Below are 116,131 nucleotides of genomic sequence, written 5' to 3'. Positions count from 1 at the left end.
CTGCCAGGTTCCACCACTCCATCATGCCTGCTAGAGCACAGCCACTAGATCCCTCCTCTCAGGCTGGACCCAGGAGCTGCTTTCTCGGTCTCTGCATGCCAGGGCCTGTTGCAAACTCCTCCTCCCAGCCCTGGAGCCACCGGGAATTCTTTGCTCCAACAGATTCGGGGGGAATCCAGACTGAGTGGAGGCTCCTGACATGCCTCTGCTGGGCTCCTGTCACATTCCCCAAGCCCAGGGGAATCAGCTGGGCCCACTGATTCAGGCTTCCTCCACCCCTTGTGACTTCCTCCTTAAGTCCTCCCACCTCCCTCTCCAAAGCTTGAATCTGCCCTGGGACTCATCTCTGGCTTTGGATGCCTTCTGCTCCCAGCCCCTTGACAGCCCCATCTGAACAATAAGAATTATTCCCCCTGGTCCCCTGAAAAATAAGTCACCACTTCATGGAGTCTCTGGAATGCAGGCACATAGCTAAAAGGCCTTGGGCAAGTCACTTTACCTTTCTGGGTCTTCATTTCCTCACTTATGCAGTGGGGGTCATGATCAAAATATCTCGGGAGGTCATGGAGACAAGGAGGGTGCAGGCATGGTAAGTTCTGAAATATACCAGATATGCAAGGCGATGTGGTGACTTATTCCTTCACCTTGGCCATATCAATTTGGTGCTGAAAATGCCTCTTTCCCCACCCAACAAAATTCTCCTCTTACCACATAATGGTGAAAAGAGCACAGTTCCATCCCTAGAAACACAAGATAGCAAAGAGCCGGATGCCTGAGTTCAAGTCCAACTCTATGACCTTGGGCAAGTTTCCTAATCTCTCTGTACCTTACCTAACTCACCTGGAAAATGAAGATAATGATAGCATAGGTTTCACCAAGTTGTTGTGAAGACTAAATGAGTTAAAACACAAAAGGCACTATACAGTAAGGATTCAGCAAGGATTGGTTACTATTATTTTCTCCAACTGCCAAGCAAGAAAATTTTCTGTCCATGAGGGGCTTTGCCCAAGTACCCCTATTCCTCTGTTACTCAATACCTGAGAGCAGAACTCTAGTCTGGCTGTCTTCCCCCAGACACCCAACAGCATGAGTGGTGGGTTGGACAGAAGCTGCTCTGTGAAGAGGGGAGAAAGTTGTGCAGGACACTGGCTAAAGGGGGAGGGTGTCTGTGCTTCCAGGACAGCCTTCTGGGCACCCCGGGTGAGAAGTTGTCTGAAGAGGTGAGACCATCCAGCACCTGCTTGGGTCAGAGCTAATGCAAAGGCAAAGGAGGTCCCTGACTTCTTCATTCATGAAAAATCACCTCTCCTGTAACTCCTAGGCTAAAAAAGCAGAGATAAAACCATTTGTTTTTGTACTGATATTTGATTGAATATCTAGAAAACTCCAGAGACTCTAGGGGGGAAAAAACACTTCCAGAATTAAGAAAAAATTATTATAGTGGCTGGATACAAGATAAGACAGTAGCTATTCTCTAGTCTAGCAATAAATAAAAAATATTCCTATTATAATAATGGAAACATGAAATAATGAAATACTGTAGGTATTAGATGTGCAGGACAGTACTTTAGCTGATTAGCAACTAAAAGATATTGACCCTGTCACCTTCCCTTCTGCTGGTTCTAAGGCCCAGCACATGACCCTGTCCTGGGTAGCAGTCCTCTCATTACATCTGAAGCATAGCAGACTTAGGTTGGAATCAAAAAAGCACTTTCCCCGCATAAGAAGAAATTCTATATGAGACCTCCCCTCACAAGGAAGAAGGGTCAACTTTGGGCCCATTGAGGGTGCCTAGGATGCTCTAGGCCAGCTGAGGAGTTGCACACAGGCTGGTTTCATCTAAAACTGACAGTATATTTTGTTGAATCCCATCATGGTGCCAAGCTTTGTGTTCAGTACTTTATATATGTTATCTCATTTCATTTCCTCAGTGGCCCTGCAAGATAGATATGATTAGCTAGCTTTATTTTATAGAGGAAGGAAAGTGAGGCTCAGAGAGAGCAAGTGACTTTCCTTGAGTTACATCATAAGTAAATGTCAAAGCCGGGGTTTGAGCTCAGGTGCATAAGTGTGCCTGGTGTTTGGATATGTGTGTCCTGCTCTATGGAATGACAAACCTGGTGTCTCTAAAGGCACAGGCAGGTCTGGGAACAAGGGGAAAGATGGAGCATGGCCTCCTCCCATCCCCTCCATTTCAGTCTTGCAGGCCATGGGACGGTAAGAGGCCCACAGTCCAGGGATTCAGAAGTTTGGACTCTGCTTCAAATTCACTGGAGAACTTTAGGGGAAACTATTGAGCCTCTTTGAGCCTCAGTTATCTCATCTGTGAAACTGGATGCTCATGGGACCGACCTCGCCAGGCACTTGGGAGGACTGAACGAGAGTACCTGTGAAAGCTCCTGGCATAGGGCTTCGAGCACAGTAGGTTAGTGGCCTGTCCTCTGACAGCCTGTCCTGCCCACCCCCACCCCCCACCAGACTGTGTAGAATTTGCTCAACTGGGGCCCTCCCCCCTTTCAGTTAGCACCCTCCCTACGCAGATCTTGGGAGGATCTGAGTCTGAGCTTGGGAGCAATTTTCTCCAGCTTCCTTTCCTTACCAGCTGGCCTCCGGCTCCCTCTGGCCTCTTGCTTTCCTCAGTTTCCCCCTCCCCTCCCTTAGTCAAGGGCACGTCACCCCTTCTCCCCCTCTGGTGATTTCTGAGCTTAGGGCAGGCCTTACTGGCTCCAGGGGTGGGCGTGGGGCAGTGCCACACGCGTTGCATGACGTGGCCAGGCGCCTTCAGTGCTCAGGGAAGGGCGCATTGCTGCCACCGCCGCCGCTGTGGCTGCTGCTGCTGCTGTACCCGTTTGCCAGGTGCAAGGTGAACAGCCGGGGTGGGGGGGGCGTCCCCTCCCCCGCCCCAGCTAATCCTCCAGGGTGTGGAGTCTCCCTTCCCTGCTTACTCAGCAGACATTTCCAATCCTGCTCCATTCGCCCCAGGAGACAATCCAGGAATTTGGGCCTCGAGGCCCCGCCCCTGTCAGCCCCATCCCCTGGTCGGCCTTCTTCCAGGGTGTCTATCTTGGCTGCCCTGGGCCCCTAAGCCCTACGTTCTCTCAGGGAGCCCAGGCCAGCAGGCCAGCAGGCCAATTCCATTCTCCACCCCCTCAAGCCTCCTAAATTCACCCGCGGGCCAGTGGACTGGGCCAACTGAAGAACAGCAGTGTGTGTGTGTGTGTGTATGGGTGGGGGGGCCTCAAAGCTCAGATCATTAGGTCTGACCTGCTTGTCTTCCACAGGATAATCTTGGCTCTGCAGTCCAGAGGCCAGGGTTTGGGAGCCCACTCAGTTGTGCCTGTGCAGACGTGGCCTGGTGTGGGCAGAGGAGCACTGCCCCTCATTGGCTGTATGACCTTGGTCAAGTTACGCAGTCTCTCTGGCGCTGCTTCCCAATGCTTAGATGAGCTAATGCCCAGTGAGGGTACAGTCACTGTTAGTTGCTGCCTTTGCTCAAAAGCAGCGATTGAGTGCTGGGTACTCCTCTTGTGCTCTCATTTAACCACCAGAAGCAGAGGGCGGGGGGCGGAGGGAGGGACAGTCATCTCCCCTGAGCCTCACAGTCCCTCATCTGATGGGAGTGGAAGCTGGTGCTGAGGGGAGCTATATGAGGGGTCCCAAAAGTTCTCTGGAACCTCATTTATTCACTCAGTGATTTGATGTTCACTGAGCATCCTGCTGCTCTGGCCCGTGCGAGGTGTGGTGGGTGGGAAGGTGTTCCTCAAACATGCCAAGTCCCTGTCCTCATCTCTGGTACTCCCAGTTCAGATCCTCCCCAGCTCTCTCCCCAGGGACCTTGGTACAGGGACTTCCCAGACCCCTCAACTTCTAGCCCAGCAATCCGCCCCAGGGTGAACAAAAAGACTCCACGTGGTCCACGTCCAGTGCTATGAGCTGGGACTAGACGGTGAAGAAGGTGAGACGCCGGCTCTGCCCCTACCATACGGGGCCTGGGGGCTTGGGAAGAGTCACCCAGTAAGTAGTGACCAACAGGGGAAGTGACAAAGAAAAAAGACGAGGGGTATTGGGGATCCTGGCTGGAGGTCCAAAAGGGCCCCCCTAAGAGCTGGAGGCTGGCCTTCCTGCCACGCTGGTTGCGGCCTTCTCAACAGCGCCCCACCCGTGCCCACCGCCCCAGCCCCACCTGAGCCCCCATCAACACTGCCCTCTAGCCCCTCTTCCCAGGGCTGCCGAGGAAACTCGTCTCCAAGCACATTTTGGCTTCTCCGTCTCCCAGTCTCAAGCTGCTGGGTGGTTGGTAAACAGCTTATTAAGGTGATTAACGCTGCAATTAAAGCTGGAAAAACAGAGGCCAGGGTGCTGGCTGAAGGCTCCCCCTTCTCCCCCTCTTTTCTCCTTCTCCCCCCTCCCCTCCTCTTTCACCCCCTCAGGGTTTGGTTGATGCAACTCGGCCTGACTTAGCCACCCAGAACCCTCACCTGGGGACTGGAAAGCTGGGCATCAGGGGTCCTGTCTCAGCTGCCCAGAACCCCTTTCCCCATGGAGGTATGGGAGCTCTGCTGGACTGGGGAGCAAGTGGTAGTGACAGTGTGTTACTGAGGCAGATGGTGTATGGAGGCTGAATTGAGGTGATGTCTCTAAGATCCCCTGGTGCCTGAGACCCTTTAAAGGGAGGGGCCTCAGGGGCACAGGTAGAGATCACCTTTTTCATCTACTTCCCCAGGTGAGAGGGGCAGGGGATGTCTCCTCCCAGAAGTGGGGCTCATGGTGCCAGGGAGCTTTGACCCTGGCCGTTCTCTGAACCCAGCATCAAGGAAGGATTTAGGGGCCCTCTGGATCCACACCTCCCCTCCAGCATCAGCCCTAACAAATCATGAGGGCCCATGAGGCTACACCCTAAGGCTCTCCTCCACCTCCTTCCTCTACCCCCTGAGTCCTGGAAGGGGAGTTATTCTGTATGTGAGGTCTCCAGGGGTTATGTTCCCAGACCCCCAGCTCTGCCTGTCATGGCCACCATCCTTCCTTCAAGGCCTAATTCAAATGCCAACTCTCCCCAAAGGCTTTCCAGGTTTCCTTTGCACCCGCCACCACCTGCCCCTGCCTGGCCTCTGACAGCCCATTCTGCCCTCCCTCTCTGACTGTGTTGGGTTTGCCCAACTGGGGGTCTCTCCAGGGTGAGCCCTGCCTCTGGCCCTGGTGCACCTGGCACAGGTCTTGTCTTCCTTCCCCAGGCTTCCATCATCTATTGTACCAGCTCCTGGGACTGCCTGGGCTATGGCAGGTGCTCAATAAATATTAGTTGGCTTACTCTATTTTAGAGTGTCCCTAGAGATGGATGGGTCAGCCAACATGGCAAGTGCAGCCAGGGGCCTAGGTCTGCATCAAGGGGTATGTGAGGGGAGCATGGAGCAGGAAGTGAGGGCAGGAGTTGTGGGGAGTAAGCCCCGGCTCCCCTGTAACCATCATCACCAGCAACTTTCATTAGCCAAGCAGTACTCACCACGTGCTGGGTAACTCATTAAGCATTTTACTTACATTATCCTATTTAATCCTCTCAACAACCCTGCTACGTAGGCAGCATTATCCCTGTTACACATGAGGAAACTGAGGCTTAGAAAGGTTAAGTGACTTGCCCAAGATCACACAGCCAGTGAAGCGGTGGAGGCAGGATTCGGGGTCAGCTGACTCCAGCGTGCACATTCCTCACCACAGCATTAAGCTTTTTTTTTTAGGACCGGCCCTGGGGAAGAAGCCCAGCCCCTCCCCCCTCCACTTCCCCCGGGGATCTTCCCTGGGACGAGGGCTGGTGGGTTGGGGTGGGTGGAGCTGGGTGGCTCCAGCTCTCTGACACTCTGCCCTAGGGCAGCTTAGTAAACTGACTAGCAGAAAAACCCATTAAGAGGATCAATTGTTCAAACAGCCCTGGGTTCAAATCCCAGCATTGCTAAGCATTAGTTATATGACCGTGACTGAACCTCTCAGCCTCAGTTTCCCAATCTGGAAAAAGGGTATTATACCACCCATTTTCTGTGTCCCAGGTTGTTGTGAGAATCACACGCAAAGTGCCTGGCACAGAGCAGGCATTTAGCAAATGCCAGCTGTTACTGAGGTTTGGAGGACAGTGACCCTCAGGGCAGGCTAGGGTTCTCCAACCCCCTTCTCTCCCAAAGGTTTTCATAAGGTAAGGGGTGTAGTCAAAGAGCACCTGGCAGAAGGGGGGCCCAGCAGCCCCACCTAGGCATTCTGCCAGGTCCCCCGCCCAAGCCCCTGTCCTTGTGTCCCACCAGTGTGGTGAAGAGGGTGACCTGAGCAGCCTGGAGGTGAGGAGAGGAGGAAGGGGAGGTCAGGGGTGGGGCTGACCCTGAGGGAGGTCACCCGGGCAGTTAATCCAGCCTGACAGAGCAGGGATGAGCAGGGTGGAATTAGGGAGCTTACAACATCCTTTCATCCCGCAGCAGCCCGCCCCGCCAGCCTGCCCGCCCAGCCTCCCTCCTTCCTTCCTCTCTTTCTGCCCTTTTTTTCCCTCTCCCTCCCTTTGCTGGCAGCCCAGCCCTAATAAAATGCAGTGTCTCCAGCAAGTCTGCCCGGCTGCCGCCTCGCTGCTCCTGCCTGCACGCAGCCCTCAAACCAAACTGCTCAGCTCAGCCCCGCCTGGCAGCTGCCACTTAACCCTTGCCAACCCGGCTGGCGTCCTTGGGCTGAAGGCCCTCCTCCCTTCTGTCTCCCTCAGGCATGGGGGGAGGGGCAGGCCTACTCTCTGAGAAGAAGAAGGGTGAAGTGGGGGCCGGGGGTCCCCACTGTTCTGGAGCCCCTGCCTTGAACCCCCGCTGTCTAACAAGGACCTTCGTTGCGACCAGCTCCTTGTGCCTTCTTCGACTCACTGCTTTCTGCCTCACAACAGGGTGGAGACTGTTGTCCCCATTTGACAGATGAGGAAACTGAGGGCCTGACAGGCTGAGCTGGGTCACCTTGGCTGCTGGGTGGCGTTGCTGATTCTTCATCCAAGACGTTTTCCAGTATAGGGAGCTGCCTCCCCCACCCTATGTATGTGCGTGTATGTGTGGTGACTTGAGTGATGCGTGTCTGTGCATCTGGGGGGCCTCTATCTCCTGGAGTGTTCCAGCTTTGGCTTTGTACTTGTGTGATGCTAAGGGGTCTCAGGTGCTACGTATGTGCCTGTGGATGAAGTTTGCCTCAAGTGGGAGTCCATGTATGTATGAAGATGCAGAGATGTCACTGTGTATCTGGATACATGTGTGTGTATAAGAGAGGTAGTCTCACAAGCATGTGCGTGCATTCATGTTGTCTCCCATTTGCACCAAGATGTGTCGCTCACTCACACCTCCATTCATTCTATCACCTTCAGCTCTGTCTCCAAAGTCTTGGAGTCGGGCAGCTAGGAGAGTGGCGGCAGCAAGCAGGCACTGAGTCAGGGCACAAGCTTTCCCTGAGAGGTAAACACAGAACCCCTCATCTGTTGGCTTTCATCCCCCAGCCTAGATCCCAATGGCCTGGGGTCCCTGCCAACTGTGAGAGCAGTGGTATTCCCCTTGCCTGAGGCCCCAACCTCACCCCAAGCTGGAAAGGATAGACAGGAGGGTGAGGGGCCGGGGAGTGCCTGGGTGTGGAGACAGGGGGTGTACACACGTGTGTAAGCATGTCTGCGTGTGAGCCCAAGATCAAAGAGCAGCCCTGAGGTGACCCAGCAGCGGCAGTGACAGAGGGCATCTGGCTGGCAGGGAACGCCAAGCCACCAAACAGAGTGGAGTCAGGGAGGCCGTGGCACTGGGAGCCTCCCACCCACCCAGACCTGCCCACGTTGGGGACAGCCATGGAGTCAGGAGCACCTGCCACCTGGGGCCTGGCCCAGCCCAGCCCTTGAGCCCAGAGCCCCAGCAGAGCCTCTGGAGCCTCCGAGCTCTCTCCCCACCAAACACCTTCCCCAACTTCCAGGCCCTCTCCAAGAGCCCCGTCTGCCTCCAGCCTCCAGTTCAAAGAGCTCAGTGGTTATTTTCTTCTTTTTTATTAACATTATATATAAAGATGGGTCCAGTAAGAAAGCAGAAATGAGAAGCCTGGGAGGGAGAAGCCCGGCTCCGTTCCTGTCCCCTGGGTGGGACTGTTGGAGATCCACCACGTCTCTTCTCATTCTGTGCCTCCCACCAAACCCCAATCCAGCCGGAGCCCACATCCCTGTTTCTCTCAGCTCACAACACACAGGCAGGTACATCCAGGAGGAAAGGGCCACATAAATAGGAAACCACATAGGGAGGAGGCTGCTTCTTTCTGTTGCTCTTAAAAAAATACAGACTATATATATATATAGCTACGGTCTTCTACCTCTTCTTTTCTTCAATGTTTGACCACATCAGGGGAGGAGGAAAGTTAGCTCTAGGGGGATGTCTGGATCAGGGAGGAGCAGTGCCACCAGCCCTCCTGATAGCCACCCCCTCTCCCCTAAAGGCACCAAGCTGCGACCCTGCCCTCTCCCTGTGCACCTCACCCCATGCAATGTTTCCAAGGCCACCGGAAAGGGGGTGTTTTGGGGTTTGTCTTGCCTGCTATGTCTCCTTGGAGATTTGGGGTTTGGCGCCAAAACTGCCAGCTTACTGGAGGAGAGGAAGAGGTGGGGTGGGGGGAATGGAAGAGGCGGGCTGGGGGGGTGTAGAGGTGCCCATTAGGGGAGATTGATCCTATCTGTTAACAATGCCCTTTGTTTTCCTATTTTTCAACAGCTTTTAGAACCAAAGTTGTGCAAAGTCCTGTACATGGAAGAAGAATCGGGTCCTTAGGAAAGATATCTAAGACCCACCCCTCCTCTCTGACCAGCGCAAGGAGAGGAGAGAAACGGCTCCTTGAGTTCTTGCCTCTAAGGCCACAAATATTAAAATATTCCCCCCACTTTCTTTGGTTTAACCCTCAAATCTTAAATGAGGGCTACAAGTGTGGGGCGGGGACTGGTTGAGGTCCCCACCCTGAGTCCCAGTCACGATGTCCAATGTCTTTTTGGCAGAGGGGATGCTCAGGAAGAGGAAAGCCACAGGTGGCTTAGGAGGAACCAGGACTGGCAGGTCCCAGCATCCACAGTGCCTGGTGTCCCAGACCAGGCCTGACCTGCAAACACTCCACAGTCCCCCAGTCCCCAAAGTCTCCAGTCTGGGAAACAAGTACTAAGTTTCAGAGGCTGGAAGGTGACAAGCCACTTAAAGTCAATCCAGGCTCCTGGAACAGAAGGGAACAGCTGTCCCAGCTGGAGTGGAGTGCCCCGACATCTGGAAGGGTACCCCAGTGCCTAGGCAGGGGAGAGAGGTTCAGGGGACATCCTCGGTCCACGCAAATTTCATCTGGAGCTCTTGGGTCCCTGGAGGAAGGGACAAGGGAAGGGGAAGGGAGTTCCCTTTCCCCTGTGCTCCTCGATGATTCCTGAGTGTCAGCTAGGACAGAGATGCCTTCTGTCTGGTCCCGGGAGTCTTTCATGGGAGGTTCAGGCCAGGTGGGTGCTCAGTACACAGCCCCAGGGTTGGGCGGGGGCCCAGGGGAGGCATGGTGCAGGGTGGCCGGCTGAGGCGGCTGCTGCTGTAAGTGGGGTCCGCTCAGGTTCTGTGCATGGTACCAGGAGTTGGTGGGGTCGTCCAGGTAGCTGGGGGAGGCACTGTACGGGAGCGGTGGGGGCAGCTGACTTCGAGCAGGGGCTGGAGTGGAGTGGGAGGAGGTGTCCCAGAGGGCGGGTGAGGGTGGTGAGTTGCAGGCCATGGAATCACTGTTGTTGGGGCTGTGCTCCAGGGGCACCTCCCCGTTCTTGTAGAGCTTCTTGAATTTGGAGCGTCGGTTCTGAAACCAGATTTTCACCTGCAGCCGAGAAGAAAGGGGGAGCTAGTTAGTCTCTCAGAATACTGAGTGAAAACCCTCTGAGGAATCCAGACCCCAATGTCCCACGTCAGGACTGAGGCAAAACCCTGGCATCCTGACTCCCAGGCCACCAGCATTTTTCATCTGGGATAGGACTGTGGCAAGGAACTTCAACTGCTGGGGTCCAAATTCCACTCCGCCACTTACTATGTGTGTGACCTTTGGCAAGTTACTTAACCTCTCTGGTTCTTGCCTTCCTCATCTGCAAAAGGGGGATGGTCACAGCACTATTACCTACTCATGGGGTCATTATGATGCTCAAATAAGTTAAGGCAGATAAAGAACTTAGAGCAGCCTGGTATATAGTAAGCACCCAATAAAAGGCAGCCCAGGTGGGAGATGGGCAGTTTGTGGCCTTTTGTTCACACTGGAAACCCAGAGGCACACAGATACACAGAGACAAACACACACCCACACAAGCATCTCTATGTGCAGGAACATACCCACTCACCGCTTCACATACAGACACCAGGCCATAAAGATACACACACACACAGATACTACTCCCAGATAAACACCCACAAACGTGAGCATCCATGTTCACACATTCTAGCATGGAGGAGACCTCTGGGGCTGTCTAATGGGGGTGACCTGTGGACTCAAGAGCAGGTGAGCCACGGCACCCCAAATTTCCCCTGGGGTATCTCCCCCTCCCCCTGCCGCTCCCCACCCCATGACTGGTACAAACAATGAATCAGCTCCTCACCGGGTGACCCAGATTCCCGGCGGACTGGGCCCCACGCAGCCGCAGCCGCAACCCAGGCCAGCCTGTCAACACCTGCAGGGAGCCAGGCAGCCACTACTCCTCCCCTGAACAGGCTGCTGGGGGTTTTAGGAACAGGCTGAAGGTGAGGCTCCCACCGTTGAGGCCCTATCCCGGTTTGGTGGAAATCTCTCTTCTCTGCTCCAGGCAGAGGAAGGGGTAGAGAATTTGGGCGATGGGCAGCAATGTGGTGTTTCGAAGTAAGTACACGTTTTTGTACATGCACTCACCATGTGCACAGTCACGTCCATGTGCCCCTCTATCCACAAGCACACTGACCCCTGAAAGGTGGGGCTCCTTATGCGAGCACCCCCACGTGTACACAGCTACATTAGCATGTGTGCAAATATTGTACATGCATATGCATGTGTAGGTACACCTCCACACACACATGCCTAGCCGGAGGGGAAGACACATGTGGACTCCTATCAAGTGAGTGACCTGCACTGTCGGGGGAGGGGGTACTGTGGGAGCTGGGGACTCTGCAGTGGAGGGAGAGGGACACCTCTCCTGGCCAGGGGCGTACACAGTTGCACAGGGTCACAAATATGCATGCCTGTACACATGCTAATGCAGAAACTTCGGACAGAAGTTGAGATTTGAGGGGCCCCTCTACCCATAGGCTAGGGTCTCAAGGACCTGCAGGGAATTTAAAGGGCCGTTCAGGCTCGGTAGTGCCTGGGGAGTCCGGGGTCCCGCGCGGCCCCAGCGAAGCCCGGCAACCCTCGATCGCCCCAAACTGACCTGTGTCTGCGTGAGGCCCAGCTGCGCGGCCAGCTCGGCGCGCTCGGGCAGCGCCAGGTACTGGGCCTTCTGGAAGCGGCGCTGCAGGGCGGCCAGCTGGTAGCTGGAGTAGATGGTGCGCGGCTTTCGGACTTTCTTGGGCTTCCCGTTCACCATGCGCACCTCGGCTTCCGGCTCCTCTTTCACCGACACTGCGAGCGACACGCAGGGCGGGGGGTGGTTCAGTCTCCGTCTGCGACCCCGGCGACCTCCCGGGCCCCGCGGGAGGCCCCACCCTGCGGCCCACTGACTCCCCCGGGATTTCCCGGCTGCGCGCTCGGCCGCCTGCGCCCGGGCGGGGAGCGGCGGCGACGGAGCCGACCGGCGGCCGCCCACGACGCGGCGCTCCCAGCGCCCAGCGCCCAGCGCCCAGCGCCCAGCTCCGCGCCCGGCCCGAGCCCGGCCCGCGGCGCCAGCACAGCCCGGGCCAGGCCGCCCCGGGGCGCCCGAGGCTTCGCCCCCGACGCGGTCCCCGCTCGCCGCCCAGCTGGGAGCCCCTCGCCTCCCGCCCGCTGGCCAAGCCCTTCTCTCCTTATCTTACTGTCTGTCGCTTCTTTCCCCTGTCTCGTCCCCTCCGCCGCCGCCGCCTTCTTTTTAAAACCTTTTTATTTTAGAATAATTTTCGATTTTCTGAAAGTCACAAGCATAGTACAGACGACTTTCTCCCTTCATTCCCCCTTCCTTTCCTCCTCTCCTTTCTTCTGTCCTTTCTCTCACTTTGTCTCCCCCTTTCTCTTTGTCAGCCCCTCCACTTCGCAGCCGCTTCCCCCCATTCTGGGGCGTTCCTCTCCGTGCCCCTCTCCCCATTCCCCTCTCCCCAGCCCATATCCAGGCGGCCCTTGGAGCTTCCAGCCCCCGGTGCCTTCCCTCAAGCCCCCTGCAGCCAGGCGCGGGGCCGTCTGCTGAGGTTCCCTGCCAAGCGTCTCGACCAGGAGGCTCCCCGACAGTCTACAGTCCCCTTGGCTCTCCCCTAACTCCCCCCACCTCCCCCGAGACGGCGGCGCACAGCGAGCGGCGCGCAGCGTGGGGACTGGAAGGCCGTCGGTTTCCTCGGCGGCGTCTGTCCCGCTTCTCTAACCCCAGACAGTACACGTCTTGCCTCGACGCTTCCCTAGATTTCTATTTCAATCCCCCGCCTCTCCCCCCCTCCCCCCGGGAACCTTCAGCGTCTCCCACTCCCCGGCGACTCCGCGGTCCTCACCTGGGTCCTGCGCGGGCAGCGGCTGCTCCCGGTAGCCCCCGTACTGCCGGTAGGAGGTCCCGTAGGTATATTCCGACTTGGGCGAGTAGGCGCCCGCGCTCGCGAGCCCGTTGAGATTGAACTGGTGATGGTAGGTGTAGGGGTTCACGGTCTGGCCGTAGGGCTGGCCCGAGTAGTAGTCGTGCTGGGGAGCGCTGTAGTAGCCCAGGTCAGTGACGGAAGACTCGGGCAGGGTGGGTGAGTCCTTGGAGCCCGCATGGCAGCTCAGTGAGCTGGAGATGTCGGTGAGGATGCTGCTGAGCTTGCGATCGAAGGAGCCACTCATCCTGGCGGGAGCCTCGCCACTCTCGGGCCGGCCTCGGCCACCGGCGGGAGCGCGGGGGAGGCGGAGGAGCCGAGGCGGGGGCGTGGGCGCGCGTGTTCGCGGCGCGGGAGGAGGGTCCGGCGGCGTCTCGGGGGAGGGGAGGCCGAGGGGCGCTGAGACTGGCGCTGGCCTTCGGACGGTCGCCGCGCCTCCGGTCGCGTCCCGAGCCACAGTCAAATGCTGCCAGCTCCGCCCGACCAGCCGGTTATAGACTCCGAGGAGTCGCGGAGGGAGGCTCCAGCGCTCTGATTGGCTGCAAGTCTTGCCTTCGAGGCAAAACATGCTCCGGCGCTCTGCCCTCCGCTCGCTCTTTCCCCACCATTCTTTGTTGTTACCAAAACACACACACACACACACACACACACACACACACACACACACCCCCCGCTCCTCCTCTGGTGGCTCTCTCCCGCAGCCCCGATAAAACCCAGTATCTCTAAAGGAAGGAGTGAGGGGAGGGTGTCTATGAAGAAACCCCAGCATCCGTCAGTCTGTCTGTCTCCCTGGCTGGGGGGTGGAAGGTGGGCTCAGGGGTGATGAGGAAGGAGGGGAATTTGCCCATTGGGTGTTTGTGGAGGGAGGTGGTCCAAAGGGACATGTGTGTGTGCGCGCAAATGACAGGCAGACAAACGCGCCCTAATGGGAAAGGTCCAAGGCCCATGAAAACATTTTTTATTTCTTTTAAAATCAAAAGAAAGGTAAAAGGAATTTTAGGCTGAAGAAAATATTTGAATATGTGATTATTAATATATTGCCTTTTACAGCAATGCAGTCATAAAACGTAATTTTAAAACATTTTTTTTTTAGGGAGGAAGGGGTCCATCAGGCAAATGTTCCTTGGGCTAACAAAAGTCATAATTCAACCCAGGGAGGGCCCGCTTGGAGAGGGCCGAGGGGGTGGTGTGTGTGGATTTAGGGGCTTATGGGGAGGGTGGGGGTGCACAGCCTGTCTATAATGACAGTACAGCTATCTCTGAAACCGTGTGTGCAGTTTCAGAGATCACTCAGGAGTAGGGGACCTGGGGTCTGCATGAAGTTGGGTGAGACACAGGCTGGCTCTCTGTATGTTTCCATATGTTTAGGGGCACAGTCTATGCATTTGGGACAGTACTGGGGAGTGTGGGCATTTTTAGATCAGGTGTACTTGGGGCGTGTGATGTGAGGATTTCCTGTGTTCTGCAGTATGCTGAGGTGTGTGTGAGTGCAGGGATGTGTGCGAGAGAAAGTGTGAGAATGTGTGTGGGGGGATGTGTGTGTGAGCAGTGCAAGTAGAGGGCCCTGGGACGACATGTCTGTGTGTAAATGTGTGGTTGCATGCAGAGCTGTATAAAACTCTCAGCCCCTTCCCAAAGCCCAGCACCTGGGAACCATGATGCTTTATTGAACCCCATACCCACCCCAAAAGGCCCTAAAGAAGAGACTCCCCTGCCTAGGGAACACAGTCCCCCCCCCCCCCAATCTTAGTCTTGTTTGGCCTTTAGGTCATCCAAGTTGTTCCCGACGCCTAATCCATTTCTCCATTCCACCCCAAATCCTGCTCCCGCCTTTCTCTGGGAGAAGAAGGAGCTCCCCCAAGTCCCCCAACGCAACCTTCACACGGGGTTGCCCGGTCAGTTCTGTCGCCTTCCCCCGTCCGACCCATCTCAGGACAGGCAGTGCCGGCGCGCCACCTTGTGGTCAGACCTGGGATCTGCAGCCTCCCCGGCCCTCTCTAAGCCCGGGGAGGGGTCTCCCTTGTAGACTCTGTCAGGCAGAGAATTGTGCAGCGGGCTCTGTGCGCCTTTCCAAAGTCAGACTCCCGGGCAGGCTGCCGGGGGTTCCAAGGGCTTTGAGAGCTGCAGTTGGCAGAGACAGAGGGTCACAGTCCGCGTGCCGAGGGGCAGGAGTGCCCGCCAGGTCTGAGCGGCTCCGGGGAGGCCTCGGCATGGGAAAGGTGGGGGCGGGGGCCAGGAGAGCCGAGCGCTATCTGTCCGTCTATCTCCGCGTCCCCCCAGCGCCTATCGCCCGCCGCTCCGAGCCCGTGGCGGGGCGAGTTGCCACCCGCTCTGGATGCCCTCTGTTCTGTTGCCAAGAGGGCGCCAAGAGAGCCCACGGCGTCGGGGGCAGGAAGGGCACTGGGCAAGCCGGTTCCCCTCCCAGGATGGGAGCGGGGGAGGCGGGCAGGGCTTGTGTTGGAGCCCCAGCTCCCCACAGAGGAGGGACAGCCTTGGAAGAAGCCCCTTCTCTCTCGTTCATTCATTCAACAACTTACACGAAGAGGGCCAGGTGATTCAGAGATGGCAGGGGGTCTACCTTCCTCCTGAATTCCTCACAGAAGCTTCACCCCTTCTCCCTCCTCACTCCCACCTCTACCTGTGGCTCCAGCGTAAAATGAACGAATGAGCACTGGACGGAGAGTCCAGGAATCATGAAAAAGTCGTGATGTTGGTGGTGGGTTACATTACAGTAATTTCTATGCTCCATTTTGCTCTGAAAGTCTGAGTTCTAGAAGTGGATTAAAACTGCAGCATTAGAGACTTACATGAGCGATTGGCAATGTGAGGTTAACATCCGGTCCCCCACTGCACTGTGTGCCCTAAGGTAACAGGGACTGTATCTGTCCAGTTCACTGCTGCCTTCCAGATACCTAGGGCAGGTCCTGGCACACAACCTCAGTGCAAATAGATGTTTGTTGAATGAAAAAGTGAGACTCCCCAATACTGGAGAGCAGCCGAATCATGCCAGCTGGGTAAGCTTGTAAGGTCAGCAGAAACGGAGGCATGGAACAGGCGCTGCCACCGAACTGCCCACTCCAGGGTGCGAGCAGAAGCAGATTCCCAGGTGAAGTCACGATGGCCTGAAAGGGGCCTGTCGGGCCAGCAGTACTGGAGCCACAGGCCGCTGGGCGGGCACCTGCTGGCACCTGCTGGCTCGGTGGTGGTGAGGTTGCTGGAGGATGTAGTGGGGCCAGTGCCACCCACTGCGCCTTGTCTGGGCCAACAAGATGAGCAGGTGTCAGCCTGATGGGAGTGCTGCCCCTGGTGGCCGGGTGATGCAGGGCAGTCTGCTCAGCCGCCCGCAGGAGAGAGAAGGGGCAGTGCTGGGCATTACCCACCCTCTTCCTGGCATGAGAAAAAGTACCCCGTTGATGCAAGATGTTTCCTGGAGCCCAAGTATCATGCCACCTGGGCACAGCCACAATAACTGGGCTCACAGAATGCCAGGTCTGAGGGGAGGAACTCAGGAAAGGGGATGGGACTAGAGGGTGAAAGCACCAGCCCTGGCGCTCTCCGTTTTCTGGGGATCTGGCGCCATCTAGCGGTCAGTGTAAGTAGGCCGGAGTCCCCCTCCACTGGGGAGGCCTGGGAAGTGGGACTGCCTGGGGCTTCGCATTGGGGGAGGGGTGGTCAGGGGGAAAGCGGGAGGGGACCTGGAACCCGTGAGCAGGAGAATGGGCTTTGTCCAGAGGGTGTGGGGAAGCGCTGAAAGACCTCAAGCAGGGGAGACGACTGGATTTTCATTCTGGAAAGGTCCCTCTCTCTGCTGGGTGGGGATGAATCAGAGGGGACAAGGCTGGAGGCTGAGAGGCTACCGCAGAGAGGCCAAGCAAGAGGGGAATTGAGTCTGGCTTAAGGAAGAGGCGGTGGGGGTGGAGAGAAGTGGGTGGATTTGAGAAACAGAAGGCAGTCTAGCCATGGCACTTGGGAGTCAGTAATAGGGAGGGGAACAGCTGGGAAGAACCCTAACTTCTGATTTGGGCAACTGAGTGGAAGGCTGGAACCTTCTCTGAGAGAGAACACCAAGGCCAGGGGATGCTTGATGGGGACGAGGGTGTGTCCTGTTTTGGTTTTGTTGGTTTTTTAACTTTTCACTTGAGTATAACATACATGCAGAGAAGTGCAGAAATTATAGTCAGTGGATCTGCATAAGCCAAACACAGCTGTGTAACTAGCACCCAGGTGATGGCGGGTTGAGAAACATTAATCAGAAGCCCCCTCACTCTCCCTCTGCTAATCCCCCACAAGGGTAAACGCTGTCCTGACTCCTAGCTCTGTCGGCCAATGTTGCATATTTTTGACTTTTGTAAATGAAAGTACACAGTATGTACTCTTTCATGTCTAGTTTCTTTTGCTCAACATTACGTTTGTGAGACTTATCCATATTGTTGGATATATCTGTAGACTTCGCTTTCAGTACTGTATATGAGTATTCTATCATATGTATACACCACCACTTACTCATCTGTTCTACTGTTGATGGGCATTTGGGTAGTTTCCTGTTCGGGGCCATCAGAATGGCGTTGCTGTGAGCATCCTTGTATGTGTGTTCTGGTGCACATGTGTCCACACTGCTGTCGGGTACCTACGAGTGAGATTGTGGGCCACGGTGTGTGTGTTCAGCTTTAGAAGATGCTGCCAAATAGTTCTCCAAAGTGGTTGTGCCATGAGCTCAATCTTTATCATGTTTGCGTTTGAGTGTCTTTGAAATATCTAGAAGGAGCTGTCCAGCAGAAGCTGGCTACATGGATCCGGAAAAAATCAGTAAAGAAGCTGGGATTGGAGATGTAGCCTGGGGGTCATGGACATCTTGTGGTAAGTGAAGCCACAGGTGGGGGTGAGATGGCTTGGGAAGGGAGGCAGAGAACAGAGGGCCAGGGAGGGTCCCAGGGCAGCATCTGTGAGACAGTGGCCTGAGAGGTGTGAGGCAGTGCTCAGAGAGGTGGTCCTGTGGTGGGGAGGAGGCTGGAAGGGTATTTCAAGGAGGGAGTAGTCAGCAGGGTCAAACCCTGTTGTGGATGTGTGGTCCGAACAGAATGAAGACAGCTGTGCTCATTGGATGGCATCTCGGGGAGGCGTTTGGTAATGCCAGGAAGGCGTTTGGTAATGCCGGGTCGGGTGGAGGGGAAGCTGGAAGGCAGTGTACACTGGCCCAGGGGCGAGGGGAGGGGAGGAAATGAACCAGTGCAGGCTAGGCCGGAGGGAGCCGAGAGGCGGTTGCTGGAGGGCATTTGCATATCTAGGGGGGGGGTGTGTGTTTTCAATGGGAGCAAGCCTGGTTACAAGTCAATCACAGCAGCCCGAGGGGGGGAGGTTAATAAAGAGTACTCTCTGAGTAGGTGGGAGGGGAAGGATCTGTAACCCCACCCAAGGGATTGTTAGCCTTAGAGCAGATTCTTTCTTTTGTTCAGTCAGGAGGGGAGATGAAACAGTTAATATTGGCTTTCCTTGAGCACTCACTATGTGCCAGGCACCCTCGAGACATTCTGCACATCTCGGTTCATTCACTCCGAACACCACCCTATGGGATGGGCACTCTCATTTCTGTCTTCTGACAGAAAGGGAAACTGAGGCATGGAGAAAAGAAATACGTGGTAGATTTGAGATTTGAACCAGGCAATCTGACTGTTACCCTCTATGGCGTGGGCAGGTTTGCAGGTTTCGGGTCAGAAGGTAATTTGATAGAGTTGGGGTCTGGACACATGGGTGTTTGCTACACGATTCGCTGTATTTTTCAGGTATTTGAAACCTTTCAGAGTAAACAGAATTGTGCGAGATGTTTGGGGGTTTCTGTATGGGTGTGTATGCAAAGTAGATGTGAAGTTGATAGCTGAGGAGCAGGGAGGTGGTGGAACCAGAGGTGTAAGGAAAATGGAGAAAGGCAAGCGAGCCTAAAGTGTAGCTGCTGCCGTGGTGACCAGGAAGAGGCCTGACCCAGGGACATGGAAGGATTTCTGGGGGTGACAGCCCTTTCTGTGGTGGAAGACCCTGAGGTTGTAGTGACCTAAGGAGGCGTGGTGGAGGCCATGCCAGGTGGTGGGCTGCTCTCCAGCAGGGCTCAGTGGTCAGCTGTGGACGGACAGTTGGGTTGACTAGGGGTTTGCTTGGCAGGCAAGGGAGGAACAGACATTAGCAAAAGTCGCTCATGTGGTTTTTAGGGGAGTCTAAGCCAAGCAAGGAAGGGAGGGAAGAGTGGAGTGACAGGTGGAGGAATAGAGGAGAGGCCCAGGCCCAAGGTCCCCCTGAGGTCAGAGGCAGCCAGCGTGGCAGGCACCTCGGCTGCAGGCTCGATCCCGGCCCTGGTCGGGTGGGTGCCGGAGGCAACCAATCCGTGTGTGTCTCTCACACTGATGTTTCTCTCTCTTTCTCTCCCTCTCCCTCTCTCTCTCTCCCTTCCACTCTTTCTGAGAAGCAATGGAAAATATATCTTCAGGTAAGGATTAAAAATAAGTAAGTAAATAAATAAAATGTCCTGTGGAAGAACACGGGGGTAGTTTTGATAACACAAGCCATGGCCTCCGACAGTGGAGGGCTCATTTTGTCATTTCTTACCAACAATCATGCTACTCACAGTATGTCAAATCCAGATCACGGCAACCAAAAGATGTTCCCCTAGCTCTCAGGTACTTTGATTTGAAAACCAGAGTTTCAAATGGTCATCTTGGTTTCTATGAAGATTTGAACATATACACAGAAAACAACACAACACAGGTTGTTGAGCCCTGGCCTGGTAGCTCACTTGGTTAGAGCATTGTCCTGATACACCAAGGTTGTGGGTTTGAGCCCCGGTCAGGGAACATACAAGAATCAACCAATGAGTGTATAACTATGTGGAACAGCAAATGGATGCTTCACTCTCCCTCCCTAAAAATCAATAAAAAAAAACACACAAAAAAACACAGGCTGTTGATATCCAAATACGAACTAATCTTGCTCACCTATGGTGCAGATTCAGCAGGCAGGGCAGATGTGAATTTTAGCAAATTCCATTCAGCCTATAAACTTCTGATGAACAAATGGAAACGATCTTATCTGCTTGATGACCTGCACATCCTGTGCACGGTGCTGCTAAATGGAGACGCCTTACTTATCTGTGACACTGGGGCTTTCGTAATGAATGTTTTTAGTCACTTTCAGCTTCCTCAACATGTGCAGAAGCACTTAATGAGATGATTGACTTTCTATAAATGGAAGGAAATCGTCCACAGCCATGTGCCTACAAGATGACTCTCAGTGTTGCTGTCCCTGGCAGAGACGTAAAATATTGACCTGCTGTAAAATCATATTTTTAAGGGGTGAGATCAAACGGATGACCTTCTCTAATTTGGATGAGAATGGAGAAAGGGGTTATCATAAAACAGGAATTTATATGCTGTTTTCCCAAAGCTCTTTGATGATTTCTGGATAGGCCGCAAGGAGCCTAGAAAAGGGTGAGCTGACTGATCTGACTTGTTCAGTGTCATGTGCAGCCTGTGACAAAGACTCATGCAGAGCCAAAGGACATAGTTTGGAAACAAGACTGCTTCAGAACAAAAACAAACAAAAAAGTTACCAGAAAAGGACAGCCAAGTTAAATAAGACTTTCTCAATTTCTTTACTAAAACTGTATTTTATTTGAAATCTACATTAGCCTGGGTTTTCCAGAGAAAGAGAATCAATAAGATGGATATAGATAGATATAGATACAGATATATAAATATAAATATATAGATAGAGATAGAGATAGATGATATAGATATAGATATAGATGATATAGATATAGATATAGATATAGATGATATAGATATAGATATAGATATAGATATAGATATAGATATAGATATAGATATAGATATAGATATAGATATAGATATAGATATAGATATAGATATAGATATAGATGAGCCCCCCAAAATGTATATACACTTTAACAGCTGATAGCTCAATCGATGTTTCTTTCTTTTCAGAGTTAACCCATTGGAATTAATAATTATTCAAAGTGTGTGTACATTTTGGGGGAGAATATATATTACTATAAGGAATTGGCTCATGTGGTTACAGAGGCTGAGAAGTCCTGGCATCTGGAGTCAGCAAGCTGAAGACCCAAGAGCTCTGATGGTGTAGTTCCAGTCTGAGTGCCAAGACCTGAGATCCAGGAGAGCCCACAGCATAAGTTCTATTCCAAGTCCGATACTCAGGCCTTCACAGGACTGGATGAGCCCCGCACCCCCCCCCACGCACCCCCACATTAGGAGGGAAATCCGCTTTACTCAGTCTACGGATTCAAATGTTAATCTCATTCAGAAACACCTTCCAGACACACCCAGAATAATGTTTAAGCAATTATCTGGGTGCCCCATGACCCAATCCAGCGGACATAAAATTAACCCTCGCAGGTTCCAACTTCCATTTCACCAGTTCACGCTACCCCTGCGCTTTAAGACCATTTTCCCTGAGAAAGAAGTTAAACTTCCAGCGACATCCCAGTGTTGAAAATGATGGACGTTTAGATATCGACATTCTACACGATGAATTTCTAGATGCAAAGGACCCGATGGATAAGCAGCTGGTCTGTAGCTACAAAGTGGCCAGACTTTTTTTTTTTTTAAATATATCTTTATTGATTTCAGAGAGAGGAAGGGAGAGGGAGGGAGAGAGAAACATCAATGATGAGAGTCACTGATCCGCTGCCCCCTGCACGCCCCCAACTGGGGATCGAGCCCGCAGCCTGGGCCTGTGCCCTGCCCGGGAATCGAACCCCGATCGCCTGGATCCTAGGAGATGCTCAACCGCTGAGCCACGCCCGGCCGGGCTGGCCAGACATTTTTGAAGAGCTATAATTTCCACAAGTCTGAAGACCTGCTGGTGCTGTAAGTAAACTCCTAAGAACTCCATGCTCACATGTTTTTGTCGAGAGGCTATTGGGTTCGATGTCATCGCACTGGACGGACACAAGAATCAGTGTCACTGGGCCTGACGAGAGCAGAGCTGTGGGTCAGAATGAGTGTTAGGTTCCACTGTCTGCGTCAAAGGGAAAGGCCATTCTAAGGCAAGGCTGCCCGCAGTTCAGAGAGCATTCCTGGGAAAGAAAACTGAGAGTCAAATTATCCCACCCTGTCACGGGGCAGAAAGAAGCGGCTCATTGCTCTTTTTAAAAATTAAATATGGATAATATCTGTTCGATTTGTCCTATTATATTTATGTTGTCTTTTTTGAACAGTCTTACATTTATGTACCTTAAGAATACAAAATAATATAGCCCACAGAATTTAAATATCCAATAAAGAATTTTAAGGAGTTAAAATATGTAGGATCACTATGTAGTACATCTAAAACTAATATAATGTTGTAAGTCAGCTATAATTAAAAGTAAATTTTAAAAGAGAGTTAAATAAATTTATAAAATCATATCAGAGGACAAAGAGATGTTACAAAGATATTGTTATGTTTTTCTCACACATAAATTTGTTTAATTAGTCCTACTTTCCATTAGTGCTAATTGCCTCTTTTAACTAGTCCTATTGTGTGTTTTTTTGTTTAAACAGCAGCATTTATGGACCAGAAAAGTAATAGAGAATAGCATATAATTTAAAATAAGTGCCTATTTTCATATTTTTATGTTAAAGTCATAAAACAGCTATATTATTTGTGTGTGTGTGTGTGTCTGGTAAGGCTGTGTCCCAGGCTGGCCCTCTAAAAGTTCATGGCAGTGGGTGAGGGGTTTCGCTGCCTAATGAAATCCAGGGCCCCGGCTTGCTTCACAGAATTCAAATGATGTCACCAGGTCCACTCTGTCTCTGTCTGCTTCCTGTGGTTCCCCCCTCCCAGCCTGTGCTGACATGCTCCTCACCCAGAGGCCTTAGCCAGGAAAGCACTTCCCCAGACACAGGCCTGGGTGTGAGCCTCGGCCGGTGCCCTTGGGTCACCTGCCCATCCCTGAACTACTGCGGTGTCTAAAGGGAGGGGCTAAGCCTGGGTCCCGCACTCACCCCAGAGTGGGAGGGAGGCTGGAGTGAGCCAGCTCCCTTCAGCACAGGTTGAGAGAGTGGAGAAGTGGCTCCCTAAAGAGGGGCTCTTACCAGAAGAGGGAAGAGATGCTGTGCAGGCGAAAGCATCCTCAGCTGTCCATTACTCCCTTGGCGGGGAGCCAAAGTGCTTTCCGCTAAATTGTTTTTGGCCAGATCCCTGGAGCCAAACAAACATGCATCCATTTTATCACTTACCAGATTACATTGAGATGATCTATTGACATGTTTCTCTTACCAGTGGGTTGAACAGGGAGTTTCTCAAAGACAAGGGACCATGTCTGATTCCTGCTCCTTCCCCAGCACTTGCCCCCAGCCCGGCCTTCCCGGGATGCCCTGGGACCCTGCTCTCAGTTCACGTGTTTTCTACACAATTCTTTCCACTCCTATGGCCTTTAAACCTATAGCTCCGGCACAGACCTTCCACTGGGCCTAGGCTTGGCAATCCTAGTGTTTTCTGGAGGCTCTAACTCAGACGTTCAACAGGCAGCTCAAAGACCATCTGTTGGAAATAAAACTCGGCGTCTCCATCCCTAAACATTTTCCTCCACTGCTCCCTTTCTCAGCAACAGCACCATCAGTTACTCAATTCACTACCCTCTCATGGCCATAATCAGTCAATACCCCAAGTGTTATTGATCCCGCCTCCCAAATACCTCTCAATCCCCATCCCTCCCACCTCACTGCCCTTCCCTGCCCAGGCCTCAGCGTCCCTCTCCTGACATGCAGCAGGCCTCCTGCGCCAGGCCTCCCTCAGCCTGTCCTGCCTCTGTAGCTGTGCCCCAGCTCAAAGACCTTCCATGCTTCCCATCACCTTCACCTTCACCTTCACCTTCACCTTCACCTTCACCTTCACCGAGACCACACCAGCAGCACTTTGGCCTGCAGGCTCTGGCCCTGCTGCTCTGCCCATACCCTGGGTCTCCACCCCTGCACGAGCCTCGCATTCCCCAGGGGCCTGCCTTGAGTACACTGTGCTGGGTCTCTGGTCCCCCCTTTCTAGATGCTAACTCCTTCTTGTCCTTGGGGACCAAGCTCACCTCCAAGCTTCTGAGCTCACTGCAGGCTCTTATGGGTCCCCACAGTGTCCTGCTCTGTGGGGTGAAAGGCAGAGCATGTCTCTGCATCCCTGGTGCCCAGCGGGGCTGTCCCGGCCCCTCGGGGCGGCCTGGAATCTGCCCTCCTTCCTCTTAGGAGAAAGAGGCCAAGTTTCCTCACATTAATTGAGAGGCAGGCATGGACGGCCCATCCTGGCACAGCAACCAACTTAATATATATATAAGTGGGGCAAGAGGCAGACAGACAGACAGAATTCCTGCCAGGCCAGGGCCTGGCCCCTCCTCCAGCTGACCTTCCTGTCTGAGTGAGGGGAGGGAGTCCTTTTATTTCCTCTTTGCCTTGAGGACAAGAAAGAAGAGGAAGACACATGAAGGTGAGACCACAGGTAGGGTTTTCCAGGGAGCAAAGGTGAGGGAGGTAGCTCTTTCCTTGGAGGCTTTAAAAAATAAGAAATCTGCCTGAATGTGCTACAAAATAAGGTGGGATGGCCTGGAGGCAGGAGGAGGCAAAGGGGGCGCCTCCTGACCAGTCTTTTTTTTTAAACATTCAATATTATTTTGTATTAATTTCAGGTGTATAGCATAGTGGTTAGACAGCCATATACTTTACCAAGTGATTCCCTCAATATTTCAAGTACCTGCCTGGCACCATACACAGTTACTACAATGTTATTGACTATATTCCCTATGCTGTACTTTACATCCCCATGGCTATTTGGTAACTACCAAGAAGTATTTCTGACTCTCTTCACCTTTCTCCCCCGACCCCCTAATATCCCTCCCCTCTGGCAACTGTTAGTCTGTTCTCTGTACCTACGAGTCTGTTTCTATTTTGTTTGTTTGCTTATTTTGTTCTTTAGATTCCACATATAAGTGAAATCATGTGGTATTTGTCTTTCTCTGTCTGACTTACTTTACTAGCATAATACCCTCTGGGTTCTTCCATGCTGTTGCAAATGGTAAGGCTTTATTCTTTTTTATGGCCGAGCAACATTCCATTGTATATATGCACCACTACTTTTTTTGAACGGGTCTTAAGGGTTGCAATCCAGGGGATGGGCCCTGGGGAGCAGGGTGATGCTGGGCCCGGAGCGTGGGCTGCGGTTGTCTCCATCGCCAGCAGGGGGCGGGGCTGCCTGTTTCCAACAGATGGGAACTCCGGCTGCTGGGAACTCAGACTGGCTGATGAATTTGTTTATTTATCCATCATTTATTCATTCATGGTTTTTAATCCCCAAGCACTTTGGGCTCCTTATGTGTGCCAGCAGGCATTGTGCTGGGTGTGAGGAGGAAACAAAAGTGGCCAATACGAGGTCTCTGATTGAGGCCCTTAGCACAACTCCTCTCTACCCAGCAGCAGGTCATATACCCAGGCCAGGGTCCATAACCACTGACTGGCATCTGTGGGGCAGGCCTGCAGCCTGGGTCTGTTCCCACTGCAGCCACGTGGGCTGGTGCCCCTTGCCCTCTGTTCCGGAGCGAGAGCCAATGGGCAGCAGGCCCTGAGCAAGGTTTGGATCTCCTCCCACCCTGTCTCAGGTCACAGCAGTTAACCCGCGGCAGGGTCACAAGTGTAGCTGCATAGTAGTCCCTAGGGCTGAGGTTTTCTCTAGCTCTGTTCCTCCTCCAAACAGGCCCAATCTCAAGCCACCAGCCCCTCCCCTCCCTTTCTTCTTTCCGCTTGCTCTATTGTGGCAACCTGTCTTAGAAATATCCACCCAGGGAGCAGAAAGTGGGCACCTGGAGCAGGCCCAGGTCCCAGGGGCCTTGAGGCTGCTGTGCCCCTTCTGCCTTCCTCAAGCCTTGCTCCTACCCCCTCCCAGTGCTGGTGTTCACCGTCAGAACGTGTGCTGGAAGCATCCATGCCTTGGCTGATATAACCTCAGGAGGGCAGGAATGCCCCTTGTTCATCATAAAAGCCCCAGGACCTGGCACAGTGCCTGGTATGTAGTAGGTCTCAAACGGGCTGAAGCACTCATGGAGGTGAGGCAGGATAGGAAGGGGTGAGCTTTGATGCTAAGGACACATCTGAGAGGGTCCATGTGCCCAAGTAACTGCCTTGGATTGAACCAGTGGACCCCCTGGACCTACTTCAAGGAGGACTGCAGGAGCCCTAGTCTGCTTCTCATGCACTGGGACTCCAGATCCAGCAGGGGGGCAGCACCCACGGGGGTCGCTCTTTGGAGGGTCCCCCCAGATGCTGCTTCAGTGGCCAGCAGCCATGGAGCCCTGTCTTCAGGAAAGGTGCCAGCCACTGCCCTGCCTTCCTTCCCCTTTCCCTTCTCCTCCTGCCCCAGCTCCCCTGTTAACCAGGAACCCCTTCTCTCAACCCGGCCCCATATCTTCTGACTCAGGTCCCCCCCCCCACGCGCTGGAAAGCATCTGGCCATGACCATGATCTTGGCAGCTAGCCTGCTGGCCCTGCAAGAGGGGCACCTCTCCTTCAGACCTTCCCTGAAGTCCTCCATTAGGATATGGCCACTGAAAACTTCCTCGCTGCCCACCTCCCAAACCCACCGCCAGAGCTCTGTGCCAGGTGGAGTAGGAGTCCCGATCTTATCAGCTCATCACATTCCGAACATTCCCCATGAGTGGGGGGAGGGGTGGCCAGAGAGGAGAATGCTGCTTGACTTGGATATCCTGTGTCTCAATTTGCCTGTTTCTCTCCAACCCAGACCCAAGGCACAGGCTCAGTTCCCTCCGTAGACCTCCCAGGCCTTTGCACCTTGGACTCATGTCTAAATCCCCACTCTTTCCTTTCTGGTCTGTTCTGTTCTTCTTTTACCTCCATTTTCTCTTTCCTCTGAGCCCTCTCCTCTCTGTCACCCATAGAATTTGTGGTAGGAAGTGGGGGGACCAGCCCAGGGTTCTCTGCTGGGACTTTGTCTCTATTCTAGGCATCTAAGAACTCTGGGTTTGGTCTGCCCCCCAGTTTGGCACCACCTCCCTGTGTGTCATGGGTCTAAAACTTGCCCTCTCTGGCCATGGGCTCCTCCCACCCCCTGGAGCCCTGAGGTCCTGGGGTCCAAGTTCTTGACCTCTAAGGTCCTTACGGGCTGATGGTCTGGGTCCTCCAAGGAGAAAGTTCCCCAAAGCCGCCTTCTACATGGCACAGGATGATAAATGGTGTGAACTCCTCCACCCGCCTCCCACCCCCATGAGCCCTGAGCCCCCTTCCTCTCGGGCTGAAGGAGAGGCTGCCTGCCACGTTCTTTACACAGAAACTGCGGGTCTTGGGCCCAGTACTTGGACAAAGTTGTCCTGCTCCTAAAACACTTACGTGCACATTGCTTTGCCTTCTGGCCACCTCCCAAATCCTGACCATGGGCTCCTGGAATCTTGAGTTCTAGTTCTGACTCTGCCACTAACTCGCTGTGTGACCTGAGGCTATGCCTTATCCTGCTCTAAGTCTCTGTGTCCCTGAGAAATGACACAAATAGACTGCTGGCCTCATGTTCCAGAGCCAAAGGGAAATATCCAGTGATTCCCTAGACTAGATTGAAGTTTTGACCAGGTTTTGATGGAGGATGTGGAGGGGAGTCATCATGGAGGTGTCCCCCTTTGGAGACAAGGCTGTTTTGTTTTCTGAGTGAGGAGCGGGCCACTCCTAGGGCTTCCCTTCCCCCCAGTGCTCCTCAGGCCATTGTCTTATCAGAAAAGTGTGTCCAAAAAAGTAATACTATGAAGAGTAGCTCTAAACACACACATACGCACAGAGTCAACACGTTTAGTGGTGAAATACAGAAAGCTTTTCTACCGAGATCAGGAGCTGGACAAGGGTCTCTCTATCACATCTGTCCAACACTACAGTGGAAGCCCAGGCAGAGCACTGAGGCAAGAAAAAAAAATTGAGGGAATTGTACAAGAAGAAATAAAACTGTCAATATTTAAATGGCATAATGGTACATGGAGAAAATCCAAATCTCTCTATAAACTATTAGAATAAATGAGTGGATTTTTGGCACTGGGCTGGTCTGGGTGGGGTAGGGTGGGTGGCAGTTAGGTGAGGGGGTATCAGGAGCGTCTCTATTTCCGATCGTGAGCGAGCTGTCGGCACGCTGGCGACTTGGCACGGCGCTCCGACTATAGCTGTGTCAGCGTGTTATGATGCCATCTCAGACCAACCTGGCTACCGGAATCCCCAGCGATAAAGTGAAATACTCAAGGCTCTCCAGCGCAGATGGTGGCTACATTGACCTTCAGTTTAAGAAAAACCCTCCGAAGGTCCCATAAGGCCATTGTGTTTGCTATAGTGTTGTGTTGTAGTTTTTTAAAATGTTTTGACTGATTTTTTTTTTTTTAGTTGTTTGACTTTTGAGAGGGAGGGAGAGAAAGAAAGAGACACGGGGGAGGGAGAAACATCCGTTGGCTGCCTTCTGCACCTTCCCTACTGGGGACTGAGCCTGCAACCCAGGCATGTGCCCTGACCAGAATCTAACCGGTAACCTTTTGGTCCATGGAACAACACTCAACCAACTGTGCAACACTGGCCAGGGCTACAGTGCTGTTTTTCATATTTTTAAAATTTTTGTTGTTGTTGTGTTTTAGAGAGAAAGAAGAAGGAAGAGGGAACGAGAGAGAGAGATCGATGAGAGAGACATCAACTGTTTTCCTTTGATTTTCAGAGAGAGTGGAAGGGAGAGAGGGAGAGAGAAAAAAAGAGAGATACATCAACTGGTTGCCTGAACCTGCAACCCAGGTACGTGCCCTTGATGGGGGGGGGGGGTTGAACCCAGTACCCTTCTATCCTCAGGCCTATGCTTTATCCACTGAGCCAAACCAGCCAGGGTTCTAGTGCTGTTTTTTATTGGCATCTTTCTCATTGTCATAGGCTCCCTTCTGCTGGCCGGCTATACCTGCAAAGGCTTTTGCCTCCAGCCATGTGACCTGAGCCCTTGCTGCAGTCGCCTAGGGAGGTGTCTGCAACGAGCTCACTATTCTGGACCCACTATTCTCAGGCCAGAGAGTGGGCAGCCAAAGACATCAGGACCTGAATCATCTAGTTTAACCCAGGACCAGGCAAGTACTTCATCCTGGGGCTCCACCCTGGGAGCACCCCATTGGCTGCTACAAGAAGCTAATTGAGTACTATAAGAATGCAGACCTGTCCTTCAAATATGTGAAGACCTTCAACGTGGATGAGTATGTGGGTCTTCCTTGGGGCCATGCAATGGAAGAATGCAGTCACCGCTCCTTTATGTGTAACAACTTCAAGCCCACTGATATCCACCCACCCAGAAAACACCCACATTCTGGATGGGAATGCAGTTGCCCTACAGGCTAAGAGCGATGCCCTTGAGGAGAAGATCAAGGCTGCGGGCAGGACTGAGCTGTTCGTTGGAGGCATCAGACCCGGTGGACATACTGCCTTCACTGAACTGGGCTCCAGTCTGGTGTTTAGGACCCGTGCGAAGGCGCTGGATATGGACACCATCCTGACCAATGCTAGGCTCTTCAATGGAGATCTCGCCAAGGTACCCACAATGGCCCTGTGATGAGCATAGCCACTGTCATGGATGCTAGAGAGGTGATAATCCTCATCACAGGTGCTCACACGTTTGCTCTGTACAGAGCCATCGAGGAGGGAGTGAACCATATGTGGATCGTGCCAAAAAGCAACTATCACAGGCAATTGAATAGGAAAAATTGTTGTTGATTTGGATAAACAAAAAGCAGTTAGCTGGTGATAGCATTTTGGAGGCAGTAATATATGAAAAATTCATTTAAGGCTAGTGGGGTGTTTCGATAAATTTAAGAAAAGGAGTGTCTATTTTTAGATTAAGCAATACATTAGACATGTATATAAGAAAGATTAAAACAAGGAATCATTTGGGAGTCTGCAATGGATTAATTCCATTTACATTATTTTTAATGGGAAAAAATGGTTCCATTTTCAAACAAATCACTTCTCGAACAGCCTTCCGTGATGAATTAAGTTCGAGCACTGAGGTTGCACTGTATTTCTAAGGGAGCAGACTAGTTGGTCCTGTCCTGATCATTAGCATCCTGGTGTTCCTGCCAAGATTTTACCACCTGCGCATTGCCTACTAAGCGTCCAAATGTTACCAGGGTTACTCCAACAATGACATTCCAGACCTTGATGACTAGCTCTCAACTCAGCCCTGAGGAGCAGTCAGATGGTTCTGAACTCAACTTCAAGATATTGAGCAGAAACTGTTGGCTAAAGGCTAAGGAATTCTGCGGTTTGCCGATGCTTAACAGAACAATGGCCAGGTTTTATGATTCCATCCTAAAGATGTTAACTGAGCTTACAATCAGCTAATTAGGGCACACTGTTTTTCATCTCCTGGCCCTGACAAAAAGCTGACAAATTTTCCCACAACCCGTATCAAGGAAGAAGAGCAATGTTAATTGAAAAAAGCAGGAGGTTATTCTGTAGTGGGAAGTGTTGCTGCCACCACCCTTTTTAGAGTTGAGCATTTCTTTTAAATTGTCTTTATTGTGAGTTCGTTCTTGTGGCAAATGGAAGAATGCAGTATGTCAGATTTCTTATTACTAAATAATTTATTTGGAAAATATTTAAGTATCTTATCCCCTATACTCTAGCTTAATGCTCTAGTGGAAGACCTTGGCAAAATCAAATATTAGTGTGGATACATCTGTAATATTTTTTACTTGCTTTCTTATCAAGAGCAATCAGGAATTTTTTAAATCTCAGAGAAAGTTTTCAAAATATAAACACTTTCTCTGTTCACCACTCCTTGGCCAGCTCTGATCTGGTTGACCAATAGGTTGGCACCATATAATCTGGGTAATTCTATCCTTTATAGATTAAGATGTTCTGTATATCATGCTGTTAAGGACTGGACTGTTGGCTGTTTTCTAAAGAAAAAATGTAGATAAGTGGCTGCTATTTAGAGTTTATAACCCCATTGTTAGCACCTTGTATTATGTCATTCTGCTGAAGATCAAAAGATTTGGCCTGGATCCCCAGGGGACTAGACTGCCTTAGTTTGATTCTCTTTCTTAGCTTGCAAAAAGTGATTTATGTTCAAAAGAAATTAAAATGTCAAAATATTTTTTAAAAGAATAAATAAGTGAATTTAGCAAAGCCACTAGACACAAGATCAGCAAAAGAAGTCAAGTGTTCTTCAACAAACTACCAGTGCACAATTAGGGAAAGGAATTAAAAAGACAACATCATTTATACACCATAAAAATATCAAATACCTACCTAGAAATAACTTTAGCCAAAAAAAAGTGAAAGATCACGCAATACACAGAAAACTACAAAACATTATTGGGAGATCATTTTAAATACCTAAATAATAAAGGGAATATACCATGTTCATGGATTGGAAGACTCAATATTGTAAAAGTTTTAATCCTCCCAAAAGCAATTTATAGATTTAATGCAATCCCAGTCAAAATCCTAGCAGAAACCTGTGTGTGTGTTTGTGTATGTATGTGTGTGTACTGAAGTTGACAAATTCTAAATTTTGACAAATTTGTCAAAATTTGTAGTGATAATTGACAAATTCTAAAATTGATATGGAAGTTCTAAAGACCAAGAATAGCCAAGATACTCTTGAAGAAGAACAAGGCTGGAGGTTTTCTAGCATTAAGTATTAAGACAGTATAGTATTAGTGCAAGGAGAGGCCAGTAGAACAAAATAGAGAGCCCCGAAACAGATCCACACAAATACGCCTGCTTGATTTTTGACACAGATGATACTGCTGTGCTATACTGGGAAAAGAATGTTCTCTTCTACAAATGATGCGAGGTCAATTGAATATTCATATGGAAAAAAGTTATCTTGATTCCCTACTTTATACCATACCAAAAATAAATTTCAGATCAATTTAGAACTAAATATAAATGATAAAACAATTAGAAGAAAACATAGAATATCTTCATGGCCTTGAGGTAGGCAAAGATTTCTTAACACAAAAAGTACTAACCATAAAGAAAAAAAAGTGATAAATTATTCTCCATTAAAATTAAGAACTTCTGGCCCTGGCCAGGTAGCTCAGTTGGTTAGAGCATCATCTCAATACGCCAAGGTTTTGGGTTCAGTCCCTGGTTAGGGCACAGATAAGAAAGCAACCAATAAGTGCATAAATCAATGGAACAACAAATCTCCTCTCTCTCTCTCTCTCCCTTCCTCTCTGTGTCTAAAAATCAATAAAAAAATTAAGAACTTCTGCTTTTCAAAAGTCACCATTAAGAAAGTAAAAGGCACCCAGCCAGGTGTGGCTTAGCTGTTGAGCATCGACCTAGGATCCAGGAGATCAGGGTTAGATTCCCGGTCAGGGCACATGCCAGGGTTGCGGGCTAGGCAGCTGATCAATGACTCTCTCATCGTTGATGTTTCTATCTCTCTCTCTCCTCCTCCTTTCCTCTTTCTGAAATCAATAAAGATATGTTTAAAAAAAAAAAAAAAGAAAGTAAAAGGCAAAATATACAGTTGGAGAAAATGTTTGCAACACAAAGGGCTTGTATCCAGAATACATAAAGAACTCTTACAGATCAATAGGATGGACAGGATGGACAACCCAATAGAAAACGGGGGAGGGACTTGAACAGGCACTTCACAAATAAGACTTTCCAAATGACCTGCAAACATATGGGAAGGTGTATGATATCATCACTCACCATGGAAATGCAAAACCTGCAATGAGCTAAAATGAAAAAGACTGACTACTAAATATTGGCAAGGATGTGAAGCATGTAGCACTCTTATACCCAGCTGGTGGGAGTGTAAGTTGGCACAACTTACTTTGGAAAACTTTATGACAACATCAACTAAAGCTGAACATATTCGATCCCCATGCCCCAGCAACCCCCACATCTGGGCATGTATCCAACAGGAAAGCAGACATTATGCTCCTAAGACACACACGAGCATGTTCACCACAGCACTATTGTCAGCAGCCCCAGACTGAAAAAACCAGATGTCCCTCAGCTGAACAGATAAAGGGTGGTACATTCATATGTTGGTATACTCTACAGCAATGGGAAAGAGCAGGCAGCAACTATAAAAAGACGAAGCTCACAAGCTTAACGTTGAACGTACGAAAGAACACATATTGTATGATTCTGTTGCTAGGAAGTTCAAAAACAGTCAAAACTATGGTGGTAGAAGTCAGGATGGTATTACCTTTTGGGGAAAATAGCTATTGGGAGGAGGCACGAGGGGGTTAGTGGGTACTGGAAATGTTTTATTTTTCAATCTGGGTCTGGTTGGTTACACAAATGTGCTCATTTTGTGAAAACCCCACTTTCTGTCTTTATGTGACTTTCCAGTAAAACGTGCACATTACAACAAAATTAATTGGTGATCCAGAGAGACTCATTAACTTGCCAGAGTCACACAGCTCTTGCACTGGCAGTTAAATGTCCTAGGGTCTTATTCCTGCTTTGTCGCTCACCGTAAGGCCCTCGGCAAGTCATTTTTTCTTTGGGGGCTGGCTCAGTTTTCCCATCTAAGTGGAATGGGAAGAAAAGACTCGCACTTGGTATTGTAAGAGCTGGTGGCAGAACTCCTCTGAGGGAGAGAGCTCTGCCTGGGAAAATGCTTTGCTGGGCTCTCTCTGAAAGGAAGATGTGGGACAGGGAGGGGGGTGGAGGAGAGAGAGAGAGAGAGAGAGTCTGAGAACCAACAAGATGGCAAGATGGCAGGCAACTAGGATGAGATAAAAACATGGCTGTGACCTGGCCGGTGTTGCTCAGTGGTTAGAGCATCAGCCCGCACACCAGAAGGGTTGCAGGTTCTATTCCTGGTCAAGGGCATGTACCTGTGTTATAGGTTCAATCCCTGGCCCCGGTAGGTTGGGACGCATGCGGGAGGCAACCAGTAGATGTGTCTCTCTCACATCGATGTTTCTCTCTCTCTCTCTCTCTCTCTCTCCCCCTGCCTCCCTCCCTCCCTTCCACTCTCTCTAAAAACTATCCTCAGGTGAAGATTAACAAAACAAAACCTGGCTGTGAGAGGACAGGGCCCCATGGTGCTTGAAGATCTGTGGTATCTCATACTCAGGAGGCTCCTCCCCCCTGCATCCCTCCACATTTCAGGAATGATCCTCCAGGCTCACTGCCCTGGGTGAATAGTATTTAGGGAGGAATTAAAGGAGGGGGGCTGCATTCCACACCTGGCTGACACAGTGAAGGGCCAACAGCCCACAGGTGAGAGGCAGAGACTTGGAGAATTCAGCAAAAGCTGAAATCCAAAATCTGAGGGAGAGGTCAGCACCCAGGCCCCTCAGGGTGGGGAGCTCAGGCTTAAAACCCTGGTATGATTTGAATGTGAGAGGGGAAGAGGGAGCCTGAAAGTGTGGAGAATTCAAGGTGCTGGGTGACTGACTCTTGGGTTTCATGTAAAGTGAGCAGGGAGATTAGACACTGTAGGCCGGGCCCTCTCAGTGAACTCCCTGGAGCCCCTTCCTGTGCTGGTGCAGGGCTGGGGAGCCTCAGCCTCTCTCAGCCAGACAGGACAATCACATGGACATGGGCCAAAGGCCAAGGCGTTTGGAGGCAACCATGGAGATTTATCTCAGTCATATTCAAAGGCTGGAAAGAGAGACCCTTCTCAACCCCCACCCCAGGCCTCTCCTTGGGTGGAGGACTCTGATCCCCAAAGAAGCAAGGGGCTCAATGCAGGTTGCAGGTCCCAAGGAGAGAGTCAGCTCTGAGGACCTGGGGACAATGACCTGCCGCCTTGAGAACAGGGGAGAGATGGGGGAGCTGAGACTGAAGGCCAGGGGTCTTCAGCTCCCCCAGGGCCAGTGGGGGAGAAGGACATTTACCTGCAATATCTCATTTCCCTCTCACGGATTGGAATCCCCAACCCTCTACTGTCTTTGTTGCTTCCAGCAACAAAGTGATGGAGGGGTCACATTATGTGGGGCCTCGCCTCTCATGGAGCTGTCAGTGGCAGGACCCCAGTCCATCACTAGGAAAACTGTGAGAGGCAGGGTTTCAGTCTATTTCCCAGATGAGGTTCAGGAGGTTCCATGGCACACCCCAGGGGCACAGCTGGGGAGCAGGTGGAGGAGGTGGGACCTGTGGAGAAGAGGCAGTGCCCTGGGTGAGGTGGCAGGAGGGCAAGGAGCAGGCTTTGCCCCTGGTGGTCAAGGAGGCTTCAGGTTGGTGTGGGAGTGAGGGGCCACCAGGGTGGACAGAGATGCCAAGAGAGATAGGTCCCTCTTCATCAAGCCCCACCTCCTGCAGCAAGCCATCCCAGGAGCCTTCATCCCAGAGGCTGTCCCCATCTTCATGTCCACCCCTGCCTCCCAGAACACAGACCACACCAGCCCCACCTTGAGTGCAGGGTCTATTCTGCCTGTGTCCCCCTTAATACTGACTGACATCTGACCCGCAGGGGTGGGAGCTCCTCTGGGTTTCTCCCAGCTCCCCCTAGAAGACCTCCTAAGGGAGGGCCGGAACAGAAACGGGAAATGAAGGCGGAGTAGGGGGGGGCCTTCGTGCCAGGAATAAGTGCTCTGCAGTTTCCCACCACACACCCTGCTTCTAGGGCGGACCTGCCCTTTCTGCCCTGGCTGGGAGCCCCTGAAGGCGTGGAAGGACCAGCCCACTCCCCTGACGAGTCTGAGCCAGGGACGCCCAGGTCTGGGAGAGGAGAGGCCATAACTGGGCAGAAGGTCTATCCTTTACTGGAGCCGTTTACACCCCCACCCACCCCTACTCAACCTGTAGTCTCTCAGGCCCACAGCCCCTTCCCACATTGGCCCTGAGCAGAAGGGAGGCGCTGCAGGAGGTAGGTGGGGCAGCTTCCCCCACTGTCCTCGGGGGTTGTGGGGAAAGGGCGGCCTGGTGGGGGGGGGAAGGGGAGCAGATGTTTACCTGGTTGGGAGAGGCTTGGCCGAAGTTCAAGCTTAGCTACTTAAACCACACCAAGAGGGGGAGAGATGCGGTTTGTTCTAGGGCACGGTGGGGACTGGACGGGACAGAGAAGGGCGATGGTCTGGGGTCTCAACCCTCTAGGAGGACCACGACCGCTTCTCCTGGCCTAGACCCCTTCTCCCACCAAACCCATTCTAAGTGAGCAGCACCTGGATTCCCTCCTGTCCAGAGATGAAAGATAAGGAGAAGGGGGACAGACACAGAGGGAGACAGGACAGGGGGGCAGGAGGGAGGTGATGGGGGCAGAAAGGGGGCCAGGGAGGAAGCTCCAGAAGGGCCCTGGGAGTGAAGCAGGCTGCCCGCTGTCCAGGCCTAGAGGGAGGCAGCTACACAGGGCGGCCTCTACCCGGCCCGGAGCGGTATCTTAACTTTCTGGGCCCAGCCTCTCCGCACCCTGATAGTTCTGGGTGTGTGTCTAAGGGTTGCTGTGCGTGTGATGCCCCGACGGTGTGTTCTGGGGGGTGGCTGCTTGACAAGCAAGCCAGTGACAGGCCCAGGAGAACCCCCACCCCTGTCAAGCTCCTTGGTTATTTTTTCCTGTCGGCTCTGCCTCCAGGGACCGCTTCCCGCCCAGGATGTAAGACAGGCCGCAGCTTGTCTGACCCAGCCTGGCCCTGGGGGAGTCCAGCTCTTGGGGGGCTGGATAATCTGAGCCAGGGGAGGGCAGACGAGAGCGACGGCTCCCACCCCCATCCTGGGAGCCTGGGAGCCTGGGAGGCCCCCTTCCTGCCCCCAGCTTCCCAACCTCTCTTCCGAGAGCAGGCTTGAGCCTTTGGGATGGTGCCAGGTTCCTGCCAGGCGGGTGGGCTGTGGGAGGGATCCGCAGGCCCCGGCTACTGTTCCGCACTGCCCATCCCCCACGCAGGGTGAGCCAGGCTCCTGCTTCCTCCCGCCTCCCCTCCCGGGTCCAGGGCCTGCTTGCCTGAGTGAGACAAGAGTAATGGACGCAGCCAGGGCCTGACCCGAGGGCCTTGGCTCCAGGCCCAGCGCTAGGAACACAGTCCGTAAATATTTGGGGAGTGAATGGTGCCCACCCCTCTGCGTACAGCCGACTCTTTCCTGCGTCCACAGAGGCTTTTGGGGGATGAGGGGAAGGAGGCCATGTCCATCCCTCTGCTTCCGAGCTGGGATCAGCATCAAAGACCTTGGGGTCCAGCCTGCTGGGCCCTCGGCCAGGTCTGGCCACAGACAGGAACACCATCTCTTCATTACCCAGGGCAGCAGCCACCCCCTGCCTCTAATGTCAGCGCAGCCCGGGGACCCCAAGCCTTGCCTTTTGGATACAGAACCCTTCCTGAGGGAAGTTCTTTCTGCAGTCTAGCTCTGCCTTTCCAGGACCCCTTTACTTGGTATTGGGATGGAAACAAACCCTGTCTGGCTTTTGGAAAGTTAACAGTGGCCCTAGACCTGCTCTTCTGGGCCCTTCCTGGAGCCTGTCTACCCACTGTCACCCAGTTTGAGAGGGCTCAGCTCTGGGTGGGTGCCCTGAAACTCCTTGGGGGTTCCCTTCCTTGATCCGCCAGGACCCTAGAAGGGAACACACAGCCCTTAACCTTCCCCGATTTTTCCACTCTCCTGTAGCCTCAGATTGAGACAACAAGGTTTCTTTTGAAGGAAGTCTGAACAGCTCCCACAAAGAGAAGCTGGTAATTTGAAGGACCCTCCAGTCACCTGCTGCAGTGGGATGGCTGGAGGGGCCTCCTGCCCCTACTCCTGGGGCCTTGGGAGAGACCGTAGAGAAGGGAAGTTAGAGTTGGGGCTGGGAAGAAGGCAACTGGAGCCACTTTTCCAACCCCACTCCCTAGTCTACAACTGGATATCTAACCTCATTTCATGAGAATCTTGTGGCTCATTGTCTTGTTGTGTAATATCAGAGCAAGTTATTACAATCCTCTGGGGCTCAGTTTCCTCATCTGTAAAGTGGGACTAATAATGGTACCTGCTTCATAGGATTGTTTTAAGGATCAGATGAGACGATACATGCATGGAACTTAGTTAGCAGGGGATATAGCAGAGAGTAAGTACTCAATAGATGTTAACCATTATGACTAAGACTTTTAAGACTTAAAAGTCAAGTTCCCCAGGTTCTCTCAGACCTGAACTCTGGGTGTGTTTCTCATGAACCGGGAGAATGAAGGGTGTGTGGGAATTAATGTGCTTTGAGGCCGGACAGACCCCTGCGTCAACCTGCCTGGCCCTGATCAGGCCAACCTGCTCCCACGCACTGTTACCCTCCCCACTGGGTTCTCATGGGTTCCAGGTCTGGTGCCAACCCCCCTCTCGCCTGGCCAGGCTGGTGCCCATCCCACATCCAGGAAGAGAGACATAAACACAGCTTGGATGGATGAAAGCCCACCTCCCCCAACATCCTCTGCGGAAGCTCAAGGGTGATCAGAGCTCCTGTCCCCGTCAGGGATAGAGGCTGGGAGTTCCTGGGCCTTAGGTCATGGAGCTCAGGGAGTGGGGGAAGTACCCCTTCCAAAAAATATGGAGAGAAGGGGCAGGGTGGTTCCCCCAAAGTCCATGTCCAGACCCCTGCCAACACTGTCTGCACACCTAGTGGGTATTAAGTGATCTCACTGTGGTTTTGATTGACATTTCCCTGATGACTAATGATGTTGATCTTTTTAAGTGCTTATTGACCATTAGTATAACTTCTTTGGAGAAATGTCTATTCAAGTGCTTTTTAACCACCTTGCTGGCACCAAGCCCCTAGGCTGTCTTCCCCCTTTCATTCTCTCTACTGCAGCCTGACTTTCTTCTAAGTGCAGCTCTAGCCAGGCCCTTCTTCTGCTTAAACCTTCAATGGCTCCCCATGGCTTGCAGCCAAACTTGCCAAATTATGCTCGGTGAAAAACATTTTGTGAGAGGTTAGGAGAGTCTCCTCTGAAGAAGATTCCATGGTCAAACTATGGTCAAAGTTTTGGGAAATACTGCATATTCTAACCCACTCCAGGAGTTTGCCAATGCATGTTGGCCCAGAGGAGTCCCAAAACAATCCCCTCCGTAACTCAGCATTTTCCAAGTGAATTTGTTGGTAATTCTACATTTCTCCCTGTATTTTCTTTTTCACAGCTTTATTGAGATATAATTCATATCTCATAGAACTCACTCGTTTACAGTGTACAATTCAATCTTTTTTTTTAAAGTATATTCAGAGTTATGGAAGCATCACTACAATTAATTTTAGAATATTTTCATCACCCCCAAGCCTCACACCCTTTAACTTCCAACCTGTGTCCCCTCATTTCTCTCTTTCAACCCTAGGCAACTGCTAATCTACTTTCTGCTTATATTTGCCTGTCCTGGACATTTTCTATAAATGGAATCATACTATAGCAGCATTTTGTGAATGGGTTCTTGCACTCAGCAAAATGTTTTCACAGTGCATCCATATCTTAATGTTTATCAGCACTTCATTCCTTTTTATGGCCAAATAATTGATTCATTGCGTGAATCCACTACATTTGTTCATCCATTCACCAGTTAACTGACATCTGGGTTGGTTTTACTTTTGAGCTATTATAATTAATGTTGCTATAAATATTCATGTACAAGTTTCTGTGTGGTCATATGTTTTCATTCTTTTGAGTATATAACTGTGAGCAGAATTGCTGGGTCAAACGGTAACTCTATGTTTAACTATTTGAGGAAATTCCAGCCTATTTTTTTGAAACAACTGCATCATTTTACATTCTCACCAACAGTGAATGAGGGCTTCAATTTCCCCACATCTTCACCAACATGTATCTGATTTTTTGTTTCTAGCCATCCTTGTGGGTGTGAAGAGGTATCTCACTGTGATTTTGATTTGCATTTCCCTAATGATTAGCTGAGCATTTTTGATGTACTTATTGGCCACTTGTATGTCTTCTTTGGAAAAATATCAGTTCAGATCCTTTGCCCATTTTTAAACTATGTTGTTTGTCTTTTTATTATTGAATTATATATTTTATTTTTTAAAAATATATCTTTTTAAAAATTGATTTCAGAGAGGGAGAGAGAGAAGCATCAATGATGAGAGTGTTGTCATTGATCAGCTGCCTCTTGCACACCCCTGACTGGGGATCGAGCCCACAACCCCGGCATGTGCCCTGACCGGGAACCGAATCTCTATCTCCTGGATCCTAGGTCGATGCTCAACCGCTGAGCCATGCCCACTGGGCTGAGTTATATATTTTAGATATAAATCCATTATAAGATATAGGATCTATAAGTATTTTATTCCTTTCTATGGGTTATCTTTGAGCTTTTTTTGAAGGTGTCCTTTGAAGCACAAAGGTTTTAAATTTTGATGAATTTCAGTGTCTTAATTTATTCAGACTGCTATAAAAAATATAGCTTATAGACAACAGAAATTTATATCTCACAGTTCTGGAGGCTGGAAGTCCAAGATCAGGCTGCCTGCATGGTTAGGTGAGAGCCTTCTTCTGGGCCCCAGGCTTCTAATGTAACAAAGGGGCTAAGGAGTTCTGTGGGACCTTTTCTGTAACAACACTAATCCCAGTCATGAGAACCTTGCCCTCATGACCCAGTAACCTCCCAAAGGCCCCACTTCTTAAAACCATTACCTTGGGGATTAGGATTTCATCATACGAATTTGGGGTTGACACAAACAATCAGACCATAGCATTCAGTTAATCTATTTTTCTTTTGTTGCTATGTTTTTGGTGTTATATCTAAGATTCCTTGCCAAATCCACGACCACAAAGATTTAACCTTATGTTTTCTTCTAAGAGTTTTATAGGTTTAGCTCTTGTATTTAGATCCATTTTGAGTTAATCTTTGCCTATATGATCTGAGGTAGGGATCCAACTTTATTGTTTTACATATGGACATTCAGTCCTCCCCCTCCCCTCCCCTTATATGTTTACAAAACATCCAGTAGCATCTCATGGACCAATTGGGAAATGCCAACCAAGATCAGGCCCAACTTTTTAGCTTGGTCAAGGCCGCTCAGCATCTACCCCCAACTTGCCTCTTGCTGCTCCTTAACTTGCACCACCCCCACCTGCCACTGCCCACACCCCCCATTTTTGCCTGATGAAATCCACTGTTTTCTAAGGAATAATAACAGCTTTCTATGTACCAAACATTTTCCTAAGCACTGTATTTGTATTATCTCATTTAAATTCTTACACTAACCCATGTGTTATATACTCCTGTTATCCCCATGAAGAAGTCAAAGTTCAACACGATTAAGTAAATTGCCCAAGGTTACACAGTTAGCAAGTATTGAAGGGAGCAATTGAACTGAGGCCATCTGACGCCAGAGTCCCTGCTCTTAAAAAAAAATCACTACCTCCCATCAGCCTTTGCTTTTCACCGCCACTCTGCTCACCACTTAATTGGTACCAAAATATATTTACTGAGCTCTACCATGTATTTCGCTGAAATAACAAGTTAGCAAGTGAGTAAAGAATTAATAGAACTGCATTGTTGGAGCTGGCAGGGACCCAAGCGGTGGCGTACATTCCAGGATAACAACTCGATCCGATGGATGGGGAGGCTCTGTGACTCCTCCAGGGTCACAAGGTGGCCCAGAGATCATATCAGGACCAGATCTCTCCACCTCCTGCCTGGCAGTTTTTGACACCATGCCTGCTGCATCTCCATTCAACACACGTTTGTTAAGTACCTTCTTGTGCCAGGCCCCAGTCTGAGCTCCGTCTGAGCCAAACAGAACAAGAACCCTGGAACCCTGCCCTGTCTCTTTCCTCAGGGACAGGGTCTTAGGCCTGGCAGGGTCCTCCTGGCCTTTGAGACCCTCCCGGTTTCTCCTCTACGCAGAGCCATCTTCTGAGCTCCAGGGATGTCTCTGTTCCTTCGGAGGGAGCCCTGGGAATGGGAGGCGGCCAGCTGCTGGCCAGGGGCACAGGGCGGGCCGGGAGGAAGGGCCCTGGGTAGGGTTCATTTCCTGGCACCCTTGTTTGCCGTGTGCCCTGGCTTCTGGTGGCCGTTTCCGCCCCGCCCACAGCCTCCCTGGATGAGTGGGCAGCCAGCCTAGGACTGGAATTCCTCACCATCCTCAGTTTTAACTGCCTCTCAGCTGGGTCCTCTCCCTGGAGGCCAACAGACCTGGATGAGAATCCTGCTGCCCCCACCAGCTGTGTGACCTCGGGCATGTCTGGGCCTTTGTTTCCTCTTCTGGAAAAGGGGAGAATAGGTTGACCTCAGAGGCTTGTCATGAAGAATAAAGGAATAATTTACATAAAAGGCCTGGCACAGTGAGACTCCCAGTATAAACTGTTACCCGTGTTGTCAGCCTCGCTCTCCCATTTTCCTCCTTCAGGAAATCTTCCAGGATGCCCACTTCCCCCTGTCTCCCCATTCTTGTGCTGGGTCCCAGTCTGAAGCTTCGGGGAGGTCTGTGATGGGGGTGATATGATGGGATTCCCCAGGTGCTGATACCACCCCCAACTAGTTCTTGGGTGTCCATTTCCCATGTCCCACAGTGAATGGGACTGAAGGGGACCCTTGGGGAGCCTCATCAGTTTTCTATGAACCAGATTCAATTTGATGCATAACACTGACCACTCCAAGCAGAGCACTGTAGTGGGAGCTATTGGCAGGTGGAAAGAGGGGGTCTGAGCTTGCTTTGCCTGGAGAACAAGGCTGTGGGGGCTGTCTCTATAGCCACTGCTGCTCCCACCCCCATTCCTATAAAAACGTAATATTTCTTGAGCAATTGCTATGTGGCAAGCACTGTGCCACTCTCCTTTACTCTCCACAAAGGTTCTATGGTCAGGGTACAATTTTAAACTCAATTTTACAGGTAGATAAACTGAGGCACCAAGAGCTTAAGCAACTCTGTAGAGCTAATAAGTAACATCTGGCCAAATGTGACAAATGCTCTATCTGAGGGAGAAACAGGGTTATGCTGGAGCAGAAAGCATGGGTCAAGACCCAGGGAGCCTGGGAAGATGGTGGTCAGTTGGCTTTGAAGGACGGGAAGCGGTTAATGGGCAGGAGGAAGCTAGAGCATTTGCTTGTAGGCAAAGGCCTCGGAAAAGGGACCAGCAGGCGTTTGGGGGATGAGGGCCCGCCCAGTGGTTGTATGGGGAGGATGGGAGTGTGGAGAGCAAGGGCCGAAGATAACCAGGCAGTCACAGAGGACCACAAGCCTTGGGCTAAGGAGCTGGCCGAGGCATCCACGGTTGGGTTTTGGGTGGGGTCAGATCAGAGGGAAGTAGGAGGACCTCTTGGGGCCAGGTGGCAACTGTCTAAGGGAAGAGGGGGAAGGGCACGGTGTGCAGCCTGGTACCTGATGTCCCCTTGTGTGACCTCAGTCAATCTTTCAATAGTTCTCAGAGTTGCGCACCATCATTGCTGCTTTACAAATAAAGAAATTGAGGCTCAGGGGTGGGGGTGCCTCATTGTCCAAGGTAGGGGTCAGGGCCCAAGCCATGTTTGCACACTGGCAGCGAGAGTGTGCATACAGTGCTATGAGATCCTCTCAATGCACCCGTGGCTACAGAGAGGAGGGTAGGCATGGGGTGAAGGAAGTGGGTGTTATATCCGGGTCACCAAGAAAGCTAGGGCAACAGTGGTGCTGAAAGAAAGGAAGGGAAGAAATAAGGGAGGGAGGGAGGGAGGGAGGGAGGGAGGGAGGGAGGGAGGGAGGGAGGGAGGGAGGGAGGGCAGAGTTAAGTGGCCGAAACCTACGTTCAGGTGGTGAGTGGCCTCTGGGAGTTGAGGCCCCAGGTGGCTATCTTGGGCAAGCCAGCCGTGGGCCCAGCCTGATCTCGTGGAGCCAGGCTGGTGTGCTCTGGTTGACATCAAAGCCAAGGCTGGTGCTCCCAGGGAAACGCCTCTAAGAACTTCCCTCTGCCAGTGGGTTTGGGGTGCACCACCTTGGGGTCCTTCCTGGGCTCTAGCTTCCTTATTTATCTCCACCCTTGTCCTGGGGCTTTGAGCAGTTACCAGCCAGACCTGCCCCTCCACCCTGGAGGCCCTAGAGGTCCCCAGATTCACCGGCTGTCCTTGATGCTGACCTGTTCCCTGCATCCCACAGCCATCAGCTCCTGTGCCCACCCCTTGCCCAAACACCTCTCAAGTCTGCATGTCTATATCAGCGCAGCCCCCTCTCCTTGTTTCCATCCCTGGATCAGTCCCCAGATGGGTCTCTTTGACTCCCAACCAGAGAAAGCTTTTGACTCCACAAAGGCTATCAGCTCACTCTTAGGAGTGAACCCATCAGTTCCCTCAGTTTCAAGGCCATCAAGCTGAAGCCCTACTCCTGGCCCTAGTGCTTTCCTAGTGTGTCCCATGTCCTATACAGCCAGTTGTGCTGTGACTGCTACTCTTACATCTCACTGCCCCTTTGTGCCCTCAAAGTACCTGGCTGTTCCCTCTCCCTCCCATCCCTGAAGGGGCTGCACCCTCACTCTGCCTCACTACTATGCCTTCCTGAGCTGCTACTGCAGGGGTGGCCTACATCCCCCAAGCCCCATCTGACTCCTTCTCGCAGAGGAACCCCTGATGTCCAAGACAGGGTGGGGAAGGGACCCCCAGAGGGAGAAGGCCAAGACCCTGGGGGTTTGTTTTTCAGGGAAGTGAAATCTTCATCATGGCACCCATTGTGCTAATAGTTAACTGGAGAGGGCAGCGCCAGAGGCAGGTCTGGAACCCCTGCCCGCCCCACCCACCTCCACTAAGTCATTCTTTATACCTGCTCTTCTCTCAGCACCCTTTCCCTCCCGCCCTCACCTGAGTCATTTATACCCCGGGGCCCTGGTTTCTGTGGGTGATGCTGTAATATTCTCCCCGCCCCTCCCAGGGAGACCACGTGCTCCCCTGCCAGGTAGGGCTGCCTGAGTTTTAATTGGAAGCCTTAAGCTTTGGAGGGCTGGCCAACCAGTAGAGTTGCTGTGATCCCCGCAGGAAAGGAGAGGGGGATCTTCTGCTGTTCTCCAGATCAAATTCCAGAAGGGGGCATTGTCTTGCCCGTCAGAGAGCGGGGCTGGTGCCTCCCCATGCCCTGTAATCTACTCCTCAGCTCGAGAATCAGCTCGAGAAATCAGCAGTAACTGGCTCCACTCCCCTTCCACTGCTGGACACTCAGAGGTGAGGTCCACAGCGAGGGGGGCTGGAGGGTGCCCGGATGAGGGGCGAAGCCTGGGCGGAAGCTACAACCTGTGTTACTCAGGGCCCTGGCCCGTCCGGAGCGGGTGGGGAGGAGGAAGTGAGTCAGTGGGCACAACGATTCATGCCTCAGAGCTCTGACTTTCTTTTTCAACCCACTGAGCCAAGACATTTGTCCCAACAGGATCCCACGGTGGGGGAGGGGAGGGGAGCAAGAGGCTATTTACAAGACAGAGCTGGCCTTTCACTCACCTCCACTGAGTTTCCTTTTTTAGGGCCGTAAAGAGCATGTGGCCAACTGAATTGGGCTGGACGCACAGTGGTTGAAGACCTACGGGGAGGGGGACTGTCAGAGGTGCTGGCAATACAGGTATAATCAGCAATGAACATAACTACAGGCTCCCAGTTCTACTCTTTTTCAACAGGCCTGTGAGTCTGGTATATTTCTGTCCAATTTACATGAGGAAACTGAAGCTATGAGAGGTGAAGAGACTTGTTCAAGGTCACAGCTCTGCAGTCTATAATCACACCATAAGCCCAGGCTACAAATCAGCTCAAGGCCTGGACGATTCAACAGGGATTACATGCACGGGCAGGGTGGGAGCGCGGGTGATAGAGGGTCCAGGGGTGAGGGAGGAAAGTGAAAACTCATGAAAGAGTTTGAAGAACACGTAGATAGAGTGGTACCTCGGTTTTTGAACGTCTCTGTTGACGAACATTTCAGTTTACCAATGCTGTAAACCTGGAAGTAAATGCTTCGCTTTTCGAACAGGCCTCAGAAGCCGAACATGCCACACGGCTTCCCCTAAGGGCAAGACCCTGAGGCCTAGCTGTCGGCTGCTGATCCCTCGGTTTTCAAACGTTTCAGAACTCGAACGGTATCCAGAACAGAGCACATTCGAAAACTGAGGTACCACTGTATTTTCCAAGTGGACAAGGTGTATTCGTGGAATCCTGCTGGAGACAAGGCGCTGAGACAGGCTGTTCCAGGACAGTAGGCTGTGGGGGCAAGGATGGGATGCTGAGCCCATTCTGGATGCTCAGAGTCTGAGGGGACTGTGGGTAGCCAACTAAGTGGCTGCCGAGAGTTGAATGTCAAGGCTGGAGCCTGGAGGAGCTTGGTGGGTGTCATCAGCAGATAGGAGGATGCTGGCGTACAAGGAGTGGTCAGACAGACCGAGGGATGAGGTCTGGGAACAGAAACCCAGGGTGGGCTGGGGAGTCCCCCAAGGGGGCAGTGCGTTAGGAAGGAGCAGTCAGGGAGGAGGGCCGGGAGAGGGGACAGAAGAGTTTAAATACAGAGGGCATCAATACAGTCATTGCTGCAGCCCTATGAAGATCAGGGGCAAAGAACCGAAGTTTCTTGGTTTCGCCCATCAGAGGAAGCTGGTGCCAAAGAGAAGGTTTCTGTGAGACGGAGGGGGCTAAAGCCAGGTTGGGGAGCTGGAAAGGGCAGCAGTAAACCAAGAACAGGATTCCTCCTCCAGTGAGAGACACAGGTGACTCCACTCAGAGAATGTGACTTCTAAGCTGGGGTGTCCTAGAAGAATAGAAAATAACCAAGAGAACTGGGGTAAGGGGGGCGGTATCTGGTGGAGATCCTCACACCTCTTGCACCATGGGCACCTCAGTACTTTTAGCTGTAAAGCAGGAGTCATCTCTACCTCATAGGGTTTTGGAATATAATATACATAAAGGGCCCACAGTAGGTGCTCAATAGATATCAGCTCCCTTTCAGCATTCAAATGTACATAAAGCATTCAGAGACATGAAGTCACATAGGCAAACACATGTGACTGCTTAAGGAACCATGTGCACAGATATGTTCCAGTCAACACATATGTAGCGGCATTCCACTGAAAACCACACGTGGTCCTCCATGCCCAGGAGAGTTGTTAGGGAGTTAGTAGGAGTAGGGGGCATAGATGAGGCCCCCACCTGCTCAAATTTCCCACTTGAGTACAGAACCCTGCAAGTAAGAAGGCATCTCCCCCAGAAATGACAAGGTCCCAGGAGCTGGTGACTCAGCTCAGCTGGGGTGACTACATGGGCCCCCATGGCCTCCCAACCTTGAAGGGTCCACCTTGGCATGAGATAGAGAATGCTGGAGAGCCCAGCAGAATTCCAATCTTCAGCTAGGGCAGGGCATGTGCAGCAAAGCCAGACAATGGGTGGCAGTGAGGGGACCATGAGAGGGCTGGAGAAACTAGAAAGACAGGTGTGTGTGGGGGGTGTTGGCTGGCAGGGAAGTTTAGTGATATTTGGGGCCTGCACACCAGGGCCCTCTGGAGGACACTGCCTGTTTATTCTCAGAACCCCTCTGCTTTTCCCCTCCCCCATGCCCTGCCACACCTGTGCCTGAAGTCCAAGTCAAATCTGTGACCTGGGCCTTCTCACTCACACTCTCTCCCTCACCCCTTGCCCAAATTATTACAGCAGCCCTTTCCTGCTCTCTCAGTCTCTCTTGGCAATGCCAACTTCATGCTGTAGCCCAAATGTTCTAACACCATCCACTGTCCCATAAGCACCAGCCCTAAAATATAATGTAATGTGGGTTTAGCTGTTTGAATTTGAGAGCTTTCAGAATGTGAGGCCAGGATGAAACCCCAGCCTCTGGAACACGCTCTGTTCATCTCTGACACCTCTGGGGGTTCCCAGCTCTGTGCAGGTACATAGTAGGTTGTCAATGAATGTTTGAGGCTGACGGATTCTGAACCAGAGAAGTTGCCAGGACTAGGCACCTGCCCCACCCACCCCAGGCCTGTATCTGGGTCACTGGAGAAAGGAAATCTGATAAAACCATTCAAGCTTGTCAGCTCCTCCCTCTCTCCTCAGTTATTTGCATTTTCAATTCAAGTCAGAGATAGAGACCTGAGTTTTAGTTCAATAACAGTTATTTGGTCCACTTTGTTCAACAAATATTAGGAGCCTTGGGACACAAAGGATACCAGTAGAAAATTAATGAAAATTTTTCTCCAGCCCTTTCCTTTCATAGATGGGGAAATCAAGGCTTAGAGGAGGAAGGTAACTTGCCCAAGGAGAGAAAGCAGAAGGTAGCCTGCATTCAACCCCAGTGGCACCGCAATTTTACTCCATCACTATCTGTCCACCAAATGCCTGTGTACATCACACCAACCCCCCGGCCTTCTCGTGAGAAGTGAGTGGGCTAGTGGTGCAGTCTGGGAGTCTCCAGAGACAAGTGGACAAGGGGAGAGTGAGAAGGGAGAGTGAGGTGAATAAAAAAGGTGCTTTTGTAGAATTTTGACATCATTTTTGCAACTGGGAAAACTTCACCCCAAACAAGGCACCAACTCTTCTGTTTTCTCCACTCCCGAGGCTCCCTCTTGCTAGTCCTTTCCTTATCCCTTGTCCAGATACTCCTCCTCCAGGAAGCCTCCCTGACCCTACAGCAGAATCCACAGTTGCATGTTGTCATGGTCATTTGCAGAGGTAGATGGACCCCATTCAAGATTTGGTTCAATGTCAGGACTGATGACGTCACACACACACACACCAAGAGGGTATGAGAAGTTTTATTTACATAATTGAGGTCTCCGGGGAGCAGGGCTGGCCTCTCAAGCAGGTCTTATATGGCTTGAGAGAGCCAAGAAAGGAGATTGGCCCAGGATTTTTATTGTGGTTAGGGAGTGAGGTCAGGGTGAGCATTTGTGTGGGAAGGGCTTGCATGGTTCGAACATCCCACGGATGCCAAAGGAGGGAGCACAGCACCCAGGCTTTCTCATCAGCTTACCTAGGTGTGGGGCACAAGGGGAAGGGGGAGAAGGGACAGCTTAAGAGCTGTCAGCCATCAAACATCAAAAACTGGACCCAGATTCCTCATTACACGTGTTATTCATACCCCTTTGTTTCTCTCTCTCTGCCTACATTTCTATCTGAGTCCCATCTCCATGGGAAGAGTTGACATGATGAAGTCAACTGAGGGGTGAGATGAGGCTGTAGATGATGCCACCGAAACCAGAGCATTTCGGGTGCTTAGCATGAACTCTCCAGCTCAGAGACCCTTCCAGTCTCCAAGTCTCCCTTCGCCATCCCATCTCCCCCAGACCTGTCCAACACTCCCCCACATTCCTTAGCTTGGGCCCTCCCCCTACCAGGCACCCCTGCTCCCGCTCCCACATTCCCTCTGGACACTCCCCTGGAGTGGAAAAACCATCCGTCATCCCTTTCCTGCTTCCAGCCCTGGGATCGGACATGCTGGTCATTCCTGCTGGGGATGGCCAAAAAGATAACGCTTGGCATGGAGCCCCTCGGTGTCATCAGAGGACTCTCAAAGCTATTTCAGGCAGGACCCCTGCCCACACTGAGTGTCCACCCTGATCCCTGAGCTCCTGGAACAAGGTGGAGGACCCAGCAGCCAGCCAGGAGAGCAAGATAATGGTTCCACTTCCAGCCAAGTCAGCTTCCTGCTCCTTGACCTCCAATATCTCCTAACCCCGGGAGACTCTGGGCCATAGGTGGACCATGAAGAGAGGCCAAGTGGCTCTGGGAACAAATGCCATCCTAAGGGCAGACAGAGACGAGTGTCCACTCCCCAAAACTACAGAGAGCGCTGTTATCGCAGCTGCTTTTGTTTAGGCATATCTGGCTGGCTGACCAACATCTGCCTGGAGTTTGTCTCTTAAAGACACAGCTGTGGTCAGTGGCGTCCAGTCCTAACTGCCTCCCATGAGTCGCGTGATCTTGGACATTCAAGTTCCCTTATAAATCAGATGAGGATGATAACCCTGACCTCACAGGGAGGCCGGGAGGCTGAGATGAGAGTCTTCGTGTGAAATGATTCCTTAGCTGTGAAGTTAGGCTCCAGCCCTTCCCAGGCTCTGAATCTAATTCTGTACTCCTAATTCTTTATTGTTTTCCTTAAAGAGGGCTCCAAATTGTACAAGCTTCAGGCCTCACCAAAACTAGGTCTGCCCTGAGTATTATATAAGTGTTAATCATTAGCTTATGTGGTTAAGAAAGGCTCTGGGGCCAGGAAACACGGGATTAAAATCTGAGCTGTGTGGCCTTCACCAAGTTGCTTAACCTCCCTGAGCCTCAGTTTTCTTATCCTGAAGCAGAAACAACACCTCGCCAGTTGTTGTGAGGATTAAATTTAGTAATATTTGCAAAGCACTTGGCATAGTTCTGGCTGCATAAAGACTTACCACGTGGTAGTTTTCTTATTCTAAATCCTCAGAGATAGGAGTACTAAACCGAACTTTAAGGGAATGAGAGCTGAGGGCTGAACTTCTGGACCAAAGTGAGAAAGCTCCTTTAGCTCAGTGAAAAGAATGCTCAGGGGAAATGGGTCTCTTTGTGCTGCAATAAGGGAAATCTGAGTGAGACTCAAGAGAGTACATAGGGAACCTCTGCAAGTTCCCTTTCAGAAGTTCCCCACACACCTGTGGGGGCTGGCATCCCCGCCTAGTCTCCAAACACTCAGTCTGAACCTGGATGGGAGAAGGGGAACTTTGGGGTTCTACTGGGCTAGTCTCTGAAGACAGGGATGGGTGAGAAATGGTGCAGTCTGGGTCCAGCTCCCTGACCCTGGAGGGCATTCTTAGGAGAAGGGGATCATTTCCACATCGATGGGCTTACAAGGGATACCAGAAGGCGCAGCCCTTTGGGGGAAGCCCTGTCTTGTTGCTAACTACTACGGATGCTTGGTTATTTACTACTGTGAAATATCTGTCTGGCTTTGCTGAGGGAACATTCCCAGCTGGGCTCAGGGTGGATGGGGGCGGGTGGGCAAGAGAGAAAAAAAAATCTCCACCAGGACAGCGAAGGGGCTGCGTGCGAGGAAGAACGCCCAGAGACCGCCAGCCGCCTCTCAGGGACTCACAGCACAGCAGAGGCGAGCCGGGCTCTCCCGCCCGCGGCGCGCGGAGCTCAGCGCGCCGGGGCTCTCCAGCCGGGCTGGCGGAGGTGGCCACGCCTGGAACCGCCTTTGCAGCGCCGGTAGCTGCGGCCGCAAACCGCCGGGACAAATCCCACCCCTGGCCCCGCCCGTCCGACCCATCTTGCTCAAAAGGCGACGCTTCTCCGGAGAAGCAAGGGGCGGGGAGGGGAAATCCAAGCCTTTGGGGGTTCTCGACAGGTGTTTTGGGGAGAGGGCGGAGCCATATCGGGGAGGATGAGGAGGGAGGGGCGGTTCTGCCCCTTTAAGAGGCGGTGGCGGAGCCGGGACCTTTTCCCTTTCCCCGGAAGGAGAGCGGAGCCGCGGCTGGGCGCGCAAGGTGGGGAGGTGCGGGGCTGGGCGTGGGAAGGCGGGGCGCGCGGAGCACCCCTCCCTTGCGTCCTCCCTGCGGTCTAACAGTCTGCCTGCCCAGATCCGTCACGCAGCCGGGATCGAAGTCGACAGCGCGGCCAAGGGGGCGCGGCCGGGACGTGCTGTGGTGCAGGGTGTCCGGGGCGGGGGCGCGGTGACCAGACGCAGGGCTGGCGGGAGAATAGACCGGCGGACCTCGGAGGGGAATCTGAGAGTTGCAGACCCTGAGCCGACGTGAAACCGACCGGGGCTGGCGGCCAGAAACTGATCGGCGCTGCGGGGCTGAAAGGACGCGGCGGGCCGAGGTTTTCCAGCGGTGAGGAAAGCAGGTGAACAGGTCCTCCCTCCCAGCTCCAGGTCCTCACGCACTCTCACCCGGGCTCCGGCTCCCGCTGGCATCCATGGGCCCCAGCCCCCGCCTCGCCGCCCGGATCCTGCGCCCAGCGCTCTGCGCGCTCGCCTTGATTGTGGCCGCTGGCGTTCGCGTCGCCTACGCCTTCAACCTGGACACCCGATTCCTGGTGGTGAAGGAAGCCGGGAACCCGGGCAGCCTCTTCGGCTACTCGGTCGCCCTCCATCGGCAGACGGAGCGGCAGCAGCGCTACCTGTGAGTGAGGCTGGCGGGGGTGGGGTGGGAGAGGGAGAGTGTGTGCGGCGTGCAGACCTCGCGCGGAGTCCGAGTCCTGGCCCGCGGGCCGCCGGCTCCTGTGAGCCAGGATTCAGGGGGTGGCGACCTGGGCCGCGCTCCTGCTGCCGAGGTTTGGCGGGAAGTGAAGGGATTAGGCGTGGGGTGGTGGGGGCGGGCAATAATCATTGGCAAGTGCTGACCCAGCCAGAACCTGTCTAGACGCAGCCCCTCAGTCCTTTAAACCTTTCTGGAGAGCAGCAGTGGGGTCCCGCTTTCCTGAGCCTCCTTCCCTTCTGTGAATTGAGTACCTTGTATACTGCATGCCTCTTATTCTCCAGGGATGGGAGCCGGGGAAAACCGCAAGATAAACACCTAGTGGATCTCCCGTATCCATTTCCCGGGAAGAACCTATAGGCACATGCTTTTAAGCCCTCTCCCTTTACACCTCGCATTTAGTCTGCGGCCACGTCAGCCACACCCTCTGCAGAGCCAGACTGGAGAGGTTCTCGACCTCTTGGGAGTTGAAGGGTGAGGCCTGAGTGTTTGGAGCTGTCCAGGGGCTCCCTCTGATCCTTTGAGAGTGGGGGAGTAGAAGTGAGAGGAGGGGCTGTCCCAAATCCTGCTTGGTCTCCTGCCTCCCCACCCCCAGCCCAGCAGTGACACCCTCCCACCAGACATCTTTCCTGCATTCCACAGATTCATGTTGAATCTTCAACCCTGAGTGTGTTTGTTTGGTTTGAAGAGGGAAATGGTGTTTTTCTCTTTCTTCTGTTCTCCTTCCCCAACAGCTGCAAGAAGGAGGGGAAGAGCTAGGCATAGGGGAGAGAGGGGAAGGAGATTGCATCCAGCTGCTTGTGTGCCCCCTCCTCCGCTTTCACCAATGCACTCATGCCCAGAGGGGTATGTCCAGGTTTCAGACCTTTCTCTGCCTTGAAAGAGAACAGCTGGGGGAGGTGAGGCTGCTCCAGGAGAGAAGATGGTTAGGACAGGTCAGGCAGGCCCCGTCACTTTGAGCTGAGTGACCTACCAGACATCTGTCCCCACCTGGTGTCTGACCCTGCTGAACAAGAGGGCATGGTCAGAAAAAAAGGTGTGTTGAAACCTCTCCCAACTCTGGCTGAGGCCTGTAGAAACTTGAGGAAGCTTGGAATGCCCAAAGTCCAAACTTGGCTCCTGCCTTGCTGGCCCAGCCCCTGCCCAGTCTACCTACCTGAACTGGCCTCAATTCCATTTAGCCTCTGCAGAAGCTAGAGCCACCACACCCTTCCCAGCCCGGCCCCAGCAGCTGCAGTCTGGCCTTGGCCACTCCTCCATCTTTTGGAGACTCTAAGTGACCATCAACACAAGTTTCTATATTGCTGCTCTTTCTGCCCCCGTCCAGAAAGAGATTTTCCATGCTAAGGCAACATAGTGTAAAGAGAAGATCAGAAAAGCAAGAGGAAATAGTGGAAAGCTGGAGTCAATAAAGGATTCTGTAAACTGCCTCCCTCCCCTTGCTATGTGACCTTGAGCAAGCTATTTCCCTTCTCTGGGCCAGTTTTCCCCAAAGAAGGGTTGGACCCGGATCTATATGCTCCTTCCTGTCTCTGTTGCCCTGTAAGAGGCCACTAGGTGTTGTGGAGAGAGAAGAAGCTTCAGAGTTCCATTGCTAATTTCCTGTCTTGGATCTGTCACTAATACATGAACCTTCATTTCCTCGCATGTTAGGGGAAGGGGAAGGGAAAGGGGAACAGCACACTTTCTTTTTTAAATAACCTTTGAGTGCTCACTATCTTCAGACCACATATACGCTTTGGATATATCATCTTGTTTGTTTTTTCTGAAATATGTTTTAATTGATTTAATTTCTATCTCTCTAGATAGAAATGTCAATGAGAGAGAAACATCAATTGGCTGCCTCCTGCATGCCCCCCACTGGGGATCGAGCCCTCAACCTGGGCACATGTCCTGACCGGGAATCAAACCGGTGACTTCTTGTTTCATGGGCTGACCCTCCACCACTGAACCACACCAGCTGGGCATAACATACTTTCTTCATGGGGTGATAGTGGGGCTTCAATGAGATAATGTGTGTAAAATGCTCTGCCTATTCCAAGGTGCAGCAGAGGGCTCTTGTACCAAAGCCAGGACCTGGATACACCCGCACTACCAGTGGGCCTCACCCAAGATGGCTGAGCAGAGAAGTTCTACTTTTCTTCCTGGGCAGCTAGAGATGGCATTAGGCCTGACAAGAGCCCAGAGGTTCTAGAACTAATGAACCTCAGAGAGGCAGGTGGTTCTAGATAGACTTCTGGGTCACTTTCTTGGATTTCCTCAGTCTTTCCCAAGGATGGTTCTAGATCTTGGCTCATCTCTTCGTCTCACTGAATTCTGCTCCTTGGTCCTTTGGGAGAGCCAACTGGCCCAGCTGGGCTTAGCTGCAGCCAGCTGTATAGCCAAATGTGAACAGCTGCCTGACTGCACAGCTCAGGGGAACCAGCAATTCAAGTCACAGTCTTATATTCTGTTAGCCTCAAAGTCCCTTTAGAAAAGGGGAAGGGCTCATGGTCCTGAACAAACTCTTAGCCTGGGGTTCATAGGTGGTTTTCCAGAGGTGCAGGGACCGCTGAAACTATAAGTAAAATCATGTGCGTTTGTGCATTGTTCTGGGGGCAGGAGCGGGGAGAGTGTAGCTTTCACCATGTTCTCACAGGCCTTATACCAGAAATGGTTAAAAACCCAGGTGTGGACCCTCTTTGTTCCCCATCACCTCCATCTCTGGACTGGGGTTCTCTGCCCACAACATCAGACACTCACCCCAACCCAGGCCCCAGTTTCTCAGTCTCCCCACCTGAGGGGTGAGGAGTATGGCAGAGGACCAAGTTGCTTTGGGCTCCTTGGTGAGATGCATGAGGACCCCTGGGGAAGCAGAGGGACTAGTCCTCAGGGAGATGGCCACTGACTCCCCAGCCCCCAGCACCCGCTCTTCATTTCCTCCTGGGAATCCAGGTGTCCTAGTCTGGCCTGCCCTTGTGGGCTATGGGAAATACCTCTGGGGCCCTCTCCCCCTTTTGCCCTTGCCTGGCAATGAGGGTTTCTGGGAAGCCTGGGGTGGGGGTGGCTGGGGCTCCTGGAAGATGAGGTCATACCTGAGGGAGGCAGGAACCAGGATTACCTGCTACGCTCTCCTAAAACATGTTACCCTGGGCACAGCAGCTACCTGGCAGCCTCCAAAGCTTGTGCCAAAGGCATAGCAGCTGCCGCTGCAGGCAGAACGCCTGCGTGTATAGTGTCGCTTTCCTCTGGCTGTCTCCAGTGACCAGTCCAGGCCAAGGAGCTTTAAATTGGGAAGGAGGCAGGGGAAGCCTGATCTTGTAGAAAAAGAAAGGGGCTTGGTCAGAGCTACACAAAGGAGAAAGAGGATGTCTCGCTGCAGCGAGAGGAATTGAGGTTAGATGACACATAGAGTGCCCTGAGGGATCAAATATGGAAAAAACACTAAGGAGCAAGGGAGAGGGAGCAGAAATGAGAACGGCCTTGTTTCTTTTAATCAGAGGCTCGGGCCAAGGCCTCTTTCTCCTGTTCTTTCTCATTCTATCTCTTCCTCCAGCTTGTTGCTCTGGTTCTAGGGCTGAGTCACCAGAGACGAGAGGGGGCTGGATGGGCAGCATAAGAGGTAAGGGAAGGACAGAGAGGGCTGCAGTTTCAACTACCAAGGGAGCAGCCTCTGGGAGATGGCTAATTCAGGCAGCAGAGTTGGCACAGAGCTGGGATCCAGGCATCTGAGAACTGCTGCCACCCCACCCCCAGGCTCAGAGCTGGGGCAGCCCCCTCCCTGACCAGCTTCTAGTCCTGAGGTGGAAGGGAACCCTGAGGAGTAAGGCATGGGGCCCACTGGCCTGAGTGCTGGACCCTCTGGCCCTCTCTTGGTTAACCGAAATCTTCCCGCTGGAGGCCCCCCAACTCCTCCCCCTGAGGTGAGGAGCCTGGGAAGTTGACTCACACAGGTTGTTTCTCTGAGCATTACCCCACCCCAGTGCCCCAGGGGGGCCTTCTTCTTTTTGGGATGAGCCAGCCTGGTGCCCTGACACCCATGGGCCTCATACCCCAGCTCTTTCCTATTCTACTGCTTTCTATTTGGCTGTTCCATTAGCCTTGAACTGTCAAAGAGTGATGGGGCAGGGGCGAGGAAGTGCTTTTCCAGAACTTGGAGGCCAGGGAGCTCACCAGAGGCCAGGAGGGCCTTTCTGGGTGGGCCACAGGAGGTAGTGAAGAGGCAGATGCTTAAAAACCTTTAAGAGTCCACTTTACCCATTCTCCTACCTCCCAGAGGGGCTCCCTGCCTCCCCCCAGCCTCGTCTGACTCCAGGAGAGGTTCGGTCTCATCTCCTTTCATCCTTGCTCCAAGAGCTGGGCAAAGCCTCCCATCTAGCCTCCTTCCTTCTTACTGCGGCTGGGAGGGTGGACTCAGAGGTGGTCTAGAAGGGGTCAGCTTTTGGATTCTTTGATCTGGACCAGATCCAACAGAGGGCAGCAGTGTGTTCATTTGCATATTAATTTGCAATACACTGGCATATCTGTAAGGTCTGTTCCATGCTCTGGCTTCTCCCACACCTGGCTGTGGCTGGAGGCAGCTGGACCTGACCCTCTGCACACCCACCTTCCCCCATCCATTCAAAGTCCTCTGGCTGTAGACCCATTGGATCCTGGGCTGGCAGCCAGAGGGCCTTAAAGGGCCTCTGAACAGGCCAAGTTGGAGCTAAAAATACTCCAGGGGGGGTGGAGGTGGGGGCTCCCTGTGGAATCTCTAGGGAGGGAGGGGCTTGGGATGTGGGCCTGGGATTAAGGCACTGGCCCTGCCCTACCGCCCGTCAGTAGGTACAAGTCTGGTTCCCAGCAATGGCAGGGAGGGCATAGATGGTAAGGGGATTTACTTCAATTCAATTGCTGTTTGTGCCCAGCGCTGCCTGCTTGGTTCTCCAGGAGGCTAAGAGGAGGGGTCCCGCAGCCCACTCCCTCAGACATCTTGGGCAGGCAGCAGCATGACCAGTAGCACTTCCATTGCATTGCACACCCTAGGAGGCAGCCTGGGCTCCCCTTGCCACTGAGGCCTGGACTTGCCCCTTTAGGTTAACTGTAGCAAGCCTCCAGCTTCTACTAGGGAACTCTGAGCTCCCACCCTAGAATGACTCTAGCTTCCAGGGCCCCACCCCACTGTAGTGATTGCCTGGTCTCCTGAGGTCTCCTGAGGCATTGAAAGTGCTACTATGTGCCATCTTCTGCTCCCTCTAAATAACTGGACTAGATTGCTCTTTGTCCTCTGCTCCAGGCTCCCTAACCTGGTGGAACAGAAATTCTTGGTGCCTGGAGGGAGACCTGGGGTGTGCTAGGGCCAGTCCTGGCATCTCAAGAATCAGAATGACAGGACTCACATTGACCATGGCTTCATAGTCAGAGAGCCCTTTTATTTTATTATTTTTTAAATATATATATTTAAATATATATTTTTATTGATTTCAGAGAGAGGAAGGGAGAGGGAGAGAGAGAGAAACATCAATGATGAGAGGGTCATTGATTGGCTGCCTCCTGCACGCCCCTGACTGGGGATCAAGCCCCACAACCTGGGCATGTGCCCTGACCGGGAATCGAACCTCGATCTCCTAGATCTTAGGTTGATGCTCGACTGCTGACCCACACCCAGCCGGGCAGAGAGCCCTTTTAAAGAAAGAACCCATTTGTTCCCCCAACAACCCTGAAGATTGTCAGGACAGCTGTTCTCCCCATTTTACAGATGAGGTATTCAAGGCTCAGAAAGGGAAAGGAAATTGCCCCTTGAAACAGAACAAACCTTATAACCAGTCCCTTAGGCTCCCAAGCTGGAATGTTTCTTTTCTAAGGCTTCCTCTCTCACCTGTCAGGTTCCTCAGGGGTGGATGTCCATAGGTGGTCAGGCAACAACTCGCCACGCGCCCTTCCGAGGCTAGACAGAGGGTGACTAACTGCCTCACTGCCACACTGGCCCCCTGCCAGCCTTTCTGCCTAGCACTGCCTAACACTCCCCCAGGGTGAGGTCTTAGCTGAGGTGTAAGGTGCAGGCAGAGGTCCCACCCCCTTCCCAGCACCCCCCAGGCAGTGCATTCCTGACACCCAGTAGGCGGGTGCACTCAGGCCCTGGCATGCCTAGGCCCCGCCCCACCCACTCCTGCAACCTTCACTCAGGTCCCAGGCAGGAGCTGCAGGCGGGGTTTGGGGTTTCGCTTGGCACTCCCAGTCTCTGACAGGCCCAGAGCCCGAGTTCTGAGCTGGGAGCCTCAGGGTGATAGCATTGCTGGGGCCAGATGGAGAGGCCTGCCACCCAGGAGACTGGGTCCATCAGGATCAAGGAGACTGTCCTGGCAGAAGGTCCAGAGGCTACAGAGAGATGATGAGATGATACTGGGATAGCAAGGAGTGGTAGAGCTGGGTTCTCAAACTGGGTGTACAATATTTGGGGTGCATACTAAATATGCAGGTTCCAGAACTCCATCCATATTCAGTTCAGATGGTCTGTGATGGGCTGAGGAATTTGCCTTTGTAACACATAGCCCAGGGATTTCTGATGCTGGTGGTCCAAGGACTCTTCTGAGATATTATTCCCAGGCTGATCCCCTGCCTTTCTGTCTTCTAGTCACCTCCCTGGTAGGGATGGGTTGCCAGGACACTAAGTACCCTTGTAGGAACCAGTAATCAATGTCCCTAAAGATGGGCAGGCTGGGTACAAGGTGACAGTCCTCACCCATCCCCCCTCCCATACCCACTTACCAAGAACACTGCCCTGGGGCCACATTGTCGAAAATGTCAGGCACCCAGTCCCACACAGTACCTGTGTGCCTTTCTTAAGGTGACAGTGGGGGGTAAACATCACCCAGATCACTTAGGGGTCCACTCCTCCTACACCTGAGTCCTCAGGTTCCCAACAACCAGTCCCACCCCACCCTCACACATTCTCTCCTCGGGCCCCCTGGAAGTCGAACCCTGTGCCAGGATTCCTCCAGTCTTGCCCTCTTTCAGTTTACCTTTATCTCAGAGGTCAAAGCATTCCTTCCCAAACCCAGGTCTGGCCATCTCACTCCCTTGCTTAATATCCCTCCATGGCTCCCCAAGGCCCTTTGCACCCTGCACTCGTGTCTCTCCCCAGGTTCCTGGATTCCAGCTGTATGAGGCCCCTGCAGATACCTGAGTCACCCGCTTGCTCACTCTTCTTGGCCCTTGCACATGCCGCACATGGGCCTGAAGTGCCCTTCCTCCTCTTCCTCCCCTGGTGACCCCTGGTCCTCATCCTCAGGCTCAGACCAGGTCCCCTGTTCCCTGACTGCCCCTCATGCAGAATTGGGCCTGGTTTGCTGCCTGCTTTCCTCTCGTGAGGCGCTGACTGCAGAGGTCTGCTTCCTTGCCTACTTCTTCTACATGGGTGCTCCTGGAGGGCAGGGGCTGGGATCCATTTATCTCCCAACCCCAGAGCCTGGCACACAGCCTGGCAGAGCAGATGCTCAGTAAATGCATGTTAAACAACAAGTTATTTGAAGTGGGCTTTGGGGAGTCTGAGCCCAGGCCCCCCTACCTTCTTGCCTTCCAGGCTCCTGGTTGGTGCTCCCCAGGACCTCGCCGTGCCTGATGGCTACACCAACCGGACCGGTGCTGTGTACCTGTGCCCACTCACTGCCCACAAGGACGACTGCGAGAGGATGGACATCACAGAGAAAAGTGAGAAGGGACTGGGGATCAGTGCCGGGTCGGGAACCTGGTGGAGGGATGGCAAAGAGAGAAATGACTTGGAGGAGGCAGAAGGCTCACCTGGGAAGTTTCTAGTCACTTCTTGTCCAGCTGGGAAGAGAGAGTCCTAGACGAGCATGGGACCATATGGGATTGGGGGAGCTCAGACTGTGGGTGGACTGGAGAAGGGGAGTAGGGGTGGCTGTACTGCTGGAGTGGGGGATCCAGGAGGGACATACCCCTGCACTCTGGAGGCTCTAGGCACTGGGAGGATGGGATGCCCTGGCCCATGATCATTCCCATGTCCACAGGTGACCCTGTCCATCACATAATTGAGAACATGTGGCTTGGGGTGACTGTGGCCAGCCAGGGCCCTGCAGGCAGAGTCCTGGTAAGTGGACACACAAGTTGGCTCCCCCGCTCTAGCCCTCTCTTTCATCTCCCAGGAGTTGGGGAGAAAAGCAGAGGACAGAGGGGGGGTCCTTGGTGCATGAGCTGGGGTTTTGCAAATGTCCATTTCTGTGGCTATCTGTGTCTCTCAGTCCTGCATTTATGGCGGGGCGGGGGAGGGGGGCTGGCACTCTCCCAAGACCCAGCAAGGCCTGGGTCCTGTCTGAATCACACTTCCTCCCTGCCCCACCCCTGCCACCCCCTGAGTTGCTCACCCTTCGTGGGAACAAGTTGGGCTACTGGAACTGCAAGAGAAAAGGGCAGATAGGGCCTCAGGCAGTGTAGCCCGGTCTTGCTCCTTCCTGGGAGGCTGGCTGAAGAGGGACAACCCTGCTGACCCCTGTTCACTTGGATTGGGTCTGAGGGCCACTTCCTGTTATCGATTGTGACCTCCTGTCCACATTCTTCAGTGCTGGCCCCTAGAGCTCTCAATTTCTGAGCCCCAGAGAGATCTTTTGTTGTTGTTGTTTGTTTTTTGTGTTTTATTGTTGTCATTGTTAAACCTCACCTGAGGATATTTTTTCCATTGAGTTTTAGAGAGTGGAAGGGGGGTGGGAGAAGCTACAAGAGAGGCAGCTCAGCCTAGTGCTTAACAGCTTAGACTTCAGAGCTGGACAGCCTCTCTCTAGATGTGAGACCTTAGGCAGAGACTTATTCTCTGTGCCTCAGTTTCTTTATCTATAATGGAGAAAGTAATGTCCCTACTCTATAGTGCTATTATGAGGCTTAAAAGGCTTAATATGTGAAGAGCTTAGAATTGTGTCTGGCATATAGTAAGCACTCAGTTTTAGCTGCTATTATTATTGTTGTTGTCAGTGGTCCTTTCATTAAGAGGAAAGGGTCATTTGGGGACAGCAGAAAAGCAAGTTTCTTAATCTGCTGGTGATCTAGCTCCTTTAAGACACGAGAGCCTGAACCCACATTCCCTCATCCTTTCCCCTTTTTGTTTTGCCAAGATCTCTGAGCCACTCTCAAATCCAGTACCTTCTGGCCTTCCAAAAAGTGTTTCCAACCTTCAGAGCAGATTTCCGAATTCTGGAAAGGAGACGTAGGTCTGGGCATCACTGTGGGAAGAAAGAAAAGCTAGGAGGCCCCTTTCAGCTCCTCTTCCACAAAGCCAGAGGTGCACAGGGCCAAGGAGACAGCTGGCCCTGGGTCCCTGCTTCAGGCTCAGGCTGTGTGCTGGGGTGGGGTCCCCAGGTCTGTGCCCACCGCTACACCCAGGTGCTGTGGTCGGGGTCGGAGGACCAGCGGCGCATGGTGGGCAAGTGCTATGTGCGGGGCAACAACCTCGAGCTGGACCCCACCGATGACTGGCAGACCTACCACAACGAGATGTGCAACAGCAACACTGACTACCTGGAGACAGGCATGTGCCAGCTGGGCACCAGCGGCGGCTTCACCAAGAACACTGTGTACTTTGGTGCTCCCGGTGCCTACAACTGGAAAGGTAAGGACCTAGGGGGAAGAGGAGGGGCAGCCACCACCCACCCTTGTTAGCCACCGGGACAGCTGGCCGAGACCCTCCACACTAGAGGGCTCAAGAGACAGGACCCCTTTGCCAATATCAGCAACCACGACCTCTACTATTTTAAAGCACTTTCTATATGCCAGAGGCTCTACACATATTATCGTAATTAATCCTCAAATACTCTATGATGCAGGTATTATTATACCCATTTTACAGAAAACTGAGCCTCAGAGAAGTGAAGTAAATTGCTTAAGCCAACAGCAAGTTATGAAACCTAAATTAGAACGCAGGTCCATCTGACTCCAGTTTAACCATTTAAAACCTGATTTAAAGAGTAAAACATGCTCCTGGTAAAACTACTAAATGGTACAGCAGGGTTTGCTAAAATAAAGAGTAAAAGTGCCCCTCCCCTCTTCTCTGCCATCTCCACCCATCTCCCTCATCCCATTTTCCAGTTGATCTTGTAGATCAACCATACTTATTTTAGAATATACAGGTACCTTCAAGACACACATGAACAGAATCACACTAAACAGGCTGTTCTGCTACTTTCTTTTTCTTTTTTAAAATATATTTTTATTGATTTTAGAGAGAGAGGAAGGGAGAGGAAGAGAGAGATAGAAACATCGATAAGAGAAACATCAACATCGATTGGCTGCCTCCTGCATGCCCCCTGCTGGGGACTGATTCCCCAACCAGGCATGTGCCCTGACCAGGAATCAACCTAGTGGCCTCTTGGTGCATGGGTCAATGCTCAACCACTGAGCCACGCCGGCTGGTGTGTTCTGCTACTTTCTTTTTTCACTTTTCAATAAACTGTGGGCATTTTTTCATGTCAATACATATAGGACAATCTTTTGGGGGCTGCAGAGTATTTCCTTGTACCAAGATCCATGCTTGCAACTACCACAGTAGACATCTGATGGCTCATTTCCCAACCCCCATCTCTACCTCTCCACCACACAGGTTGTAGCAACACACCCCTCTCCCCTTACTGCACCCTATTGTTGTAGAATCAAAGGCAGAGGAGCCTAGGACCTTGTCCCCTTGACCCGGGTCTTAGTCACAGCTCTGGCCTCATCTGAACTGAGGCCTCTGCTTGCTCCTGTGCTCCTGTCTCCCATCCCCTGGTCCCTTAGAACCTTGGCAGAAGTGAAGGTACTCTCCAGCAGCAGGAGCCAGGTAGGCAGCCAGAGTTTGGGGGCAGGACCAGGAGGAGATAATGGTGCCAAGTCTGGCCTCAGTGTCCAGAGTGAGAGAAGTGTCAACTAGTATCCAGGAACTTGGATGACCACATTCCAGCCATGTGTCTGCAGCTAGCTCCCCACCCCTGAGCCTCACTTTTCTCATCTGTAAAATGGGGGTCATCATTCTACTTCACAGAATTGTTAAAATAAAGAGAAGTGATTTGCACATGGCAAAGCTATCACAAACAAATATTTTTAAAGGTTTCTATTATCCTTCTCTGGGGAGAGGGCCTGGATGTGGCAGAGGAAAGGGGTGGTGACTTATACTCCCTCTCCCCAAATCCTTGTGAAGGAAACAGCTACATGATTCAGCGGAAGGAATGGGATTTATCCGAATACAGTTACAAGGACCCAGAGGACCAAGGAAACCTCTATATTGGTGAGTCCAGTTGTGGTGGCCCAGTGGGTGGAAGAGGAGGGGAGGGGCTCAGTCCCTGGCAACCTGGCCCTCTCACCTTTGGTGCCCGGTGGGAGAGTGAGGCCCGGGTACGGGTGCTGCTAGTGGCATTTAGTTCAACTAGCACTTATTGAGCGCCAAGATGCAAAGTCCCTACCCTCATGGAGCTCACAGTCCAGTGTGCAGACAGGACTAGGGGTGGGCATCCAGAAGCCAATTTCTTGCCCAACTTAGAATAGAGGAATAGAAGATAATGGAATAGAAGATAATGGGAGGTGACCTCAGGGTGGGTCCGGAGTAGAAGGGGACAAAGTTTACTGGGGCCTTGATTGACCACCTTCCCCCATCCCAGGGTACACTGTGCAGGTGGGCAGTGCCATCCTGCACCCCACAAACATCACTGTTGTGACGGGTGCCCCGCGGCACCGACATATGGGTGCTGTCTTCTTGCTGAGCCAGGAGGTAGGCGGAGACCTGCGGAGGAGGCAGGTGCTGGAGGGCACACAGGTGGGCGCCTATTTTGGCAGTGCCATCGCCCTGGCAGACCTGAACAACGATGGGTGAGAATCCAGGGACATTCTCTGGGGCCAGGGAGAATGGTGAGGGGGGCAGGCTTGCCAACGCAGAGAAACGGAGGCTTGCATTTGTTCATTTGTTTGCATGCTATTGCAGGGATTTGCAAATCAATTTGGCCTGTTGATTTGCAATCAGACTTTATGGGATTCTGGGTATTTGCATGTCAATTGCATGACACCTGCCTCTCCTTGTCTAGGCCTGTCATTTCTATGACTCTAGTGGATGTGGGCTGTTTGGGTGTGATCTGTGCGTATATGGCTTCCCCACATGCATTTTCCATTAGACGGGTCGTGTTAGCATTTCCATGGCTTTCTCTCGACCTATGGCCAGAAGTGTCATTTGTACAGTCATGTGCCCTGGCACAGTTGTGCCTGCTAAATAGAGTTATGCTGCAAAATGGTGGCTGACCTCTCACTCCCATTTCCCCCTACTTCTCTCCTGTGCAGGTGGCAGGACCTCCTGGTGGGTGCCCCCTACTACTTTGAGCGGAAGGAAGAGGTAGGGGGTGCCATCTATGTCTTCATGAACCAGGCAGGCACCTCCTTCCCTGCCCAGCCCTCTCTCCTTCTTCATGGCCCCAGTCGCTCTGCCTTTGGTTTCTCTGTGGCCAGCATTGGTGACATCAACCAGGATGGATTCCAAGGTATGAGCCAGCACTCCCGCCCCAGCACCCTCACTGACTGGGTGCCAGCTGCATACCAGGCTTGACAGGGCCCGAAGAAGAGATGGGATGGGGCCCAGGCCTGGGGAGCTCACAGCAGTACTAGGGAGAAGACGTGAAGAGGGAGCCACACGTGAGGAGTGAATGTGCTGCTGGGCATTGAAGGCTGGGCTGAGCGTGCACAGTGGAGGGGAACAGAAGGGGTACAATATGAGGGGGGGATAATCGCTTGAGGTACCCAAATCTAGCCGGTGTGGGGTGCTCACTTCAGAGATGAGGCTAGAGAGGTAGTGTAGGGGTGGGGTGGATGTTGTTGAAAGGTAGGCAGGGGACCTGGGGCTTTATTTTGGGTAATGTTAGAGGGGTGTCCAGTTCTAAGGTTTGGGGGCAGGGATATGGTATGATAGCTTGGTGCCTTGGAACCTTGAAAGATCATTCTGAAAGATGTGGCATGGATGAGGGGAGCAAAGCTGGGGTGTTAAAATCAAGACTATAGTGTATCAGGTGGGGGATGTTAAGAGCTGGGACAGGGTAGGAGCGCTGGATATAGAGGATATCACCAAACTCTGTAGCACTTAGGGACTGATCAGACCTGGGTGTCAGGGAGAGGGACAGATTGAGGGTAAAGGAGCCTCTGAAGAGTCCAAATAGGTGCGAGAGTTCAGTTAATGAAGCCCAAAGCACTTACTGATAAAGGAATCATCCAGTTTCCTCTTAGGACCTACTTATTCATCTTTTACATACTTTCCTGGCATGCTTGGCATTCTGTGTACTTAGGCCTTATCAGATCAAAAGCAGCAAAGTAAGAGTTGAGTAATGTTTAAGAAACTAAAGCATTTTGGACTTATGCGTGGAAATACAGTGGTACCTCGGTTTTCGAATGTAATCCGTTCTGGAAGATTGTTCGGGTTCTGAAACGTTTGAAAACCGAGGGATCCACAGCCGACAGCGAGGCCTCAGGATCTTGCCCTCGGCGGAAGTCGCGTGGCATGTTCAACTCCCGAGGCGTGTTCGAAAACCGAAGCATTGACTTCCAGGTTTACAGCGTTGGTAACCGAAATGTTCGTCAACGGAGACGTTCAAAAACCGAGGCACCACTGTAATGGTTAGAATTTTATAAGTCTGGACACTCTAACAAGTAAAGCTCGCTTGTGATTAGAATCCCAGCCCCCCATGTTAGAGAGACATGGCCTCCTGTATCCTCCTCTCTACTCATTAGCTGTGTGACTTTGGGTTTCCGAGTCTGTTTCCTCATCTATAAAGTGGGGACAGTAGTACCTACAGCCAGCACTTTTGTGAGGATTAAACGAGATGGGTGCTTGATAACTACCTGGCAAAGTCACCAATGGGGAACACCTGCTTTTGTGACCCTGCAGGTAAATGACATTAGAGAAAATGTCCCTGGAGGGGAGGTTGGCGGGGGAGATGGAAGGCACCGTAATAAGGGGAAATAAACAGCAGCCAGTGGTCAGGAACCTGGAGTGTAGGCCTGCCTGAGACATTAACTTGCTGTCTGACTTTGGGTAAGTCACTTCCCTCTATTGGACCTACTTTCCCACATATAAAAGGAGGCAATTGGATGCCCGGCAGTTCCAGTTTTAATCCTGAGCCACAGAGCTCTGTTTCCTGATGATTTGAATACTGCCTGGCAGAGTGAGGTCAAGGCCATGCTGGGCTCTGTGGCTGGAGCACAGGGCTGGGGACCCATGGGGCGCACAGTCCCCAGGATGACCCCATTCTGCCTCTCTTCCCCAGACATTGCTGTGGGAGCTCCATTTGAGGGCTTGGGCGCAGTGTACATCTACCACAGCAGCTCCAGGGGGCTCCTCCAACAGCCCCAGCAGGTAGGAACGGACAGAGACTGGGGGCCTCCGCTCCTTTGGCTCACCCACCCCTTCATTCCCCCTGGGCCCCACTCTCTGGAGCCCACCCTAGAGCCTGTCTTCAGTGCTTCCCCCTGCCCCCAGGTAATCCACGGAGAACAGCTGGGACTATACGGCTTGGCCGCCTTTGGCTACTCCCTGAGTGGAAAGTTGGACGTCGATGAAAACTTCTACCCAGACCTGCTGGTGGGGAGCCTGTCAGACCGCATCGTGCTGCTGCGGTGAGCCAAGGCGACGGTGAATAGGGGGTGTTCTCTCCTCCAACCCTGTTGGCATGGAGGCCCACCTCTGTCCACCTTCATCACCAGGCCACCCAAGCTTGAGCCCCAGCCTGGCCTGGCCTGGGGCGGGCAGGAGGTGCTGATTTCTGTGTGCTTTCTTTACATGCAGGGCCAGGCCTGTCATCAACATCCTCCATAAGACCTTGGTGGCCAGGCCATCTGTGTTGGACCCCGCACTCTGCACAGCCACCTCCTGGTGAGACTCTCGGTCCCTGCTCTGCCCACCCGTTCCTCTTTATGTATGGGCAAGCCAGGAGGGTCCCTGGCTCCCAACCCCTTCCCTGGCAACTCCTGATATCCTACCATCAGAGGGTTGATTCTTGGGGTAAGCATTGCCCAGCCTACCCAACCTCATTAAAAAGCAAAATTCTTTGCATTGGAGGGGTTGAGGGGTATAGAGTGGAGCATGGTGGTTAGGAGCGGGAGCTCTGGACTGCCTACTTCAAATTCTAGCTATGCCCACTGCAGTGGTATGGTTGGGCTCTGGGGAGTAAGATCCCCAGGGAGGAGGGACAAGGGAGACAGTTGGGTGGATGTGGGGAAGGGAAGAAGAGAGTCACCTTGAGCAAATTATTAATCTTTCTGAGTCTCAGATTCCTTGCCTATAAAAGAAAGTTAATAATAACCAATTCACAGGATTGTTGTGGTAATTAAATGAGATAATGTACAAAGAGCCCTTAGCATGGCACCCTGTACATCCTAAATGCTCAAAATATGTTAGTGACTAAGATGGTAATGACCCCAAGGCCGTTGTGTGAATGAGGGTATTGGGTCAGAAGGCAGAGGGAGACAGAGCAGGGAGATGGGAGCATAGAAGGAGATCTGAACTGGGGATCCTGAACAAGACTGGCTGAGCCACAACTTCAGGCAACTCATTCCACTCTCAGGGCCTCAGTTTCCCCATTGGTGACCTCTATCCCTGTTTTCTAAGGCTCTAATGGGAGTGGCCAGGGAAGGAGCCAGGGGCACCCCAGACCAGCTCTGTGGACTCCCCAGGTTTGCCACTGCCTTTCCCTAGAAGGGCCCTGTTTCCCCTTGCCCAGTAAAGGGAGTAAGAGCTAGGGCCTGGATATCTGGGTCCCACCATGACCAGGCCCTCCTGTATGTCCCCCACCCTCCCAACAGTGTGCAAGTGGAGCTGTGCTTTGCTTACCAGAGTGCCGGGAACCCCAACTACAGGCGAAACATCAGTGAGTGCTGGGGTGCAGGGTGAGGGGGGGCATGCTCATCTGCTCATTTGCTGACCACCCGTCTTCCACTTGCAGCCCTGGCCTACACGCTGGAGGCCGACCGGGACCGCCGCCCACCCCGGCTTCGCTTTGCGCAGAGCCAGTCAGCTGTCTTCCATGGCTTCTTCTCCATGCCTGAGATGCGCTGCCAGAACCTAGAACTGCTTCTGATGGTGAGAGAGGCGTCAGGGGAGGGCCATGGGTTCCACATCCCTCAAAGAGGTAGCCAACATCCCCCCAGGTCAAGGGTGATGGGCTGGGGTCTCCCCAGAGATAGAGGTGGGAGAGGTTGCTTGGAAGTCCGTAGGTCTTCAGGGGGTACAGTGCACAGCACCCAGCGTGTGGTAAAGGAGAGACAGAGACTTTCAGAGTGGGGAGGGGGCTAAAGGGCCACCCACCTCTGAGAAGAGTGAGGGTTGTGAGACTCTTGGCCCAGCTCAGCTCTGGGGAAAGGGGTCTACGAGTGGGAGGCTAGCTCAGCCACTCCCTGGAACATTAGGGTGGAAAGGAGAGTTCAACCTATGGATCCTGGGGTGAAGGGATGCTCAAAACCTCCCCAGAGAGATCTCTGGGAAGGATGAGCCCCATTTCCTCACTCTGGATCAAGGTGGTACGAAGGGAGTCAGTTTGGTTATAGAATGAGGGGATGTTCAGCCTCACTGGGGGGCTTTCAAGGTGGAGGGGGGCCTAAGCTCCTCCCTGGGGGCTCAGGGTGGTGTGAGGATTCAGCTCAGCAGGGAGGGCAGTGCAGAGCTGGGCTCAGATCGCCCTCTTTCCCAGGACAACATCCGCGACAAACTCCGCCCCATCGTCATCTCCATGAACTACTCTTTACCTCTGCGCTTGCCTGAGCGGCCCCGGCTGGGGCTGCGGTCCTTGGACACCTACCCGGTCCTCAACCAGGCACAGGTTCTGGAGAACCACACTGAGGTGGGTGAGGCTGGGCGGGCGGGGCGGGGCCGGGAGGGCCGTGGGAGGAGAGGTGCTGTGGTGGCGCGCTCCTCACACTGCTGGCACCCCCAGATCCAGTTCCAGAAGGAGTGCGGACAGGACAACAAGTGCGACAGCAACTTACAGATGCAGGCAGCCTTCGTGTCCGAGCAAGGGCAGCGGCTGAGCAGGTGCACTGCGGACCGCACCTATTGGCCAAGGGTGGGGCGGCCTTCATTGGCTAAGAGGAACTGAGGGGCGGAGATTGAGGGGTGGGGCCTCACCGGCCATGGGCGGGGCCTCAGAGATGGGGCCTGAGAGGGTGCACTTTGATTGGCCAGGTAGGATGTGTAAGGCTGGCCTTCACTGGCTAGAAAAGGGGCTTTTTTCACCAGGTGAGACTAGAGGGCGGGGCCTGGCTGTCCTGAAAAGGGGCTTTTTAGACCTAGTAGACTCAAGGGGTGGGGCCTAATTATCTGGGGCGGGTCCGGGGCGGGGCTTTGGGCTCAGTCCAAGGTTCCTCCCTTTTCAGGCTCCAGTACAGCAAAGACCTCCGGAAACTGCTCCTGAGCATCAATGTGACCAACATCCCAAGCAGGGAGCGGGCTGGGGAAGATGCCCACGAGGCACTGCTCACCCTGGCAATGCTTCCTGCCCTGCTGCTGTCCTCAGTGCGCCCTGTGAGTGCCCAACCCAGGCTCTACCACGCATTTGCATCCTTATATGCATGTTTACATGTGTTGTCATTTGTCATGTGTCCCCTCTCCCCTGAGCTGGGCCTCGTCAGGTGCCCACAGCATCTCTGTTGCTAAGGGAACCCTGTTCTCAAGCCTCAGACCCTGTGCCACTCTGACCCAAGCCCCACTCTGACCACCCAGACCTGGTTATCTTCTTTTCTCAGTCTGGAACCTGCCAGGCCAATGAGACCACGGCCATACTTTGCGAGCTGGGGAACCCCTTCAAACGGAACCAGAGGGTAAGCCCTGGCCACATTCTCCCAGACTACTACTTTTCTTCTTGCTTCTGCCTGCCTGCCTCCTGGCCTTCCTAGAAGCAAAGAGCCAGAGTGGGGGTGGAGGAGGTAAAGTAAGGGGAGGAGAGATCCAGAGACTGAGAAAAATGGAGTCACTAGGGAGCTATGCACAAAGTGAGAGCAGATGGAAGGGAAGAAACCAATTTGGCTGAGCACCTACTATGTGCCAAGCCCAACACTTTGCTTCTTTTATATGACATGATTCTTACAATCTTCTGAGGTGGTAGATGCTCTTTTATAGAAAGGAAATATAGGCTTAGAAAGTTTTAGTAACTTGCTTAAGGTCATGTAGCTCAAAAGTAGCAGAGATGTCACTGACAGAGAAAGGGACAAGGGAAGCAAAGATGTGACTGGGAAGGTAAAAGAGTGGGAATGGGTGGAGAGGTGGAGACCCCTGACTCAGAATGGGGGGGGGGGAGAAGAGGCCAGAGAACGAACTCTCTAGCATAGCATTCAGTCCCCCCCACACCACATGGCATCATCCCTGCCTGGCGCCAAATGCCCCTCTCTGCCTCTCTGGCCCTCATGGCAGATGGAGCTGCTCATCACCTTCGAGGTCACTGGAGTGACCTTGCACACAAGGGAACTCCAGGCACAGCTGCAACTTTCCACGTAAGTGACCTTGCAAAGCCAGTCTTTGTCCAGGTTAAGGTGTCCTCCCCCAAGCCCAGCCTCAGCTGACACATCTCCTTACCTACTCCTTGCTTTTCCTTCCCAGGTCAAGTCACCAGGACAATCTCTGGCCCATTACCCTGACTCTGCTGGTGGACTATACTCTCCAGGCCTCATTCAGCATGTGGGTAGCCGCCCCCAGGCTGCTGTTCCTGAGCTAGGGCCTCCCTGTCCTCAAGGTGTCTCCCAAGCTTCTCTGACACACCTCTCTCGGCCTGGTATCCTTAGGCCTTTACTTCTCCTGGGTCACCCCTCCCCTTAACAGCATCACTATCATTATTGTTGTTACTGCTATCCCCCTGCAAAGCCAGCAGGAATGGAGGAATCAGCAACTCTGGTGAATAAGGTGTTGGTGTGGCCCCACCATCTCTTGACGGCTCATTGTGCTGAGGATTTTATATCCATCATCTCACTGACTTTTTACAACAGCTCACGATACAGCAGCAATCATTAACTCCACTTTACAGATGAGGAAACTGAGGCTCAAAAAGGATAATTTGCTTGAGGCCACACAGTTGTGGTAGGGCAGGAATTTATCTCAGGTCTGCCTGATGTCAGAGGTAGTTAACCAACCTTGGTGCCCACCCCCTCTGCCAGAGCCCCTCCTGTCTCTTATGACTCCAGCATCTTTCTTACTACTAGGGTGAGTCAACGACTACAAAGCTACTTTGGAGGAATGGTGATGGGCGAGTCTGGCATGAAAACTGTGGAGGATGTGGGAAGTCCTCTCAAATATGAATTCCAGGTAAGGGGACCTGTGGAACTTTGGGCTGGAGACTCCTGGGAAGAGTAATGGGCATTTCTTTCTGGGTCTGGGGCCTCAGGTTGTAAGCCTTGGGGTTGCTGAGATGGAGGTGGTTTTCTAGGAAACTTGATACCCCTTGTATCCACAGGTGGGCCCAGTGGGAGAAGGGCTAGCAGCCCTGGGGACCCTGGTCCTAGGGCTGGAATGGCCCTATGAAGTCGCCAATGGCAAGTGGCTGCTGTATCCCACAGAGATCACCATCCAAGGCAATGGGTCCTGGCCCTGCCAACCACCAGGAGGTCTTATCAACCCTCTCAACCTCACTCTCTCTGTAAGGACACCACAGGGACCTTTCATTTGCATTGCACCTCCTTTGCATGCTGCAGGGCAGAAAGGCCAGTGTCTTCCCATCCCTCCCCTCACACCCTTAGGGAGCCTGCCTCTCCTCCTGCCCTTTCTACCTCTCCTCACCTCTGCTCTCATTCCCTCCTTCCAGCAAAGCTCCTCTTCCCTTTTCAGGTCCCTGGGGACACACCACTATCTCCACAGCGCAGGCGGCGACAGCTGGACCCAGGGGGAGGCCAGGGCCCCGCGCCTGTTACTCTAGCTGCTGCCAAAAAAGCCAAGTCTGAGACCCTCCTGGTGAGTGGCCAGGGTTGGAGAGGATTGTGGCCACACACCCAGGGGGCACGCAAAGCAAGGGGAATAGGGGCTCTTCACCAGGAGACCCCAATCTGATGAGGTGATGTGGCCCCTGCCCTCAGGAGCCCCTAGTCAGGGCAGGCAGACTCATCTGCCCTCAGAGGGCACCTCACTGCCCTTGCCCTTGGGGAGCAGCCAATACAATGGTCCAAAGGAAGAGACACTGGCTCTATTCCCAGGAGCTATATAGCTGCTCAAAGCCTTAGACATTAGGGCTAGGGAATGGGGAAGGGCAGGACAAAGGTGGGGTAAGGTACCCTCTGTCCAAAGAGGAAGAGGAAGAGGCCTGGGAAGCAAGCTGAGGCCTAGCTGGGTGGAGAGGTAGGAGGTAGTATCCCAGGTGGAGGGAGTGGCATGAACAAAGGCTCAGTGTGGGAGAAGGCTGGGAAGGGGATGTCGTGGGTTGGGCCCCATTTCCATGAGCAGAGATCAGATTTCATGTTTGCCTCTTGGCATCTGTATGTGCTTGGCCCAAAGAATGTGCCTTAAACATATAAGTATTGGGGGTGGGAGGGTGGGGGGTGTGCATGAGTGAAGGGATGAGGTCAGGGCCCTTTGGGTCAGCCATGGGTTGGACAAAGCCAGGGGAGGGGTCAAAGGTAAGGGGTGAAGAATGAAGAATCTGGAGACCCAACCTGTCTCGTGTCCTGTGTTCCCCGCCTATTTCAGAGCTGTGGCAGTGTCCACACCCGCTGTGTGTGGCTGGAGTGCCCCATTCCTGATTCCCCCATCATCACCAATGTGACAGTACAGGCTCGAGTGTGGAACAGCACCTTCATTGAGGTCAGTGCCTGGGTCTGGAGGTCTCTCCTGCCAACCACCTGGCTGGAGAGCAACAGGGAGAGGGGTGAGGCCAGGGTCACAGCAAGGCCTTGTGTGTGTGTGTGTATGTGTGAGGGACAGCATCGTGCTTTATGTGTGACAGGTTGTATACCTGTTACTGTGTGCTGTGTCAGTGTTAGCTTGTGTGCCTGTGTGTGGATATGACATGTTTGTCTCCAGCCAAAGTGACCTTCTCTCAAGTATTCATTGTTTTGTCACGTGTCCAAGACTTTCCTACCTCCATGCCTTCAACATGCTACCCCTTGCCTCTAGAATGCCAGCTCCCCCCCTTTTATCTCTGCATGTAAACTCCTATTCAGCCGTAAAGTCCCCCTCTGATGCTTCACCACCAGTGAGGTCTTTTCCACCCAAAAATGATCTCTCCTCCTGGGTTATAAATCTTTTCAGCTTTGTGGGCCACACAGTTTCTGTTGCAACTACTCAGTTCTTCCATGTAGTACAGAGTTGCCATAGACCATAGTAAATGATTGGCTATGGCTGTGTGCCCAAAATACTTTATTTACAAAAGCAGGTGGCAGGCCAGATTTAGCCCACAGACCTGACCTAGACTGTGCTCTTCATTGTCTTTGTTGTCCTCAGCATCCAGCACAGGATCCAATGTGCAAATGAATGAGTGACGTGCATTTGTGTGTGGGGAGGCCTGGCTGTCAGATCCTTTGGGGTGCTGTTGAAGGATGCTGTGTGGTGGGAGGGTACCCTGGGGGAGGGGAAGCTTAGGGTCCGGAGGGAGGCTCAATTGATTCTTTTAACCCACCCCTTTTCCCTTCAGGACTACAAAGACTTTGACCGAGTCAGGGTAGCTAGCTGGGCTACCCTGTTCCTCCAAACTAGCGTCCCCACCATCAACATGGAAAATAAGACTGTGGCGGTGAGTGAGCATATTAACTGGCCAGGGCGTGGTTGTGCAGGGCATCTTTTCAAAGCACTTTCACACACTTTGGCTATGTGGTTCTCAATCTTGGCAGCACATTGGAATCCTCTGGAGGACTTCTGAATCTGGACCACAACCCTGAGCAATGAAATCCGAGTTTGTGGAGGTGGGATCTGGTATTGGTTTGTTTCAAAGCCCCACCTCCCCGTGATTTTAATGTGCAGCCATGGTTGAGAACCTCTGCTTGACCTTATTTGATCCACACAATATTTCCATGAAGATGTTCCATCTCCAAACAAACTTGAGAAAAAAATTCTCAAACTTGATTCTGAGTTACATCTGGAAGAATAAATATGACAAAGTTGCTAATAATTTGTTGTGAAAAGGATATAAATGGAGATATGTAGGAAATACATATAGGAGACGAATGGAGGGTTGGTTAAATATGTTATGATACATTTCCTAAAATAAATAAGGTACTGAAGGAAGGGCCAGAAAGATCAATGGAACAGCATAGAAATTTATTTTATTATACAGATAGCATTTTTGATCAGTAGAGAAAGGCAGATTATTAAGTCATGTTGTAAGAACATATTTGGAAGGCAAAGGCAAACCCCTGCCTCACATCATAAACAAAAATATGTTTGAGTTAGATTAAACACTTATAATAGGAAATAAAACCTAATATACCAGAGAAAACAACTTAATGATAATCTTTAATTATGTGGAGAGGGAGTTCTTGTATTAAACCCAGAAGTCACAAAGGAAAATTAGACAAATTGGACTCTATGAAATTTTAAATCTATATACAGGCATACCTTGGAGATATTGCAGGTTTGGTTCCAGACCACCTCAATAAAGCAAATATCACCATAAGGCGAGTCACACGAATTTTTTGGTTTCCTACTACATATAAAAGTTATGTTTATACTATACTGTAGTCTATTAAGTGTGCAATAGCATTATATCTAAAAACACAAGATACACACCTTAATTAAAAAATACTTTATTGCTAAAAAATGCTAATCATCTTCTGAGTCTGTTAGAAAAATGGTGCCGATAGACTTGATTGATGCAGGGTAGCCACAGGCCTTCAATTTGTAAAAAATGCAATATCCTCGAAGTACAGTAACACGAAGCACATTCAAATGAAGTATGCCTGTCCAGCACAAAGGATGGCAAGGAAACTGAAAGGGCAAGCGATATATTGCCTTTCAAAAAGTCTAGAGTGTATATGACAAAGTATTGATATACATTTACTATATAAAGGGCAACATAGAAATAAACAGGCAGTGTACATACTGTAAAATGCGAAGGTTTAACTCAATAGTAAAGAAATAAAAATAACAGCAACAAGACTTTTATCCTATCAGATCGGGAAATATGAGAAAGAGTAATGTTGTCTGGTGCTGATGAGGTGGAAGGAAATGCTTTTGATTGCAGTATAAATTGATGGGTCCTTTTTGGAGATGAATACATCAATATCTATTACAATTTAAAATAAATATTTCCTTTGACCAGCACATGATAATATATCTTAAGGAGAGAATAGGACAAGTATGTGAACATAAATATATGGAGATATTTTAAAGCATTGTTTATAATAACATAAAATTGGAAACAATCTAAGTGTCTTTCAGTGGATTGGCTCAATAAATTATGGTACATTTCTACAATGACCATGCAGTTATCAGAAGAGAGGAGGTTGATCTTTATTAATGGCATCAAAAGATGATGATATTAAGTGAGAAGGGAAGCAGGTTGCGGAAGAGTGTGTGCATTACCCATAGATCCCATTTATGTGGAAGAAAAAAGTATATATATTTAACATATGCATTAAAAATATGGAAAGAGATTCACTAAAATGTTGAAGATAGTTGTTTCTCAGGAGTAAAATTACTAGGAACCTTTGATTTTTCTTTACAGCATCTGTATTTAAAAAAAAAAAAATCAGCCCCATCTGGTGTGGCTCAGTTGGTTGGGCCATGTCCTGTGCACCAAAAGGTTGTCAGTTTGATTCCCGGTCAGGGCACATGCCCATGCCTGGGTTGCAGGCTCCATCCCTGGTAGGGGGCATGCAGGAGGCAGCCGATCGATGTTCCACTCTCACATCAATGTTTCTCTCTCTCTAAGCTCTCCCTTCCTCTCACTCTAAAAATCAAATTAAAAAATCTTTAAAGAAGAAATTTAAAAAATAATAATTTTAAGAGAAATAATCATGTATAGCCAGCAAAGCTTTCTAGATATATGTAAAATATAATATATAATGCAATTTTGTATAAAACATGTAATATATTATAATAATATAATATATAAATATATATTTCATATATATATCTCCATCGTAGGGCAAGAAAAAGAATGGTACTATATGCTATGCATTCTTTGTTTTTTTGTAAATATTTATGGAGTGCTTGCTATGTACTCATATTAAATGCATTTAATCCTCCCAGCAACCTATTAGGTAGGTATTATTTTCCTAATCCTCATTTTACAGATGAACAGAGAGGTTAAGCAACTTACTCAAGGCCACACAGCTAGAGAATAGCACAGCAAGGACTTGAACCCAGGCAGTCTAGCTCCAGAACACATGCTTTTGGCCACTCGGCTATATACTACGAGGCAAGCATGATCCCTTGATCAGAGACCATGAAATGGAGATTCAGAGAGGTGAAATTACTTGTCCAAGGTCACACAGCTCATAAGGGATGGAGCTGGGACCTAAGTCTAGATGTGTGAACTGCAAACCCAGGCCCTAGGCTGCTTCCTAGGTCTGAGGCTTGCTCCTTTAGAGAAACACGATGATGGACTAATCTGCTGCTGCCATTGGACAGGCAGGGGCTTTTTCCAGTCCCTGAGTGCCCCCTGCTGGCAGTAGGTGAAACAGCAGGGTCAGGGACCCAGCTGGGACGGGATGAGCGCGGGGCCTGGGGGGCAGCGGACACAGGGCTGAGCCCCTTCTCGCCCTCCCCAGTTCTCCGTGGATATCGACTCCGAGCTGGTGGAGGAGCTGCCGGCCGAGATCGAGCTGTGGCTGGTGCTTGTGTCCGTGGGGGCCGGGCTGCTGCTGCTGGGGCTCATCATCCTCCTGCTGTGGAAGGTTAGGACCCCAGCCGGCCACCTGGACCCCTGCTCGGGGACCTCCTGCCAGCAGGCCCTCAGCACCTCTCCCTTCATCCCATCCCTCACTTCCACCGCAGCCCCACCCTTCTCCCATGTCCTCCCGCCTTCCCCCCAGCTTTCAGCCTCATCCGATACCCTTCCTCACCTCACCCACTGGGGTGCTTCTGCCTGGGTTAGTGGGGGGACCTGCAAGCTGCAGAGGGGAACCCAGGAACTCTGGCTTCTGGCCGCACCACTCAGCCGGGGCTGGAACCCAGGCCTCCAGGCTCCCCAGCCCTTAGCCCCAGCCCATGAGTGCTGCTGGCAAGGCCCCCCAGCTCTCCCTGATGGCCCCCCGCCCCTCCTCCCCTCCTCAGTGCGGCTTCTTCAAGCGAGCCCGCACTCGCGCCCTGTACGAAGCTAAGAGGCAGAAGGCAGAGATGAAGAGCCAGCCGTCAGAGACGGAGAGGCTGACCGAGGACTACTGAGGGGGCAGCCCCGCCCCCGCCCGCCCGGGTAACTCGGCCTCGGGCCCTCTTCCCGAGCTCCCCAGCTGGCTGGGGCCTCTGACTCTGTCCTATCTGCTCCTCTTCCTTCATGGGACCTCTCTGTACCTCGCTCCGCTCCGTCCCTGGTACCACCCCAAAGGGCAGGCCTCTCTGTCTGCCTCCCCTCCCTGCCCGGGAGAGCGCATGGTGTCTTCTCTCACCAGCCTCCCCACTGAGCCCTTCGAGGACTTGGGACCCCAAGAAGTAGCCATAAAACCCTCCCCATGCTTTCCGGGGGTTGAGAAAGGGTCAAGACCAAGGCTAGGCCCCATTTCCATAGTTCACAAGGCAGATTTCTAGATGCTTCTACAGCCCCATTCCCATCTCCAGAGAAGGAGGGGACTAGTAGAGTCCTTGCTTCTGGGAACCCCCACCAGGGTGACAAACTGACCCCTCCCCACACTGTGGTCAGGATAGATCACCACCCTTCCTAGCCATCCCATCAGCAACCTCGGTGGCTGTCCCCTACCTCCATCTGCCTCTCCCTCCTCTCTGCCTTCCTCAGCTCCTGCTTCCTGGGGACTGGGGTGGGGAACCTCGCCCTTCCTGTCTCGGCGCAGAGAGATGGAGTGTGTTTGGATCAGGGGTCCTGGCTTTGAGGACCTCTGGGTGGGAGAAGAAGGGGCTGGGCACATCTTCCCACTGGCTGGAGAGCCAGATGCTGATGTCCTTCCTCTTCTCCCTCCAACTCCAGTGTGACTTCTTTAAGCGGACCCGCTATTACCAGATCATGCCCAAGTACCACGCGGTGCGGATCCGGGAAGAGGAACGCTACCCACCTCCAGGGGGGACCCTGCCCACCAAGAAGCACTGGGTGACCAGCTGGCAGACATGGGATCAATACTACTGATGTCCTTCCTGATCCCGTCCCTGCGCCCCTGGTGTCCCCTTCTTCTGTTTATCATAACTTATGCCTCGACAGTCCACAGGGGCTGCTGCCTTTGGCTGGCACCAGTAGGTTCAGGCACACACCTCGGAGCACGTGCACATGCCATCTGGCCGTGGGCTTCTCCCTGCAGGAGGGCTGGGGCCGTGGACCTTGCTATGCCGAGCACACCGCAGCCCTGTGCCCTAGACACATGCGGACACGTGGGTCCCACTGCTTGTGGACTGCGCTTGTGCACCACAGATGGTGCATGGACATGCATGTCCCAGCCTTTGCCTATGCCAAAACCAAGCCAAAGGGCCTCTGCCAGAGCCAGGAGGGAAAGGCCCCCAAAGTGGTGACACCTCCCCATTCACACTGGACCCATCTTGAGCCATAGTCACTGGATGGACACTGCTCTTGAGATTAAAACTACTGACAGGGAACAGCCCACAGGCTTCCAGCTGTAGTTCCCAGCACCCACACCAGAGAACATGGTGGGGGTGGGAGCCTGCCCGAGGTTGTCTAAGGGGGCATTTGCAGGACCTGGCATGCTCAGACACGAGAGCAGAAGGAACTAGAAAGAAGGTCCCAGGATGGCTTTCTTTCGTGGATCACTACAAAGCCTCTTTCCTCAGCCACGGCATGCACTAGTGGGGAATGCAGCCTAAAGGAACAGGGATGGACAGACCGCTAGACAGCCTGGATGTGCTGCACTGGGACGCCCTGGGAGCGCAGTGGAGTCCTCAACAAAGGAGTGGACTGGTCCTGGGCCAAGGAGATGTTGGAAGGACACAGAGGAAATACCACTTCTCACCCGCCACTACCATCCTGGCCTCTGAAGGGCCTGGAGAGACCTCCCACGAGATCACAGAGGGAGCGACACTTGAATGTAGGACAGGGAGGGAGCCCTGTCCCTGCCCCATTGGCCAAACTCCACTCTGTCCCCACCAACCGTGGGTTGGGAGCCTGGAAGTGGAGTACTTGGCTGCCCTTGGCTTTCATCACCAATCGGCTCTGCCTTCTCCCCCTTGGGCTGAGTCCTGAGTCCCATTCTAGAAGTTGAAGCTGGTTCCGGAAACCCTGTCCTGCCCCCTGCCTGTTGGCAGGCCCCAACCCCTTCCACGGTACTGTAGCAGGGGAGCTCCCTCCCCCTCCTTGTGCCTTCTTTGTATATAGGCTTCTCTCACCAACCAATAAACAGCTCCCAGTTTGTACACTATGTCCTGCACTCTCTACCCCTCACCAACCTCATTCATTCTGGTGGATAATGATATCTAGCTGGTCCCCAGGTGGACCAAGAGCAATGCAGGGGTCTTAGAGGCTGGGAGGGTGAAGATCTATGGAGGAGGTACCTGCCCCTGCTCTCAGGGATGCCCCAGTCCAAGGGCTGGTCATAGATAGGAACTGAAATGCAGAAGATTGGGGGAAAGACAAATAGATTGGTTGGAATCAAAAGTGGCTTCTTGGTGGCCAGTGAGCTGGCTCTGGAGAGGGTGGAGGAGGGAGGGTGATATGCAGGGTTTGGAAGAGGCAGGAAGCCACTCGCTGTAGACACAGGTAGTCCTAGATAACAGTGGAGGTTAGATGGTGCAAGGGCGGGAGCCGAGAGCTCTCCCTGCTCCCCTGGCTTCATTCAGATAAGAACCAGCTTTTCTGCCTCAATTTTTCCACCCCCACCCCCAGGTATCATGATGAGTAGATTATCAGAAGGTGAACCAGACCCAAGGCCTCCAGACAGGAGTTCCTAGAGCCCTAGTTTCATGGAAACTCCCCAGGAGTGCTTCAGTACTGAGCTAACAAAGCCCCCCCCCCCCCAGCTCCTCCTCCCCCCAGCACTGGACAAAGCCCTCGCTTCCTCCTCTGCACTGTCTGTCCCCTCCACACAGGCCTAGGGAATGGAGAAAGGCTATTTTCCCCATGACTTCTTCATCCTAAATTGTGGCACAGATCCTTCTATTAACTTTCCCCGAGGCTGTGACCTTTGGCAAGACTTAACCGAAGGCTAGATTTTATTACCCAGAGAGGTCCAGAGGCAGTTCCTCCGAGAGCCCACAGACCCAGGCTGTTCTCATTCTCAGGGGAGCTGCTCCTGACGCCTGCCTGGGTATCTCCCAGCCTGCCTCCATGTGGCAGCTGCTTGCCCTCAGCCCCTACACTCGTGGGCCCAGCACCCCATGCCCCTTTTTGTGGTGGGATTTGCCCCATTGCCCCAGGTTGATTGACAGTGGAATGTCCAGTTCCTCTAGGGAAAAAACCAAAACCTCGGCCCCTACCCAGAGCTCTCAAAACCAGTCACTGGAGGCCTCAGTTTGTTTTCCAGAATCTGTAATTCACTAGGTCAGCAATAACACTACATGTAGGTTATCAAAGTCCAGCTCTGGTTGAGCTTGCTCAGTCCAGTCCTTTGCAGCCACCTCCTGCTTAAGAAAAAGGTGGGACCTATATACATGCTTCTAGCCAGCTTTGGAGGGCCAGCCCCCAGTCTCCTGTGAGCAGCTGCTTGGGTGAGCCACACACACACACACACACACACACACAAAGTGGTCATTTTCAGGACTGGTACAGCTATGCTTTTATGCAAGAAACAATGGCAGAGATGCAACAATGCCCACTTTGTATAAAAGGACCTTTTATAACACCAAGTTTGAGCTCCTTGGGACTACAGCACCTTCCAACTGTTCCAGAAGAGGGTCTTGGCTCTTGTATCACTAAAAGGACCCATAAAGTGATTCTCCCCTTTTGGGCATGTGGCGAGGTTTCACTTCCTGGGCCCTACTGATTATATGAGACCATGTCACTAATTCTGGCCAGTGAGCTGTGAGCAGGAGGAAGGCGGATCAATTCTGGGCTGAGACAGTGAATTGCTGGGTGAGACTCCCCCAGTTCTGCTTGCCCTGCCTCTGCTGCTGTGGAAGCCTGTGTTGAGATACAGTTTCTATTGGTCTGAGTCCCAACCCATGCTGTACATGTAGTAAGGAATTTGGGGTCTTGGGGATGGGGGTTATCTCAGCATTACCTAACCTACCTGACTGATCCACCACATGACGCCACTCCCGTTATTACCCTGAAGCAATCTGCAGAAGGAATTGTAATCCAAGCACAGAGCCCACATTATGGAAGTCCAGCTCTAAGGGGAGGATCATGGGAAATCTCTTTCCCTCTCCTACGCCTAGCCTCAGAGATTACTGCCTCTTTCTTGTTTCTTTAATTTTAACAATCACAGTATTAGCTGCCATTTATTGATTGTTTACTATGAGCCAGGCACGGGGCTAGGCTTTTTACATATAGTATCCCATATACTCTTCTGGGCAACTTCAAGACTGCACTCACCAACATCATTAATGACCTAATTGCTAGCTGGCTGGGTGTTTGGTGGTCCTTCCTGATACCTCTGTGGCATGTCTCCCTGGTGATCCCGACATCTTTTGTTCACCCTCTTTGCCCTTCCATGTCCTAGGTGCTGTGCCTGGTGCTGGAGACAGAGCAGTAAATAGGACAGACACAACCCTGCCCTCATAGAGCTTAAAGTTTAGTGGGGTAGACAGATGAATCAGCAGCTGATTACAACTCAGTGTGATGAGAACTAAAATGGTGCTAAGATCAAGAGGTATTAGGAACCCTTGGGGGGACCCCATAACGCAGGCCGGTAGGGTCAGGGACCTGAAGCATAAGAGGTGAAGGTGAGAGAGAGAATGACCCAGGCAGAAGAGACAGCATTTGCAACGCTTGGAGATTGGAGGCTGACCCAAGGCAGTAGAGAAGTATGGCTTGGCGTAGAGCAGCGGAATGTGGAGAAATGAGGCTAGAGAGTTAAGCCAAAGCAGGTCATGTGAGAACTTGAAAGGCTCCAGTAAAAAGTGGGGAGTAAAAAAAGAGAAGGAGAATGAAGTCTTTGAAAGGCTGTGAGCAAGGGAAGTAAGAAGTTTAGATTTGCGGTTGAATGAGCCTCAGTTTCCTCATCTATAAAAGAGATACTAATAGCACAATAGAGCTGTCTGGAGAATTAAATGAGAAAATGCATGCAAACAGTGCCTGGCATATACATTATGATTCATCAGCTAAGAGTCCCTGCCTTGTGAAGCCTTGCACATAGCTCTGTGTTGACTATAATCACATTCTGTTATAATTATTCATTTAATCCTTTATTTACGCAGCTAGCTCCCAAACTGAGAAATGACATGATCAAGGGAAAAGACCGTGTCTGAATTCTGTCTCTGTGTTTACTGTTCCTGGCACGAAGTTTAGCCCAGGACTGAACAATGAAAAAGCAGAAACGTCAAAAGGGCGAGTCAGAGGGCAGGACATACCATGTTCAACCACAAGAGGGCGCGCTACGTTCCTAACCAGAGAGCCGGGGGCTGCCGAAGAAACGAGGGCTGTCCTTCTAGGACCGTTCTCCAAGGAAACCCAGGGCGGAGGAGGTTGCTTTCTTAGGTCAAATGAGCTAGAGAATAATAAAAAGCGTTTTGAAAACGGAACTCGTAGCACCGATGGTAGGGGCTGCCTTCGCCTCCGTTTGTGGATGGATCCTTGTGCAGTAGGTGGGCTGGGCGACTATATGAGAGGTTACTTGGACTTGCATCCTGATCCCCAAGTTTGCAAACATTCACAGTCACTGTCATCCGGACTCGGAACCCACTGAGGGAGAGCTGGTAGGGATCACGGCAGGTGACACAAGACCCTCTGGGAGCACAGGCATTGGCTGACAGCTACCAGGGCAATTTCGGGGAAGGCAAGAGATGGAGATTCGGGGAGGGAGCGGGGAAAGGAAGAAGTGGAAAAGAGGAATAATAATGGGCGTCTGGAAAGGGGGCGTTAACCCAGTTTGGGCCGGGAGGGGAACCGGGCGGAGGGAGCCGAGGGGGGCGGGCTCTCGGCGCCGCTGGAACAAAACAACAAGCCGGCCAGAGCCCACCTGGGTTAAGGGGGCGGGCCCTGGGGGGAAGCCACGTGCCGGAGCCGGAAGCTATTGGCTGTCCCGGGGTTGTTTGTGAGCGGCCATTGGCGGCGTCGAGGAGCCGCCTCTAGCCGATTGGCGGGTCTCGGAGGACGGCCAGGGCAGGGGCGGGGCGGAGGCTGTGGAACCGCTAGGCCGGGCCGGGCTGGGCCGAGCCGAGCCGAGCCGAGCGCGAGAGCTCCCGGCGCCGACACCGAGCCCGAGCCCCGGGTCCGCCGCCATGCGCTGGATCCGCGCGCTGCTGAAGAACGCGTCCCTGGCTGGGGCGCCCAAGTACATCGAGCACTTCAGCAAGTTCTCCCCGTCCCCGCTGTCCATGAAGCAGTTTCTGGACTTCGGTACGGAGAGGGCGGGGGGCGGCTGGCCGCCGGGCCTCGCGGGTGCCTGGGTGGGGGGAATGTAGGGGTCCCGGCCAAGAAGGATGGACGCTGAGGAGAGAGGCCCAGACTGGCAAGGAAGGGTTGCTCGGAGGGCAGCGGGCAGGAAAGGGTTAATGGGGAGGCAGGGACCCCCGGGGCTGCGAGGGTTCTGCGTACCCCGGCTGGAGAGTCCCTGGACTGGGCTGTGAATGGGACGTGAGGGGTATTGAGTAGGAGGGGCCCAAGGGGTCCTCCTGCGCTTTGTTAGGGGTCTTGGAGAATTAGGAGCAGTGAAATGGTGATACGAGGGCAGGAAGGGAGTAGGGTGTATCCAGGCGTAAAGGGTCCTGTTTGAGAGTGGGAGACAGAGAGAAAATAGGGGGGATGCTGATGGGAGTAACAAGGCAGCACTAGGAGGTGCAGCCATCTGGAAGGAGACCAGCTGGGCACCAAAGGGTCAGTTGGGGAAGGGGCTCTTTCAAAAGATGCCCACAGGAGAGAGGACCTGATCAGGATACCTCCACCCACTGAGGGAGCTGGCCCCCCAGCTGGCACAGTGGGCAAGGACACTTGAAGATCAAATCCCCTCAGGCCTGACTGCCTGTCTCCAGCTGGGCAGGGGCCCAGGGCACCACGAGATGGAATCAGGCGGCTTGTACCCACCCTTGCCTGCCCCTGGGCTCCTAGGCTAGGATCACCCACCATCAGCGTCCTGGGGGTGGCTCTGGAGCAGGAGCAACGCTGTGCCAGCATGGTGACCGAAACAGACATTGTGTGGGCCCTGTCTGTCTATATGGTATTTCCATGGTGACACCTGGGGATTAGGAGAGGGTGCCCAGGACTTTCAAGAGTTGAAGAGACAGTGCCTGGCTCAGGTTACAGCTGCGTCATTGTTGGGAGGGGGCAGGGAGTGGGCAGCCAGGACACAGAGCACCTGTTTCCTTGGACTTGGCCGCCTGCCCTCTGCCCTGTTTGAGCTGCCCCCATGTAGGAAAGCCTCCTGTGCCCACTCCAGCCCTGAGCAGCTAGTTAGTCCAGACTGGATGAACCCCAATTACGCAGTGTCACAGCTGGGAGGGGCTCACAGTAGAGTTTGGCCCACTTGTAGTACAGTGGGGAAACAGACCTTTAGAAGGATAGTGGCGTGCCCTGGGTGACAGAGTCGGAAGCAGAACCTGTACTAGAACCTAGGTCCTCTGACTCTAGCCTGTGGCCTCATTCTATCGTTCACCCTCTTCTCATCTTGAAGCTGAGCCAAGGACCAAGGTATCTGGGTTACCATCCTTTGGCCCTATCTGCCTCACAGGTGGTGGGTATTAATGCAGGGGCAGCTCTACAGTGGTCATTAGGAACAGCCTGGGTGCAGATGGGTTGGGCCAGAGACGATGCTGGGAGCCTGCAGCTGCGGTGGTCCAGGGATAGCTTGTGTCAGCCAGGGCCCAGCCCTGGGAAGGGATGGATTTCCCAGGCTGCTCTGCCCACCTGGATCAGCTCTCCCAAAGTGAATGCCTGGGAGAAGGGAAAGAAAGAGAAGAAGTGAGGTAACTTAGGCCAGAGGCAGCTCCCGGTGCGCCTGGGAGTGGACCTGCCCCCTGTTGTTGAAGGGAAGCAGGGTTCAGTTGGGGGTGAGGAGAGGATGCAATTCCCCAAAGGGTTAGACAGGGTGGTGGGGAGGTCAGAACACTGCAGGGCTTTGGGAGAGCTGCCTGCTCTGTGCCACGGATCACTTCTCCTCTGAACCCTCAGGAAATGAAGGATTTAATCAGCCTGCCCCCTGAGATGTCCTCTGGCTTTGATGGTTTGCAGCTATGTGTGCTCACCTCTTTTTCTCTCCCCCTCCAGGGTCCAGTAATGCCTGTGAGAAAACCTCATTCACCTTCCTCAGGCAGGAGCTGCCTGTGCGCCTGGCCAACATCATGAAAGAGATCAACCTGCTTCCTGACCGGGTGCTGAGCACACCCTCGGTGCAGCTGGTACAGAGCTGGTGAGACCCCTGGCCAGGTCCCCACACCTTCCACTCCATCGTCAGATGCCCTGGGCTTAGAGATGGAGTCTCCATGCTCCCAGCAGCCTTGTTGGAGGCAGGGACAGAGGGGAGGCACAGGGCTCCAGGAGCCTGGGGAGTTACTCAAAGTCAAGCAAAATTCTAGGCTATTGCAGGGACTAAGATCAGGCTCTTAGCCTCGTGTTTGTGGGACAGCCCTATACTTTCCACCCTCCTTTCTCTGGAAAGCCCAGGTCCACCTAGGAAATCCTTTTCATAGCCAAAACCCCAACTCAGGCTAATGTCAGCATTCGTCTCCAGCCCTGGTCCTGAAAACCCAGCTCCTGCAGGATAATATTTATTTGAGGCAACATCGTGGGAAACAGAAACAGGAAGAAGCAAATCTTCAAATCATATAATCCTAGCTACAAGTCAGACTGTTTTGGATGTTGGAAAACATTCAAATAGATACAGGACCTACACCCAAAGAGCTTTTGAGGGCAAAGATCAAAAGTTTCCTGCACAAAGCGGCAGCACCAGAGGAGAATTCTCAGTAAAGCTCACTGAGGAACTCTGTCCAGGGTTAAGTAACTGGATGGCAATAGCCCATGCCAGTCACATGAAGAATAAACAAGCCTACTCTGTAACTGGGCATATAAGTGGCTAATCATGGTTGGTCTTCAGTGGCACATGTGCGGAAATCTTTTGCTAGTTCTGGCTGTGGTGGGTGTGGTCTGGCTGTGGTTTCCTTGTGGATTCAGGAGCAACACACCAACTTTGAGCCCAAGGTCAAACTAGAGGAGCCCGTGATCTCGGGGTTGGGGGAAGAATAAAAGAGGGCGAATTAAGTGCTATGTAGACAGTGGTAGGAATAGTGAGCTGCTGAGGAGTTAGTTTTAGTTAAATTAAGAATATTATTTAAAAGTAACACTGGTTGGGGTTCTTCCCCCTCATTGAGGAAGTGTAATGTTCACTTTGACAGTTGGAAAACACAGAAAAGTAGATAGAGGAGAATGCCAACCACTGCCCTCCACCCCATAACCAAACACTGTTAAGGCTCCATAAGGTTTTGTTGGCGCCCTTCCAGCATTTTTTCTGTGCACAGATCTGCAAATGCATGGCTTATTCTAACTAAATGAGATGCTGGAAGGAAAATGTTTGTGCACAAAGCCAGGAACATAGTCAGTGAATGTTAGTCGAATCAGAAAGTTGTGGGGAAGTCTAAATGGATATGAAATGCACAGAGGAGGCAATGTGTCACTGCACTGGGCCTTGCAGGGTGCTTTGGTGAGCCCAGATCTAGAAAGAAGGGAAGGGCATTCCAGGCCAAAGAAACTGCTTGGGCAAAGGTGTAGAGGCAGGAAAGTGCTCAGCTAGGGTATCTGAGAACTTACTTTGTGGATATAGTGCTCTTAATGAAAGCTGTGAAGGTGGAATGGGGGACAGAGGTGATTTTCATGTAGCTCAAGCAAGTTACCCCTTGCTGAGCCCAGTCCCTCACAGGGCCAAGACCTTAGAGCTAACCCACATTTCCCACCATGGGGCAGTGTGGAAGTCATGGGGAGGAGACAGAAGGTACCATTTGTTCTCTCTACCCCTTCTCCAGCTCTGTCTGGCTGATTGACTTGGCTACCTCTCCATCTGGTCCCTGACTCCAGGACATGGCTTCTCAGGCCCCTCCCTGGACACTGTGTTCCTGGGAGAGCCAGGAAATTACAGGGAGGATGGGGCAGGGAGCTGCTGAACTGCCCACGACCTCCCCAGGCCCCCACAGAGTCCCTTCCTGAAAATCAGTTACACATGTGGGAGCTTGGCCTGACTTATTCTTTTTTCAATAATGTCAACCAGCAGCAGGAGGGAGTGAAGTTAGACAAGAGAGAACAGGTCTCAGTGGATCTCTGTTTAGAGGAGAACAGGCAAAGGGACTGCCGGAGTGTCCAAAGCACTGGAGAGACAGCCTGCTGAGATTGTTTCCAGAATGGGCATCAGCTGCAGCAAGAGAGACTGAGGTCTGAGGGAAGGAAGGACTGTCCTGTCAGGACAGGGATAAGGTGGCTGCCTTGAGAGAGTGCAGACCTCCCTTTCCAGGAGAACTCCCTGCCAGCTTGGGTGATGGAGGCTGTGGAGGTAGGCAGAGTTTGCATGCGAGGAGGGGGATGGCCTACCAGGGAGTCTGGCAAGAGAGCCACTAGCCTCAGAGTGTGATGAATAAGACATAAAACCTCCCCTTTGGAAAATGGGAAAGTCCTGTGCAAATGTTAGTAGTAGTGGTGGTGGTGGTGCATAGTCAGTATGGGCTAATAATAGCTGATGGAGTTTCTACTCGGCTGGGAGAGGCACTAGGCAGGAACCACTGCAAGCAAGTGGAGAATTCCTGGTTCTAAATGAACCTGGTAAATTATTTCAACTGGACAAACTTGGTGTAGGGGACCCTGTTTTGGAAGTGACTGGAAGGTAGTGGACAGCCCTGGATGTGGCATCAGCATGCTTGACTTTGAGGCTTGACTTTGCTGCCTGCTGGACGCTTAATCCGTGGTGAACCACGTGGCCTCTGAGCCTTGGTTTCCTCATCTGTAAAATGGGGATCCAGGCTGTTTCTAAGGGCCAAATGGCACTGCTAGATGTGAAAGTATGGAGAACTCTATAAACACAAGTGATGTCCCCAGCTTCTGGGCTGCATCTCCAGGCCAAAGATGGCATGACTATGGCAGAAGTTCTCTTAGACAATGTAGTAATAATGTTGGCCATGACAAAAGCAAACACACCTGGGGGGCCTGCAGTGCATCAGAAACTGTTCGAAGTGTGTACACTTATTAACTATTTAACCTTCACAACAGCCTAATGAAGCAGGCCTTGTTATTGTTCCCATTTTATAGATGAGTAACCGAGGCTCAGATTAGGAACCTTGTCTGAGGTCACTCAAATAGTCAATGGAGAGCTGGGATTCCAACCCAGGCTGTGTGATCTGGCAGCGCATTCTAGGGAAAGGCAGAGTGCTGCGTTCTGGGGCAGTGAGATTCCACGTCCCAACTCAGGGGGGAAGTAGGGTTCACATCACAGAACCTTGCTTGGTGGCTAGTGTCTGGAACACGAAAGGGGTAACCTTGACTCCTCTTGGGAGAGAAAGACAGCCTGAGGGAGGGTATAGATTTGGTGGTAATGTGCTTCCAGAAAATGGAGGGTTAAGGGAGAGTCGCAGAGTAGATCCAGTGACAGTGAGTCACTGCTGTTACTAATAGGAGCCTTTGCAGGGGTTGCAGAGAGGTGGGAGCCATATCATGTGGTTGGCACCTTCTTAGGAGCCTCCCTTGCCTGTCAGCAAGGTGTATGGATCCCAAACCCCATCTGTAGAGGACCCCACCCCACCCCACAGGAGCAGGTCCCTGCCCATAAAAAGAATGGGTACCATCAGCACATTGGCTCCCAGCGTCCAGCGCCTGCTCTGCCAGGCACGGAGCTGCGCTTTAGCCAAGTCCTCCCATCGGCTCCCTCAGCCACTCCTTATGTAATCAGAGTGGAGACTAGACCTGCATCATCATCTCTGAGTGCCACTGCAGTGAACCCCATTCTACAGAGGGGTACTGAGTGGCTCGGTGCCCTCTTTCGGGCACAGTCAGCCATGGGACCCAAGCCTGCCTGGCTCAGGGTCCCCACCTGCCACCCTTCCACAGAGTGACTTCCAGATGCAGGACACATCCGTCACTTCTCCCCTCCTCACATGGCCATTGCCTTATCCACACCCTTGTCTCCAGCAGCCATGGATACTAGTGCACGGTGCACACACACTCGCACACACCCATGGGCACACATACTTACACACACTCCCCTACTCATCAGCACTCCCTACTGCTTTCATACAAGCCTCTGTGCATCTCCTCCCCCAACGCACACTCATTCCAACATTTTTACACACACGCAAACACCCTCCTCCTCTCTGGAATTCCAGCACTCCTTCCTCCCCAATCCAGGACTCTGCACTGACTAGAAAGCCTCAAAAGGCAGGGTTTGGGTGTGGGAGGGGAGCTCCAGATCTCACCAAGGGAGAGTTGGCAGCCTTGTTTACTGCTGAGGCTGGCAGGCCCAGCCCTTCCCTAGGCATTATGTTGGGCTCCCTCTGCCTGCTCTGCCTGCTGAGGGTGAGTAAACCTGAAGTGACACACCTGTCACTGGACCACTGCTTTCAGGCTTCCCATGTCCAAGCCCAGTTCTTTCTCTGGCCCTCAGAGGGGTGTGTAGCCCAGTGTGGTTCCAGCCCCAGCGTCTCTCCCCTTGGACCAACATCTGGCCCTTACCCTTGGGTGTGCCAGGCCCATGGTGGGCTTCAGGCCAGGACTGGGATCCCCTGGGAAAATCTTTCTCATTCTCTGCTCTCCCTTCCAAGAGTACACCCAGAACTACTTCCCTGCAGGAATGGCCCTGTGAGGGAGGTGGGCAAGGAGTCTGAACCCTGCTTCACAGTCTAGGAGACTGAGCCTGAGGCTGGCAGCTCTTCCTGTACCTGCACTGGCAGGCACTGCCCGTTGCCAATCCATCCTGGTGTCCTTTGCTGTACTTCATTGGCCATGCGACCAGGTCCCTTTCTGCCCTCTAGGGTTCATTAGGCAGCCATGGGGCGGGGGCGGTGTGCTAGCAGCTAGAGCACTTACCCTACACCTGCTGCCATAGGCAAGCCTGACTCCCTTGCAGAAGCTAGCCTCCTGCTGTCCCTGAGTTAGGGCTTCCCAATGCTCCCTTTGGTTACCCAGCTTTTTCTACGTCCTGGGAAAATGGCCTCCTGACCAGGCCTACAGATGGAGGGGCACCGTGGGCCTGCCCACTCCTGCTGTGGGGAGTGGAGTGAGCTTCAGGCTTATCAGAGCTGGGCCTGACCACCCCACCCCCAGTTCTTCCCAGCTCCCATTTAATCCAGTTCCTTAAGCAGATTGCACAACTCCTAGTGCCCAGCCCAAACCCACCAAGCCCAGAGTCGGGGGTATGATCTGTCACCCTCCTTACTGAGCCCCCACTCTGGGGGAGCCCTGGGCTGTCTACTCGGCCAGCTGTGCCCATGGAATGCAACAACCTGTGGGACAAATAGTAAGATCTGTTTCCATGACGGGGCTCAGGGAGGTAGTGACTTGCCCCAGCCTTCTCTCACTGCCAGCCCTTTGTCAAGCATCCCTTGCCCCGTCTGGGCTTCAGTCCCCTAATCCTTGAGACCCCCTTCGACGGGATGGTCTGCAGGCCCTTCTAAGACTCCTATTCTAGGATTCCAAAGCAAAGGTGCTCTAAGGAGAACCATCATATTAGAGGTTTTCTTGCATAACTCACTGTGTTGTCAGGGAGACTCGTGTACGTGGAGGAAGGGGATTTGTGATGCAGCTGTCAGCTGGCGCAGCTCTGTGCCCAGGGGAGAGGCAAAACCAGAGTGAGGGCAGCTGAGTCAGGTGGGAAGGGGCCCGCCCAGAGCTGAGGCGATGTCTTCCCCTGTGCCCCTGCCCACAGGTATGTCCAGAGTCTCCTGGACATCATGGAGTTCCTGGACAAGGACCCAGAGGACCATCGTACCCTGAGCCTGTGAGTGAGGGCCCTGGTGGGGGGCAGGAGGACAGGTGTAAGTGAGTGACATCTGTGGCCATAGTCCCAGAGGCAGAAGTGCCAGCAGGACAGAAGAAATGACTCCTGCTGTCAGGATATCCAGTCTGACAGGGAAGACAGCTCCTGTCCTCAGTGTCCCCTGAGTCTGATGGGGGATCATGGCCCTGCCCCTGGGGTGCCCCCAGGCTGTCAGACAGGCAGTGGGAGAGCCAGGGGGTGCTTTGGGAGGAATGAGGTGGGTGCTGTGTGATCAGCATCGGGTTGGGAAGGGTGGAGTGGGTGAAGACACTGTGGAGAGGAGGTCAGAAGCAGAGGAGAGTCTGAGGGTGTCCCCAGGGCTGGGCCTGGGCAGGGGCCAACATCTGCCCACCCCCGCAGGTTCACCGAGGCCCTGGTCACCATCCGGAACCGCCACAACGACGTGGTGCCCACCATGGCACAGGGCGTGCTCGAGTACAAGGACGCCTATGGCGACGACCCCGTGTCCAACCAGAACATCCAGTACTTCCTGGACCGCTTCTACCTCAGCCGCATCTCCATCCGCATGCTCATCAACCAGCACAGTGAGCCGGGCGGGCGGCCACGGCCACACGACAGTCATCAGTTTAGCTGTCCATGGAATGCAAACCTATGTCGCCTCTTTAGAAAGTGTTCAGCGTGTTATTCATAAAATTCTCACTGGAGGGGAGTTAGAGGAGAGAGGGCGGGAGGGTGGGGAGGGGGCAGCTTTAGGGTCATAGACATCATAGAGGTAGGGAGCGGAGAGCCCTGGGGAAGAGGGAGAGCGGGGCAGGCTCTGCGGCCCCACCAGCAGCGCCCTCCTCCCTGCCCACAGCCCTGATCTTTGACGGCAGCACCAACCCAGCCCACCCCAAACACATTGGCAGCATTGACCCCAACTGCTGCGTCTCTGACGTGGTGAAAGGTGAGCCATCCCCCACTGTGCCTGGTCCACAGAGGTGACCCCTCCAAGCTTCCCTGGCCAGAGGGTGACCCATTCCCCAAAGGGTGGGGGCCACGTCCCCATGGGGGGTGCCCAGTGTTGGTGCCAAGAGGACTGCCCGCTGGGTAAGCCACCCCATTCCCTGCATGACCTCTCTCTTCTCTCAGATGCGTATGACATGGCCAAGCTCCTGTGTGACAAGTATTACATGGCCTCACCTGACCTGGAGATCCAGGAGATCAATGGTGAGTGAGCAAGGCTATGCGTCTGTCTGTCCAAGGGCTGGGGACATGGGAAAGCAAGGTGAGTTGGGGAGTTAGGAAATGAACTGTAATATGAATAGGGGAGTAGTAGAGCTATTATTATTATTATTATTATTTATTTGGTAAATACAGGGGTGGGCAAAAGTAGGTTTACAGTTGCATTGTGATGTTCTTTTGAGTTAACAAAGCTATTGTAATAATCATAACCTGCATGTCTTTGTCCATATGAACAGCTGCAAACCTGTGTTTATTCAGCAGTAAACATAACAGGCAAGGTCCCTTTCATTCTTGGTGCTGAGAGGCTGAGGAATGAGGCCTTTTCCAATGAACAAATAATAAGACACTTTCGTACCGTGAGAAGGGAAGGGAAGGAAATACAGCGGGCTCACGTGGCAGTGAGGGGGAAGAGCGGCGGATTAGATTGGCTGTTAGTTAGCTTGGCTGCCTTCCCAGAATCCAAATAACAGTGGCTTGATTCCGAAAGAGGGTTCCCTCTCTGCAGCCAGGAGAAGGGGTAGAGAATGTGGAAGGCAGGGCCCAGCAGTTGGACACATCACTTCCCTAGGTTACCCCGCTACCAGCTGCAAGGGAGACGGAGCATTTCATTTCTGGCTGGGCAGCAATGTGCCAGTTAACACTTTGGAGGAAGGGGCATCTATCAGTGAAAGAAGAAAGGAAGAATGGATCTGGAGGACAGTGACAGGCGTCCTACTTGGGATGGGGTAGTCGGGGACCAGTAGAGTGGGGCTGGGAGATCTCAGGGATGATGGTTTGAAGAGAGAGCCTGGGGCATGCAGGGCCTGTGGGCCGCGGACAGGAGCTGGGATTTTATTTTTATTTTCTTTTAATTTTTATTTATTTATTTACTTTTTTTTTTTAACATAAAGTGAGGAATCTTACTTTGATTCACAATTTCCTAATTTTTTATTTATTTATTGATTTCAGAGAGAGGAAGGGAGAGGGGGAGATAGAAACCTCAGTGATGAGAGTCATTGATCGGCTGCCTCCTGCACTCCCCCTGCTGGGGATTGAGCCCTGTCCTCACTGCCCAGCACAGGGCTTGAGATTCCTTCATTCATTGATCCACTGAACATTTATTGAGCTACTGCTACCTATAAATCTCTGTGCCAGACACCAGGAAAAAAAATACTTAGTCCCTAACACCAAGAAACTCCAGGCTAGAGTGATTCTTGGGAAGCAGGAGACTGGTGTCAGAATCACCTGGGCAGCACCCCCATCCTCTCCCCCCAGGGTGAAAAAGCTCTCCAGGGGATTCTGATGTCCAGGTGAATGCTAGTAGGCTGGATATAGGATAGATAGATACTATTTGATGCATAAATGAAGAATAGATGAATAGATAAGCAGTGAATGAATGGGAGGATGGATATATACTTTATGGATGGATGGTAAGGATAGATGTTTGAAGGACCATTGGATGGTTGAATGGACACTGGATGGTTAGATAGAGGAATTAATGGATGTTGAATGGAAACGGATGGATGGACGGATGGACGGATGGACGGATGGACATTGCATAATGGAAGGATACCATATGGATAGGTATTTGAATGGACACTTAATGAATGGATAGATGGATGAATGAAAGCTGGGTGAATGGAGGCGCAGATGGATAGATAATGGATGGTGGTCGAGTGCTGGGTACTAGATGCTGGGTGAATGAATGCTGATTGGTGAGCTCTTGACAATTTCTGATCATTGATCTCAACTTCCCCGGCAGCATCCAACTCCAAACAGCCAATTCACATGGTCTATGTCCCCTCCCACCTCTACCACATGCTCTTTGAACTCTTCAAGGTGAGGAGGCTGGGGGATGGCACTTTGTGGGATTGGGGGGCGGTTAGGGCTGGGCTTCTCTCACTCATCTCTTCCCTCTCTCCCTCCACAGAATGCCATGAGAGCGACGGTGGAAAGCCATGAATCTAGCCTCGTTCTCCCACCTATCAAGATCATGGTGGCCTTGGGCGAGGAAGATCTGTCCATCAAAGTATGTGACCCTCGACTTTGGGGGCCAGAGAGCAGTAGGGGGGGCAATTCTCTTCTGCCAGGAGATAGGCTTAGGAAGACCCTGGGGGAGATCAAGGGTATCAAGGGGTAGGGGGTTATAGAAAACAGGTCTGGAGAGCCCCTGACGTCTCATTTCCCCTAGATGAGTGACCGAGGTGGGGGTGTCCCCTTGAGGAAGATTGAACAACTCTTCAGCTACATGTACTCCACAGCACCCACCCCCCAGCCTGGCACCGGGGGAACCCCACTGGTGAGATGGCTTCATTCCAGCTCCCCTCCTGCCTCCCAAAGGATCCTGTCTGTCTCTTCATCTCCTCTTCCCAAATTGTCACTCCTCCCTGTCTCTTGCTTTCTTATCTCCCATGGTCTCTGTAGTCTCACATGGCTATGTGTGATGTCAGTCACCTCTCCCAAGGCTGGGCCTCCCTGCTCCTCCCATCTCTGCCCTGCCTGCCCCTCCCTTCCTATTGGTGGCTGGCTGCTGTTGCCTTTCCTCAGTTCTCCCTCTCCCTTGCATCTCCCCACAAAGTTACTATCTCTTGGTTCAACTCATTAACACCTTCCTGTCCATTCCCAGTGGAGTAGGCAGAGCTGGGTTTGGAAACTGAGACTCAGAGGAGCCCTGTGACCTGCCCAGACCCCCTTGCTACCAGGGCCTAGCTCCTCTCCTTGCCGTGCCAACTCCCCCCACACCCACTGTGCCTCCTCAGCTTTCCTCCCTCCCCCAGACTGACCCCATCATTCCACAGCTCCTGTCTTGCCTCAGAGCTTCCCTTTTTTGTGTCCCCTCCCATCTAAGTTCTGGGAATCCCTTGCTTGACCCCAGCTCAGCAATCCTTATTTAGCAATCTGTCCTGTCACGCCAGCCTCCTCATCACACTCCCTTCCTGTCCCCTGGCAGGCTGGCTTCGGGTACGGACTCCCCATTTCCCGCCTCTATGCCAAGTACTTCCAGGGGGACCTGCAGCTCTTCTCCATGGAGGGCTTTGGGACCGACGCTGTCATCTATCTCAAGGTGAGGGTCTCCGCCTGCAGAGTCCTGCCAAGGGTGGGGTCAGGCAGGATCAGCCTGCTGTTAGATTTCTTTTCCAATCCCTCCAGTCCTTTCCCAATTCCAGGCTGAGAATCAGAGCAGAGCTACAGTTTCCCAACCTCCAGACGCTCCCAACTTGGCAGACAATTTCAGGGAGTCCATCGTCCATGACTGAGACCACTGTTCTGGGGATGCTTGACTTGTTAGATCTAGAAGGAAAGTGGGGACCATAGAGAGTTTGTCATTCAGCTCAGGAGGAGATGGAGGCCCAGAGCTGGTGACCTTCAAGATCACACAGCCCAGCCTCCTCTCTCCCCCTCCCTGACCCTTTGAGTGAGCAGTCTCCTTGAATGGGCAGGAGCAAGACACAGACAGACAGACCCTTTTGAAGGTCTTCCTGGGCCAAGGTTAGTTGTCTCAGCCAGTGTCTGGCACTTGTCTGGGCTGACATATGGGCCCCAGTCAGTGGCCACCACGGCCCACCTTGGGACCAGGGTGGTCTGCTGAGGAGTGGGCAAGGTACGGGGCAGTTGGAGTGGAGAGGCTGAACCTGATGCTCCGCAGGCCCTGTCCACGGATTCAGTGGAGCGCCTGCCAGTCTACAACAAGTCAGCCTGGCGCCACTACCAGACTATCCAGGAGGCCGGCGACTGGTGTGTGCCCAGCACGGAGCCCAAGAACACGTCCACGTACCGTGTCAGTTAGGGGCTACCCCACTGTTCTGTACCTGAGAGGATGGACTGCTTGCTGTCTTTGGGACTGGCCCCCACGGTTACCCTCCTCATCCCCTGCCCTCCAGGTGGGGAGACTCTCCCTGATGACCAGCTTCCGTCTCTATGGAAATCCCTGCGGTGACCAGTTGGTGGTGGCCCCTAAGTGCAAATCTCTGTCTTTATAGAGATTCTATGGAGGTGGTCTCCCCAGTGTTCAATCTCTGTGGGTGATCCCTGAGGATTGGGGGATGTCTCCACCCTGCTGGGGTATCCCAGAAATACGTTCCCATGGCAGTCCTCTTCTCTGAGACCAGAGCTGCCATTTTTCTGCCAGGGGTCCTGGGTCTCCCTCACTGCCCTCCACAGCCTGGCCTTCCAAACAGATGCCCCTGCTTGCCTTATACCCTTAGTCTGCCAAGGCACCCCAGCCCTAGTCCCGAGTCAGCATTAGGAAAGGACTTGGTGCCCCCAGATCAAGGTGGTAGGTGAGGAAAGGGGTGGACCCCTGGGTGGGTACCTGGTCTGGCAGCCTCTCCCTCCACTCTGAGCTTCAGGTCAACGTTAGGAGGAAGGGAGTTACCAGGACCTCACCCCTAAAGTTTACCTCTAGAGTGGAGGAATCTGGGAGGACCCTGAAGTACTCGCCCAGCCAGGCTGCTCGAAGCCCTGCAGGTGGCCCAGCAGTGTTTCTGCCGCCTCCCAAGCCCTTCCCCGCATGTCCTCACATGCACACACCCACCTGCCCACTTCACACCCACACCGTCGCCTGAGCTTCAGCTCCCAGCTCCCACTGTACACGGACATGTGTGCTTGGGGTGGCTTTCTCCCTAGAATGCTGTGTGTACATAGCTAGTTTTATAGCCCTGAATGTCCCCATCCTCCCCCCTAGCACACGGGGGGTTAAAGTTGTGTGCTTCTCCCAGTGGCTGTGATGGTGACAGTGACATCCACAGTAAAGAGATCCAATGAGAATTTGGCCTGGCTGCTTTCCTGGGGGAGGGAGATCCACACGGACAAACAAAAGACAAACTATAGACTGCAGCCCCTGTGACCAGTATATGACATGCTTGGGACACCCAGACTGCTCAGGGCTTGACTCAGTGTGTACTACGAGTACAACAGCAGGCACAGCCATCCATTCAGAACCTGACAGCGCAGCACCCAGGGACAGTCACCCCACCACACTGGGCACAGCACAGCTGCCTGACCCAGGCCACCCCCCAACTAGGAAGGCAGAAAGATCACTGGCACATCATAAGTGTTTATTGAAATAAATTGAGTACTGCCTCCCCCTTCACATGCAGGTGGGCACCCATACAGCTCCTGATAGTTTCAAGGACCTGGGTGCCTTTCAACCTCCCCACCAGCTAGCTCCTCCACCGGGCCCAGGTGGTGCCATTGCCCCCATATCTCAGTTTCCCTCTGAAGCCCCTCTCCCAGCACAGACAGCAAAGAAGAGCAAAGGGCTGGGTCCCAGGGCCAGGGGTGGCCCTCAAACCACGGGCCCTGGGCAGGAATGAGCGGAGTAGGCATGCACTGGGTCCCATCCACCACTCTAGGCAGATGGGAGGAGGTAGAGGGGGCTTCTAATCAGAGGCCCCATGGCCCCATTGGTAACTCTGGCCAGTGCCCCAGAAGCTGGGCTAGTTTTATAGCCCCAAATGCTCCCTCCCTACAAGGACAGATGCCATCTGTGGGCTACTGGGATACACTCCATCCCCATGGGGGTAGGGCTCGCCCCACCCCTCCTCGTAGTCAGAGTTGGCACTGTCTTCCAGTTCTGGGGCTCACTGAGGCCCATTGGGGACCTGGGCAGATAGGGGAGGGCTGACCCTTCCATTCTAGCAGCTGCCAGGGGACCCAGACTTGCCTCTGCCTGGCTAGGGTAAGGATTCTCCAGTTCAGTCCCACATAGGCATTGGTAGGGGGTGTCCTCTGTTTCTACCAGCTCCTAAGTTTGTTCTGTCCCTAGGGAGGGCTCAGGTGCTCTAGAGGGCAGCAGGAGGAGAAGTGGGCCTGCCTTAGAGAGCAGGCCAAGGTGTCGGCCTTACGGCCCCAGGAGGGGCAGACTTGTGGGGATGTCATCTCATCATTGGAACCACAGGACAGGGAAGGGGAAAAGAAGGAGGGTTTCATCCTTCCTTCTCCTGAAGTCCTGCAAGGACCACATGGGACAACCATGCTGCTTCCTCTGCTCTCCTGTTGAACAGGTAGACTGGGAGTCTACCCTGAGTGCAGCTTGTTGCGGTGCCCACTGGCCCCCCTGGGAACAGAACAGAGCTTCCCCCACACACAGCCACCTTGGAGAGCTAGAGAGGAACAACTCCATCCACCTACACCTGCCGAGATGCTCAGCCACCTCTTTGAGCCCTGAGACCCTGGGCCCATGTCAGGGCCTCTGGAGGCATGCTAGCTCACTGCCAGCCCCAGGCCCACTGTGGCCTGAGGACAGAGGGTCAGACTAACCCAGGTACCTCCAGGCTCCCAGACTGGCTTCAGCCCTGGCCTCTCTGCCCTCTCCCCATAATCTGCCATCTCCCCCAGGAACTCTGTGCCAAATGAGTCCTTGAAATCCATTTATTACTGGGCCCTCTCCCTGGGTTCTCCCTTTCTGGGGGATCTTGATCCAGACAGAGGGACAAGGTGAGGGGGCATGTACCCCCTGAGAGCGTGGGGACAGGCCAGCCCAAGCTTGGCGCCCAGGCTCTGCTTCCCTGGGGAGACCTGTGCCTGCCGTGCCCGGTGGCTGCCCGTGCCTGGGTGCCATGCCTGCCTCACTCTCCTCTAGCTCTTCTTGGCCTCCTGCTCCCTGCGCCGGAGCTTCTCACGCTGCCGGGCAGCCTTCTCCTGGGCCTTGCGCTCCTTCTCCGCAGCCGCTGCCAGCTCCTTCACCTTCCGCTTCACCAGGGCCCGGTCCTGCGAGCTGCTGAGCCCCAGGCTCTGGGGGAGGAATCAGAGGGTGAGGGAAAGGGCCCCCAGAACCACTCCAAGTTCTTTGTGCTCAGTTGTACCCTCTCTGGAACACAACCTGTCCTCTTTGAAGTGTAGCCTCCACCTCCCAGACCTGCCAGTAGATCAGAATCCTTGGGCAAGAATTCGGAATGGGTGTAGTTGGAAGAGATGAGGGTAGAGAGTACTAGGCCCTTTACCACCACCCCACCTGCTGTCCTCCACTTCCCATAATCCTTGGCTCCCACTCTTCCACTCAGAATTTCAGCCGGGGCATCACCCTGATGCCCAGAGATGGGGAGTAACTTGCCCAAGGTCACACAACTGGTCAGTTGGTGAGGCCCCTCTCTGCTGGAGACTTCCTGGGGGACTCTCCTCTCCACCCTTTCCCCAAGCAACTCAGTGGGGAGGTGGAAACAGACCAGAAATCTCCCAGTACAGAGATCAGAGGCCCCTGCTGATCCACCCCATTACCACTCACTTCCAAGACAGAATCAGACAAGGTGATCAGGGGAGAGGCCTGCTTCCCATGATACCAGGAGACTCATCAGAGTCAAGAGTCAGATGATATGAAGTCCTAGAGGTCAAGGTCTGGAGATTGAAGGTCAAACTGAAGAACTGGGTTTGAGTTTCAAGTCAGACTGAGAACCCATGCTAGAGTACAGAGATTAGGCCAAGGACCCTACCTAGAGGTAAGAGGTTAGGGCATGGGCCTCAAGGGAGTGACAAGGTCAGGATGAGGGGATCCCAATCCTTGAAGTTTGCCTCAGACTCCTCTGGGTAAGGGCCCTTTTACTCTGACCCACCTTCAGTTTGCTTCCATCCAGCTGCAGTAGCTGCGGGCCGTCCACCTGCCGTGCAGCAAATTCAGCAGCATACTGCTCCAGGTTGAGGCTGTGCAGCCACTGGCCCACCTGCTGACTGGTCCAGTGGTGGATGGTGGGGAGAGGTTCATCCAGGAACTGGGGTGGAGACCAAGGAGAGTAAGGGGGGAAGCTGTGGCCTGTGGCTGCACACCAGGCATAGTCAGAGGCCAGGGCCTGCTCACCTCATCTGAAGACTGGGACAGCGTGTGGTAGGGGTAGGAACACTTGGCCTCCTGCCGGGAACCACTCGGGATCTTGGGGCTGCTGCTGGGGGGTGTGGAGTCATCACTCAGGGTGGATTCCTAGATGGAGGGAGTGCATGCCACTGAGGAGAAAGCTTGCCCCCAGCCCAAGGGAGTCTCCCCAGCCCACCCACCCCCATCTGGATGGAGATGAAGTCCTAGATTAGGCACCAGGAGCTGCTCAGTGCACCCTATGCATGAGCACGAGCTGGGCAGGCACATATGACATGGTGATTCCTGAGAAGTATCAGAATCTGAGGCCTCTGAGGACATGGGGCTAGAACTGAGCCAGGCAGAATAGTTAGCAGGAATGAAGGAGGTCTCTGACTAAGTCAGCACTTCCTACAGGGATTCCCCTACGCTGTGTCAGGTGTCCCTGCCTTCTGCTTCCCCACCATGGCCTCTGGTGCCTTGGCTGATAAGTGCCTGATTAGTGGTCCTTGTCCTCACTAGCCTGTGAACTCTGTGAGGGCCTGGGCTGTGTCTGTTCACTGTGGTACTCCCAGGGCCCAGCACAAGGGAAGGAAGAAATGGAGGGCATGCTGGGAAGGAAGAAAGAAGGAAGTCTCAGGTGAGAAGAGACCCCTTCCCCCCTAAATTCCTAGCTTTCTGATCTTCTCCTCTACCCCAGCTGCAAATAAGGAACAGAACCATAGAACAAACGCTGGGCTGGGGGTAGAGCCTGGCGAGTCAGTCCACGTGTGCCTGTGGGCAAGTCCCTTCTCTCCTGGGCCTCATTTGGTCATCTGTACAATGGGGGTGGGCATGCCTGCCTTCCCTACCTCACTGAGCCTTCGTGAGCATAAAGCGCAAACATGCTTTGCAACTTTATAGAGTGCTGTGTGGACATAAGCAGATGCTCACTGTTGCTTCTGTTACTTGGCCTCACTTCTCCCACAGGGTTGTGCGCTTTGTGAGCACAAGCTAGGCTGAGATCCTATCCATCTCCGTATCCCCCAAACCACCCCCTCGATGCAGGTCGCCCAGCTCCTAAGACAGGACATGGGGCTAGAGCTGCGTCAGGCAGGAAAGTTAGCAGGAATGGGTATATGCTAGGGGACTCACAGCGTTCAGCGATGTGTGTTGAATGGATGAAGCAATGAATGAATGAGCAAATTAACTACTCGGAATATGAATGAGTGAACAAGTGAATGCACAAACTCAAAGATGGATGAATGAATGAGTCACTGAATGGCTCTATGAAGGGCAAACGGACGCTAGGATCCCGGCCTGAGCCAGGGTGGAGTATGCCCTCACGTCACCTGAGCTCAAGGGCCAGTACGGGGGCAAGAAGGACATGGATTTACCTGAGAAGCTGACTTCTTAGGGCTGAAGCTCTCATGTTTAGGGGAGCAGGCAGGGGAGGTGGTGCTGCCGGAGGACGCTGAGCCTTTGCCACTGTCCGTGAACCAGGAAAAGGGCAGGAACGGGGAGCCCCCTGACCTGCTGGACCCTTCCACCGACTCCCTGTGGAGAGAGCACCCCGCATGGGTGTGGGCACCGCAGGAAGAGCCGGACCCTCAGGGAATTATGGGCAGAATCTGTGGCTGAGGCGCAGTGGGTACCTCTTACCTGCTGCCCATGGACAGGCGGTTGCTGCCCTTATCTTTCCGGCTCTTGCTAGTAGATGCTCGGCGTAAGGTGACCCTATGGGGAAAGAAGGGGGAGTGGGGAGTGCTGCCCACTGTGCTACCCTGTGCCCCATCAGCTCCAAGCCTTTCGTTCTGGCCCCTCCTCCCCTTACCCCAGGTCCAGGAACTTCCGGCGAGTCTTCTTGTCCAGGCCGATGGTGGGGCTGGCGGGCTCAGGTGGGCTGGCATCCCGGCTGTCATCTTTTGGGGAAGGGGGGAGAAAATAGCCTGTGTGGTGGCCTGTCTGTCTCCTTCAGCTGCCAGTGTGAGGTGGTAGAAATTCTCCTGACTTAGGATCATGCAGCCTGGCTCTGGTGCCCTTCACTAGCTGTGTGACCTAGGAAAAGTCACTTTAACTTTCTGAGCTTCCTTCATCTTGAATATGGGAATAATTACACTTGACTGTTTCATGGAACCTAATGGGATGTTTATGAAAGCCTCATGCAAACCACAAACCACTCTGAAAAGGCAGGGACCACTACTGTTTACTGCTCATTTTATCTTGGCCAACTTCTAACCAGCCTTCCAATCTTGCACCACATGTCACTTCCTCAGAGAAGCCTTCCAGGATGCTCCCAACTAGGTCCTGTCACCTTATATATACTCTCCCACCACCGTGCACGTTTCTCACATAGCACTTGTTACGGCTTGTAAGTATACATTTAATGAAGGGATGATTTGATTGCTTCCCCCTAGACTATAAGGAATTATTTCATTATTTCTCCCTGAAACTACAAGCCCCAGGAAGATGAGAACTGCATCTGATTGCTCGCTTGTGTGCCGAGTGCCCAGCAGTGCCTGGCACATCGTAGGCTCTCAGATGAATGAATGAAGCGTGGTGTTAGTACCCCTCAACTCCCCCCAAGCCACCCTGTCCCTAGGTCCAGCCCTGCGCCTCGGTAGCGCTGCGGTCCCCGCGCGCGCCAGCAGGGGGAGCCGCGCGGGCCGGCTCACCTTCGCTGTGCGGCTCTGCGCGCAGGTGGCGGCGCACGAAGCTGGGCGAGCTGTCGGAGGAGGGCGCGGAGCGCGGCGGCGAGCAGGAGGCTGCGGCCAGGCCCTCGTGCGAAGCGGCGTTGTGCAGGGGCCGGTAGCGGGTGAGCGGCGACGGTGGCGGCTCGTCCTCATCCAGGCTGCGCCGCAACCCCGGAGGCTCCAGGCAGAAAGAGCCCACGGCCGGAGACCCTGGGCCCGAGTGCAAAGGCGAGCGCAGCCGGTGCAGGGGGCTCCCGCAGCCGTCGGTCACCTGCGGGAGAGGGCAGCTGCTCACCGCCATCCCTCCTCCCCGCTCCCCGGAGGGGCTGGGAGCCAGGTTCACCCAGGAAACTGCACCGGAGCCTCTGAGGCATGGAGCCTGGACTCCTGGGTCTCTCGGGGGCCTGGAGGGAGGGTTTCCCCATGCGGGGCGGAGGGGTGGCTGGGCAGTGAGAGAGGTGGGAAACAGGCTTTCAGTCACATAGGCTGGGGTTGGATCCCACCTCCTTCAATTACTGTGTGACTTTGTTAGGGAACCTCTGAGCCTCAGTTTTCTCATCTGTAAGATGGAGATGACAATCTCTTTCTTGAAAGGATGAAATGAGCCAGAAGTGAAGGCAGCTAAAGTGTGTGAGCATTATCATGTCAGAAGCCTGGGGGCTGTGGTCTCCTGGGAAGAGGGGTTGGAGGGACCTTCCAGGGGCAAGAAGGGTGGGTGGGGTATGTGTGATTGGGTGGGTTGCCCCAACCTTGCCTCCGGGCCCATCGGAGCCTTCACCATCCTCCGCAGAGCTGGCACTGTCCCGAAGCCTGGAGCGGGAAGGCCGATGTCTACGGCCCTTGGCCAGCAGTTGGGCCCGGGCTTTGTGTAAACTGCTGTCCAGTCTGACCGTCTCTGGCACAGCCAAGTCTAGGTCTGCGAACCGGGTGAAGGGGGCAGAGACCAGACGCATGAGGACAGCAAGCCCAGAGGCCCACCCTCATGTGTCCACCTGCGCTCACACCCCAGACATTCAATGAATGTTTCCAAGTGCCAGGCACTGGGAGTGCAGATGAGATGGGAACCAGGGTCTCTCACACTCTCCAGGGGAACCAGACATGTCAGCACATAGATACAGCAGTGTAATGGAACCTCTCACAGGCACAGAGGGGGACAGGACTGCCCTGTTTGGATGGGTCAGAGGAGGACACGCCAAAGCTGGGTCTCAAGATCTGGGTTGGCGTTTATGAGAGAGGAGGTTGGCAAGACTGGTATATGCAATGCTGGGAAGCAGGGAAGCAGGGCAAAGGGGGCACCTCCAGGCAACTGGAGGGTATGTTTGTGGAGGGAAGGGCTGGGGGATGAGGCTGGAGAGATCACGGTAACAATGGCAATCGCTGGAGAAGTGCCTAGTATGCGCCAGGCTAGGGATAGTTATACACATTTTAGAGCTGAACAAATGAGGCTCAAAGAGGTTAAGTCTCTTGATTGAAGCCACCGTCTAGCAATGGTCTAGGATTTGAGCCTGGCTAGTCTGGCTCCAGAGAATGGCTCCACTGGGGACACTGGCTTGATGTGCCATGCTCAGGGACAGTACTATTGAGCATCTAGAGGGCTCTCAGTTGAACTGGAGCAGAGGGATCCCTGCACCGCACAACCCCCCCCCCCCCCCCCCCCGCCCGACACATACACACAAGCCAGTGGCAGTGACAGTGGCAGGGAGGAAAACCCACAGTCCCCTGAAGCCTGTGTCTCCTGTCCTGGGGTCTGTGGTCCAGGACGAGGTCCTGGATGAGGACCTGGGAGAAGAGTTGGCAAACCCAGTGGATCACGCATAAGCCCTGTTGCTTTGAGTTTCATTTTCCATTTGCTCCACCTGAGAATGAAGCCCTCACTCTGCAGTGTCTCCCAGTCCCTGACCTTGGCACTGATGTCTCTAAGAAGAAAAAGTTCTTCTGAGACTTCAGGGTGGATTAAGACCTTTCTTCCCCACTCCAGCCCCAATGATCTCTGGGACCCCCGTCCCATCACCCATGCCCGTTCTGTGTTGCTGCTCCTCTTTCTCGTTTCTGGAGACACCCCAGTGGCTCTCCTGGCTTGACCACCTATGTCTATTTCCAGCCTGGCCCCTCCCCTGAATTCCAAGCCTGGGCACCTCAGCATGTGCCAGGGCACTTGTCATATCAAAACAAACCCACCACCGTGCCTCAGACTGGCCTCTTCTCTGTTCCCTGGCTCAGTGAGTGGCCTCATCCTCCACCTGGTCACCCCATCCAGACAGCTCCAAGCTGCCCTGCCCCCTCAGCCCCAGGCCCAGTTGGCCATTCATGTGTCCAGCTGCCTACTTGACATCTCCACGTGGATGCCCAATGGCCATCTTCAGTGTGCATGTCAAAACTGGACTCCCTGCCCCCAAGCTGCTCCTCCCAGTCTGCCCAGCTCAGCAAATGGCAGCTTCCTCCTTCCAACTGCTCAGACCAAACCCTGGAGTCACCCTGTCTCCCTCCCACCCTACAAACCGATCCATCCACACAGTTCCTATTAGCTCTACTTCTGACATATATCTAGACATAATGAAATATTTATGGTGAAATGACAAGATGTTTTGGATTAGGTTCAAAATAATCCAGGGGAAGAGGAGTGGAGAGAGCAAAGGGATATAAATGGAGCAAGACTAATCCATGAGCTGGCGATGGTGGAGGCTGAGTGACCAGTGCATGCGTCTAATGGGGAGCGCAGTGCTAGTCTCTCCACTTTTGATTTCCCACCATAAAATAGAGTTTGTATGTGTCTGTGTTACACACACTCACATACATGTATGTGTATGGGAAGAAAAGGGGAGTGAAGAGTGTGCAGAAGAGGAGGGGAGAGGAGGGGAGAGGAGGGAAGGAGAGGGGAGACGAAAGAGAATCCCCCCCCCAGGTCACCATTGCCCCTTGCCTCCCAGCTGGCATTCCCTCCTCCTTTTCCCATTCACAGTCTATTTTCAACACAGTCGCCAGAGTGATCCTGATAAAGCATGTCAGCCAGTGTCAGTCCTCTGCTCAGAACCCTCCAGTGATTTCCACCTCACACAGTAAGAACCAAAGTCTCCCAGTGGCCCTCCAGACTGAGTCCAGCTGCCCTCTGAGAGGCAGTCTGAGCTTCTGCTTCTCTCGCTCTCCCTCCCTCCACTCCAGCCGTCCAGGCCTCCTGCTCTTCCTCCTGCAAGACTACCCTGCACTTCAGGGCCTTTGCACTTTCTCTTCCTGTCCTGCAGGCTCCAGCCACAGATTTCTGCCTGGTTCTTCCCTCACTTCCTTCAGGTCTTTGCTTAAATACTTTCACCGAGGGCTTCCCCAACTACCCAATTTAAATACTCCCAGACCCTCTGCACTATCTTTTCCTATATCATGTATCATTCCCTAGCACACTATGTTTTACTTATTTAGTTTGCTGTCTGTCTCCACGCTCCACGCTGCCTCCATGCCAGCTCCAGGAGGGCAGATGTTACTATTTTGTTTATTGCTCTGACACAGGCATAGAATGATACCTGGTATATAGTGGTTAGTAAATATTAAAAGAATAGATTTGCCTCCTCACACCCCTGGAACCTGGCCTCTCCTTTCCAACAGGACTGAATTGCCTTGGCTCAGGCCTTCCCCAGCTGCCCTCCTCCCACCTCACCCTCCACCCCCCCACCCCCACCCCTATCGTCCCAGAACATGGCCTCAGCATTTGTCCATTTTAGTTCCCTGCTCCTAATGTGTGCCAGGCTCTGTTCTGCCTCCCCACCCACTTTCCATTAGCTAGAAGAAATTTCCTAAAGCACATTTCTGACTGTGTCCCATACTCCTCTGCTTTAGAAACCCCAAGCAGAAGGTCAGGGGTGAGGGGTGGGGAGTGTTGTCCCAACATAAAGTCCATGCCCCTCAGCCCTCCATTCAAGTCCCCAGAGGCCCACCCCACACTCTCCCGTGTTGCCCACATTCCCTCCTCTGCACCTGCTCTGATATGAACACCTTGGTTAAGAGCCCCTGGAGCCAGGTGGCCCAGGCTGAATCCTATCCTGCCACTTGCTGGCTGGGTGGCCCTGAACAAGTTACATTTAGCTAACAGCTTCCTCATCTGTAAAATGGGGTCATAACAGAAGTATCTTCCTTAGAGGGCTGCTGTGAGCACTAAATAAGATTATTCACAGGAAGTGCTTCCCCATAACGCCTATAACTTGGTAAGTGCTCACAGGCACCAGCTGGTGGTGGTGGTAGCAGGAACTGTATGAAACCGCTTTCACTGGCACCCGGTGCCCACCTCTGCCTTAGTTTCCCACCTCCCTCCCTGCGCTCCCGCTGCTCTCTCCGCTCCATCACCCTCAGCTCCCTTGTCTGGCCCTCAACTCCAACACATTACCTCATCATCTCCACCCACTCTGGATAGCCATCCCTCTTCGGGCCTGCCACTATGATCTGGTTGGGAATGAGTGTCCCTGCCAGCAGAAGGTGACACCTTTGACTGTCCACCGTGTACCCTGAGAGCCTGGTGCGGGGCCTGGCAGAGGGTAGGTGCTCAGTAGGTGTTTGACATGTTGAGGCAAAGTCACACTTCCATGGACTGGTGCAGAGCTAGGCAGAGATGGACTCCAGTTACACATAGGTGCTGGTGAGGGTCACCGACAAGCAATTGCCCACAATGGCAGTGGCTTTGTCTGGCTTGTTCAGTGCTGTCTCCCCAGGGCCTGGAACAGAGCCTGGCATGGGTTTGAAGCTCTAGTATTTGTCAAATAGATGAAGATGGGCAGTGACTGGGGGGCTACTGTTTTAGATGAGGTAGCCAGGCTGAGGTGTGGGTCACAATAAAGAGTCAAGGTTGTAGAAAGAAGAAGAGGGGATTGTATGGTCATGGGCTTGGAGTGTCTGGGGCTCAGCAGGCACCAGTGCGGCCTGCAAGGAGAAGACACTGGCCTGGCTGAAGGGGGAGGGTGGACCAGAGAGGCATTTGTCCTGGAGCAACTGGTAGCAGCTTGGAGAAGGGAGAGGTTCTGCCAAGAGACTGCTATCTTGGACTCCAGGTGTGATACCACCGGTCTAGTCCCTGAGCCACCCCTCCTTCACTTCTGGTGTTTGCAGGCCCTGGGCTGAGCTGGGGAGGGAGCTGGCCCCTGACAGGCAATCTCCAGGCATTTCCTGGAAGCAGTGAGGACTGAGGACTGAAGACAGGATAATAAGAGCTAATACTGAGCTTTCACTGTGCTGGGCACCAGTCTAAGTGCTTCACAATTACTAGCTCATTTAAACCTCCCCACAACCCTATGAGGAAGAGACTCTGGGAATCCCCAGGCAGCCTTAATAGGGCTGAAGAGCTGGCCGAGGTTACAGGCAGCCTGGCTCCAAAAGTTCAGTTTGTAACTACCAAGCCCACTATACCTCCTCTGAGACCTAGATGGGAGTTACCTTTGAGTCCAAACCCTCATTTAACAGGTGGGGAAACTGAGGCTGGGAGAGGAAAGGTTTGACCCAGGATGCAGAGGTCATAGCATCCAGGTCTCCTGGCTCCCAGGCCAGTGCTCTAGCCACTCTGAGGGTGCTGGGACTCAGCTGGTGCCCAGCCACCCTGAATGACATGATGGAGTACAGTGGTCTTTACTTTGATTCCCCACAATAAAATAGTTTGTACATGTCCGTGTTACACACGCTCACATACATGCATATGCATGGGGAGGAAGAGGAGGGCAAGGAGAAGGGCCTTTTGCTCCTGACTCTCGGCCACATGGGGACCATGGTCATTTTACCTTGGAGGATCGAGGGAGCAAGGTGGGGCCAGTCTCTCCTCCAGTCCCTTAGTTTAACAGGCTCCCCTCACCTACTTCCATCCCTCCCTCCAGATCCTCTCCTCCCAACTCTCCTGCTAGGAGTTACTCTGGCCCAGGGCAGTGGGGAGTCTTGAATATTTAATTGCCTTTCGCACCAAGAAGCTGATGGGCTGGCCGCCACCTCAGCAGGTCCGGGGGAAGGAACAAAGAAAGGATTGGGATGGAGGAGAGGGAGTAGAGAATGAAAAGCCTCAGAAAGGGAGCTCATCTGTCAGGCCAGAGGTGAGCCCAGGCCTGGGTGGAGATGGAGCAGCTCCAAGTCTGAGGCCCAGCGGCAGTTTAAGGCTGGGGGAGTCCCAGAGGCAAACCCTCCAGTGCACAGACCCCAGGGAGGGCGAGTGGAAAGCAGCATTCAGCAGCATTCAGCAGCAGCCCCTGGCATTGCCAGGGCACTGGAGGTGGCAGGGGTGAATGAGGTGAGCAGGGGAGGGGGAGGAGGAAAGGGAAGGAAGGTAGGAATGAGGAGACGGCAGAGGAGGGGAAGTTGGGAGGCCCTATGCCCTTCCACACTCAGGAGCCCCTCAAGGTCATGCACACCAATGTGAGTTATGAAAACTGCACACATGTTACAGGCTTCAGGCGCTTCTGTCTCCATCTCTCCTCCATGTTCCTCCATGTTCTTTTGCTCACTGACTCCTGCACCGAATCCAGCTGGGAAACAGCCTTTCCACCCCACTGTATGCTGGGAACTCTGCCCTGCCTGGTCATCTTTCTCCAATCCACACAATAGGAAGGCTGCAGGGTGTAAATGCTGGCACAGGCAGGTGTGTGCATGCACCCTGGTGTGTACTGTGGCTGAGTGTGTGTGTTATACATTTGATTTCCATGCACATCTGTGCAGAGTGAGATCCCTTATTTATGCACCTTAAAAGCATTGTGTGTCACCTGTGCTGGGGGACACAGGTGCACAGTACAGTGACTGAGAGCAGGGAGTTAGGCAGTCTGGAGTCCCAGCTCTGACACTAACTTGCCATCTGATCTTTAAAGCAAGTCAGTCCAGCATTCAGTGTCCTCGGCTCCTTGTCTGTAAAATGGGCACACTTCTTAGCATTATTGTGAGGATTCAGTGAGACAGTATGTGTGAGAGGGGGGTGCTAGCCTAGTACCTGGCATGAGACAGCACTTAATAAGACCACAACATACACACACACACTAAAGTCCCCAAGGAACTCCTGCCTCCTCCCCACCCCAAGTGCCAGGTGGCCTTGGCTAGATAGAGCCAAACAGAACTTACCAAAAACCTCATCAGCAGGTTCTCGGAGCTTTGAAGAAGCCATGACTCAAGAGAGCTGGAGAGAGAGAGAAAAAGACCGTGAGTAAGCGGTTTAGATTGGTGGAGGCCAGGGAGGTGCCAATGGCTACCTGCTCCTGGCTTCTGGCACCACACTTTCCCTCAGAACTCTTCCTCTGGCCCCTGGAAGAGAAGTTATCTGAACTGTAGCCCAGATTGTGATGGATGGGGCAGGAGGCAGAAGCAGGTCCAGGGTGTATACACAGGCTGAGTCCTGCGGTCATGGTCCCCGCTGATTTGCTGTGTGCCTCCATCCAGGTCACTGAACTTTTCTTGGGCCTTCACTCTCTTGGGCCTTTCCATCATTAGCCTTCCCGAAAAACTTTTAATCATCATAAATTGTCCAACTGAAAATCTGGGAGAAATCTTGGAGATGATTAAATCCAATCCTCACATTTTACAAATAAAGAAACCAGAGAATAACCTAAGATCACATAACAATTTAATGGCAATATCAGGACCAGAACTCAAGTTCTTCCATCTATCCATCCGTCTACCTCCCTATTTATCCATCCATTTACTTGCACATCCATCCATCCATCCATCCATCCATCCATCCATCCATCCATCCATCTTTGCATCCATCAGTTCATACCATCCACCCATCCATTTTCCCACCCATCACCCAGTCCTGCCTCCTCTACCCCCATCACTGGTGCGCTCACCACCTGCTTTCCTGAACACGAGCTGTTCAGGAAGCTGAATCCATTAGCAGCAGAGCCACTGTTCTGGACAAACTCACAGTTCTAGACAAACTCACAGATGCCATAGGGTATGAGTACTCACAGCACAACAGTGGACAGCCAAACCTATGATGCATCAAGCATGTTCTGGGAAAAAGTGTGGATGGGTGGGGGGTTGTTTTTGTGTTTTGGTGGGAAGCAAGGAGGGAAGTTGGGGAGCAGAGTATATGCAGCTGAAACAATTGAGGCAGGCTTCCTAGCAGATAGAGGATTGCAGCAGCCAAAACCAAGATCTGGGTGTCAGAGTGGCAGAGGAGTACTGGATGAAGGGAGAGTGAGGAAGCTCAGGGGCGGGGGCACACTGCATTGCTGGGACATGATCCCCACTTACTTCCAACACTCAGGTCTGCATGAGAAGGGCAGGTCACTGGGCTAGACCATGTATTTGGTAGGTGTAAGAAAGCTAGGGCACATGCCTGCTGGGGTCTTTTCCAACTGTCCTGTTATTACATAGACATTATCTCACAGATAGCCAGGCTTGGGATTCTTAATATCCCCACTTTACAGATGGGAAAACTGAGATGCAAGAGATAATTGGCAGAACTCAACCTTGACCCTGGTCTCCTGCCCCCCAGCCCTATCCTGGGTGATGATCTGCATTTTTGGAGGGTGTTCATGAGGAAAGGACACTGAGGGGAGGAAGGTAGAGGGAAGGTAGCTGGCCCATACTGGCTAGAACTGGGAGAAGCAGGCTCTATGGATGCTTGAGGCTGAAAACAGGAAATGAGGTAACAGAAGGGACATGGGCCCTCCAAGAACCCTCCTGCCATTCTTGAACTCTGGGTGCCAGTAGCAAAGAAGTTTTAGGACCTCTCTTCCTGCCCTGAAGAACCAGATGGGAAGGGAGTCTGCCCCTAAGAATAAACCAGATTTCCTCATTCACTCACAAAGCTTCATCTGACCAGGACTCAGCTGCCACCTCCTCCAGAAAGCTGTCCTAGATAGCCCTCCCTCCTCCCATTTGTCTACATGATTTCTAAATCCACCCTTCTGCAACCACTGGGAAATGAGGAATTTTTCATACTTCATCGATTCCCTAACTGGGTCATATCTCCCCTGCATCAGAATGGAAGCTCCCTGAGGAGGGGAAGTATTCCCCACCGGACTAGGGGACTCTCTAAAGAGAACGGAGCCCTGGGTGGTGTGGCTCAGTTGGTTGGAGCGTTGTGCCGTGCACCGAAAGGTCATAGGTTCAATTCCTGATCAGGGCACATATCCAGGTTTCAGACTCAATCCCTGGCCCGGTGCCTACCGGAGGCAACCAATTGATGTTTCTTTCTCTCTCTCCCTTCCTCTCTAAAATCAATAAGCAAACAAACATATCCTTGAGTGTGGATTAAAAAAGAAAGGGAAAAAATTTTGTTTTTAAATATAAGAATGGAGGCTCCCCGAAGGCAGCTGTGGTGCCACCTCTCTTAGACTACCTGACATGGAGATCCCATGTGTTCTTCATTCAAGGTCCCAGGCCAGGGTGGAGATCCTCTGGTGAAAGTTCTCTTTCAAGCACCGTCTGCTTCCAGCTCACACCTGCGCCCCATCCATCCTGATTCAGCACAAACTGCTTTCTTTTCCTTCCTTCAACAACGAACGCCCTGGGGTGTGTATGGGGGACCCTCCTTACTCTGGGAAGCAGGACATCCAGGAATCAGCAGGCCCCTCCCACCCGACCCCCTCATTCCAAAACTGAGCCATCACACTCCTACACACACACACACACACACACACACACACACACACACACACAGAGGTAACTGCCACAGGGCGGAAATGAACCTGTCCCTCTGCACACAGCCTGGGCTCTCTCCTGGGCCACTCCTTCCAATTCCCCCCAAGAGGAGCACCTATATGACCTTTGACCCTTCTCTGGGAGAAAGTGAGACAGGTGAGCTCCAAGCTTCCTGGGACCCAAGGGAAGGAGAAAAAGAAAGAGAGGGGCACAGCCCTGGAGAGAGAATGGGTAGTAGAAACAGACAGGTTGGGGGATGGGGGGGCAATGTCAATCCAGGGAGCCCAAAGAGAGAGGGAAGAAAGAGCCCGAAGCGCTACGGCAGAGCGGGCTAGGGGAAGCAGCAGTGGAGAGGGCCCCCAGCAGCCCTGAGCGAGGCCCAAGGAGGGAGGGAAGAGATGAGAATCTGCTGCCAGGAGAGGGGCAGCCCCCGTGGGGAAGACCAGAGGAGAGAAGCCCTGGAGGAGCCGAAAGGGACCAAAGAGAAGTGCAACTGGGAAAAGCTGGGAAGGAATGGCCGGGAGGGGAGGAAGGGGAAGGCAGCTGTGCAGCTAGAGCGAGCCCAGCCCCTCTCGCACAGGCCCGGGCTTAGGGCGTCGGCAAGCGTCGCCCCCCCCCCCCCCCCCGCCCAGGTGCCGCCGGAAAGGCGTGGGGTGGAGGGCAGGGCACCCACTGCACTCCCAGGGCCCCTACGCCCCCGTCAGAGCCTCTCGGCTAGTTTCTTTCCAATCCATCGGTCCAACTCCGCGTCGGGCCAGAAAGAGTTAAGCCCTCTCCCCCTCCTTCCACACCAGTTTTTAAAATTAATTTATCCGGACGGCGGGCAGGAGGGAGAGGATTAGGGACACAAATCCCATCTCCGTCCCCTCCCCTGACAGCCCAGCTCCCGAGCTCCGCGCGGCCCCCTTAGGGATAAAGGAAGAAAGGCCCTTGTCGCTCACTCCATCCAACCCCACTCGGGGTCCCACCGCGAGCCCGAGTGACCGACCACCCGACTCCGCTTCCCCGTCCGCCTCGGGGTCCTTGGGGCCCAGGCCCTCACCTCCAGCATCAGTCATCTTCTTCAGCGTCCGGCGCCTGAGGAACCCTCCGGGCCCATGGTGCTCCGGGCGGTGGCCGGGCGGGAGAGGGGCGGGGGCGGTCACCCCGGCCGCGGGGGGCTCCGGGCCGGCTGGACCCGCTCCATCCCAGGAGCGGGCTGGGGGTCGGTGGGGAGGGTCCCGGAGCTGGAGGGGGGGAGGGGGGGCGTGCGGGAGAGCTGGAGAAGGTATGCAGCGAGCTGGAGGCGCGGGCGGGGCTGGGCCGGGAGACCTAATGGGAGGATGCTCCGTGCGAGTGCGTGAGTGTGTGTGTGTGTGTGTGTGTGTGTGTGTGTGTGTGTGTGTGTGTGTGTGTGTGTGTGTGAGTGAGTGTGTGTGTGAGTGTGCGCGCGCGCGTGAGAGAGAGAGAGAGAGAGAGAGAGAGAGAGAGAGAGAGAGGGAGAGAGAGAGCGAGCGCGAGCGAGCGCCACCTCCCCGCCCGCTCGCCCGGCCCTCCAGACGCGGGCCCCCAGCCTGGCAGGCCGTTGCGCGTCGCGTCGGGTGGGCTGGGGTTCTCCCGGGTCCCTCGCAAGGGGCGATGCGGGGGGTGCGTGGCGGGGAGGCAGGGCGCCGGGGAGACAAAGAGCGGGAGGAAGGGGTGGGGGAGGGAGGGGCGGAGGCGGCGCGCGGAGGGGCGGAGGCGGCCCGCGTCGCTGCCTGGCGAGGGGGTTCGGAGTTGTCACTACTTCTCAGCCCGCGGGAGCCAGGGGCAGGGGGAGCCGGGGCCCGGGGGAGCGGCCCGGAGAAGCCCCGCCTTAGGACCCACGGGGCGCCCCGAACGCCTCCTCTGCAAGGTCCATAGGGGCTCCTGATTCGTTCACTTAACAGACCTCCCCCGAGTGGTCGTTTACGCCGAGACCTGAGGGGACGGCGGGTCCTGGCCATCGGGGTTCGCGGCACAGTCAGGGGGAAGAATGGTGGGGAGGCCCTCACAAGCCCGGTGCTGTGAGGCCTGGTTCCCTGAGGATGCCTCAGCGCTGGGAGAGCCCAAGGGGGGGCGCTGGGCCCCGCCAGGGGGCGCGGTGAGGACTGGGGTGGAGATGATCCAGAAGGATTCCTGGAGGTGATACTCCTGCAGGCCAGGACAGGGTACAAGTGCTAGTGGGGCTTGGGCGGGAGGCGGGTGGGGGTGGGGAAGATGAGTGAGACTGCGGAGATGGCGGTGTGGGGGTGGGCAGAGCGCTTGCACTTTGTCCTCAGCGGGGGGGGGGGGGGGGGGGGGGTAACAGAGGGGAGGGGCTCAGACTTGCATTTTAGGAAGAACCCTTGGCTCCTCCGTGGAGACTGGACAGGAGAGGGCAGCCTGAACGCAGGGACACCCCTCATGAGGCTGTTGAGGGATGATGGCAGTGGGCATGAAGATCGAAGACCAAGTTGAGAACTATTCAGGATGTAGAAGTGAAGAAATTGGCAGCATTTGGGGACTGGCTGGCCACTGAGGGAGGAGGGGTCTAGAGTGACGGCAGGGCTTGGCCCTGGAGGTGGAGCTGGCAGAGACTGGGGGATGAGAGGAATGAGATCAGACTTGGACCTGGTGAGCTGGAAGGTGGAGGCAGGCTAGCCAGGGGAGATAATGTAAAAATCAACAACTAGCTACCCTACTGTGATGGCTTAGGAGGTGGCAGGCATTGTACTAAGCACTTTTCTTAGATTAAAAATGAGGTAGGTGTTCCTATTACCCGCATTTGAAGAGGGGAAAACAAACTTAGAAGAATGAAAGTGGCTTGTTTAAGAGCAAATGGTGAGGTTGGATTGGAGTCCAGAGCTCAGGGGAGCAGGGTGTGGCCTGTAGGAACAGAGTTCCCCAATGGCCAGTGTCTCTGCAGTCTTAAGTCTCCAAGGGGCTGTGAGATGTGGCATGTTGAGCCCCGGTGGTCTTGGGACTCTGAGGACAGAATTAATACTTCAGGGGCTGAAGGTATCTAAGGAGATCTGTGGGAGTTTGGGGAGTCTCTGGGTGTCTTCAGAATCTGCTGGCAGCCACAAGGTGCTGGCTGGCTAGATTGTAGAGATCTGGGGAGGGGGTGGTGACTCTAGTGACAGCTTACTGTCTGGGGTCTTCACAGAGGACATGGTTCGCAGGCATCTGGTGAGATCTGGGTGGTAGGCTGGAGTGGGGAGATTGATTATATAACCCCTGTAGGGAGTGGGGAGATGATGGGTATGTAATGTCCGTGCTGGGTGTAGGGAACAGGTTCTGTGGGAGTCTGCTAGGTGATGGGATCTGGGAGGCCCCCCACTTCCTAGTGATACATAAGCTTCTGGGAGTTAAGAAAACCCTTATCTGATTTCCCTCTGCTATGGCAAGTGTTGGAGTTTTGGCAAAACTGCCCAATCTCCTAAGAACTGGGGAGGAGACTGGGCAAGCTGAGGAACAAGCCTCATATAGGCCTGCCATAGCCACTTGACACACAGCCTCAAACATGAACCTATCTCATGGGCAAGTCATATCCCAGGCCTGAGAAACTCAGCAAAGCCACACACAGAACCCTCAGCCACACACTACACTGAAGCTTAGACATGGGGGTGGGGCTACTTAGCCCACCTTTTGGAACATACAATGTGCAAGCCCCTCCCCTAATACACAGGACAGATGGGGCAGCAGGATGCCACCCTGGTCAGACCAGCAGAAACCCTCACCACAACCCCCGGATCCAGGGAGGTCCAGCCACTTCACTTCTTGGCTAGGTTTCCTGAGCAGGGCCTCAGTGACCTCTAACTCTGGAGCCAGCACCCATGACCTTGTAGTTTGGTGGCCTCCAATCCTGGGATTCAGCCACCTGGATGTCTTCCCAGAAATGTTCCAAGAATGATCCACTTGGAGAAGATACCTTGAGAGGCATGGTCATCACCCCTGGGTTCCCAGTGACGCTCAGGTGGGTGGCAGGACTGGACAGGTCCTATATGGCCCTGAGGTGTAGAACTAGGATGTTTGAGAGGAAGGTATGAGAAGCCAGAATTTAGCTTGACATGAGTGAGACTTGTGTGACAGAGCCATCCACAAGGGT

General features: G+C 53.1%; 4 protein-coding genes and 1 pseudogene across 10 annotated transcripts; 3 read left to right on the top strand and 2 right to left on the bottom strand.

The window, feature by feature from the left end:
* Positions 1–8,007: 8,007 nt before the first annotated feature.
* DLX3 (distal-less homeobox 3) lies at positions 8,008–13,302 on the bottom strand (the record flags this gene model as incomplete). The annotated part of the gene is made up of 3 exons (XM_081162357.1): positions 8,008–9,849; positions 11,417–11,607; positions 12,657–13,302. The coding sequence occupies 3 exons, from the start codon at positions 13,300–13,302 to the stop codon at positions 9,502–9,504; spliced, it is 1,185 nt and encodes a 394-aa protein (XP_081018483.1). The 3' UTR covers positions 8,008–9,501.
* A 14,643-nt stretch (positions 13,303–27,945) lies between these two features.
* On the top strand, positions 27,946–29,889 carry LOC308568789 (glucosamine-6-phosphate deaminase 1 pseudogene; annotated as a pseudogene). Its single transcript has 3 exons — positions 27,946–28,062; positions 28,743–29,466; positions 29,862–29,889. The product of its transcript is annotated as a glucosamine-6-phosphate deaminase 1 pseudogene (transcript).
* Positions 29,890–50,997: 21,108 nt separating this feature from the next.
* On the top strand, positions 50,998–79,169 carry ITGA3 (integrin subunit alpha 3). Of its 2 annotated transcripts, XM_081161223.1 has the most exons (26): positions 50,998–51,681; positions 59,297–59,424; positions 59,745–59,824; positions 61,084–61,333; positions 62,894–62,980; positions 63,351–63,558; positions 64,021–64,217; positions 65,991–66,079; positions 66,203–66,339; positions 66,509–66,595; positions 67,525–67,589; positions 67,665–67,801; positions 68,409–68,558; positions 68,652–68,749; positions 69,091–69,238; positions 69,460–69,534; positions 70,124–70,203; positions 70,310–70,387; positions 70,906–71,008; positions 71,157–71,339; positions 71,528–71,650; positions 72,380–72,493; positions 73,323–73,421; positions 76,399–76,524; positions 76,904–77,042; positions 77,769–79,169. In XM_081161223.1, the coding sequence occupies exons 1-25, from the start codon at positions 51,476–51,478 to the stop codon at positions 77,012–77,014; spliced, it is 3,159 nt and encodes a 1,052-aa protein (XP_081017349.1). In that variant the 5' UTR covers positions 50,998–51,475; the 3' UTR covers positions 77,015–77,042; positions 77,769–79,169. The 2 variants fall into 2 exon arrangements, with proteins under 2 accessions (XP_081017349.1, XP_081017350.1); XM_081161224.1 differs by lacking the exon at positions 76,904–77,042 and having other exon boundaries at positions 51,111–51,681; positions 77,769–79,154.
* Positions 79,170–82,993: 3,824 nt separating this feature from the next.
* On the top strand, positions 82,994–96,768 carry PDK2 (pyruvate dehydrogenase kinase 2). The gene is made up of 11 exons (XM_081160938.1): positions 82,994–83,237; positions 85,101–85,242; positions 90,727–90,798; positions 91,198–91,382; positions 91,655–91,744; positions 91,930–92,007; positions 93,764–93,840; positions 93,932–94,030; positions 94,193–94,300; positions 94,952–95,065; positions 95,648–96,768. Exons 1-11 carry the CDS (start codon positions 83,120–83,122, stop codon positions 95,786–95,788), a joined length of 1,224 nt encoding a protein of 407 aa, XP_081017064.1. The 5' UTR covers positions 82,994–83,119; the 3' UTR covers positions 95,789–96,768.
* A 269-nt stretch (positions 96,769–97,037) lies between these two features.
* On the bottom strand, positions 97,038–113,452 carry SAMD14 (sterile alpha motif domain containing 14). Of its 5 annotated transcripts, XM_081160933.1 has the most exons (10): positions 113,087–113,452; positions 109,519–109,573; positions 103,206–103,372; positions 102,439–102,727; positions 101,598–101,685; positions 101,426–101,500; positions 101,161–101,320; positions 99,794–99,913; positions 99,552–99,707; positions 97,038–98,736 (listed from the first exon to the last, which is right to left on the bottom strand). In XM_081160933.1, the coding sequence occupies exons 2-10, from the start codon at positions 109,559–109,561 to the stop codon at positions 98,581–98,583; spliced, it is 1,254 nt and encodes a 417-aa protein (XP_081017059.1). In that variant the 5' UTR covers positions 109,562–109,573; positions 113,087–113,452; the 3' UTR covers positions 97,038–98,580. The 5 variants fall into 5 exon arrangements, with proteins under 5 accessions (XP_081017059.1, XP_081017062.1, XP_081017060.1 ...); XM_081160936.1 differs by lacking the exon at positions 103,206–103,372 and having other exon boundaries at positions 113,087–113,233; XM_081160934.1 differs by lacking the exons at positions 103,206–103,372; positions 113,087–113,452 and adding an exon at positions 111,743–111,855.
* Between the last annotated feature and the right edge of the window lie 2,679 nt (positions 113,453–116,131).

The sequence above is a fragment of the Miniopterus schreibersii genome, assembly GCF_964146895.1.
Source record: "Miniopterus schreibersii genome assembly, chromosome: 16".
Classification (NCBI taxonomy): Eukaryota; Metazoa; Chordata; class Mammalia; order Chiroptera; family Miniopteridae; genus Miniopterus; species Miniopterus schreibersii.
Note: the sequence above shows the minus strand (reverse complement) of the source record. Positions and strands in the feature narration are given on the sequence as shown.

Coding starts and splice junctions, on each gene's coding strand:
- ITGA3 (XM_081161224.1), top strand. CDS start 51,476: ATGGGCCCCAGCCCCCGCCTCGCCGCCCGGATCCTGCGCCCAGCGCTC. Junction 66,596..67,524: donor CTCTGCACAGCCACCTCCTG/GTGAGACTCTCG, acceptor CCCTCCCAACAG/TGTGCAAGTGGAGCTGTGCT. Junction 71,009..71,156: donor CTCTCAAATATGAATTCCAG/GTAAGGGGACCT, acceptor TTGTATCCACAG/GTGGGCCCAGTGGGAGAAGG.
- PDK2 (XM_081160938.1), top strand. CDS start 83,120: ATGCGCTGGATCCGCGCGCTGCTGAAGAACGCGTCCCTGGCTGGGGCG. Junction 85,243..90,726: donor GTGCAGCTGGTACAGAGCTG/GTGAGACCCCTG, acceptor CCCTGCCCACAG/GTATGTCCAGAGTCTCCTGG. Junction 94,031..94,192: donor AGGAAGATCTGTCCATCAAA/GTATGTGACCCT, acceptor CATTTCCCCTAG/ATGAGTGACCGAGGTGGGGG.
- SAMD14 (XM_081160933.1), bottom strand. CDS start 109,561: ATGGCTTCTTCAAAGCTCCGAGAACCTGCTGATGAGGTTTTTG. Junction 101,501..101,597: donor CGGAAGTTCCTGGACCTGGG/GTAAGGGGAGGA, acceptor CTTTCCCCATAG/GGTCACCTTACGCCGAGCAT. Junction 99,914..101,160: donor CTAAGAAGTCAGCTTCTCAG/GTAAATCCATGT, acceptor CCCTCCATCTAG/GAATCCACCCTGAGTGATGA.